Source organism: Acanthopagrus latus, chromosome 5, assembly GCF_904848185.1.
Source record: "Acanthopagrus latus isolate v.2019 chromosome 5, fAcaLat1.1, whole genome shotgun sequence".
NCBI classification, from domain to species: domain Eukaryota; kingdom Metazoa; phylum Chordata; class Actinopteri; order Spariformes; family Sparidae; genus Acanthopagrus; species Acanthopagrus latus.
In genome coordinates this window covers 25,551,587-25,695,765 of record NC_051043.1, presented here as the reverse complement: position 1 = coordinate 25,695,765, position 144,179 = coordinate 25,551,587, and the positions used below count along the sequence as shown (strand labels likewise).

At 42.2% G+C, this 144,179-nt stretch overlaps 2 protein-coding genes and 1 long non-coding RNA gene across 7 annotated transcripts in view; 2 read left to right on the top strand and 1 right to left on the bottom strand.

The window, feature by feature from the left end:
- Nucleotides 1-21,474, top strand: part of agtpbp1 (ATP/GTP binding protein 1) — a 29,247-nt gene extending 7,773 nt beyond the window's left edge. For 2 of the 3 annotated variants that reach the window (XM_037099006.1, XM_037099009.1), the window contains exons 4-26: nt 452-519; nt 1,190-1,253; nt 1,914-2,060; nt 2,341-2,472; nt 2,685-2,778; nt 2,941-2,978; nt 3,127-3,335; nt 3,453-3,630; nt 5,099-5,199; nt 5,799-5,915; nt 6,507-7,276; nt 7,649-7,732; nt 7,841-7,930; nt 8,150-8,298; nt 8,448-8,535; nt 8,877-9,021; nt 9,481-9,631; nt 10,641-10,821; nt 11,040-11,169; nt 11,688-11,819; nt 13,300-13,476; nt 14,700-14,848; nt 19,193-21,474. In XM_037099006.1, the coding sequence (XP_036954901.1) occupies nt 452-519; nt 1,190-1,253; nt 1,914-2,060; nt 2,341-2,472; nt 2,685-2,778; nt 2,941-2,978; nt 3,127-3,335; nt 3,453-3,630; nt 5,099-5,199; nt 5,799-5,915; nt 6,507-7,276; nt 7,649-7,732; nt 7,841-7,930; nt 8,150-8,298; nt 8,448-8,535; nt 8,877-9,021; nt 9,481-9,631; nt 10,641-10,821; nt 11,040-11,169; nt 11,688-11,819; nt 13,300-13,476; nt 14,700-14,848; nt 19,193-19,364 (3,566 nt within the window). In that variant the 3' untranslated portion in view covers nt 19,365-21,474. The remainder of the gene's footprint in view (nt 1-451; nt 520-1,189; nt 1,254-1,913; nt 2,061-2,340; nt 2,473-2,684; nt 2,779-2,940; nt 2,979-3,126; nt 3,336-3,452; nt 3,631-5,098; nt 5,200-5,798; nt 5,916-6,506; nt 7,277-7,648; nt 7,733-7,840; nt 7,931-8,149; nt 8,299-8,447; nt 8,536-8,876; nt 9,022-9,480; nt 9,632-10,640; nt 10,822-11,039; nt 11,170-11,687; nt 11,820-13,299; nt 13,477-14,699; nt 14,849-19,192) is intronic. The other variant, XM_037099007.1, reaches the window with a different exon arrangement.
- A 5,880-nt stretch (nt 21,475-27,354) lies between these two features.
- Nucleotides 27,355-31,742, top strand: LOC119019627. 2 transcript variants are annotated; one of them, XR_005075110.1, is made up of 4 exons: nt 27,355-27,678; nt 28,840-29,038; nt 29,134-29,425; nt 31,425-31,742. It is a non-coding gene; the product is annotated as an uncharacterized LOC119019627 (long non-coding RNA). The 2 variants fall into 2 exon arrangements; XR_005075109.1 differs by lacking the exon at nt 27,355-27,678 and adding an exon at nt 28,639-28,726.
- Nucleotides 31,743-49,433: 17,691 nt separating this feature from the next.
- On the bottom strand, nt 49,434-140,382 carry ntrk2a (neurotrophic tyrosine kinase, receptor, type 2a). 2 transcript variants are annotated; one of them, XM_037098572.1, is made up of 20 exons: nt 139,717-140,382; nt 136,748-136,822; nt 134,560-134,631; nt 134,114-134,182; nt 132,404-132,552; nt 123,742-123,875; nt 121,925-122,057; nt 121,646-121,717; nt 121,268-121,495; nt 119,973-119,999; nt 119,494-119,505; nt 118,888-118,925; nt 118,651-118,750; nt 78,794-78,982; nt 72,092-72,222; nt 67,057-67,229; nt 66,649-66,804; nt 65,775-65,859; nt 55,101-55,259; nt 49,434-52,212 (listed from the first exon to the last, which is right to left on the bottom strand). In XM_037098572.1, exons 1-20 carry the CDS (start codon nt 139,971-139,973, stop codon nt 52,027-52,029), a joined length of 2,445 nt encoding a protein of 814 aa, XP_036954467.1. In that variant the 5' UTR covers nt 139,974-140,382; the 3' UTR covers nt 49,434-52,026. The 2 variants fall into 2 exon arrangements, with proteins under 2 accessions (XP_036954467.1, XP_036954466.1); XM_037098571.1 differs by having other exon boundaries at nt 65,769-65,859; nt 139,717-139,973.
- Nucleotides 140,383-144,179: the final 3,797 nt, after the last annotated feature.

Sequence of the window (144,179 nt, the reverse complement as noted above, 5' to 3'; positions counted from 1 at the left end):
GACTGGACCGGTCACGGTGGCTTCTTCAAAGAGGTCGGGAATCTGTCACCTCCTAAATTACAGGGCAAGCATGGAGTTTTAAAGAGGTGGAGAAGGAGAGAAAAAAAGAACACAAAACCACTTATCCTTTGTCTTGTCTTGTTGAGTTGGACAGATTACTTAGAGGTAACTTGACTTTAAATATTAACATCTATTTATTAGTAAATACTGCAAAATATTTAGAACTACGACGACAACGCTGGAAAGTTATTTTCACACGTTCCATGATTATCCTCTGTGACACTGTGACTGGTCCTTTATGAGCAACCCAACATGTACAGGCCAACGTGCTGAGCTTTGAGTAACAGCCGTCACTCTGTTTGTGTGAAAAGCCCCTAAATTGTTTTGCACAAAGGCGTTTCAGTTTGTCTTCACCTTTCCAATTCAATTGTATTTTTTTTGTGTGTTACAGAGAAGAGCGGAAAAGAGGTGATGTCCAAAGGCTCCACTGGCATGGAGGTCATCCTGTCTTCGCTTGAGGTAAGTCCACTTGTCAACACAACGTGACATGAAAGGTTTTTTTTTAAAATTTAAGATAATCCACAGGCCTTGTTGTGAGCAGTTTCATGTAGAAACTATTTTCTTTCTATCTTGAAGTTTCACAGTAAACGTACTGTTCATTTGTGCAGACAGAAATAAAAAAGTACTGAGTCGTGCCCTATAAATTTGACCATCGATGCCAGTCTTTGTGCTGAGCTCAGTATTTACTGCACAGACAAGAGGATGGTATCAATCTTCTCCACTATCTCTCAGAAAGAAAGCGAAAAAGTGTATTTCCCAAAAGGTCAAGCCATTTCTTTAAGAAAGTATTTGGCACTCCCTTTGGCAAATCTTATTCAAACCCAACAGATATCTGTGATGTAAGCTTTTTCCTGAATAAGCTCACTGTTTGAAACACTTCACGCAGAGACGTAAGTATAAAAACTGCATCATATAGATAAAATGCATCGATGCAGTTGTGGGAAAGCCTGCTGCAGATGTCACACTGACACGTTGTTTGGTTTGAGAGTTAACTACCCACCAAGGACAGAGAACACCCTGTAAAGTAGTACCTTTACCTTGAAGAAAATGAAGAATTATATAAATCCTTATACATATATACATGTACCTGTATATTGTTTAACAAGTGTGCTGTGTGTGTCTTCGACAGAACTCCCGGGATGTCCAGACCACTCTGAACATTTTGTGCATTGTCAGTGAGCTGCTGACTGTGGGTGAGTGCAGTTTTCTTTCTCCTTTTTTTTTATTAAGAATTCATGATTTTAAGAGGTGATAACAGCATTAACTTCCCTGCCGGCTAATCACTGAGTGGGCAATTTAACTGTCATTTCTCATTTTGAAACAAATCTATTTGGTACTGCATCCAGTGTTTCACTTTTGCATGACTGTGAGAGGTATTAAGCATAATAAAAAGAGGCCTAAACATTTTTTTGTGCTACTCAAATTATTAAATATAATATACTAAATATTAGTATTAATTTCTAGCTGGGATTGACAGTGTTCTAAGAATAGTGTTATTCAGGATTGTAGCTACATATTCACAACAACCTTCAGTAATTTAAAGCTATTGCAAGGAACTTTCATCCTCAGACTTGTCCAACTTACATAAGTCAGAAATGTGCTTCAATGACAGGCATTAGGCAGAACTATTAATTTAAAGGCAATAGCGAATAGAGTAAATGAAGGTCTTGTTTGCTTATGAAGGTCTTATAGATAAATTAGTTTTAAATTGAGAGTTTTTTGTTTTATATCCAGTTAAAGTTCCTTGTAGTATGTTTAAGGCCATTATTTCTTCTGGCCACATTGTTCTGCTCCCATCATGAATAATATTTGATCACATCTCATGCTGTCTCATTGGTTGTTTTCTGTCTTAGGCAGAGGACGCAGGGTGGGAGTGTTTGTTTCTAAAGGAGGAACTGGGGTATTATTCCAGCTTCTGATTAATGCCAGCAAAGAGTTTCCTCCCAGTGAGGAACTTATGCTGCAGCTTCACTCACTGCTGGCGAAGGTCGGCCCAAAAGGTATGGTACATTTAATGGCTGGGGAGCAACTAATGTTTGTTTTCACGGACTATTATTTGATGTCGCTATTGTCTCTGTTTTGCTCATTCATAAATTATTAAAATGTTTTATTTATATATATATATATATAACATCATGTCACTTATTTCAACAATTATTTGGTCTTTGCTGTTAAAGATGCCCAGATGAGTCTCCTTGTAAACAAATAAAGGATTTGCTGACATTCATTACTTGTGCTTAATATCTGCATCATAACTGACCTTTCAACACCTGTGTTCAGACAGAAAGTTTGGAGTGAAGGCACGGTTGAGCGGAGCTCTGAACGTCACAATCAACTTAATGAAACAGAACCTACTGAATAACAAACTACTTCTGCCCTGCCTGCAGGTTCTCAGGGTTTACTCTACCAACTGTGAGTCATTTTCAACCTCGACATTCACTTTTGAAAATGTTGCCATTCTCTCTTAATCACATTAGTACCAAGAAACACAACAGATCCTCAAACTGATGATAATAATAATAATGATAATAATTTGAATACATTGGCCACTCCATGTGAAGAATTTGATGTTGGTTTCTACTTTTTTCTGATGTCTCCTCATTCCTTTGTGTGTTTGTGTGAAGTGGTGAACGCTGTGTCTTTGGGTAAGAACGGAGTGGTGGAGCTGATGTTCAAGATCGTAGCGCCGTACAGCAAGAAGAACACCAGTCTGCTCAAGTAAGCAGTTGATTGTGTTAATTAGCAGCATGAATGTGGTGTTTTCACTAAGTATTGACGTCCACGGGCCACATCTCCTTTACCTCTATCACACAGAGATCTGCCATTGATGTTTGTTCAGACGATAATGTAATCTCATCTGTCTTGTTTTTTAATCAACAGGGTAGCTCTGGATGCACTGGGAGCTCTGCTCAAATCCAGTGAGTCATTTGCTTTATAATATTGACTTTTGACTCCTAGTGTGTTTAATTTGTGTTTGTGTCAATGTGACATTGCGCCCTTCATTATAAACACTTTGTATTTGTCTTACTTAGCTTCCAACATTCCCCTCTTTATATCTACGTACAGAAACTAATGCTCGCCGTGCAGTGGATGGTGGATTTGTGACCGTCTTGCTGGCTCTGTACCTGGACTGGCACCGCAATGACACACGGCATCGCCACATGCTAATTCGCAAAGGGCTGCTGGTCTGCCTCAGGAACATCACCAACATCAAGCTCGGCAGGAAAGCATTCATAGAGGCTGATGGCATGAGGATCCTTTACAACACATCCACCGTGAGTGAGAATGTGACATGTGCATGGCAAACAGTTAAAATATGCAACTCATAAATGCAACAAACAGACATGTCCTTTCTCACCTTCTCTGTACTTTCCTTGTGGTTTTGTTTCCAGGAGTGTCTCCCGGTGAGGACTCTGGATCCACTGATCAACACTTCCAGTCTCATCATGAGGAAGTGTTTTCCTAAGAACCGTCTGCCTGTGCCCACCATCAAATCAGCCTTCCACTTCCAGCTGCCAAATGTACCTGCTGCGGGCCCTGTGGCACAGCTGTACAACCAGCCACCTGGGGGTGAGAGCACACTAACCAACACACACACACCGTTCACTGTATTGTGGCTGCGCTTATCAGTGTTTGCGCATGGTTTTCATTGAGAATTATGCAGTAGAGACAGATGCATACACTCTTTGTCGCTTGTAGATACTAGTCCATGCACAAGCACACAAACACACACACAAAAGAGGTCCACTGATGGTAGATTACATACTGTTGTAATTAAAACACTTTATAAGAAACCAGGCTGTTTAACTCGACTAAGTAAAGAAACATAGAATAGTGATATATACTTGGAATAATGAAATGGAATTATTATATCCACTAATAATATCTGTATTACTAAACTTCAAACTATCCATAAAATGTCAAGCTGGGTTAGGATTTGTGATTTTGAGAGATTATTTTCCCTCAAAGTCAGTAATTCCAGTTGAGAAGCCTGATATTTTTAAGGATGAAAGTAGCAACAGCTACCTATTAATGCAGATTAATTGGCAAAAGCTGATTAATCCATGGACGTCACACACAAATAATGATTATTTCCCTGGAACGACCAAACAGTTTTCTGGCAACACTCTTGACACTGCTGCACACAATGTACCCTACAGGAAGAAATCATCAGCTCTGCAACAAGCCCTTAAAGAAGGGTAAGACGTACGTAAGATTATACAACTCCATCCTCAGAATGCTTTCTCATTTAACTCACGTCATACTAAAACTTCACGAAACGTAACACATTACGTGTTGGTAATACAGATGCTAAGTACACATTGCTTAGTGCTTGCTTGCTCACCAGTAGACTTATGTTCTGCACTGTACTCAACTAATTTGTCCACAGGATGTCATATTTGAGCCTCTTTGCTCTTCCCTTCATCTAATCTAAAATGAGACATGTCTGGTAAAGATGTAATTTTTCATCTGGCACCATGAAATCTGCTTGATAATATGTGCAGGTTCACACAGTTGAGTTAAATTCCTCCTTTTGTGTTTTGCAAACAAAAGCTCCATAAAAATAGTGATAAACAACACAGTTTTGACAGCTCTAATTGGCTACAACAAGCCAGTAACTGCCTCCAAGATGTGTTGACTCATCTTTATTCCTAAAAAACATGTCAGTGATGTCCATATACCCAACCACGGAGAACAGTGTAGCATAACAAGCTGCTGCTATTACATAAACTCGTCAGTGAGATCACCGGCTCGATAGGTCTGAAGAAATACTCTCGAAATTTCTTCTGTCCTCTAAATCTCACAATCTCATCTCTGGATCATGGCTGCTCACATCTTTTTGTTAACATTCTCTCTCTTCCTGTCATTGTAACGAGACTCAATGACCAAAATCAGTTGAGTTTTACCAGTCTGGTTATGTGTCAGCCATACACTGTTATTGTGGGGACATAATGAACTCCAAGCCTGGGCGAAAGCAAATGCAAAATATGTCTGTCTGTTGTGAAGACAGTCACCTAAATAGTGTGTGTTTGCTCAGTGGATGATGTAGTGGACGAAAGTGACGATAATGAGGAGGCAGATGCAGACACGGAGAACGATACTGAGAACGACGACGATGACAAGGATCTACTCGTTGCGGTAACACTCAGCACTCACACACACACGCCATACTTCACATGACAACATTACAATTGCGTGTTGTTCAGAGTTCAAAATGTTCAGCATATTTTCCCCGCATGACAGATGTTATGAACATTTCTGTATCACCACTATATTCCAAATCAAATTTTCTTAAATCTTCACATTGTTATCCCGTCGTCCTCATTTGGGGACATAGTTTTATGTGGAGCTGCTGTTCATATGATCCCAAGTGTCCAGCGGAGGGCAGCCATAACTCACCAGTCCATGCCAAACACTTTCCTGTCACTATGTCAAACATGTCAAACATGCATTTACAGCTGCTGATTTAATCTAAACACTGTTCTTCCCTTACCAAGTGTATGTAAGAAATCCAGAATGGCACTCACAACTTCCCAAGCACCTTTGAATCCCTCCAAAACTAAATGGCCTCACAAAATGAGTCGGTTGTGGTGTCTCTGTAAAAGACTCTCACTTCCTTCATCTTTCCATCTCATGGCCATTGAGCATAATCTTCAAATAGAGACAGACAGTACACAGTTCGAAGTGTAACATCTACATATATATATTTGTGCCCTTTTTGTTTAATTTTCAATCAGAATGACGACATAGAGACGGACCTGAACAAGCTACACCCCAAAAGGAACCCTGGACGTCCTCTCGAAGAGTTGAAGGTGTATGAGAGGTTCTTCCTGGAGCTTTCTGAAGACTTCCAGGTAGCCAAGATGTCAATTTTAACCAACAGGAATTCAAGCTGCGTTGGCATAGTCATATTATGTGAGAGGTTAGACTTTGCGGTTGGTATATTTTTAACATGATCTAGTAAAACTTGATCTTACTGGCTCACTGTCAGCTTTCTTGTGTGTCTGACAAAATTAGTATGGGGCATCAAGTGATTCTATAATGGTCACAGATAAATCTGACATTTATCTTTTTTTTTATTTTTCTTTTCTTTTCCTCTTTTAATTATTTATTTCCTGTTTCTTTTTTCTAGTTATTCAAATTTATAGACTTATTTTGATTTTATTTTATATTTTTCTTTTTATGGTTATTTATCACTTGTTGTGTGTGTGTGTGTGTGTGTGTGTGTGTGTGTGTGTGTGTATAATGATTTTAATGATTTAATGCACTTACATTGAATGTCTGAAATTATAGAAAATTATTTTGTAGAGCTGTATTCCATTTATGGGTACTTATCTTTGACCATTCACATAGTTTTATGACCCTGATGAAGCACTAAGTCAAACAAGTTACTCTTGTCAGTGTTAATGAAAAATCTTTCTGATCAATAAATCATTTTCCTCCAGGGCTACAACTTTGATTGCTCAAAGAGTGCCTCTACCACATCTGCATCATCACCCTTCTCCTCATCATCAGCCACAACTCAATCCTCTCGGCCGATTATAGTGCCCACAGCTCAAGCCCTGTCCCCAACGCACGTCCCCGTACCGAGCTCTCAGAAGGATTGCAACTCGACCAAAGGAAAACACACCCTGCCGTCTCCGTCTGCACCCACTCCCACTCTTCCTGCTCCTCTGACTCCTCTCGAACTGGACACCATCCACCTCACCAAGGACCAAGACAAAAAAGAGAAGTCCCACATTCCTTCCCCCGACACAGGTACAAAATTGTCTCCTTCTCAGGGGCAGATGATACAACAGGAGCTAGCGAATGTGTTGGAGCGTGTCTCTCTAGAAGAGGCAGGGGTCCTGAAGGCAGAGGAAGAAGGAGGAAACGGAGACAAACAGGAAGAATCGCCAGTCAGTGCCACAAGACACATACAGTCTCCTCTGCTCTTGGGGGGTATTGCTGCTCGACGTGTGGGAGGAGGAGGCAGTAACTTTGGTTCAGATTGTGGCTCAGAGGGTGCTGAGGATGAGGGGGGAGAGGGAGCAGTTCTGGAGGTGCCAGACACGGCGCTGCTCCTCCCGCTGCATGACCCTGACCTTTACGTGGAGATGGTGAAGGGGACACGCTCTGTACCCGAGTATGCTGAGGTGGCTTACCCCGACTATTTTGGCCACGTAGCCCCAACATTTAAAGAACCCCTTCTGGAGAGAGTTTATGGTGTCCAGAGGTGAGACATTTCTATGAAATGTTTGGTTTGCAGAAATTATTTGGCAGATAAAATGAAGAGGGTATGAAGATGATAAAAATGTGGTATAAATCAGAATGCATCCAATTTCCAGGCACAATTTGGAAAAAGTTTAATGCAATTATTGTGGTGACATCCTGGGGTTCTGCATGGCAGTCTAAATTGGCTTTCCAGTCTGCAAGCTTCAAGTTTACACTTTTAATACTGCTGCGAGTGGAAGATTATGGTAGTGGTTAAAGGCTTTTATTATAGCTGATTGCATTTGTAATTAATTCTTTCTTATAATGGAATGGAAAAACATATTTGTCCATTCATTCTGCTAACCAAAAGTTTGTTGTGTGTCTAACCCTGCAGGTCTAAGATATACCAGGACATTGAGAGGTTGATTCATCCTAATGATATACTGGATAAAGCTGTTTACGACCTGGACATTCCGAGGTGAGTCCTTGAAGCCTGCCAAAGCTAATACATCTCCGAGGCCAAATGAAGCTCCTCACAAGTATCACTTGCTCCTCCTGAATATTGTTGTGACTTGTTGCGTTTTAGTTGTCCTGTGATCGAAGATAATGGCGAGTCCCTGAAGTTTAACTCTCAGTTTGAGTCTGGCAACCTCAGGAAGGCAGTACAAGTTAGGAAGTAAGTATTTATTGTCACATCAAATACAATGCAACAAGTGAAGGTACACAATTAGATTAGTAGTTTTATTTTAATTGCCTGTTATCGCATCAGTAACCTCTGAAGTTCTGGTCAACTTTTACTGTATTCAAACTTCTTCTCACTACAATGTTAAAGAAATTATATTAAATAGAAAAAAAATAAAAATGTGTTGCATTAATTGGGTCCATGTCTCTGCAGATATGAGTATGACCTTGTGCTGAACTCGGATGTCAACAGTAATCACTACCACCAGTGGTTCTATTTTGAGGTGAGCGGTATGCGTGTTGGAACAGTCTACCGCTTCAACATCATCAACTGTGAGAAGTCAAACAGCCAGTTCAACTACGGTGAGGGGGACAACAACATCTGGATCACCTCTGTATGAGATCACGTTTCAGATAAAAAGCGTCATCTGACACACCAACTACTGTTAATCTTCTTGGCTTTATTACCTTTCTCCTTGTGTGTGCGCGTCCGTGCGCTTCTCTGTGTGTAGGCATGCAGGTACTGATGTACTCTGTGCAGGAGGCGATCAGTGGCAGACCTCGCTGGGTCAGAACAGGAGCAGACATCTGTTACTACAAGTAGGTACACTCCTGAGGATATATGACCATACAGTTTCACAGTTATAGATCACAGATTTCACACTGCGTACCAGTGCTGCCATGCTGCACATAAAGTCTATTTTTACTATGCCTATTTACATACATAATATTAGGAACAACCTATCAACATTATTAAATGACCTCAATGATAACCATTAAATGACGTCAAAACATGTCTGACAATGTTCTGCAAAATAAACATTATAAATAAGTTCCAATTGATTGCAGAGTTGTTGTATTGACTTGCAATAGATGATATAGGTTCACCTTATAAATTGTCCATTGCTATATTGTGCAACAACGTTCCCTCTTTTCCATAGGAATCATTTTGCGAGGAGTTCCATCGCAGCTGGTGGTCAAAAAGGAAAATCGTATTATACAATGACCTTCAGCACAACCTTCAGCCATAAGGATGATGTCTGCTACTTTGCCTATCACTACCCATACACATACTCCACTCTTAAGGTAGTATTGCAATACTACAATGTACTGTAATATAAAGGAGAGGGATTTGGTTTGCTGTGCACATACTGTATTTTTTTATTCTGTTCTCGTTTTATTTAATCTCCCTCCAGGCCCAATGTTATCCCAGATGCACCTGCCACTGTTTTGTTCCCAGTTTTTTATCATTTATATGCTCTTCATTTGCAACCTCTGATAACTGCTGTGCTTTCCAGCCGCTGCACATTGATTATTTCAATAATTATGTTGTTATAATTAGATTTTGTCGGCCTTTATTGAGAGTGACTATGCAGAATATTTCATAACAAAAACAAAAGAGAGGCCCACAAGTCAAAAAACTGTCAGCGCAACAATACAACAATAAAATGTTGAGAACACAAGAGGCGTGGAGGATTTAATGGAAGTTGGTTAGTTAGTGAAATGTAAAAACTTGAACTTGTTGTTCTGTCATTGTGTCCTCAGATGCACCTGGCCAAACTGGAGGCTCTGAGGACACCTCAGATCTACCTGAGACAAGACAACCTGTGTGAAACCCTGGGAGGAAATGACTGCCCGCTCCTTACCATCACTGCCATGCCTGAGTCAAACTCCAATGATCATATCTGCCAGTTCAGTAAGTAAATCATTGTAGGTTTGTGTGCATGTGTCTTTTTATTTACTCTGGATTTTTTTTTACCTCCTGGAAACCTTGAAAACCTTTGTAGCTTCACGAGTCATGGAGACTATCTGGGATGAGTCAACTGGCTCTTAAATGTAAACTTAGATCTATGTATTTGAACACTCAATTGCACAGGTTGTTATTACTGCATATTATATATTTATTGTTTGAACCCATCGTTCCCATATTCAGCACTGAGCCTGAGTGCATTATTCTGGTGAAATAAAGTTAAATTGTTATTGGATGATAACGAATCACCAAAATTGCCCCAGAAACCTTTCAGTTTTCCTGAAAATGTCAATGTAATTATGTTAGAAGTTGAACAGCTGGCAGCCTAAAGCCACTGATAATTGGCCACAATATCTAACAATGTAATGGCTGGTGGAAGTCCAATCTTGACCTTTGAGAACAGTCTGTGAAACAAAATAGTCTCAGTGACTCACCCAGGGGTCACCCACTTTTTTGAGACATGCACCGTGTTAGCAACCCCTGGATGAGCCTGTCTGAAGTTTCAAACCTCATCTCATTGACCTCTTCAGCAAATGGAGCTCTTTCACATTAGTGAGTTAGTTCATGGACCTTTTGATAATAGATTATTTTGTTACAAGTAATGTCTTTTTTTTTTTTTTGGTAAAACTTCTCCAGGCCTTTGTCAAAGATTTCTGCTCCCTCATGCTTTTAATAGTTCTGCAAAATGTCCGCGCAGAAATTCTCTAATAACTGACAGAAATGTTCCCTTCTCACTCACAGGAACATTAGAGTGAATATTACTACACGGGAACAGCCCCGGGGTTTCAGGCCATGCCAGTATTTCTCAAATAGCTTTTCTGCCCGGTGTAGTTTACTGATGCTGTTTCTCAGCTGTGAAAAACTTTAAATTGAAGAATCTTTTCTTTTTTATCCACATTCCATCTTCTTCTGTTTGTGTTTGTGCTGCGCTCTCCCTCCCTCTCTGCCTCCTCAGGGAATCGTCCATTGATCTTCCTGTCGGCCAGAGTGCACCCTGGAGAGACCAATGCCAGCTGGGTAATGAAGGGCACACTGGAGTTCCTGATGGGCACCAGCCCGCTTGCAGTCAGCCTGAGAGAGGGCTTCATCTTCAAGATAGTCCCCATGCTCAACCCTGACGGAGTTGTAAATGGAAAGTGAGTTTAAAGAGTCCCGAGAAAGCAATTAACGCAAAGTCACGCTTTCAAGTATGAAGATGCGTACCTCTGCTAAACCTGGGCCTGCACGTTGGTCACAGCTTTATTTTAATACCACACACAAAATCTTGTCTTCAAGGATTCTTCAGCTGTTGCTCTGTTTTCCTCCACTCTTTCTCCTTCCTCTCCTCTCGTCTGCCGTCTCCTTTCTGCTGTAGTCATCGTTGTTCTCTGAGTGGAGAGGATTTGAATCGGCAGTGGCAGAACCCCAATCCTGAGCTCCACCCCACCATCTACCACACTAAGAGCCTGCTGCAGTACCTTGTACACATGCAAAGAACACCACTGGTATGACCTCTAACCAACTGCACTTAATTTACTTGGGAGCTCCCCTAACATCTTATTAATGGTGGTGTCATTTATCTTTGCTCAGCTGCACACCCTGTTTGGCTGCATGTCCACTAAATTTCACATCAATAAATCATCGCATAAGTTTTGACACATAAATGCAGTCGCCATAAACAACAGCCTTTACTGGCCTCTGTGCTGCACTGTGTGTCAAGTTAGGTATAAAGGGATATTGCTTTATGGGAGATTTTTGTTTTTTTACTGTACAAAGGGTGATGGCTTTACGACACAAAGTAAGGTGAGGCTGCTGTCCTTCCTCTGAAAACTGACCTTAGAAAATGTTATATTTTTGTGTTTGTTGTCTTTACGCAGATACATAAGTAAACAAGTTTGTTGGAAGAAATGAAGCCAATGTTGGTTCACTGGCTTAATGAAAAATGCAATGGAATGAGCATCACATTCTTAATACTTTCCTCCCTCTATTTCCCGTGTGCGTGCGTGCATGTGCATCTACTCAGGTGTTTTGCGACTACCACGGTCATTCCAGAAAGAAAAATGTGTTCATGTACGGCTGCAGCGTGAAAGAGACAGTCTGGCAGTCCAATATCACTGCTACGTCCAGTGACTTACAGGAAGACCTTGGATACAGGGTGAGTACAAACACACACACATGCACACAAATGTGCTATACCTGTAACACACTCAAAAACAAAATAAATGAGCAAGCACTCCTCCTTACCTCTCTCTTAGCCTTGATTTTTCTTTCAGGCTGCTGTTCTCACATCATGAAATATTAACTTTATCGAACTTTACTCGCCTTTTTATAAGTTTTATTCATATTGCCCCAGAAAAGAGATGCAGCTTATATTTTTATCAGTATCCGCTGTAGTGTATGCATAGAAATCCATCTCCTGTGTCGCTCACTTAAGAAGAGATTGTAGCACCATTTTACACCACCTTGCTGAATTTTTGCACTTTAAAACTGACAGTAACTGATTACATTCTCCCTATTCCTACGTATCTTAAAGGGGACATATAATGCTCATTTTCAGGTTTGTGATTTCACTCTGGATTACTCCTAGTATAGGTTTGCATCCTTTAATGTTCATAAAAATGCACCAGTTTTCTTATACTGCCCAATGCTGCAGCACTGTGTTCCCCCTCTGTCTGAAACATTATGATTTGGCTCTTTAAGGCCCACCTCCAGAATACCCAGTCTCCTCTGATTAGTCAGCTTGCAAATGCCCGACCCAGCATCGCGAACAACAACAGAGCAGTCGTGCTAAATCAACTGTTACATGCCAAACCAGCTGCTAGGCACAAATCATGCAAATATGTGACCCGGTGGTGTTGTGTGATGTCACAAAGTCACAGAATAAAAGGTGGCACTACTGACGAGACGTTTCAGGGGCAGTGTTGTCTGTGGGAGAGAAGAGCTTCTGTTAGTGCAGACATTGAAATTTTTAACTTTCAAGATGTTTTACCAAGACACAAACTTTTACAAAACACAGAAGGAAAGAAAAAAATGAAAAGGCATAATAGGTCTCTTTAACATATCCTATTTTGCTTCTTGCTTTCTGTTTGTATTTGTCTGTCTGTCTCTGCTGTGGATTTCTTTATTCTGTGTAGTTTAATTCCTGAATCTCTGCGTGTGCTGGTCCTGAGTCTATTGGCATTAATGTGTTTGTGCACAAGCTTTTATTCAGCAGACATGCGTAAATGTTGTGAATTCACCTTGAATTTTACTCTGCAGCAGGGGAGGAATTCTTTCTTTCCACACACCAGCCAAGCTGTTCAGGTCAAGATCAGGTTGCTGTTTCTCTCTACATGTGGGAATGCAGAAAATATTTCTCACTGAGCAGAATGCTAATAGAGACCCCGGTTCGATGCAGAGTTTCCTGGTGGACATGTAGCTTCAGGCTTCAAGTCCACAGAAAACATTTCAAATTTACAGCAGTCAATACAAGCATCTGCTCTGTACATAAGCCCAGTTTTGTTGGACACAGTTATTTGTCGCTACTATAAAATGTATTTTATCGTCTGCCTCCAGATGCACTAACACACACAAACACACACACACCTACCTACACAGACACTCTAGTACCTCAAACATTTTCCTGTGTTTTTCAGACTCTCCCTAAGATCCTGTCTCAGATCGCCCCGGCCTTCAGCATGGGGAGCTGCAGTTTTGTTGTGGAGCGCTCCAAAGAATCGACTGCCCGTGTTGTTGTATGGAGAGAGATAGGAGTTCAGCGCAGCTACACCATGGAGAGCACGCTTTGTGGTTGTGACCAGGGAAAATATAAAGTAAGAGTTTTTGTGTTTTCTTTTATAGAGTATGGACAAAGACCTGCCAATGTCATCATCATGTAGCTAAATGTTCCCTTTATACAGCTTTTATATTTTGTGCCTTTTACCACCAAGACAGTAGAGAAATTACGAAAGAGAGAGATGTGAAATGACATTAATTTAAGAATGGAGATGTTGAGGTTCATTATCAGCTTCCAAGTGTTCCAACATGTTTTTGATTTGCATATATGTTAATTAAAGAGCAGCTTTATGGAAAAATAATGAAATTAACCTGAGCTGTTTTCCTCTCTGATGAAGTCTTCACAAAACAAGAATTAATCTCTTGGTTAATGTGTCCGGTTTTATCACATAATACAGGTGTTTTCGTTGTGTCCTAGAGAGGGAGGTGCCCCTATTAGTCTCCAAATGTCCACCAGGTGGAGCTGCAGTCCTTTTTTCCTCCTCCTCTTCCTTTCACCTCTATTTTCTCTATGCCTTTCTTTTGACCCCTCTACCTCCCCTTATTCAGTTTCTCCCTCTTTCCACCCCAGCTGATTTCCTTCCTACTGAATACTGCCTATGTCAACATCTTGCATATCCAGAAGCAGTCTAGGGATGCCATTTGGCACTGATTAGCACCCCCACTGGTTTGTGTGGAAGTGTTTGTCCAGATGTGCAGGAACTAATGTGTTCTGTATTTGAGCTGCATATCTGTGTGGCCTGGCCAAGTTTAGATGTCCCTAGCTCTGCTCTGGGGAAAAAAAGAACATGAAAGTTGTGGGGTTGAGTCGAGGGTAAGCTGTATGTGTGTGGTAGTGTGTGTGTGTGTGTGTGTGTGTCTGTCCCTGTGTGAGTATTAATTTACTTGTGTGAGTGTACATCACTGTGAAGACTCTGTTAGGGTTGCAGGTGTTAGTGCTATGCTTTTTGAATGTGTCCTTCCTGCAAATGAAATATATCATCATGTGTCTGCATGAAATGTTTCCTCAGCGAGTGCTTTCCAGCATTGAGAATTGGGGCGTTTGAAGATGGACAACGGTTCCATCCCCAGGCTCCAGAGGAGCTATAAAAAAAAACCTCAGCGGCAATTTGAAAGTCGATTTCTGTTTGACCTTTTGAAATTATTTTTGACAATTCAGCTGCATGTCAGTAGTGTGCGCATACTGTACCTGCAGGTTCGTGTGACGGCTGAACATGTTTTTTGATATTCTCTTTGATGTGCATGTACATGTTCTCTTCAGGGTCTTCAGATCGGCACCAGAGAGCTGGAGGAGATGGGAGCTCAGTTCTGCGTGTCCCTGCTGAGGCTGAAGAGGCTGACGGGGCTCCGCAACCACCAACACCTGCTGGATTTGGAAAACGATATCATGACACACACGAAAGTAGTCAGGTTAGTAAAGAGGAGAATCCTGCAAAGTCACCGGCAAGCAACAACGCACAGTTCATGCATGTAGGCACCCACATGCTCGGAGTCTAGTTGGAGTTGGAGTGCAGTGTTTTAGATCTCACAACAGGGTTTTCATTTGTCCCTTAAAACGTCTGAAGTTCAGTGATCTGAATTTAGGCTTAAAAATATACATTTTGTTCAATTGGGCATGTTTTAGGTAAGATGTGTATTAATCAGGCTATAACAAAACTACAGACCAAACCAAAATGGAGCCAAAAAAACAATAATGTATGGCTTGCATCTGCTCAGAAAAGCAACTGCGCTAAGTTGTAGACTTACTTCTTGTGTATAAACAATTCTGTGTAGTCATGCTCAGTTGACTGTTCATGTTAAATGTAAATTGATTAATTTAGTTTGTAAGTAAGTCTGGCATTTCCCTTCATATCCTTCAGACTTTTTTTGCCAGTTTATACATAAATTAGATCTGAAAATGAATTTCAATTCATTTCTTGTATTTCCCTCGTTAAAAAATGCAGCAACCCTGCAGAAATAAACCATACACAAGTGAGGATTTAAGTCTGTGCTCTCATAGAAACAAAAAGGCAGACTAACACCGCTGTTGTTATCCTTATGCAACCTCACCAAGATATCTAAGGTGTTAAAAGTGTTTTCTATCGCCACAAATTCTACCTGGAAAACATTGAAATGTTTTTTATTGCGCAAAATCACCCTCCTCACTGCCAGGCACGTACTCCCTTGGCACTGATACTCAACAGTGTGACTGTCAATCCGGATCTCCTCTGAAGCACTACTCAAGAAACAAATGAAGGCCTGCATTTATACAGGGCTGCTGTGAGCATCATTGAAATTCTATCAATGTGTGATGAATATAATGAAAACTCTGGAGTGAGAGAGGAATGGGTATGAATAATTGTCAGCAGTGTCATTATTTCTCTAAGAGAGCATTAAAAAAAAAGAAAAGAAGACAGGATCTTTTTCCCGATAGAAACCTTTCACACCTACGCAGTGAGGTTTTTAAGGTCCACAGTGAGCAGTCGATGGTGCACGATGGTACCATGTGGACTAAATGCACATGGAACATGCAAACTAGTCGCCTGTAGCTGTAATATAAATATATACACACATTAAAGTGATCAGTGTCAGAACACGTCTTCATCTACTTAAAGGGCCAGTGTACTCAAGGGATGGAATCTGTGCAACTGTAAGACACTAATCTTAATAATTAAACCAAAACAATGTATCTTCACCTTGTTTAAACGTCTTCATCCTCCGTGCCTGCATAGTACAAGAGTGCCAGCAGTGATTCATCGTGATTATTATCTTGGTGTTCTCAACTTATTATTGCCCTGGGGTCTGTCTTTCTCTCCCCACATAGAATAGATGAGTCCAGATGAGACAAACCCAAAGTTGTTTTATTTCCTCTGTGTGTGTGTGTGTGTGTGTGTGTGTGAAATAATTACAAAATCGAACATTCTCTTCCCTTTTTAAATTGGTGCTTAAAAGATTAGTTTGTTAATCATTAATCAGAAGATAAATTAAATTGGGAAAAATACCAGATATGCTGTGCAGCTTCTCAAATGTAAGGATTTGCTGTTTTTTTTCTGTTTTATATAACTGTAACTGTAATGGATTACATTTTGGCTTTAAACTGTGTTTTGGATAAGATTGGGAAATTAAGCCATTAATTGATAAAATGGTACCGAAATGAATCGTTCATCAGCCAACACTTTAAACAAGTTTATTTAACTAATTAATAAACTTACTTTACTTTATTAAAACCTTAAATCTAAATGTCACAACTGCCCCCTTTGCCACACACATGCAGATGCTGATTAGTGTGATGTGACGCCCTCTACAGTTTCTGAGTGCAACACTACTATCGTAAATACAAATCCCAGGTCCGTAACACTTTGCCAGATGTAACATTGCTGACAACAAACAAGATTCATCATCATCATCAACAACATAGTCTTATGTGTTGGGAACTTGTGTGTTGAGGTAAACATGTGTGTAATGCTGTGATCCGACCCTTTGACTGAAGTTACATCGTACAGAAACAAGTGATGGGCGACAGAGTGGCTGAGACAGAGACGCCAGTCACCCTATTACAAGACACTGCACCATCAAAATTATTTGACTTTTATGGTAAAATGTTTAAACTTTTAAAGATGACCCAAAACAGAGGGTAAAAGATAACTGAGGACAATTATGTATAAGCTCTGAGGTCATGATTAAAATCTGAAAACAGACCCAATCAAAAATGTTTTCAAATGACCACGTAGCTGTGCTGTGTGTATATGATCAACTCAATTTAAATTCCCTGTTCGGAAATATGAAGTCCACACAGATTAGATTTTACTTCAGTTCAAGGCCGCAGATGAATTATTAAACTTGGCCAAACCCAAGATGTGACCACCAAGGTTATCTTAATTTATTTTTTTAATCTGCAGCGTTGTCTGCGCCACAGATTTGTTTAAGCAGTTGATTTGAAACCGTGGCTTTAAAACCACTCAATGCTCACATCTCTCTCTCTCTCTCTCTCTCAGTCTCCCTTTCTATCTCCCGGTCTCTTTCTCTCTCTCCTACCAAGCTACTCTACTCTCATATTGATATATTCATTCATCATTTATGTGTCTGATCATTAAGGGACTCCAAAAGTGTTCTGCTGCTTGTGTGTTTGCGTGAGTCTCCTTTGGGATTGGTCGCTCTCCATTCCGGGTTTATGGTTTTATGCATAGGGGCCCAGTGTGGTACCACTTACCATTTAATATATGATATTCTGGCCGTTGGGATGCGTCTGCAAATAAATGGGTGTCTCTGAGTGAGTAAATGGGTGGATACTGGCATGGGCGTGTTTCTGTGTGAGTGTAAAGAAGACAGAAAGAAGACTTATGGTTGTGTAGATATGGAGACTTAACCTTTTTAATGTACACACACGCGGATCTGTATATTAAGATGGACTGTGTTTGAAGAGACGGTGGATACAGAAAACCCAAAGAAAAGAGGGTTTGGATTGGGTTTGGTTTTCTGTAATGGCCTGTAATGGCTGACTCACAACTCTCATTATCTGTTTGGACAATATTCTGTCCATCCACATCATTACACACACACACACACACACACACACACACACACACACACACACACACACACGCTGCACACATTTACTGTACAAATACTGACGCACAGTTTCTGCCTCTGTCTCTCCCTCCTGCACTCACACACTGCTGAGCTTGGTGGGAGATCATTGTCTGAGCCCCCCTGATCGACTGTCTCCTTGGGATCACATTTCAGACCATTAACACCATTAAAAACCCACTAAAGCCACTAAAACCTCAAAGAACCAGCAACCATTTAACCATTAAGACCCACAGGGAGAAAAAAAAACTAACTTCGCCAGTCATAGCACACAAGCACAGTGTCCAGCCTCTGCTCTGTTGTAAAATGAATGTATTTTAATGCAATGATTTTTATAATCTATGATTTGTTTTTAATTCATCTAGAGATTATCCTGTTTCACTTTCTCTGCTGCTTGTTTTTTCTCCTCCGACTGTTCAACAAATCAAGACATTTTAAGACAGCACCTCGGGCTCGTGGGAATTTCTGACATTTGTTGCCTTTTATTAAGCAAACAACTTACTAATGAATCTTAAATAATTGATACGTCCATCAATAATGAAAATAATCATCTGTTGCAACCCTCCCATTACCGCGTCCAAACTCAAATTATTTCAGCAGACATTTGTGAATGTTGTAAGATCACAGACTTTGTTCTTTTTTTCTTTTTTTTTTATAAATTAACATCTCATAAAGAACATGTTTATCCAAAATGATCAATCCTACATTTACATTTCAATCCTCATGCTGTTTGTTTTTCTGTTTTCTGTGCTTTGAAGAAATGAGTTTCTCAAGAGTGCATTTTCAAGGACCATGAAACCCATTTCAAATGCATTTTCTTGGGTGTTTTACTCTGTGAAATCAGAGAGCTCTTAGTGACTGAGTTCAGTTCAGAGTGAAGGAGAGCAACATCACATTACTCACAATATATCAGAGTGAGGATATGTGTTTGTTTCTTTAAGAAGGGCTGTACAGATGTTTATCATTTATTGAATTGTTTCTGGTAATAAGTCATGCAAAAACATTTTGTAATTTTAAAATATCCAGCATCAGCATCACTGCTCCTGTAAAGCTGACATGATGTATGCTGCTGCCTCCAAATGGAACGTGTGGCTTACTGTGATAATGTCTGTACATGACATGCTTGGCATGCAAAGTTTTATTCACTTTTTTATTAACTTCCATGAAAATGTCTGTTTTGTTATCCAGCAGTAGCACCACCACCTACGTGCTGGAAGAGGATGAGCCCGACTTTCTGGAGGCGATAGACTACAGCGCAGAAAGCAACGACGAGGACGCCGAGGCCGAAATCGAGCAAGTTGGCGAAATCCTTGAGATTCCCGATCAGCTGTCGGACTCCGAGACAAATCACAGGGAATAACGCCGAGGTGTTTATCTCCTCTTTACTTGGCAATCTGAGCATTAAAGCAGCCAGTGTTTGGATTGTTAGCTAAAATGAAAGATTTCACTGGTGAATAGTCAGAACCCACCCACAATAAACTTTCACTTGACCCTCATATATATAGACAATTATCATACGTAGGCTGTGCTGACACCGATCGGGTGCTGTTTTTCCCAGCTGTGTTGCTCCTGCGGGTGCATATTCCACCTGCCTCTCACTTCCGACAGGATGGATTTCAATGAATGTTCTCACCTTTCACCGTCATACTATAACCTACATGAACTGTAACCCCTGACCTCAGACACCATGTAGCCTCTGAGATTCACATATAGCTAGCCAGAGCAGCAAACAGCAGGCACCGCCGATCCTTAACTTGAACCCTTGACCACACGCTCATTTTTCACAGCCGATCTCACACTGGCGCTACCTGACACGGCTGCAGTAGTGTAATAGAGCCTTCTCTCTGTACTGTTTTTGAAACCTCTCTCACCTGTGACCCCGTGTTTTGATCAAAACACTCCTGGTGATCGAGGGAAACTGGATCTCCTCCACTGACCAGCTTAGAGATCCAACCAAACTGCCTTCTTATTTCCCTTTTCTTTCCTTTCTGTAGTCTCACCCTGCACTTTAACTTTCAACTCCTTTGGTTGTTTAGGCCGTCCTCGTGTCTTTCCTTGCTTGCCCATCCTTTTTTTTTTCCCCCGACAAGCCAAGGTGTCTAAATGTGATACAGGGATGATCGAACGGCTCTTAGCTTAGCTGCACGTTAATCATCCCGAGTGTGTCATGTAGAAAAACCCACTCAGATGTTACTGCACTTGAGTCGTGACCTCACTTCCCCCGTCCTCTTCGGCCGCAGTGCACGTGGTCCGATCGTCCATGTGCTGTTTGCCTTGCTTTTTCCAAAACTGAAACTATTTATATCACTCAGATGTAGAATGTTCACGTCTTTATCAAGACACACCTTGTACAGCTCATGAAATGCAGATATAACCACGCGGCACAGACTAACTAACACAGGTTCAGTGTGAGTGTCTCGCTCAGCAGTAGAAACATGAAGATGGAATGTAAAATAAACCGCAAAGCGATGTTGGTGTTTTTCATTGTTTTAAAGAACAGTCAGTATTAAAATATTAAGACAGAGCCGTGACGAACAAGATGCATGAGCTGCAGAGAGCAGAAAACCCCTTTTGCACTTTGGATAAACACTATACACACAAATCAAAGAGAAACAAACTGTCTGGGAGAGAAACATCAGCTTCACGTCACAGTTTGCAAACCTCAACTTTCAGTCACCTCATTAGTTTGAAGTTCTCAGAGCTCAGCCCCAAAGCTGATGGTAACGTTGCTGTGATGTTTTAAAGAATCATACTGGAATTTAGTTTCCTTTCTATCCTTTCCTCCGACCTGTGTGTACACTTTGTGGTTTTGCTTAGGAGAGAACCCGTGCATAACAGATGGTGCTTCGTCCTGAGAGTATAAAGATGTAGCGTGTTGCATAATTCTTGACGTGTTTATGGAGATGAGAGATGTTTCTGTTGCATTTGTACAGCTAGCGCATGGCTATGTTTTTTTTTTTTTTTTTTTGTAATTTATTATTATTGTTTCTGAGGTTTCAAAAGAGGCATTTTGAGTGTATGAGTGTAAGTGTGTGTGTGCAGGAGTTTAAGTTATTCCATTATTTAGCTCAGCTAATATCCTTACAGTGTGTTTCTTCCTTTAAATTTGATTACCTGCCTCACTCTCCTTCACCTCCCCTCCAGTCATTTTCTCCTCCCTCTCTCCTCTTTCATTCCCTTGTTTTCTACTTTCTCTCAAATGTTTCTCATGGTCATCTTAAAAAAACCCAGGGAGGTCCTTGTTCTGGGAGCGTGTGTGTGTGTGTGTGGAACACATAGGTGATACCTTGCGTGTGTGCTGTTTTATGTATTTTATTTGTCCGTAGCAGGTTATGCTGGGCTACTTCTGTTTTTATGTTTGTTTGGAGGTACATGAGCTGAGATGGAAACTCATTTTAATTTGATTGCAACACAGAAAACTGAAGCTAAGAGTGAACATGGGAAATAAAATGTGAATGTGGTAAACCGTACGCTGCATTGTATTCATTGTTCCTGGTACTGAACAGTGTGTGCTCTGCCACAGCAAGGTTGGATTATTTTTCTTTTCAGTCTTAACAACCATTACATTTACTCGATGTCTGTCCTCACGGAGACCTTTTCTCTCAAACTTTGTAAAGTATCTGTGACGGATCCAGACTTAATTAAGGGGTGGAGTGCTGCGAGTGACAGAACAAAACACGTAATGAGGGAAAAATGTTTTTCTTACAACTGGGTCTTATTTTCATAGTTGACGTAGAGTTAAGATAATTAAGTTAAACTCAATTTGCGTAAGCAATCTTCATGCTCCTCATGTTTCCAATGCTGCACACACTCCTTGGTGTGGCTGTGTGACGTTGTTGATTCTCTACAGTGACCTGGTGAGGGAAACGTGAGCAGAACCAAGAAAATAATAATTTACAAATAGTTCATGGAGACAGATCATGGTTATGTCTAGTCACCCGCATGTTGATGGAGAGTCAGGTGAAGTTTCATAGTCGACAAAACATCTTCACAGCAAAACATCCTTGCAGCCTTCTCTTAAAAAACGGAAGTAGATGGGACTAAGTAAAAACACATAACGGTTCTATGTAGGTTGCAACACGTCTCCAGAAGCCTGCAGACATCAAACTGTTCTGAAAAATGTTATTCACACCTTTGACCCACAGTGAAGCTCTTGCACCCATTTCAGACTGTGTGCTTACTCAACGTTTTATCTGAGCAGCTACTGTGAAGGCTTCAACCGTCGTTATATTTTTATGTGTCGAAACAAGTCTCCATCTTCTTCAGCTGTTGGTAGATTACGACTGAAATGTTATTTTTGAACTAATCCTAAAGTCATGCATGACTCCATAAAATCAACTGTGCCATCGTGTTGCTAACACTGTACACAACAATGACCCCTCCTTTAAGTTAGGCTTGGTGTTGTAGTGGACGAATCCAAGCCTTTGTTTAAAGTGAAATCCTTAAAAAAAAATGCAGGAAGTTTCAAAGAGCTTCAAACCGTGCTCTGGCACCTTATTTTCATCTGAGAGCAGCTTGTTTACTCAGTTATGGAAGCAATACATATTTCTGAGTTTGTGTTATTACCTCATTAACGTAGCAAATATGACATTTTCCCCCCAAAACTGCATCGTGCCACTTTAAAAGAACAGGTTTCACATTACTCTCATTCTAGTGTTCCTTTGAAGGACTGCCCATTCAGTGTAAATAATTGGGGACAAAAATCCACAGTCCTCATTTTGTGCAAAAAATTAATTTCACAGTTCAACTGAAGCTAATACGAAACTTCAGCAGAGTTAAACAAATTAACTGGGTCTCCTCCAAAGTTACAGTTGTTTTGGTCCCAGCTCCCCCCTCAAACCAGTCAGGCCCGGAAACTGAGAGAAAAACAAAGGAGAAACTTGAAACTGCAAACAAAGTAACTTGGGAAGACATTCGCTGGATTTAACAAACTCAAACAGCTGAAGCTCCACGTTCACTTTATAAAGGGGATGTTTATTTGTATGTGTATGTATGTGTGGACAGAAGGAATGAATACTGAAAAATATGAACCTGCTCTTTGAGTTTGACATCGTCAGGAGACTTCTTCATCTCTCTGTGTGACACAGGGAGACACTCTCACATCCACCAATCAATCTATCAATCTATCTGTCTAGCTATCTATGAACACACAAGTGGCAAGAAGCCCTCTGTGTGGGCAGATGTATCAGATGCATTTTCGATGGTGATGAAAAGATAATTGTTCTGTTTCCAGGCGAACGCAGCAGTTAAATCAGCAAAGAAGAGGCTTTGAAAAATCGGATGATGTAATGCTTCGTCCTCAATCAACCTCTTGGTGCGCAGTTTGCTCTCCATTCAGCGCTGAGGGCTAGAAAAATGTTCACACGAGTTCTCCATAGTGTTCAAAAACTGCCTTCTTTCTATCGGGAACGACGACAACAACCTGACAATTAACCCACGAAACACGCAGCGGCCCAGTTATCAGCGGCACTAAGCTGGTGAAGTCCACAAGGCGCTGTCCGGGGGTTTTGGTCCGAGCTGATTTATTTCTGGGCTAATAGAGCATAAGTAGACACTCAATCACATCATGTCAGTGGCAGAGTTGTGTAAGCATTTGTTTAGCAATGTACCTCCGCTGCCTAAGTGCCCCCGGGTAACCTAATCTTTCTGCTTCTGAGGAAGTGAACAAGGCGAGAAAGGGGGCAACAAAAAAAAAAAAAAAACAGGCCACTGCAAATGTCCTGAAGAAGAATTATTATCCTATGATTCCGCATATAAATGGATATAAATGGACGGAGGGATGCAGAGGAGGAGGAAAGTGAGAGGGAAGCAAGAGAGTGAAAGCAGGAGCGGAAGAGAAAAAAAAAGCTGAGAGGAGGACGAGAGGAATTTGGAGAGGTGGAGGAGAATGTTAATCTGAGGAAGGCAGCGTAGAGAGAAAAGCTCTTTTCCTCTCTAAGCCCCACGCCCTCACTTCCTGTCCCTGCTGTCAATCAGAGCAGCTGAAGTGCATCAGACAAAAGACCCCCTCCCCTCCCTCCTCTGCTCCCTCCAACCACCACCACAAACACCAACCAACCACCCAATTAACTGCTCTGGTCAGAGGACAGAAAGTGTATGTGTGTGTGTTGCGGGGAGGTGGTGTTCAACTGCTCTCCGTATGTTTCTCATGATCGTCAGAGACCCCAATTAGAAATCTCTCTCCCTCCGTCTTACGCGTCCACCCAGGCACCGTGCCCGGCCTCCATCCTCGCACTGACGAGCTTATTTCTGTAGTCTAAGTGTGGCTCTGTGCGCCTCTAACAGCGTGGCCAATTAGTGCCAGTGTCCGACTTGGCTGCACCTCTAACTCACTGGTGGTCCCACTGAGGGACAGAATGGCTCCGCTGAAAAGGTACAAGTCCACAAAGAACGGCCTGACAAAGACGTGTGTGTATAGGCTGCATGTCACAGCAGCGCACATGACGGGAAAACTGTGTGTGTTTGTGTGCGTGTGTGTGTGTGTGTGTGTGTGATCACACTGTAATTCAGCATCAAAGGTCCTCAATAAAGAGTCAAGCAGTGTAAGCTGTTACACAGTATGATGGGGAGAAGTGCTTTTGAAGGTGGTTGAATGGTTTCAAAATGGTGCCATTAAAGGTGCGAAAATCGCTCTGGTTCAGTCCGACATCAGCCACTGTATTTTTTTTATTTTTCTTCCACCTGTCCGATCTGACAAAATGTGTCTTTATCCCCTTTAATGGATACTGATAACCTTATTTTTTTAGTACCTTATTAAACAGGCATGTTTCTGATATTTTCCCCTCATGAAAGCAGGTCAAAGCTTTGCAGAGATCACAAGATAAATTAATACAAACAATGTTAACAACTGACAGGCCAATTGTTGGCACTTGTAGGCTCTTATCTTCTTATCTGCTGACGTTTGGCTGATTGACCATTTAGAACTGGCGGTATAGCTCACTGTGACTCAGTGCACAAGAAAAGAAATGGGAAAGCCTCTTAAACCTGTCGCTGTGACATCAACGATTTCACCCATTTATTAACGCTGATTTATTTTGCCTCCATCTGCAGCAACATCTTGTAACTTTATCTCAGATAATTAGATCATGCTTTTGTTCAGAAGTGGCTAAATCAGCGAGAGTGACGTCAAAAAGTGCTTCTTTATCGTTACAGCGGGTTGTATGTCAGCAGCCTGTCAGCTAAGTTCAATTTTACGTTTCCTTATTTTCAGTTTCACATTTTTTTGGAAAACAATACAATAGTGTAAGGCCACGAAAACATGGTTGCCAGGGACAGATGCTGTTTTTCGGGCAGAAATGTGATGGAGAATCAGTAGGACAGACAGGATGACAGACAGGATGACAGAGGATTTTCCACGTATTAATCCAGTATTTTCATATAAGTTGCCAAAGGCACATGTCATTCACCTCAGTGCTGTTGGTTGGTCCTGTAACGTTGCTTTGTGGGTTGAAGTACGGGACTTTTAATGAATGAAGGATGTGTTTAGCTGTCAGACTGTGGACACCCTCAGACAGACACACCTCTGGCTTTCCCATTCACAAAGATGCCGGCTCACCTCTGCTGCGGCCCTGATACTTCCTCCAAAGGCGGATCAGAGCCTGAGCGAAACTGTCCTCCCCATCTCCACATCTTTCGCACAGACAGTGAGGTGGAGTATCGGCGCATGATTCCTGCACTTGAAGGGCGGTGTGAATAGGAAAACATAGCCTACCTGGTGGTAAGGGGAGGTACTTCCTCTCAAGCGGTTAGCCACACGTTGTAGTCTTTGCGGTGTTTTAGGTACAGCCGATGTGAGGCGATGCGACTGTCAACCTTCATCGCCACATGTTCTTTAATGTCAGCTTGGTGTGTGTGTGTGTGGGCACATTTGAAAAAATCAATGTTGTGAAAGTTGCTATCTTAATTAAAGGGGCCGGTGTGCCATGAGTAGCATCTGTCGCTAGAGGGAGCTATATCCGACTGTTCCATAAATGTGCAGCTTTTTTTTTTGTAAATAGTCTACGAACACCACAGTGCTAACACTGTAGGGGTTTTTGTTCACTGCCTGTGTGTTTGTGTGTGAGTACAGAAAATTGCAGCTGCTGATAAAACTGACAGAAGACAGCTTGACACAGATAACAGATGCAAACACACCACGTTAAAATCAAATGCCCTGCAAACATTTCCTTTTTTTTTTAACATTTTTTTTTTTTGCAGAAGCTCACATGGACCCACTTTCTCTTTTGCATATCAATAGCCCTAGATAGTGGATGCGCACACACACACACACACACACACACAGACACACACAGACATAATTGGTTACGTAGGGAGCAGAGCCAACTTGCACCTCTCGTTGCCGTGGTAACCGGAGAGACTGATTTTTCTAGAAGCACTTACTCACATCCCGTCTGTTATTCACTTGTTTGTTCATTCATTCCTCCTTTTAGCCTTTTCTTTTATACAACACTCTCTTCTGCCTCCCTCTCTCCCGCTTTTTTTTCCCCCCTCTCCGGGTGCTTTTCAACCCTTTTTTTTTTTTTTTTTTTCCATTCCCACTTCTCCTCCAATAAGATGCCCTCTTAGCATGCATATGCAAACGAGGCAGACTTGAAAGCAATTAAAAAAAAAAAAAAAAAAAAGGATTGAATAAAGCGAGCGGCATTGTGTCCTCGGCAGGGTCGGACACAGAGATAGTGGCTCTGCAGTTACATCGCCCGACAGTTCGGGAAGGAAGTGAAGCTGATTTGATCACTTCATCTGTATACGGTGGCTCCTTCTTCACCACCCATCTCTTTTCTACACCTCTTCTATCTCGTTCCTTTGCCTCCCCCCCCAACGCCCCCACAGCTCTCTCCAGGGTGTATCAGGTTATCATTGGCCAACAAAGCAGGAAACAGGAAGGATGTATTGCCCCATAGACAGAACTCTGGAGATACTAGTTGGATAAACACACACACACACACACACCTCCACATCCTACAGCCCTGCTGGGTTGTTTTTTTTTTCATTTATTTATTTCAGTCTGAACATTAATGTTGTCTTTCCGCAAATAAAGGGGAAAGTATGACTAAGCTCCTCCAGAGCAGCATATCAGATTCAGGTACACGGATGTGAAAAAGAAGTGTTGCTGCACAGCTTGGAAATGTATTTCAAAATCATGCAGGATCAGCTTGTTTTGCATTAGTCAGACTGAGAGACAGCGAGAGGAAGATGTATTTCTGCCTGATACACATTGCAGATTGGCAATTTATGGGGGTTCAGATGAATTTATTTCACCTGACATCAGTTCTGCTCCGACATCAGACGGGAGAGACCCGCTTCTCATTTCCACAGAAAGGCAAAATGTGTTGGAGAGAGCGGAAGAAAAAAACACAAATGGATGGGGATTAGCATTAGGGAGGAATCATGGTGTGAAGTAAAAAAAAAGCAAAGAGGATGTCAGAGAATAAAAAAAAAGATGGGGGAGATTCAGACAACAGGAAGAAAAAGATGCTGAGAAAGACAGAAGAAAAGGAAGGGACAGTTACAGTGTCAGCTTTCTGTCAGAGAGAGAGACTGTGAAAGAACAGAAAGACGAAGAGACAGCCAGTACTGATAGTCCTGTGTCAGCGTCCAGTCAGACCCCAGACCAAGGGCGACTTTGGGAACGTCGATGGACGGACGCCAGCAAGGTCAACAGCCATAACCTTCAGGTTAACACAGTTACTTACTACACACTAAAACAAATGTGCAACACACAGACACACTTAACAAAAAGCATAAAGCACGGTAAGTTCATGGGACGCCGGGGTAGAGACAGCACGGTATATGTGCTACTAATGCATGTCGGCAGTATAGAGTGAGTGGTGATGATAGATCCAGAGAGACGCGGACACAGACAGGCTGGCACACACACTGTCTCAGGAGTGTGATTAATATGTAAGTTAAAGTACGCCTCCTATAGACATGAGCGTAGTTATCGCTCTGCTGCCACTGAGGCCCCCGCCAGCTAGAAACACATCCAAGATGAAGAAAACATGTTAACCAATCTGACAAACACGTACAGTACGAAGTATCCCAAGATGCATTGTGAACATAGAAAACACGACCAAACATGTCGCGAATTTAGACAACAAGAGCAGATACAAAACAGAACCATGCCACAAAGCAACATTTCCAGGGGAAATGATGTTCTTGCCATAGATGTGGCTCATGTGTCACAGATCTAAAACCTCCATGCATCAGAAAATTCAGAATGAAAGGAGTTAGAATTTAATTTGTTTGCAGTTCAAGATCTGTCAACAGTTTTATGCCTCTTAAATAATGATGGACGATTTTTTTCACTGTATTACAGTGAAAAAAATCTATCGACCACTGGACAAAATTGGAAGCAAGGAGGCGAAATATAACCTTGCCTAATACAGGCTGAGTTAGCCTTTCACACATTTGGAGCTGTCCCATAAAAATACAATGTAGAGAAGGAGCTGTGCATCGGTCCTCATCGGAGGATGTGCAGGTTACGAGTTGTGCATTTACCAAAATTACGTCTTTTCTCTTGAAAAACAAAACAAAACAAAGCCAAAGCATCATCATCCAAGTAAGTTTTCTTGTGTAGCCTCTGAGCCTCATTACTGCCCCTTGAGGTTGGATGATTAACCAGCAGCTGTGACTGGGTTTATTTACCCCCCCATGTGGCCACAAGAGGCAACAATAAGATCAATCCAGGCTCGCAAAACAACATTTGGCAAGCTTGACAAGCAGGTTGGATACTTAAATTGTAGCATGTTGCTTTTATGAGCTCCATCCCTTCTTACATTAAAACTGTTAATGTGAAAGTGCAGATAAATAAACATTATTTTATCTCAATTTTACAGCCTCCTTTCCCGATGTCTTCATGAGCTTTTACCTCCCTCTTTAATCGACCGAGGGGGATTGTCAACGGAGAGATGGGTGATGAAGATAACATGGAGACTGTCGGGAATTCAAGTGACAGGTGACAGACAGGCTTGTCTCAGACCTGAACAATCAATCACAATCACCTTTTCAGTCTCCGCATTTTTAACATGAGTGAAGGTAGGAAGGTGAACTGTGGTTTCCTCCAGCGGTTTCCGCAAAACAATGGGGATACATGACATCATTTCTGCTAATGCTATGTCTTCTCCTCCTAGCTGTCGATCAAAAACATCCCTAATCCACCACAGGCTGAGCTATGTGACCTCCTGCGTGACCCCGCATGTTGACTGAGTGACTGTCAAGGTAATAGGTAGCTTCCAATCCCATCAGCTAAGAAGAAGCAGTTGTGTGACCCTCCGCCAAGATTTAGGAGGTAATTTAAGGATTGAGGCAGGCAGGCAGGCGGTTACTCGGCTGCCGCCATTGACAGAAGAGTTGTTATCGACGCAGAAGGCACAGATTGGATGAGGGGAGAATTCCTGACTGAAAGAGCTTCGGAGCACTTTGGTATGTTAAGAGCAACGACTCACAGGAGCCACAATACATCAGTGTGTGTGTACAATACAACAAGCTCCACTGAACGTGAAATACTATACATGGAGCTGACAGTAACGTGCCGAGCTGGGTCACAGTTTATTGACGTTATTTACACACCGGCTTGAACACGTGAATTTTGGTCGCATTTGTTATGTTGTTAATTCTTCAAATGTGGACAGGTATATTCAAAATGAACCCCTGTTCTTAAGCTGTTTTTAAAGGAATAGTTGGTATAGAGCTGGAGCAAAGAGGCAGTTAGCTTAGCATTAAGACTGGAAGCACTGGGAGACAGTTAGTTATCAACATTTAATTTGTTTAATCTGTAGAGAAACACAGAAGTACAACAGGACAAGTTGTGGTTCTATATAAAACCTAAAAAAACCCCAAAACCAATAAATGGCTCAACGATATTTACAATCCTGACTACCGGTCGAGCTTGTGCACCCACTTCAGAAGGGGTTGTGCCAAAGCTATTATCTGAGCAGCTGCACCGAAGATTTCAGCTTTAAAAAGGGTGTAAACAACGTCTTATCAAACTAATTTGAGATCTCTGGGCCAGACAAAAACTGGATTGAGCCACTTTATGTTATCTCAGTTGAGAATGCTCCAATGCAGCGTTGCTGTTCGGCTCCAGAAATGTATTGTAGACTGTGGCACTTTCCAACACCATGGGGGTCAGTAGATAATGATTGAATTTTCTTTTTTGGGCTGGACTTACCCTTTAAACATGCATTAATTCATTTCTTGGGGGAACTGCAATAGCAGCACCGACATAAATGATCTGGCCAACTTGTTAATTGCCCGTCCAACAGTCAGTGAGCAATGAGTGTTACAGCCATGCAAACTGTATCATTATTGGGTTTAGGCACAAAAACCACCTAGTGAAGGTAGAAAAGATCATGTTTTGCTTTAAAATCACTTTTTTTGTTGTCGCCAACATCGGTGGATAGTGTCAATCCAACCCTTCCCATCACAAAATATCTCACTTTTGCCTCCACAACCATGGCTCAACAGATTCCCACAATCTCCTTAGAAATATCCAGTTTTGTCACACTTACAAATGTTGCAAAGCTGTGGTCCCTCGCCAAAAGTATCTTGCGTCTCGCTGTAGTGGTTTCAATGTACAAATTATTACATGAAGCAAATCATGGTGAGAACCCAAATGGAAGACACTCATCAACTCTTGATAGCAAAGCTGAGGTCTAAATCCAAAATACAAGCAAACAAATACAAATGGCGACAACAAAACAGGCGGAGCAGACATGGGCAAATACGAGAATTAAAGAAGTAAAAGGAACACACAAATGAAATAAAGTACAAAGCAAAGAAGTGCTCGGAACTACGGCGGGAACATGAGGAACACTGGAGACTCAGACTTTATACAAAAGGGCTGACACACTTACTGGACACAGGTGAACACAGACATCGGGCGGCAAATCACACAAAGGGAGGAAATGAGGGGCAGAACTTCAAAATAAAACAGGAAATAACAAACCACAACTCAAACTATGACACAAATATGAATGTACCGGTGGTTAACTTCCAACATTTTATTCTGGCGGTGACACTAAACCAAAACATTACAATTTTGAACCATAAAAACCAAAACATGAAAGATGCTCAAAGAGCTGAGGGGACTGCAGACTCATGTGACAGTTCTTTACGAGCAGCACATCACATAAATTCGTTTTTTTTTATTATTAATATAAAGGTATTGATTAGAGCGGCTTTAAAGTACAGCAGTAATGGCCGTTGTGCGGAGCTCACCATTAAATGACAAATGTCCTCCATCTCTGCAGTCAAGTAAAAACCGAGCTATAAAACCATGTGCACGTCACAAGCGGAATTAAATGGCACATTAAACCAAATGGTACAAGTGATAAATGAGATAATCAGTGACTGTAAAGTGAAAACATTTAATTAAAATATGCACAGTATTAATTTTACTTACAATCTTTTTTTTTTCCAGGATTCAAAAAGGACCTCCATCCTTCACAGCACAGCATCTGGAGGGTTTGGCTTCACTGGACACGTAGCAAAGTACATAGTTTTGTAAGTGCTCTGTTCTCGGGTTAGACGAGGACAGTCTCGGTGTAAAAGCCTGACGGGGGAAAAAAAAAACGAAAACATGTATAAATGCAGAGCAGAGATATCCGTACAGACATGCAGCCCTGCAGAGATTTCTTCAGACTCTGCTTTTGTGGCGTAAAGGTTTAAAAGATTTTTTTTTTTTTTGAAAAAGGTGTGTGAATGACCGACCTGTCTGAAATAAATCCCACTGAAGGCGTGTGACGTGGCGTGCTTTGTGTTTGTTTACCCCCTTTTGCACCTGTGGCTTTGTCATTCTAATTACATCCTCTAACGACTCTTTTCCTGCTTCTCGAGAAACGAGAGTTAAGGGTTTAATTAGTCCTTCATGACCCTCATCAGAGCCCGTCTACCTCAATAACACTCGCCTCAATCAGAGGGAACAATAAGCACATGCAGGTGCACATAAATGCAAATGGATGAACCTTTCTGAGGGGGATTACACACGAACACACTCACGAACACACACGCTCATATAATCACTCGGGGGCAGAGGTCCCCTCAGGATTAGTCAATTATTAAGCGGTCTATCCCTCTAAGAAAGAGTGTTATTGATTGATTATCGCTTTAGGATTAATAATTTAGGTGTTTTAATAGCAGAGATATGGAACGAGGGGAGAAGATGAACTGTCAGATGGGACAGGGGTGGAGTCAGAAGAGGAGGAGGAGGAGGAGGAAGAGGAGAAAGGGGACAAATGGAGAAGACGTCATGGAAAAGGATGAGGAGGAAAAACAGGGGAGCAGTGAAAAGCGAAGAGGAGCTGAATGGAAATGAGCCTGTGGACAGCAGAGAGAAATCCCAAGGTTTCAAAAAAAATCCCATCCTTCCTTTTGGCGACATTCCCATGTGCAAGTCACTTTTCCCTTTTCAGTAGCGCTGCCACAGTGTTTGAATGTATCTACTCCTTCCCTCAATGGAGGGAAATTTGTGATTTGTTCTCAGTTGAAATCATATAATTAGCTCGAGTGCAGCAGCAGAGAAGAATAGTTTACAGAAGGAGTCACAAAAAAGGGAGGGGGGGGATAATACATCTTGGGCTGCAACCAACTTCTGGCAATTATTTTCCCATGTAACGAGAGTCCAGAAAAGTTGGATTGTCTCTGACAAAAGGTTCCAGCACCGTCCTCTTATTCTTTGTTGTGCGATGAGTGAGCAGGTGTTCTGGGAAAGTTTCATGTCAGAAAAAAGTTGTGATGGTTGGTGGGTGCTTTGCAGGACCCGAGAATGGACAACACATGGGGGAAGGTTTGAAGGAATTTATTGAGAAAAGGGTCAGGTGATAGTTCAGGTGGATGGCTGGCAGGAGCTGAGTGAAGGGAGGCTTCGAGGGCAGAGGGGTTGCTTCAGGTCGAGCTCGGGTGAGCGCTGTACAGGTGGGTTGCTGGCTCGGTGGCAGAGCTGTGGCCAGAGTGGAGCTCAGGTAGGCAGGCTCGGAGAGACAGCGAGGACGACTGAGGCGAGTTGCAGGGGTGAGTATGCCAAAACTTAAATTGGTCTGGCCAATAAGTCAAAATGCTGCTCAAATGAAATTCAATATAAGAAAAGCTTTAATGACGTAAGCTGCAATCCACAATCCACAAAACACAAAGACCAAGCAGCACAGAGGCAGGCAATGGGGAGTTAAAAATAACAAAAAAAAAACCAAAGAGAAATACAAAATCTAAATGACAAAACATCAGATAACAAAGGAACAAAGCAGGAAAACAGAACGACTGGAGAACAGGCACATGAGACATGAGACACGTGTGGACGAGAACAGATGAACCAACACAGAGTGACGGAACAACGCTTGCTAAAGTACAAACTAAACTAACGAGGGGATGAGGTGCAGGTGGAGAGACACTGGGAACATGACAGCGCTAACGAGCCTGATGTGAGACAGGTGAGCAGCACAGGAACACTGGAGGGAAACAGAACAGGTGAGCAGGAAGTGAAGCGAGACAGCGAGACGCAAGAGTATACAACAAACCATGACACTGCTTTGTTCATGAAAGACTAAAGTCATCGATGACATTTTCAGCTATTGAGTTTACGATTATATAAGAAAATCAGCAAATCATATTTGAGGAACTGGAAGCAGCGAATGTTTATTTTCTTAAAAAAAAAGATCTGAAACCATTAAATCGATGATCAGGATAGTTATTCATCAACCTAATTATGATTTCGGCTTCAAACACAGCCGTGGGTATCTGTGTTATTGCACCCTCTTTGGCATTTAAATTTGAATTTGCTTCATTAGTGATATTAAAAATGAAAAAAAAAAAAAATCAAACTAAGTTGTTTCGCAATTAAAGCCTAATCACTGCCACCACGACATCATCTGCATGCAATTAGCTTCTCCTTCAATCAGCATCCCAGAAATTAATGTCAACATGACTTAAGTTCATGTCATGTAACAAAACAATGCACACTTTATTTTTTTTCATCTTGTCATGTTGACTTTGAATTGAGGATGCTGTGCATGTGCATCCTCCCGTCCTCTCTCTCGCCCTCTGTGCTCGCCTTCCGGGCCTCCATTTGGATTCCTCTCATGATCCATCACTGGCTCCCGAGTCGCTCTGTGTGAAAAGGATTGTGTGAATTGTGAAAATAGTAAGACACAAGGTCAGCCACCCTTGTACCTGCACTTTAAATCCATGGCATTTTGTCCGTTGTGTTTCTCCTCATTAAAAATGCATGAACCGGCGGTACAGGAGAGCCTCTGCAGCCCGAGAAGCACCGCTCGTCTGAAAAATTCATGATAAAGGGTTTTTCACCCCCACGGTTGCGTAAAGGTGCAGAGGAAAAAGTGATCGTCATCTGATGTTTTCAACCGGTGCTGCTCCGACCCCGTTAGTCCTGGACAAACACATGTTGGACCTTCAGCACACATGCGGCAGTGAAAAATACGCTTGTGGGATCCTGATCTGTAACATCAAGTCATGTACCTTGAAAACAAAGTGATAAAGTAAGAAGACACTTGTTCTGCTCTGTTACAGCTTGGACCTCTTTGGTAATAATAATTGTATGTGGTGTTCATGAACAGTCCAGCATGTCTATTGTTGGGCCGACCTCTCCTCCCTGTCCTTCAGTCTCTCTGTTCACCTCTTCGGCCTCCTCCTCCCCTCCAGTGAGGAGACACGGGGGAAAAGGAGTTCCTCTGTTTATCTGTCCGGCTCTTTGGAAGGAGCAGCCTGTCGCAGAACCGGCTCCTCTGGCTGCTGATGACAATTAAGAAGAAGAAGAAATTACTGGTTGTTTTATCAGTACCAGCCATTAAAAGTATGGAGTTGTTGGTTGATTATAATGAATTGAGGGATTATTATGTGAGATTACTTTCAGCTTCACCTCCCGGCGAGGCTGTAGGCTTGTTTACAGCCTTACTGATCAGCTGTCTCTGCTTCTCCACTGCTCGATTGTAGTGATGCTGAATCTCAGGATTGTCTTTGGTGTTTTGCTGTCATGACCAATTAAAAAAAAAAGACGACCAAAACTACAAACATGGGAGACAGTTTGGCTGTATCCAAAACCCTCAAAGCCATTATTAAATTCAAGCTGTTGCGGCTTATTTGTCCCGTCGGCGAGCGCCGCTTTAACGTCTTGGTGGTTTAGCCGCGGAGCTGTGAACGAAATCAGCTAACTGCCCCGCTGAGGCCGCCAAGGTTCAAACCCCAAATACACCACCGCTCTCTTCTCCTGACCACAACTCCCTGCTGCCCCGACACCACGCACACGCAAATGAGATCCACACAAGTCCTGCAAACACTCAGGAACCAGGTAGCAGTTCGGCTCTTGTCCCTCACCGCACTCACTACAGCGAAACAAACAAACAAACACCAGCACATCCGTCCTCCCCAGGCAGTACAGGAGAGAGTCACTGGTGTGATTGCATTATTGATTGGCCTGGATATGTTTTTTTTTTTTCTTTTTTTTTCTTAAAAGCATTTAGCAATCTGGCAATTAGTTAGAGCTTAATGTAGGATGTCAAAACAGTGCTATTGATCCAGCGGGGCAAGGAGGAAAGATTGATCAGTCAACTCATTACGTTGCTGGCGCTGCCTCGTCATAAACACTCCAGATGAGACTCCATCAAAAGCCCATCCCTCGTTCACTGGCTCTCGTCTGCTGCTCGCTCAATCGCTCTCCCTGCATCAGGCTCCCCAGTGTTTTCTGTTGTTGGCTCCCGATGCATGATTGCACTGTCTGCACCTGGTTTGAATTTGCTCTTATTTTCTTGCTCTGCTTATTACTTCTCTCTTGTTATTTGTCCTTTGTTCGATTGTTCTCTACTTCAGCCCTCTGTGTCGCTCCCTCCTTTCTTTCTCTCTCTGTCATCAGTTGCGTTCGACCTATTAGCCAGAAATCCATTTCTACTTTTTTCCTCCCAGTCTTCTCTCCATCTCTCTCCACTTTATATATGTTTTTCCCTGCTATTGCTAGAATCCGACATCCCTTTGCGTACAACTGGAAACACACAGTTATCATTAACATCTCTAAAAGGGCAAATGAAGCTGATTAAGCTCAGTTTGCGTCACTTACATCAATTCATTAGTCAATCATATGAAAATCAGGCAGTTGCAGACACACTTGATTCGATTTGCAGCAGCAGCAGACGGCTCGCCAGTCATTTTGTTGTGTCGTATTGTTCGGCGGTCGGACGGTAAGCTTGTTGAAGGTGGCACAAGCTGCAAAATAATGAGGGCTGGCATTTATCAAGCTCTCCGCCGTTTGAATTCTGATGAAGGGTCTCTCGCTCTATTTTCTTTTTTTTTTGAGGGATAAAATATTCAGCTGCAGAACAGGTGTGTTAGAATTTAAGGTTGGAAAGGAGGCATCAGAAAACAGGAATTAGACTAAATGAGTTTAGTTGGCTTACTGGTTGTAATGTTGCTCTTTTACATTCAGTTGTCTTCACCTGTCTTTGTTTTTGTTTCTTGCTTACTGCTCTTGAATTCCTTTATTTTATTGCATTTACTTTGGTTTCATTTCTCTGTGATTCACTAGATTTGCATCTACAGTAAACTGTATGGTGTTATATGTTGTGAAGCATCTTGTATCTCAAAAAATGGGCTACAGAAATGAAAGTTTTTATTTGAATTATTATGTTATTAAGCAAATAATTGCATTATTTTCTAAAGCAGTAGTGAATCATTGTGAGATATATTTATACTGCATTTCACAGTTGCAAAATGGTGAGGACCCAAACGCAGACACGCGCTGGCCTGTTTAAAAATCTTAATTCAAAAATACAAAAAAAAAAACTGGCAAAGGAAGGTACCAAAGTCATACGAAAACTGAGGACAGGCCAGAGAACCGTGAGGTACAAATCAGGATCACAGGGAACACACGAGGACTGGGGAACAGCAACAAGACTGACGCTAGGACAAGAACAGACAAACCAACAAAAGAACGAGGGAACCACACAGGCTTGAATACAAACTAAACTAACGAAGGGATGAGGAGCAGGTGGAGAAGCTGATGTGAAACATGTGAGGAACACAGGAGAGAAACAGCCCTGGAAACACAGGTGAGCAGGAAATAAAAGCGACAAGACACGAGAGGTTAAAACTTCAGAACAAAACAGGAAATAACTGACCAAAAACCAAAAACCATGACACTGCCTTACTTGCTTCACTAGTAAGGGACTGATTAAAATAGCCTTTCAGTGACCTCTGATTGAAAGGTTTGATTTGTTGCACTTCGAATCAAATAGAAAAAAAAAACAGTTACATTGAATTTTACTTGCGACCAATGAAGAAAAAGATCACAGAAGGAGATGAAGGAAAAAGCCGCCATCATGTAACCGTATCCTCCAGATTATAAAGTATAGAAAAGGAGAGTTTCAGCACTTGTTTATAAGCTAACTAAGTTTATAAATGTTGAAGGAGGCTTTGTTTTCTGCCAGTGGAGAACCAATTAAATTCTGGAGTGGACTCCAAACATGGGGTGGATAAAAAATTAAAAAAAAAACGTATTAAAGGATAAGGCATTTGGCCATGGTGGAATAAAAACATACATCTTATAGTAACAAAGCAGATCAATTATAGAAAAACAATGGCTTCATGTAACAGTTCACATTCACAGGTACCAGAACTACTTGGCGTTGTGGATCCCTTTTCCATCTTCATCAGTTGTACTATCAGAATAACTAGATAACACTCAGATATGAAGAGACACTCAACAAGCACTCAGAGGTAACAGGAACGTCAGTCCACTTAAAGAGTATATTGCACACATCAGAGGACAAGAAACTCTGAGTCAGTCCGTCCAGTACGTTGCGATGTTGCAATTGGAAATATCGCAACTTCCTGGAGAGAGACGGTTGAAAAATGAATCGCCATCGTGCCAAATTCACAGGAACTGGTGTTTGAAATATGGCAACTGATCATATCTTTTTTTTTTTTTTTTAAGTTTTTTTTGGCCTTTTCTGGCTTTATTGATAGAACAGCTGGAGAGGTAGACAGGAAACAGGGTAAGAGACGGGGAGTGACACACAGCAAAGGGACCCGGGCCGGGAGTCGAACCCGAGTCCGCTGCAGAGCCTCGGCACATGGGTCGCGCACGCTACCGACTGAGCTATGCGGCGCCCGCAACTGATCATATCTAATCAGTTCTCATTACTGATGTCAGTGACGGATGTTTTTTGTTGTCACACACTCTTGTTATAGGAGTTTCCTGTTTTTTTCCAACTCTCTCTCTCTTGTCTTTTCTCCTCAGTCAGCCGGTTGAGCAAAGTGAACCACGCGCTGTTGTAACTACTTTGAGAGCAAATTCATCCTGGAGCACATCTTTCCTTTGTGCTTCGACACCTGCTTTATCAGCTCATGCAGCTTTCGACCAAAATTAGCGGCGCCTGTTCAAAACATGCTGTTGGGCACCAGTTAAACGGTGATGTGATGGGTTTACACATCTAGTCGTGAGCCCATTTTGAAATCGGGATGATTGCATCTGCACTTTTCTGAGTCGGAACCACAACAACCAACAAAGGAGGCGTCCTGGAGCAGCTGACCGTGCTGCAAATCAACGGTAAATGTTCTAGCCCCTGAGGCTAACGTTAACTGGCAAACTTCTGTTGGCAGAAACTTCAGAAATCTCTAGAAAACCAGTGTTGACCGCGTCTCCACACTCACCCTTCTTGCCCGTTTTTTCTCTCACTGCGTTGCGTTCTGGCACCAAGTTGTTTCTCCACTAATCTCCATTTTGTTTACATCTGCTTCCCCATGAAATCGCGTGAGAGGGATCATGTGTGAGCCCAGCTTCAGTCTGCAGAGCCATTAAACCAGCTGCTGCACAGAGTGGTGTTCGCTACTTATTCAATATTTATTGATATTGCATGTGTCGAAATTGCAACAACACTGTGCTTTCTTGGGTCCTCAGGAACAATCCTGCCAAGTGTGAAATGAACCAAATGAACGGTTCGAGATACGCCTCCATCGTTGGGCCTGCACGACCTGTTGCTACCTGAAACTGTCGACGGCTATCAGACTGTCACCTCTTGCCTGTACAAGGTGATAAAACGAGACAGGGCAGCCCAGAGGTAGCTGGTTAGCATCCTTACTGTCGCAGACATCTCTGCAGCACAATACAAAGATGTCTTTAACGTCAACACTGTTGTTTCTTCACTTCTGTTAATAGTGTTGGTTCATTTTTTGAAATTCCAGCCACATCTTAGAAATTGCCCCTTTGAAGAAAATAGACTATAAAACTTGCTAAATTTATCCTGGCTTCAGCCCTGCATCCTTGAATGCAGACGTGAGGTTTTGAACGCTTGCTCATTTCAATCTGTAAAAGAAAAAAAAAAAAGGCAAAATATTGAAGAACTTTATGACTTTAACGATCGTCTGCTGTTTCTGGCTCTTCTGCTCGTAAACCTTTCGACTCCTCTCGCTACACGGCAGCTACATGCACCAGCGCCCCTTGTGATTTTTGTTTCTGTGCCAGCTTTCTGTCTGTTCTGCCTGCTATTGTTTTTCTGAGGACAGAAAAAAAAAAAAAAAAAGGAAAAGAAAAGTGAAGAGCGAGAAATAAGTGCACCATCAGGAGGGGTCGTGTAATGTAACAGCTGCTGCTGATGGACTTTGAGATTCACCTCATTTTCCATTTGTCTCCAGTCTATTCAGCCCCTTTATCTCCGCTGCACTTGTGCTTGTTTTTTTTATTTTTTTATTTTTTATTTTTTTCCAAGTGTTTCACTTGATAACAGCTTTCAAATGGGATGTCAGCACGTTTAGAGAGAAAAACAGCGGGAGCATAAAAGAAAGTAGCGAGGATGGTTTTTAGGATCAAGTCTAGACATCTGTTCTTACCAGAATCCTCCTATCTCCCTCCGTTTGTCTTCTCCCTCTTCATCTCGTTCTCTGTTGATTTTCTCTCCCTCCTCCTCCTCCTGTTTCTCCTCTTCTCCAGTTGGCACCGTCTCTTCCCCTCTCTCCGCCTGCCTCCCCCCCTCCTCTCCCATCTCCCCATGTGCCCCAACAAGTGTCTTATATTTCCAATGATGATGTAGCTCATAAATCTTGATAAAGCCACTGGCTGTTCCGTTTCGGTGGAACAGGAAACTCTTGCAGGAGGAGGGAGAGACATAAGATGAGGAATGGCTCTCGTTCATAAGGTTGTCCTGTTTTCCTGCGTTTTCCATTTTGATGGCGTCCCCTGGGAGGGGAGCGCTCTTTTGTATTTAGAGCGCCGTTTTTTTCCCCGTTGGAATTCACTCGAGGGAGCTGCAGAGGTGTTGATTTTAATCATCACTGTGTTTGTTCAGCCGTCCAAATATTTGCATCTGCATCTAATCCTTTTTTTGTTTCTGCACCATTACTGCTAGTCGTTTTGCAACCGCCTCACGCTCTCACTTCCAATAATTAAAACAATCCAACAGAAAACCTGCGAAAAAAAGGACGATTTCCTCGTCATGACCCCGGCAGACTGGCAGGAGAACAGAAATCAAAGCTGTCGCCTCAAAATTACATTAACATACGACACATTTGTTGAGTGGGAACTGTGGATTCTGCCAGGATTATGTTGGTGGTCGGTGGCAGCAACTTTAGCTTTATGGTTTTGTAACAGAATCAAGTCGTTGGGAGCGGGTCCAAGTGGAGGATGGCTGTACTCTGTCACCAGAGAGCATCTCGAGTCCTGCTCCTGGTTTGATTCAGGCAAGGAGAAAAAAGGAGTTTTCCCAAAGTCACATACTTGAGAATTACGGTTATTTTCATTTTAACTAATGCAAATTTTAACCGACTTTTAAAGAGGAAATAGCAATTTAATCATTTCCATCCACTGAGGCTCCGTTATTATGGATCCATCTGCTTTTCTTGCGACAACCCATCACACTCTGCCTCTGACTGGTAGCCTCCATTGGCTGGGTTGGTCAGATTTAGGCATGAGGAGTCAGACTGGTTTCAGTTACGGTAAGAATATCAGGTTGAGCTAATCAAGAGGCGGAGTAGGTGACTGCAGCCAATAAAGTGCCACAGGAACACAAATTACTTAGAATTTTTGCAGTTCTGGTTTTAATTAACGGTTTGGGATCCATGATGGATGTTTCTGAACATAATTTAAGTACCATTAACTTGATCCCACAGGCTTTTTGTCGAGGGGAACCAGGGCGGATTTGAGTTCTGGGTTAGCCGAGAGAAATCCATCATCCCTGCAGAACCTTCAGTGATAACCAAAAGGAAAAAAAAAAGTTGAGTTTCTTTCACCTCCTCTCTAGTAAAGTCATTTTCAGATGAACCCGTTCAGACAAAATAATATTTTACAGGCAGAACATTGATTGTGTTTTACAGTATATTCCTGTTTGCAGCAGGCAGGGAACAATAACCATTATCGTTTTGTACTCCGGGGAACTCATCCACCTCCCCCCCATGTCTCCCTGCGGTGCCGATGATGTCATCACACAGGTGCAGCGGCGAGAGGATTAACCACTAATGATCGCCTGTCATTCTTTTTAAAAAATGTCTAATTGGTCCACGTCATTACGTGGCAGCCCCGGCTCGCCTCGTCTTTGTCTCCACTGAAACAATGTTGTGTGTTTTCTCTCAAAGCCTGTGTTTCTGTAATAATGACACATTTCCTCTGAGCAACAGTTGTTCTCTCTGGTGCTTTCAGATCTTCTGGGGATGAGGCCACTGCTAATAGTATAGTATTAAGGCAGAGACAGGCTATAGTTAGTAACGGCATTACTGAGGCTTTGATGTGCGGCGCGCTTGATAAAGACACTAAGCCCTGTCTTGGGCGGCCATTATTCTCTGTGCTGAGAGGAGCTGGGATATTGTCTTTGGAGGGTTTCAGTCCAGGCAGAGTTATCACCTTATTAGATGTCTCACCACTCATCTGAGCTGCCCATTCCATCCTTTATGTTTTCGGGCCAATTTGATCATAATAATCTCATGATGTGGTGTGTTTTTGTCCCCATCATTTGTCATCGTCTCTATATTGTGTATTATGGGGACCAGGTGTCATCAAGGTACGTTAAAACAACACAAGGGATGCAGCAGTACATGCGTTCATCCCAGACTGTCACCTTACAGACGATGTCGTGCTGTACTGAGAGCATCCGTCAGTGGTGAGAGTAAAACCGTCGTGATCCACAGTCAAGTCCAAACGCCGGTTATTCACCTGGAAACAGATTTTCAGCCACCATGAAACACCAAAAACAAAACGAGTAAGAAGTCTGCTCAGCATCTCGGCTATTCGAGTCACAGATCTCGTCCAGTCGTCTGTGTTTGTAGCATTTGTGCCTCTTGGAGAACTTTAAATTTGAATGACGGACAAATAATATGGTTTGCTGTGCGATTAGTTGCACTACCACTCTGGAGTGCAGGGACAGATACAGAAGACTCAATTAGCATAAAAAAAACCCACTGGGAGTCGAGGAGAGCACAGAGTTAGGATTTTAAACTGTAGGGATTTTAAAATTTGATTCACTGAGCTGTTAAACACTGATAAGTTAGCTAGCTTGGTAGTTTTGAGCAAGGAGGGCTTGTTTAACTAACTAGACCAGCTTCAATTGAAGCCATCACGGATCCCCACATCTAACACACAATACTTAGAAGTGTTTTCTTTGACTGTTGCTGATCGTGAGTACATGTTATTTGTGGTCAACGTAATGCTTCTCATTTTCCCCTTCAGGATTTTCTCCACCTCTATCATGATGCCAGAGTCTGGGCAGCGTCAGGATGCTCTCTGACTTTTCCTCCCTCTTGGTCATAAACGTCTCGGCACCAGCTGTTTGTTCCTGTCATGACCTTGTTGTCGATACAGACAGAGTTGACGGTGTTGACACGTTGCTATTGTGTTTATCCTTTCAGTTTTGTTTATGTTCCATTCCCTTATCAATGTTTGTTGCCTGACCATGCTGAAGATGGGATCCCCGTCAGTGAAGCTCCCTTCAGAAGGTCTCTCTCTTTTTCTATAATGAGCTGGAGCACATCAGCTTCTCTCATAAGCTGCGGTTGTCACTTACGCTCATAAATTACACGGTGCAGCCTTTTGACACTTTAAACATAAAGTGCTTTCAAATTTTACTAGACTTCCAAATAGATGCAATTATGAAAATGGCAGAGAGGCAAAGGAGGGAAACGGGGCGATGATGAAGCTTTATTGACAGAAAAGAGAAAAAAAAAATGCCTTTAAAAAATGTGATGTGTGTTTTCAGGAGGCTGATGTAAATGTTACAGCTGCAGAAGTGCTCAGGACATTACACAAATATTAAACGCACATGACAATGGCTGACCCTCTAATGCAAAGGCAGAGGTCATGAACCCCAGTCCTGAAGGGGACGATAAAAGGGCAAGCAGAGCGTTTCCAACACTTGCACTTGTGTTAAAATATTAAAAGGCCACACACTCCAAAATACGACATTTGAAATAATCGATTGTGCAGCTCAAAGCATCCACATCGTTTCACAGACCTTGATTAGGGCCTGAAACATGTGATTTAATGAGATATGTGAGCTTCACCGTGTAGAAAAACGCAGTGTTCAACGTATGAAAGCTACAGAAAGATGCTCTGTGCTGACGTCAAATCCCAGTTTATACATCATGGTGACTGTGGGGATCTCTGGGGAGACTTTGGCTTTAATGCCACCCAAAAGTTAAAGATGGGGTGGAGTTGCTCCCGCATTCACATCGCAGCATAATAGCTTGGCTGCTGAACGGCTGTGTTTTGTGTTCGCTACAACAGAGGAGGAGTAAAAAGTCCTTGTTCATGCAACATTACTTTGGTGTCTTGCTTCAATATTCACAGCAGAGGCGGTCCAGTCTGTGAACAGCTATTACCTGCCACAAGACACGCTTGAAGTGATGATAGCCTTTTCGCCAGAAGTCTCCCAATTATGGTTCGGAGCGGCAAATCTAGAAATGTAATCTAACCGCAAAGTGGCCACCTCAAAATCTCTTCAAAATGCACTTGTAGAGCAGGACTGCATGTGCAAGCGGGCAATCAAATGTAACTAATGAAAAAAAAAAGTGAAGTGACTCTTTGACGCTTTGAGAAAATCTGAGAATATTTTAAATTCTAAAAACTGCTGGAGAAACATGAAGCTGCTGCAGGAGAGGAGTGCTCGCCGGGATCAACGGGTTCGCTGGCTACACCAAACGCGTATGTGTTTCATGCAGTGGAGGAGATGATTGATCGCACTTTGTTTTATTTTCTTCGGTGAATTTGTGATGTGGAAATTTGAATCTTTTGACGCACATGTAAAAGGGCAGAAGTGACTGTTTTCTGTATTTTCTGTGTTTTTATTTGCACGAGTTGTTTTTTCATTGCCTGGTTTTATTACTAAGTGGTTTGTCTGCATCGCCCTCTTACCTCACTTGATTGCTTGATAACCTGCACCTGGAGACCTGCTTGATTTTGTTACAGGCACTGGCAGCCACCAATTGGGCATCTGAGAATGGCGCGAGGGACCAATGGCACGATCCGAGGGGTGGGACCAAGAGGCTTGGAGGGATGAAGAGACCTGCAGAACCGTGACGGTGGTGTTTTTAGTGTGGAGAGACAAATGCTGTGTTTCAGTTGAGGGTCTGCAGCCTTGGAAGGACCCGGCCTTTGTGGTCTTCAAAGGCGAGTCCTTCAGAGAGACCTTGTGAACTGCGTCAGCTGTTGTTAAATGGGACGGTCTAGCCTTTGGAGCATTTCTTGGTTGCATCACCAGATGTTTTACCCTTACCTCACGGTTTCTGCCGCCCAGGTCCGGGAAAGTGATGATCTATACCACGTGATGTTGCGTGCTAAGAATCTTGGGATACCTGAGACCACGAAGGATAGTAGCAGCATCCTCCAAAAATAGGGAAAATAAGTCTGCATTTGTGGGGAGCTTTCGAATTGGGACAGTCTTCGCGCGCCGTTGTGATGTAATTGACCTTCAAATGCGTCCTCGGCAGAACCATGACGGCAGTGTACCAGGCAGGTGGTGAGCCGCAGACTGAAGAGCCGCCACCTTTCCTCTGCTACGCTGGGCGGCAGGTTTTTTAAAGACTCTTAACTGTATGCATTCAACAGTTGTCAAATAAATTTGAACAGTTTTTACCCCGAACTCTTTGGTCACCCCAATATAAAACCCCCCACCTTTCCCCGTTATAGAGTTTCCAGGACAGCGTGAGATTTCAAAATGCAAATTTTTGCATAGTCACAGATGTGAAAAATCATATCAGACACATTTCATTAATCCATTATACAGATTTTCACTATAGTCTTATTGTGGCAACCCCAAAAAATCATGATGATCTGAAAAAAAAAATGCTCTTGTAAACTTTGTTTTTGTCATCTACATTAAAAATACGAGTGTATTTAACACTGACGGTCAACCAAATAAACTGATAAGCAAACCATCATCAAAGCCTGACATCTGCACTGGATGCAACATATTCCTGAGTAGCATTAACACAATATCAATATTTGTTGCTTATCGTCCATATCGGTGCCATCGTGACATCTCTACTGCAGATGGATCCACTTCATGCATCTGAAAACATTTCTTTAATGATCCGAGGGTCAAACTGTATTTACGTTGAAGCTCAGGCCCAAACTTCAGCCTTCACATGCTGCCAAAAACCTAATTAGCATTGCTTAAAACTTACTTAAAGCGAATCAGTTTTAATTAATTACATTTACTAAAGGAAATTACTTATATGCTCTTGAGTGCTTCGGTCTCGCCTACAGTTGCTTTTTTTCACCCCTCCCCAAGATGAACAGTTTTAGATCTCTATTATTGAGGTTAAGCGTGTATTAATTGAGATCGAGTGTGTAGTAATGCTGTCCTGAGGGAGAACGAACGAACGAACGGAGGGGGAGGCCGCGGCGACAAAGATGTTTAGCTGGATTTAAAACTCGGGGAAACCTTGTTTTGCTTGTCCTTCAGTCCCAGAGGTAAGTGTCAGCAGTTCTTCCTTGTTTGTCTTCCCCGGGAAGCACGACTCGTACATCCTCCTGTGATCCGTACGACCGGCGTTGAGTGAGTGAGCGTGTCCGTTGATTAAGAGTGTTATTTATGAGGTTGAAGTGCTGAGTGCAGGAGTTCCAGAGAGGAAAGCATTACTACTGCTGCTGCTGCTCGCTTTCTTAACACTCATACAACAGACACACACACACACACACACACACACACACACACACACACACTGAGTCTTTCCCCTTTCCCTCCCCTCCTGCAAACACACACTCTCACAACAAGGTGAATTTTGTGCCGCCTCGTGCATTTCTCATTTCCCCCTTTCCCAGTGACGTTTTTATTAAAGGATAAATTGTAGACAGTGCTCTCTGTGAAAAGAACATATTAATTCAGCTGTTGCTTAATTGCATCAGGGATTTCGACGCGCTCTCCTGTCCAATTTGCTCGTATGGCTTCGCTGCGGCAAAAAAATAAAAAATAAAAAGCCCCCCTCCGCTTGCTCCTAATCTGCAAAACCAAGCGAGTGTTTTTCTTTCTTTCCTTGAAGACGCTGGATTTATATTGGGATTAATAGAAGGGGAGAGATGCAGCAGCACTCCAGCTCTATCACCGAATTCAATTTAGCGTTATTCTTTTTTTTTTTGTTTGTTTCTGTTTCTCTCACTCCACCCCGAGCGTGCCTGAGCGCTTCTTTTCTTTTTCTCACAAAACCCCCCCCACGGTTACAAACACACACACACACACACACACACACACACACCTTATCAGTATATTCACTTGCAGGAGCGTTGATGTGACATAACACTTTTTATTAATTACATTGTATCACGACAGACTGGTCCACGTTCAGAGAGAAATCACATCTTCATCATCTTCATCATCATGACTCACTGTATGACTGTACAAGTTCCCCTCTTGGTGTGTGTTTCTGTGTGTGCGTTGACAAAAACCCAAAACATTGCAAAGACAGACGTTGGCTGCAATCAGTCGGAGCGTTTCCAAGCTTGTTTAATTTCACCTTGTGTGCTTTTGCAATACTGATGCTTTTTCTTACATTTGTAGGCATAGAAATAGTGTCATACAGAAACCGTACAGCGTTTTTTTGTTTTTTTTCATCCCCCTTGTCCTATTTTTAAAACCTTCTACAATCCACAAAACATCCAAAATCCTTTTTTGCTTCTGTCTACCAACGGCGGCAGTGGCGAAAAACCCTCGAAACACAGAGACAAACAGCACGAAACCCAAAAATACTGTTACTGAAAATACTGCATATAGCAAATCACAGTTTCATTTTTTCCTTGCGTTTTTTTTTCTTCTTTTTTCTTTTTCCAGTTTTGAGTTTTTTTGCAGAGGAGCAGTTTTCGTGGTATCACATTCTTCAGGGCGTTGGGGCTCCAGAAGCATCCGAGCACAAAGATAATCTTAAGAGATGACCTTTGTGATATTCCGACTCTGTTAGTTTAGACTGTGATGTGAGGGGTTGTGAGAGAGCGATGGAGGGGGAAAGGCGGGGGGGATTAAATGTGATATGGATCGTAACGCGCTCAAAGTCGCGATGTGTTATCTGTGTGTGTGGAATATGCTTCGGTTTAGCAGACTCACGCAGGTTTTTAGCCCCAAACTCAGCCCAGCGTTTGTGTTGTGGTGAGGCGACAGGTTTAAAAAAATAAAAATAAATAAAAAAAAAAGAGAAAAATATCCGTTAATATTGCTGATATACTTCTGCAGGCTTTAGCAGGTTATGTTGCGCAGAAGGCTGATTTCGGAGATGGTAATAAAGCAATCGGGTGATTCCATAAATCTTAGCTGCCATAGTCCGGCGTGACTGGGTAAAGTCATTTATCATGAATTGGTGAAACGGCGACGACAGATCAATTCCTGATGCCTCCGTTGAGTCTCAGTGCATCTGTGCTAAGATTTGGCTACAGTCTGAATCCCTCCTGACGCCAAATCAGCCTTCTCCACACACACACATGCACACACACACACACACACAAACACACCGCCGGGAGAATGAGTAAACGCTGCTCTGCATCCCCCCCCGGGGGGTCAGCTGCATGTCATTTTTGTGTATCTGTGAGTCCCGCGAAGCCACGCCATTCCTCTGCCCTCCACTTCTAGAGTCTAAAGGAGAAAATAGTACAATCTAGATACCGACACAGTCTCGGACACAGCAGTTGTGTGACGCTTATCTCTCTCAGCAGCTTATTCACATTTGTACATGTATTTTTGTTCATTCCTCTCGCTGTTATTTCATTTTTACAAAAAACGGGAGGAGAAAAAAAAAGGAAAAAAGTAGCACTTTTTAGAGACCAAAGTTTAAGACTATCACGTACAGTATAGGCAGCATAGAAGAGGAAAGTTGGTTGAATAGTCTATTTTACAGTAGGTCACTTGAAGAAGAGAGAGAAAGAGTAGAAGTCTGTGATTGTCAGTCCCTCCTGTTCCCGAGGTGTCCGTTCATACAGCAGTTGTTGTTGTTGTTGTTGTTCCTCCTTTTCCGTTTGTCCTTGTTTGACCAATGCGTTTTTGATCTGAGGCATCGATGCGAAGACGGCCGAAGTCTCACAGAGTGCTCCCGCGTTCTTACTGACAAGTCTTCATCAAAAAAAACCACTCCTCTCACAGCTTCTTCCTCTGTCAAAACATCACCGCCGTCCAGCTCGACGTGTTTCGTTATTATTTTTTCAGTTTTTTTTTGTAAAAAAAAAAAAAAAACAAAAGAAAAGAAGAAGGAGAAGGAAAAACACAGCAGGTACGTACGCACAGTGCAGCCAGCTCGGATGTCACTTCGACCTCCTCTCACTCGTTTTGACATCGGAGGCGTTCGAAAAAAACAAAAACGCGCTAGCTCGCACACGGGCCCTCACACACCCTGCCCTCTGTTACTGCAGAGTCGTCAGGTGGCTCACAAAGTTTTGAGTGCGACTCACTCAGTGCGAGCTCAACTCGACTGTACAGCGGGGATGGATTTCGAGGACCTTGTTAGCCTGCCTTGTCAACGCAGCAGCCATTAACCCCCTCGCATTCACACCCCGACAGGTGACGCTGATTTCACAACATGTCACACTAAATCCACAAATGTGGCAGACGGCGGCGAGACATCCATCCCTGCTGTAGAGCGCAGGAGTGCAGGCTAGGTCGCTGCTAAGAGGGAGCCCGACATAAAAATACATAAACACTCAAGGTTATTATCGTAACATAATCAATTAAACCAGTGATCAATATCAGTCAGTTTGTTGTTGCAAAAGGCAACCTCAGATATAGAAAGAAATGTACAAAATGCTTCTTAAGTTATAAATAATAAAATCAATAAAATCAACATCTTCAAGTTCACAAACATCAATACCATCAAGTGCTGTAGTCAATAAACAAATAAGACTTATATTTCCAGATTGATGTTTTACATCGAATTAAGAATGGCTGTCAGTGAAACCACATGTGATCATGACCCGTCTGTAAAGAGTAAAATATGCTCCAGTTAAATGAACATTGGATGTGTCTTTTCCTTGCATGCATGTGAGCTGTCGTGTGTGTGTGTGTGTGTGTGTGTGTGTGTGTGTGTGTGTGTGTGTGTGTGTGTGTGTGTATACAGAGTGTCCGTGAGACTCCTGACCAGAGATGTGAGCTGTCTTGTAAGTGAGTGAAGTGGTTTCTCAATAATGGGGGATGTGTGGTGCATTATTGAGTTTATTTTCAGTGTAAGCTGTTTGGTGGACTGCCAGTAAAAATGAGTGTGTGTGTGTGTGTGTGTGTGTGTGTGTGTGTGTGTGTGTGTGTGTGTGTGTGTGTGTGTGTGTGTGTGTGTGTGGTTGAGGCCAGCTGTAGGAATGTGACGGGAGCGTGAAGTTGTGGAGAACATTTGCGGGCCGCACTAATGATGGATGCTCACTTTCACCCTGTCTCCCTGAGGACATTCACACCTCCTCTCTTTCCTCCTCGCCACCTCCCTCCTTCAGTCTTTCCCCTCCGTGACCCGTTCGTACCTTCTCCTTTCTACCCCATTGCTTCCCCCGTTCTGTTCTGAACTCTCTCCCTTCCTCCTCGTTTCTTCAGAAATATGCGTTATTACCTCTCCTCTTCACTTCCAGGCCAACGTCTCTCTCTACGGTTTTTCTTCTCCTTCACCTCTCCTCCCCATCCCTCCATCCTTCCTTCCTTCTCAGCCATAAAACAATAAGTCTTGAATGTCTGTGAGGAGACTGTGCTAATGGAGCCCATTAGGCTGTAATGAAATATACATTACACCATTACAGTGGACGGGGGCCTGGCTAAAGCACTGCACCGCTCAAATAATAAAACATGCACAATTCAATTTCCTTCTCGGCTCGTTTTGAGTGTCTTCCAGTGTGTGTGTGTGTGTGTGTGTGTGTGTGTGTGTGGGATGACGGGATAAGGTATACAGCATGTGTGTGTGTGTGTGTGGGTGTGTGTGTGTGTGTGTTGCGTGCACACCCCCCCCCCCCTCAGCGCAGATGTGGTTTTCAAGGATGTCTGAGTGCTGAGAGCCTTGATGATTTAATATGGGGTTGACCAAACGAACCACACCTTCCACAGCGCCACCGCCCACACTCCCCCGATCCCGACCACTAAAAAAAAAAAAAAAAAAAAAGAAAAAAAAAACCAACCCAGCCTCCGTCCTCGGCGAAACCTTCCCCCCCCCCCAGCCTTCACGATCGCCGGACAGCTGCGGACAAGTGAATCAATTGACCCTCCGACACGAGTGCTTGACATCACAAGTGAAGCATCTGTCACTTTTCTGAGGAGGGTAAAGCAGTCATCATGTTACCATGTGTGTGTGTGTGTGTGTGTGTGTGTGTGTGTGTGTGTGTGTGTGTGTGTGTGTGTGTGTGTGTGTGTGTGTGCAGGACGGAGCAGTCCAGGGCCTGAGTAAAGTAAATATACAGAACAGAGAAGCAGTGGTGAAATGCAGACACGAGTGCATATATCCCTTATAATCATGTCTGTTGCATGAGGAGATAACGTAGATCACTGCCAGATGGATCATCTTTTTTTTTTTTTTTTTTTTTTTTTTACATTTCTAGTATTTGGCATTCCCGATGTACAGTGTAGTTAGAATACCTCAGCCGTCCTCCTGGACTATTTTGTTCACCACAGCAGTCCAGTTCATCTCGAGCAGGCACTGAATTGTTAGTGATTTCTTTTTTTTTGTCTTTTTCCACCATCTGACAGGCAGAAAACAAACCAGATCGTGTACTTTTTTTTTTTTTTTTTTACCTCCCCCATCATTTTCCTTGTTGTTGTTCTTGTTACAGTCAAATGCACCGTTTGTGTGTTTAATCGCCACCTGTGTTGGGTGTTTTTTTTTGTTTTCCCCCACGGGCCAATGTTGAATGAATGCAGACATTAATACTCATGTACAAGTTCGGAGAGACAGACAAGCAAGACAGACAGACAGAGAGACGGAGAGACGGACAGGGCGAGAGGGGGGAAACACAGTGTCTTCATGGCTCCACGGAGCCACTTCCTCTGAAAACGTCTCACCGTCGTACAGTCTCATATTTACAGGCAAAAAGAATCGAAGCTTCGGGTGATCCCTCCCCCTCCGCCGGATGTTGAAAACGAGTCCTGTTGTCCGACAGGCAGCGAGGGATGAGTCTCTAAATTTAAAGTCCTGTTAATCAGGTTTCATCAATTCAGCCCCAGTCAGTTTTTAAAGCATTGGAAAAGAAGTGAGAAGCTTTTTCTCCCCCCGCCCCTCCGCACTCTCTCTAAAGTTAAATCACTCTCAGTAAATGTCTCTTCGGGAAGGAGGAAGGAGGAGAAGGTAGCAGAGATGCACAAAGGAGAGGAAATTGGCAGGAAGGAAGGAGCGAGGCGATTGGGGACGGGTCGAGGATTTTTTTTTTGATTGCCTTTAAGAGTTTTGATAATAGCTTCACATCCTGTACAGCGGCGCCCTGCGCGCACGCACACACTCGCACGAGCATCGCACACGTCATTCGCAGGTGTCACCGTGTCCACCCTGACACACACACACACACACACACACACACACACACACACACACACATGCATGCAACCTCAGACACACTTGGATACAGTAAGACACGTATCCAGAAACTCTCCTCCATTCTGCTCCTCCTGCTTTCAGCCCAGTATATCCAGGTATACAGGTGAGGCCTTGGCCAGGTTGAGGAGCAGGCCGTGGATTTCCTTGATGTTGAGTCTCATGTGCGGCTCTCGCTGCCAGCAGCCCAGCATCAGATCGTACACTTCTTTAGGGCAGGTCCTCGGGCGCTGCAGCACCCTGCCCTGGGTTATACACTCTATCACCTGCAGAGGAAGAAAAATAGACAGCAGGTTTGATATCAGCGGTAGTCCAACAAAACAAAAAAAACTGCAGGGATTCAAGCTGAAATGTTCAAAACTCGAGAAAAGATGATAGAGCTCCTGCACGATGAAGATTTCAAACACATCAACAGCTCGTCAAATTCAGCAGCTTGTTCAGTGGCCTCAAGCTTCAAACTATGACAATCTTCCTGCCCCAATGTCTGGTTAGACTTTCAGAATAAAGCGTGCTGCCACGATGTTTGCACGTCATGGTAAATAAATGATTTACTGAAGAGATGACAGAGGAGTAGACAAATCCAATTTTTCAGTAGCAGTGTGTCAGAGGAAATATACTGTTTTGGCTGAGACTTAAATATTAATACTGAGATATTTTGTGGACAAATGGGAGGAGAAATTATACGCTGATAGCGGAAAAGAGCTCCCTTCAGTTTTTTTAGTATGAGTAATGTATTATTCTCTGGCAGCAGTTTGAAAAAGATCTATATCCTCAATAGCTTGTGACATAATTGAGCATTTTATAATTTCTTCAACCTTTCAAAGCTGTTGTGTTTATCCAAAACTGCCACGAAACCAATATCTCTAAATGATTAAAAATCCAGTTTGTACGAGTGTCGACATTCTGCTAATAAAGCGGCTACCTATCTTACTGTTATCAGTGCGTGGGAGCGGATAAATAATGGATATATCTCCAAGAAGAACTCCACATCCTGTGTAAAAAGATATCTGAGGCATGAGATTTGGGTCAGAAGGTGAGTGAACTGTGAAACAGCAGAGATCTTTAAAAGATGTAAACGGGAAAAGAAGACCGTGGAGGAGGGGTAGAGGTTAATTCTGGATGTAACCAGAGTGAGTCGGGAGAAAAAGCGGGCTGCTGCCACGGTTAGAGAAGCTGTAACCAGAGTTGAGTTCATCATGAGGCTGTCGAGGGTGAAGGTGAAGGTGAAGGGTTGAAGGCCTGTTGAGACGGGGTTTTCTGTCCCGGAAACTGGGTCAAGACCCGGAGAGTAGCAAAGGAGAAGGTTTGTAAGATTTATGGATTATTCAGAAGAGATAGTTAACATAGTTATTAATACATTTACTCAGTTGTTGTTTTGTGTTTGTTTTTCCTGGCTGATACGGAGCAGCTCCTCTTTATCGACACTGAAACACTCTGAAGACATTTTGGACTGAATGTGTGTGACTGACCGATGAATAATAAGTCAAACACTTAATATTTTGTGCTTTTTGTTGCCTTGAATAGTTAAAGTAGTGCATGTTCCAGCGCCTCTTTGCAGCTTTATGACGTGTCTTTAAAAGCCTGTGTGACCCTATGACCCTCTCAGTAGACACGTTCTGAGTATACTGTGCATCATTTTGACAGATCTCCCCCAAGGTCCAGTCTGATAATATATATGGAAACCTTTAGCTCTCCACTGGAATTAGAAATTTAACTCAAAACATGTTAATCCACAGACGGGCTACTGCCTGTGGATGGTTTAAATGTCAATACCTATTATAACCATGTTGTAATTGTTTATGTCATTTATCAAGACAAACTCTCTCCAGTGACAATTTCCTGATTGTATCTGCTTCATTTCCATCTTGATTGAATATCCTTAATTTTCATCCCTGTTTGTTTGGTGAAATAAGTGATCTGGAGACTTCAGCTCGGGCTTTTAGAGAATGTGAATTCTAATTATGTTACAAAACAAACAATCAAAAGAACCTTTAGAGTATCTCTTAATAAACTTAAATGGTTGGTTGCAGCCCCGCTGCTTATTATTAAAAATGAAATAGAACTTAATCTCAAGAGAAACCGCCGTGCAGCTGTGGCAGCATGACGAGTGCAAATAAAAAATATGAAGTATAAAAAAATCATCCTCATGTTAGTGGCTGTGTCGCTGCACGCTGGATTTAAAAAGGACTTTTATAACAGGATTGAAATCAAGACCTCAAAAAAACCTAAAAGACCCAGAACAAATAACAAGTTCGGCACTCAGTAGAGCGCATACCTCCGCCAATGACCATCAGTCCTCTTTTGTACTCACTCATAGATGGTAGCCACCTAAATACTGCAGTTTTTCATCAAGTTTCATTTTTTACAATTTCAAAGAAAAAAAAAAAAACTAGATCTGCACAAAAGGAGTCTATTCTAGACTGTGGCCCGTGCACCATTTATGTTTCATGGAAATCTGCTCAGTAGTTTTTGTTAAATCCTGCTGAGAAACCAACCAGCCAACAAATGGACACGGGGGAAAACAAAACAACTTCAATGGAAGTAAAAAACACAAAACTCAGCAGCTTGTTCAGTGGCCTCAAGCTTTAAACTATGACGCTCTTCCTGCTCCAATGTCTGGTTAGACATTCAAAAGAAATGTGTGCTGCCAGAATGTTTGCATTGTATGAGACTTTTGCACTGTTATCATGGTTGTCAGGATGAATCCAATGAAATTATTCACAACTTATCGAGTTTCTAAATGATTTGCCTTGACTTCATATAATGAGATAACTCAGGCCAAAGCATTCACACTATGTCCACAGTGCCTATGAGAAACGCGTGCGCTGAACGGATCAAATATTTAGTTTCATTTCTAACTGCGGTTCGCTGATATCTCCGGGCGGCAACATCTTGTTTGCCATCACTTATTAAGCTGACGGTGCTTCAGCGGTGCCGTTTACATAATCGAGTTCTGTTGTTTTATACTTTTTGACTTCGATTCTTTTTGTGGAGATTTCTACATTGTGTTGAATCAATTACCTCCCCTAGCTGGATGCCTGTTCAAAGCATCTTTGATTTTGTGTCTGCCGCTTGCGTTCAGAAGTGGAATAAAAACAAAAAAAAAAACCCAAAAAAACCAGTGAAATTTCAGAATGTGTGATTTATTCTGTACCTCGTTGTTGGAGAGCTGGTACCAAGGCTGCTTCCCGTAGGTGAAGATCTCCCAGAGCACGACCCCTAGACTCCAAACGTCGCTCTCTGTGGTGAACTTTCTGTACATGATGCTTTCAGGGGGCATCCAACGGATTGGCAGCATGGTGTGACCTCCGACCTGTGAGCACACACACAGAGAGAGAGAATGAAAAGTCAGTAGAGCTCACAGCAAACAGAAGAAATAAAGTTGCAGGGAGTTGTTGAGTATCCTCAGTTTCATGACGGACATCTTTTTGCTCTCTACTCTTTTTCTTCTCTATTAAATTCTATTCTGCAGCATCATGCATTTAAAATGCACGGTCATGCAGCTTCTCAAACTCCTCACGAGGCTTCACTCGCTCAATTTCAATACATTTTAAAGCGGCGCTGCGAATATTTCACTCCGTCAAAACTGCTGCCTGAGGCGTTTAAGTGACGGAGGCTTGGCACAGTAGATTGCATCATCTCCGTGACTGTGGCGCACCTCGCTCCCGATCGGCGTAGAATTCGATTTAACTTAAGAAACGTATCAATTGCTTTATAATCCCTCAAAGAAATAGAGGGTTTACGTATGTGCTGTTGAGCTCACTCGGCAAGTGGTAATTAATCGTTTGCTGATCACAGTTACAGAATAAACGCAAAGATGTAACTGATCCAAAAGCAAAATAAAAGCTGCTGGATCAGGTAAACAGTCAAATGTGTGCTTTAAAAAAATGTATGAGCCAGTTTGTGAGCGTAAGCAGAAAGTTAGCAGTCGTGCATTATTCATTAATATCTGATAGAGTATAAAGTATTACAGTATGGATGATGTGTAATGTTCCCGTCCCACGTGACTTAAATTCAATTAATCAAAAATACAATTTAATCAAACTTAAATTAAACTTCGTGGTGAGCAGAAATCAGTCGGCTAACCTCACGGCTACTCTGAGACACATTTGGTCATTTCATTAGCTCTAATCTGTCCCGAGCCTTCAGGGCCCGTTTTGTTGCATTCATTTGTTTGTTTCTGCTGTTGTTCATAAACACTGATGATTCATGTCTGTCTCACGGACTGGGACCGTCTGAAAAATCTCTCATCAAAGCGACAAATGGTGAGCGAGCCCCTCGTCATCAAGCACACAGCTGGGTCAAACCTGGCTCCTACATTTACATGTTTTGTTGTGTGAATGATTCATACCCACCTGAAGTTTTGGAAGCGGTCCAGTAGATCGAATCAGCTGGCGGCCACGACACGGTCTCTACAACTGCAATGTGGCTGCGACAGTCAAAGTTACGTCCGCTAAAAGTGTTTGTTTTTGCCACTGGAAGGCCGAAGGTGTTAATCTAAGTGTCTGACAAAGACAGAAGCCTTTTTTTGTTAAATAATAAGATCCTTTTTGTTACCAGAAGTCTCGCTCAAGGAGAAGTAATGCTCTCCAATCACCGTGAGTCGCTGAGAAAAGGTGAGTTAATGAGAGGAACTGCGGGACGCACTTATTTCCAAAGTCGTGGCTGATTATTAAGCTGATTTTGACAATGTAGATGTGACGACAACTGTGTCAACTCACCTTCAGAGATTTCAGAACACGACTTGTCCTTGTTTTCATCATTGTTCAACAAAAAGGTCTGTCTAAGAGGAGTGGTTTCCATCATTTTGTCAGAAACTTGGAACAACTTCAGCCTGTCAGTAGCACAAACAGGCACTTTTAATGGGCGTCACTTTGTTGTCGGTCGTAGCTGATCAAAAGATGACGGTGTCATGGCTTTCAGCTGAGGTGATCTACTGGAATAAAACACTGGAATTCCCCTTGGATATAAACATATCACAGCAGATATCCCAGTGCTTGACTCTTTAACTTGCTCAAAGCGAACCTGAATGAAGCCCAACACTGTGTACCGGTGCTGCTCTCCCTCCATCGGGCCTCCCCTCCTCCCTTCACTCCTCCTCCGAGCATGAATCTAGCGACCGATCTGCGCTCCATCGCTCCACACAGATAGCGCAATCCATTTTCTGAGGTTTATGCGTGTTATTAATGGCTCGGTACCCACACTTGGTCTGTTTCTTTGTTAGTCAGTGGGTTATTTAATGGAGTAATAAAATGTACACGGCCACATAGATAGCCATCAGGTTCACTGGTGCGCCTGGGGAAACGTATCCGCCTCCATCTCTTGCAGCTCTAACTCTTCATAACCAGCCGTTCGCTTTTCTCCCTGTGGTACTTTGTCTCGCTGCTGCTTTGTCTGTTTGTTATTTGCATTTTCTCTCTCTCTCTCTCTCTCTCTCTCTCTCTCTCTCTCTCTCTCAAATTCAAATATGCTCTCCTGGCAGGGCCATAATGGAGTGCAGTATTACCATAACAGTGTGGCACACAGGTTACAATGTAAGAGTGGGAAAAAACACAACAAATGGTTCATCTGCATTACATTATGCACAGCACAACACTATGTATACTACAGCTCACACCTTTTTTTTCTTTAACATATGATGCTTTGTCAAAATTGCAATTACAGTAACAGTTTGTGTCTGTCAAAACACATTTTCTGTGTCTGAGATCACTCCCATGAGGAGTCCCTCTGGTTCACTTCACCTAGCTGGAATGCTAAGTGGTGAATGAGCTGCACCACCATGTTTCCGTCACATTACTGAAAAAGCTGTTGGGTGTAACTGGTGATGTAGCAGAGCTAAATTAACCGACAAAGCTAACGACAGCTAAGCTTGCTTGTGGCAGTCAGACGAAGAGTGAAAAAGGTATGGACACACAAAACGCAGCCAAGCAAAGCAAAACATCCCACAAGTAGTTACGCTTGTTATCCCAACAACGGTCGACAAAATTAAGTAATCGTATCAGTCAAGTGCTGACTTCTGTTGACTCTGAAACGTATGTATCTCCAGTTAAAGAAACAAATCATCGCTGCATTATCAAATTATTGGTGATTAAGCGTAATATCAATAACGTTTAGAAACAGCAACTTCCTGTTTATTATAGTTAAAAGCTAATTTACCAAATTTTCAACACGCTTTGTATCGATACAATTTGTTTGACATTGCAAGTGCACAATTTATAACTTCTCTTCATTTTGTCTGAATCACCCCCCCCCCCCATATTTTTGCCTGCAAAAGCCTGAAACATGTCATCTGGTGGCTGTAGGATGGTATACCATGATATTAACCACGAGCCTGTTCATCGTCTCTTTCTAGCATGAAACGATTTCAGAAACATAGTTTAGTGTAACATGATATTGTTCATTTTAAAGCGCTTTGAGCGGTCAGTAGACTGTCCATTTACCATTCATCACCAGTCGCCTTACTGGTTCCTGTTTCCAAACAGACTCCTAACCAAAACCAACTGTACATCGCCCATCAACAGGAGTGTTTATTGGCCCAGTGCATTCATTCATCAACCTTTTTTGAGCAAAAGGAATTACCACATCCCTTTTCCCCTGTTTTCTTTGGTTATGTAGCACTGATTAAAACAAAAGAGACAGTCTTTACCAGCTTGAATATCTTAACTTGTAATGATGCAACCAATTATTTTGGCAAATCACATTTCTAAGAACAAGGGAGACTAACTTATTGCAGATTTATGCAAAAGCTTTTGAGTTACAATCACGTAAAACTCAGATTTTGGTGAAAAGTCATCAGTGTCAGTGTGACTGTCATCTGATTCACAAACCCAGAATTCAAATAAATTTGTAATCAATATCATGTGAACATGACACAGACATTGTTCAGTCTATTCTATTAATGGCTTACTGACTGTATTTGTGCACTGATGTGTCTGACCCCGCTCATTACATTAGTCTTTCTGTTTTATTCATCACGGCTGATCATTTCCCCCGATGGCCTGAAATATTAATATCAGGCCCTTCAACTGCTGGGAGACATTTTTTTTTTTGTTTAATGTTTGTTAACTGCCTGTGTGAGTGCTGTGCCTTCAGAGAGAGAGAAGAGAAGAGAAGAGAAGAGAAGGGCAGTCTTTTCCAAACGGCTCTAACGAGCCTGAATTGGGAAAAAAGAAAACAGAGGAGGGAAAACAAATGAAGAAGCAGGGAGGGGAAATCTCAGATTTAATCGTCTTGTCGTCAGGCAGCAGAGGGTCTCAAATATTAAGAGAGTCACGTTTACAGTGGAAGACCAAACATTTTCCAGAGATTCTCACTGAAGTGGAGACGACGCATCTCTCTCTGTCATCGGCTCTTTCTCTGTTTTCTCTTTGCTGTCAGCGGCTTTGTCGTCGGTCTTTGTGTCCTCTGCTGTTCCCTCTCTCTCTCTCTCTCTCTCTTTCTCTCTCTGCTCAGTCTGTCTCACTCGTTCTCACCTTCCCTCACCGCCTGTCTCCCTCCCTCGCTCCCCGTCTTATAAATATGCATCATTTCAACTCAACCACTGCCTGAGTGTTCCAGGAAAGCCTTTAAAAAAAAAAAAAAAAAAAAGAGGCAAAATAAAGCAGAAGAGGGCTGTGGGATCTCTGTAGTGACCTCCTGGAGGCTGCGGTCTCCATGGCAGCTGCACCGGGTTGAAAAAGAAAGCATTATGGGAGTGTGGGAGGGACTTATGTGACTAACTCCGCCCACTCTTTGTTACACAGGAACCCTACCTTAATTGCCCTCGGTGTTGCCATGGAAACAGAAACTCTTTCCAAGAATGCCAGTGTCTGCCTGTGTGTCTACCGCGTGTGTGTGTGTGTTGGTGTGTGTGTGTGTGTGTTGGTGTGTGTGTGTGTCTTTTCCCTGGAGCTCGTTCTCCTGGCGGGCTCAGACAGAGTAAAATGGTTGACATATTGGTTTTTAACACAACATGCTGTTGTTTATTTTAGCGATGCTGCCCCACGTGTCAAATTAAAGTCCCGGTTTTAGGACTTTTTAATTGCCCTAATCCTAATCTAAAACACGTATTTAGGGATTAATGTAGTTTTTTTTTTTGCTTTTTTTTTTTATTGGCGTATGTATCTGTAGATAGACAGATCACAGTGTTGGGACGTGACACATTTTGGGTTGTATGTTTCCTGCCTTGGACGTTGAACGGCTGCCTCCATCTTGTTGTGAAGAAGGATGTACTGATGGAAATAAGACCTGGACTTTGTCCTTGTATCCTTGACAGTGTGTTGTAGTTTATATTTTCAAGCTACTGTTGAATAAAACTCATCGATCCCAATATAATTAGGGAGGAAGCCATGGAGCATTTAACCCTTTTTAGAGAAAGACATAAGCAGGGATGGAAGCAGACTGTACTAAGCTACATATTTCAAACAACAATGTAAAGACTGTCCTATTATGTGTCTGATGGCTAAAGCACAAGGAAGATACTATTGTCAATGAATGGCTGCAGTACAACCTACAGTATGTTGGGTAATCAAAACCAGTGCTGAATAGGAATGCTATCCAGGAGGACATAACTTCTGCAGTCAAGAAAGGAAATAGAAAGTGGGATATCAGAACTTGATGGACACAAATATCATCACAAGCTCTGGACTACAGTAAACAGGCTGGAAACAGGCCAAGAAAAACATGGAGAGAGAACGATAACAAATGCTGATGAATTAGCTTTCGTACTATTTAGTAATCAGATAATAATAAAAAAAAAAAAAAACAGAGAATGGTGAAGCTCACTATGATGGCACGAGGTATGAATGGGACAAGGCTGAAGAAGCCGCAGTCTCAAGAGTGTTTAACACTGATGAAGGAAGCTTACACAGTTAGCTCAGCTCCTTCGACCTTGCTGCTACTCAAAAGCATCGCGAACAAACATTTGTGAATACCGTGCTGACTAATCGTGTGCAATCTATTGATCTCAACCTGCAACCAAAGTGGAAATTAAAGGTCAGCAGGTGGCATTGGAGGAAACGTGTTATTTAATCAGGGGAACAGAGAGTTGCACAACAATGGTATGTAACTTATGAGACTTGTGATTATTCTGAAATTTGGGAAAAACTGTGTTGATGTGGATCTCACTCCTTCTGTTGCTAAGACCTGTTCTGCCAAGCCGCTGTTGGTTGGATCAGTCAGGTTTAGGTATGAGGAGTGTGACTGGTTTGGATTAAAGTAAGAATATTAGATAAGATGTTAGTAAATCCAATAAAACCAACAAAGACTAAAGACTTTCTATTGGCATAATGAGGGCAGGATAATGACAACGTGTCATCTGACAGCTTCTTTCTCATGTGAAACTAACAAAACAAGGATGAATTTATGTGCTTTTCATTTGGTTTCTTTGCTTGTTTTCTGTCCACTTTGATAGAGTTTTATATTTGCGGTTTGGGTTTATGTTTGTTTTCATGTAATTTTAGTGTGAGGTTTTAGTTTGGCAGTGAAATAATATAACAAATAATGATGATACTAGAAACTATCAAATACGATTTTACAGAAGGTGATAAACATTTTTATGGAAATCACTCAACAGATTTTGTTTTGACAATTTCTTGCTTTTGCACTGAGAAATGATTCTCCATATCTGAATATGTGTTGTCAGTATTTGTCTTTCAGTCTCTGTGTTGATGTGTGACAGCGGCGTGTTTTTGTCCGTCCACATGCACACACACACTCTCCCCTCCGCGGATAATTGCTCCATTCTGGCCTCTCCAGGTGCTCCATTAAGATGCTGTTTGTCTGTGTTGGCCGGGGCCTAGAGATGGGTTGTAAAAAAAAAAAAACACCAGCCAAATTACTCTGCAGAGATTGTTTAGCTCTGCTTTGCTGGCGGTGGTTTTTGTTCGGTCTGTGTGTCAGCGGCGCAGAACAGTCGACCTCAAAACCCGAGCAGACATTTAAGTCTTCCTCATCCCACACATCTGGGCATGAAATCAGTTTAGGGAGAAAAACGTGCCCATATGTGTGCGTATTCGCTCTCTCCTCGGCTCCAGGTGAAGTCCAGCCACACACAAACACACACACACACACACACACACACACGTACACACACAGCATGTAAAAGACTCAAGGTTTGAAACGAGGCATCCTGTCAGCTTCATTGTGTAACAGTGGGTCCAATGACGTCACCACAGCCTCTTCAGTCCTACGCCTCTGCTTCCACACACACACACACACACACACACACACACACGCACGCACACACAAGCAGTGGGGGAGCTCTGATTCCTCTATGACTCATCTTTGCTCCTGTCTGACGCAAGAGCATGACTGGGTCCCTACACCTCCCCACACACACACACACACACACACACACACACACACACACACACACACACACACACGCTAAAACACTGGCTGGATCACTGTGTTTTTACCTCCCACCATACTGTATCTCTCTCTCCTGCTCGTCTACCTTTCTCCGTCCTCTTCTGCCATTCATTGCCGTTTCTCCGTCTCCGTCCCTGACATCCCGCTCCGCGGTTTGTCTGAAGCTGCAGTTTTGTGTGTTTGTTATTGTCTCTCCTGTACACTGTACAGCCGGGGCTGCCTCGCCTGCAGACCTCTCTGCTCCCACCTCGGCATGCGTGTATCCCTTTATCGCCCCCATTACTGCTTTTTCCTCCTTTTGTATATTTATTTGTGTCTTGTTTTTCACCCTCCCTGGCCTCCCACCCCTCTCTCCCTCCATCTCTCTATTTACCAGCTCTTTCTCTCCTTTCATCTCCCTGCCTCCGTCTCCCACACTTCCATCCCCCCCCCTCCACTCTCTCTTCCTCTTGCACCGCCTCAGCATACTAAACACAAGTTCTCTGATTACTTTTCTTCCTGAGAAACGTTGGATACAACTCCGAGGCTCGTCGCCGCTGCCTTCACCCGTTGCCATGACTACAGCCTCGGCGCTTAGCTTTATTGAGGAGGGGTGAAAGGAAGGAGGTGGAGGAGGAGGATGGGGCGGGGGGGGGGGGGGGGGCCCCTGCTGTGTGTCGTCACCCAGATAGTACAAAAGAGAGCCACAGAGGAGAGACCTTAATCTTTTCAACATCTTTAATTTGATGCCATACAGAACTAGTTATTCCAAATTTAATCTCTACGGTGTTCAGAGAAAGCCTGATGAAAAGCCAATTTTCCATGCACTTGGAATACAGATTGATTGTGGCACTGTGGCATCTTGTATTACCTTCTTAACATTGTGGCTGAGCTCCGGGGTCATGAAAGGTTTTCTACCGTGAGGGGAGACTGAGACTGATCATTAAAAAGAGAAAAAAAAATATACCTGGAATTTTCTTATACTGGCACGCCAATTCTGGTAAACTACTGGATGTTTTTAAAAATATACCTTTTGCTTATCTTCAACAACAGCTGTTTCTACATCGACCCTATCATTAATTATCAGAATAAACCCCCAATCAGAGTGAAAATCCCTCATGTATAGACCTCAGACAAGAAGGGACTGATCCAATCCCGGGTGGAGGAAACCTTTGGATGGTGTAAACCTCTGATCATCCAATCAGTAGGAAAATATTAACCCTGTAAACGCACGCTCGCCTGACGTGGGCGCAACATCATAGGCGACGTTTGCTCCTGGAGGCACAAAAACACGGTGGGAGCAAAGCAAAACTGGTCTGTGGCTGATGCGATGTATTCGTTGGAGGTCTTGTTGTTGAACGCCTCGGTGATTGAAACAGCTGTTTGAAAAGATGAATGAAGCAGGAATCCATCAAACCATCGACCAAATCAAGAACGACTGGAACAGTTAACCTACAACGATTTCAAAGCTCAAAATGACAAAAAAATGCTTCTGACCCAGAAAGACTTATCAATGATGATAATGGAAGAATGATGATTAGTGAATGTGACTTGCTACAGTCTGAATGTGGGGTTTGAGGGTAACTTGTCTGAGGCTCCTGTTCCTACTCAAGATGTCAGCAGCGTAACTGGTAAATTCAATCTCAACATTAGCTCAATAAACACAAACCTGGGAAGTGTATTGACCTACCGTCCAAATGAATGAATAAACTTTTGTCACCAAAAGAAGTGAGCTAACATAAAAGACAAAAGCATCAGTCAGTGCTATCACTGAGGTTCACATCAATCCAGTGTCTTATAGATCATCGATAACTCTCTGGATGTTATTGTTGAGATTTTGTCCCAAAAAATAGAGATTTTTCATGTCAGCTGCTGCTTCCTGCGTTACCTCTTCCTCCCTCCCCTGAGTTCTCTGTCACTGTCACTCATGTCAGGTTGTCACAGCGGACGTGAGAAAGGGCAGGAAAACATGGACAGTCACTATCAATCAATCTGTGTGATTTATTGGGTTTCGGACTTCTGGAAAGCTGACAGATTGTTGTATGGGATGAATAAAACCCACACAGTGTCCTGCTGCCTCGTGTGCCCCTGAGTTGTCTCGACACTCATAGTAGAGCCGCTAAATGTCCCAAAACGTGTCTTTTATCAATTCATCTCCAGTTTCTTTCTCTAGAGTACCGGTACTTTCTGCAGTCCCAGTAAATCTGTGGTGCTCAGTTCTGCATCCAGGTTTTGTGTCTTCTAACCTACATTATGCAGATTATTTAAAGATTTGGATCCGTATTAAACTGGCACATATTTCAGAAAACAGAGGTGTCTTGAAACTGCCTCCAGGTTTTTATATTTATAATTTTGGCAGCAAACTCTCAAGAAAATAGGATACAGACATCACAGGAGTTTACCTGTCTTGTGTTATTGGAGTCTTTATTAAGCAAATGTTTTATGAAGCAGTTTAACCAAAGTTTAGAGATAAATGTAAGATTTAGTTTAGTTAAATCCTCTGGTGCCTCGTTGTCTCTTTCTGCCTCCTGCTCACCTGTTCTGTTTCCCTCCAGTGTTCCTGTGCTCCTCACCTGTCTCACATCAGCCTCGTTACCACTGACCTCTTCCCAGTGTCTCTCCACCTGCACCTCACCCCCTCGTTAGTTTACTTTGTATTTAAGCATGTGTTGTCCCCTCGATCTTTGTTGGTTCGTCTATTTTTGTCCTCACTTCAGTCCCGTATCCCCTGTGTATCCCCGGTCCTCCTGCGTTCCCTGTAGTTTTCTGGTTTGCCCTCAGTTTTTGAAACAAGTTTGTATTTTCCTTTACCTTCAGCTGCCTGCCATTTTATTCTTCACACTTTGGGATTTTTGGACTTCAGCTCACTATCTTCTGTGTGTCATGAGTTTGGCTCGTTTTGTGTAAATTGTGGCACAATCTGATCCAAGCTAGTCTTATAATATATATATTCAGTACATTATGTTTGAAAACCTTGAATGTTAATACCCTGTCTTCCAAAGATCTTTATACATTATCAATATGAGTTCCTCTGGTAAGTTTCGGTTATTATTCTTTCACTTTCAGTGAGTAGTTTTTCATGCAGCTTCGTGGTTATCTCTGCCCAAAAGCTGAATCCCACATTTTAAAAATGAACTCCTGCTGAAGAAAGGAAGAGTGAGTAAATTACTGGTCTTAACAATAGAAGGGTGAACACTGGCTGAACATAGTGCCATTATTATCTAAACGAACAGCCCTTATGTTACACACAGTGCACGACCCAACCAGGCATGCTTCTTATCATCCCTGCCCTTCAGTCCATGTAATTATATATGTATCTCACTACACTTTGACTTCCCTACACTCAGTTTAGACGACCTACCATAGTAAGCGTCTGACTGTAACCCTGCCAGAGTCTGTCAGTCATGCCCATGCAGGGGAACGGCAGAGAGGGACCCATGCAGCAGGGAGGAGGGAGGCTAAAAGAAGGGCCAGAAAAGATATCGACACATACACCTACCCTGTAGTAGTCAGTGCTGTAGACGTCTCTGGACATGCCAAAGTCTCCGATCTTTACCAGCAGGTTCTCGCCCACCAGGCAGTTCCTGTTGGACAAAACACACTAAGTAAACTTCTGTCACATGCAGTGTGTTATTAATACCTAAGAGAAGTTCAGATGGAAGCCTGGAAAGTTCTACAGTGTTATAAATTCACAGACTTGTTAAATTAGTGTTGAAATATCTATATATATATATCTTATATAATAAGGTAGCAACATGCCTGTCACATCCTTGAATATATAACGAATGTAACATATTGTTCTATCTATAAACATGTAGAGATAGGAAATACAAGCTTGGAGTAACTATTTAATACAGTCACACTTTCAGATTTGATTATAATGCTAAATATTTTTTGGAATAAGTTTGGTATATCTATATTTTTGTTATGTTTATTTAACTCACAACATCCTGAAAGTGCCAAAATGAATTCATGAACTATTTTAAGGCATATCATGGCATTGGCACAGGCAATGTAATGTAAAAACTATTCCTCAGCTTAAAATATAACAGTATAATAGCAACCCTGATGTCTGGGTTGAGAACCAATGCTCTGATGGCCACTGGCTTGTTTGGCTCAGCTGCCATTTTTCATATACTGGACTGCATGTTTGTGCATTTAGAAATGATAATAAAATGATTACATTTGTCGAGAGCAGTATAACCTCAAAATGAAATCTCAAGGACGACCAGATGAAACTTGATTCATGAAGTGTTTCTATTTCATTACATTCAAAAACGATTTCACGAAATTGTTTTTTCACTTTTCCGTATTCTATGAGTTGTAGAGGGGTTTGAATAAAAGTCTCTGTAGTGTAGTATCAAGGGACAAACCTGGTGGCCAGGTCGCGGTGCACAAAGTGCTGTGATGCCAGGTAGACCATGCCAGATGCTATCTGCTGGGCGATGTGCAGCATCTGAGACTGGGTCAGCTCCACAGGTCTGGTGGTCTGGCCCTCCGCCATCAGAACTGCATCTGGACCGTGAGCCCTGTGAGGGAACAGGTGGACAATTGTCATGTGTGCCCGGTTATTAATTTGTTGGAGTTGTGTGTTATTTCTTGTGCAGTGCTGCCTAGAATCAAATCCTTTAAGAGGGAAAATTTAGAAGAACATTTTGCCCGATTCTTTTTCCAAACAGCCGAGGAAACTCTTGCTGTACAATCCGATTTGTCTATTGATTCCAACAATAACAAGCTGCCATTTTAATGACATTTTGATGTAACAAATAATATAACCATGCCTGAGGAACTTGTTGAGGTCTCCGTGCTTCATGTACTCAAACACCATGATGAGAGGGTCGCTCTCCACGCAGACTCCATAGAAAGTCACTATGTGTTCATGTTGAAGGTTGGTCAGCAGCTCGGCCTCGCGGTGGAAATCCTTCCTGGCATTTTCACTGGCCTCTTTCAGTGTCTGCACACACACACACACAGAAGTGACATTTTAATAAACTGACAAATGAAAAACTCACACATTATGCCACGTAAACTACTGCCAATTAGTCATTTTCACAGTGCACCCAGTCTGCTCCAATTCATTTGGCTGAAGTCCACTGAAAAAAATAATTTGCAAGTGTCTTGCCTTGTAAAAGTGAGTTACAGCAACTCGACACACACACACACACACACACACACACACACACACACACACACACACACACACACACACACACACACACACACACACACACACACACACACACACACACACACACAGTATGAAATTACTGGCACCGAGCAGTGACTGATACAATGGCAGTGGAGACATTTTATATTAATGTAAACCATTAGGATGTTTACATTCATTATGTTCCCCCTGGTTCTCTTTGAAACTAATCTTTGTCTCCTTCCCATGAATCAGGATATGTGTCATGGAGGTTGTGTAACACAAGCATCTGTGACAGAGTTGAAAAAGAGTGTGTGTGTGTGTGTGTGTGTGTGTGTGTGAGAGAGAGAGAGAGAGAGAGAGAGAGAGAGAGAGTTGCAGGAAATGAAAGTGATACAGGGTTTCTACTCATTGCACATCAAACGGAGAAAAATATAGAAATTCCTCTTGTCCTCTATGAATAATTGATTGTCTTCCTACAGTATATGACACAGATATACATTCGCTTTCCTTCGTGTGTGTGTGTGTTTGTCTCTCTGTCTGTGTACTAACAGAAAGAGGCTCTGATTACAAATATAGGTTTAAAGGACGAGGAGAAGTCACCAGAAAAGCTCAGGAAGAAGGAAGTGACCCGCGACCTTTCAGCTTGAACGCTGAGATGCCAGAAAATGAGACGAGCCGTAACTCCACCCATCTACGTTCGGCCAATCATGCATCATAAAACATAAAGGCTCGGTCATGAACATTACGGGCCGTAACGTGATACTACGTGATGATTATATGGTGGATTATTACAGTATGGATGCTGTATGCGCCAATCTCAGTTTGAAATGTGATATCAGAAATGTGCGGGAAATCTGGGTTGACTTTCCTCTGATGGGTTCTCACATGCTGAGCTTCATATGTGAGACATTTTCAGTTTCCATTAGTGTGGCGACATCAGTTGTTTGGGTTGTTGAAAAGTAAGAGAAGCCCCCTGCTCCAGAGGATTTGAGTAATAGTGATGATTAACACAAAACATAAAGGGTTATGAAATGAATGGATTTGTTAATGGTCAATCAGCTCAACGACCTGTGTAATGCATTAACTGGCCTCTAACAAACCCTCATCACAGTGCTGAGAACACCATAATAACGTTGAATTCAGGGAAGTTAAGAGAGCAGAGACTTTCCTGGGAGCCAAAAACATCAATGTATGACGCTCTGCGTCTCATTGCTGCACTAAATCCCAGGCTGAGAGCCATAATATTGCTCTGTTAGTCATCTCGTCTGCGCACACATTCAGGTCCCAGGACAAATAACAAGCAATCAACAACCTCCAGCTCGAAAATGTAGTGACTCACGTTTTCATGTGTGAAATAAATGTTATGGAAAGAGCTGTATGTTCGTGATTGATGGCATGCAGAAGTGTATTGTAAGTGTGTGTGTGTGTGTGTGTGTGTGTGTGTATAGGCCCATGTTTATTTCTCTGTGTGTCTGCGAGTGTTGAAGTGAGCCGGTGATTGATGGCACCGCAGTGGACATGGTTGTATACAGTAACAGTGTACAAAACCGGTATTAGTATTACGGCTGACTGGCTGATTGACAGCCAACACTAACACCAAGACCATTAAGCTCTATTAGTGAGAGAAAGGTTGTGCTGAACATGTTTCTGTAATGTAGCATGCATGACAGAGTGCAACATAATTACATATGAGGGACGATGATGAGAAGGGCGGGCGTTAAAGGAAAAATACACCTGACAATACTCTTGTATGTACTTCACATATTGTAGTATTGATGGAAGAAAAGCAGAATGATGAACTTGCAGGGAATGAAACATGTCCTTGACTGTTTTTTCTTTCATTGTTTTTTTTCTGCGTTGTTGTGTGGCGATCTTGTGTGTTGCAATAAAGCCAATAAATATATGCTGAAATAAAAAAAAACAAGAAGATGCAAATCAGTGTGCAAAAAGATCCCATAATCCAAATGTCAGTATCAGTTTTTTAAAACTGGTAATATACTGTGGCATTTCAGTTTCCCGTCTACAATAATATGGCATTTATATTGCTTTGATTCATTAATTTGTGTCCTAAGTTCACAAAAGTCAAAACTTGAAGAGTTAACACAACCAAATCACAGTTTTTAGTGTAAGTCAATAAATGTAAACCCTGATTTATTTCTAAATGCATAGGCAGATATGGAAACTAATATTCATCATTATGTTTTGACAAGTGTATAATCAACTGAAAATGAGAATCCTTGTGTTTTTGTTCCTTGCAGTGACAGTTTTTTTTATCTATGGAGCAGCTGGAGCCTCTTTAGGGAGGGCATCTTATCGGAACATACTGAACTGTGCTGCCATGTCTTATCCTGTTGTGTTGCAATATTTTTGTTGTGGCCTGTCAAGTAGTATCGAGTCTTGTCGTGTTGTGTCGTGTTATGTCGTATCGTATCATTATCTGCAACCACAGCACTACTACCTGGAGGTGATGTTATGAGTCATTTCTGTCCAAGTCTGTCTCAGAGATTTCTGCTTCCATCCCATTGCAACAGTGACAAACATTTTGTTTGAGGTGCTCCAAGCATTTTAAGAGAATGTGATTAAAAACTAAAAATGTCTCTCTGTAGAGTGCACAACTCCGCCAAGGCCCAACAGTCCAGTGTTAATTAAATAATGGCGATCAAATAGGAAATAAAATTAATTGAAATCTGCTGGATCCAGATTATTTTTCTTTGGATCAACACCAAATTGCTCTCACTGATTGTTGCACCAGATTGCTTTCATCAAGATTCTCTGAGAAATGAATGAAAATGTCGAAAGTGAGAAAAAGGTCCTGGATCTGTTTGTTTACCCGGATCAGCACCAAAAGTTAATGGGGTCTATTCTTTGCCAAGAACCATTCTCCATCCAAGTTTTGTGGAAATCTGCTATGTAGTTTTTTTTTTTTTTCTTTTGTAATTCTGCTGACAACCAAACCATCCAACCAACAAATGGACATTGGCGAAAACACAACCTCCTTGGCAGAGGTGGAAATGAAAACAACCTGCATTATCTCCTTCCAGAAGGTATCTCAGTTATTCTGGATTATCCTCATTGTAAAAGTTACATTTCCCAAAAAAAGGCAACGTCATCAATTTCTTTGAAAAACCTGTTTACCTCCTGCATTTCTCATTGTTGATGGAGCAACAAAGCGGAGAAAAAGACAACTGGAGAGAAACAGTGAGTCACGCCGGTTGACGAAAAGAAGAGAGAAGAGCAGGAAGAATGCACTATAAGCAGGTGGCGCATTAGCTAATTGAAGATAAAAATCTGATGAATAGAGAACGTGAAATCAATGAACTGACTCCAATGATTAAATGATTCATCAAGTGTACATTACGTCTATGTGCAACTGTACCTGTGACGGCTTGAGAAGTACAATTCATTTGCAGTTTAAGTTGAGCGCAGATTATATAATGTTTGACTAGTTTTGACATGCAGTCGGCAACGAGCAGCATCTTGTTCTACAACCAACACCTCAGCTTCCTGGGATTTTCAGGTGCATATTCCTACAAAGTGCTCAGACTGAGCTGAAGCTAAGCTGGCAGGGAACATCAGCAGCCAAGCAAGCGGTTTAGAGCTAAGCTGGAAGGAAACGGGCTTTAGGAAGGAGAAAGAAGGCAGAGGAAAGATGATGGCTGCAGAGGAGAGAGAAAAAGTACTGCAGGTGAAAGTTAGAGGTGAGGCGTGGAGGAGAGAGGAAATGAAGCAGGATGAGAGGAGAGGGGGGTCTCTCACAGGTCATGTATTGTTAATGAGAAGTTCTTCACCAATCAGATCCTGTTTCACCGCAGACCAGGAGGAAAGGCATCCTTGATGGAGAGATGAATGGACGGATAGATGCGATGCGAGGAAACCGTTCAATTTGACGCCGGAAGTCAGCGGTTTGAGTGTAATTACACCTTCAAGAGAAAAACTCTTGAAAGCAGCGACTTCCTAACAATAGCTGAGGAAATGGAGGCGAGGAGATGTCTAAATACAGACACCATGTCAAGGATTTCATTTCAAAATGCCACGTATCCATTTCTGCAACATAGGATTATTGGCTGTCGACTGTTTAATGTTTCACATGTAGCTCATGTATCGGCTCTCGTTGCAAAGTATAGTAGAGAAAGCAATAACTTCTCCTTCGATAATGACATTAGGGTTTTATTTTGATGCCATCAATCAATCTGTAGGAGGAGGGATTCTTAAAAATAGCTCATTTTGAAACCAGATTCCTCATAAATTGAAACGGTTTCTTTGTGATGCAGCTGGATGAGACAAGACAATCTGTTTTTCTATATCTGGTTTGATTTATGAAAACTACGGAAAAAAAAAAAGTTTCTGTTTTGTTGAAATAAGGAATTGGCACAGAAGCAGTTTTGTCTTCAATAACCGCAGACACTTCACCTGTGTACTGTTTTATTTTAAGGAGCCATAGAACTAATAAAACAAATCAGGAAGTCTGGAACTTTTTTTTTTCTTTTGATACTGCAGGAAAAAAGTATTGAAAAATCCTCTTAAAAATTCAACTTTACAGTAATGTTCCGTGAAATATGCACGATAACAGAATTTCTCTGCTTTTCAAATGTATTTCTCAGGATGTTTCAATAGAAAAAAAAGTACAAAAAAATGCAAAATATAAGACCTTTCGTCCTTAACATTACCTTGACAGCCACCAGTATCTTCTCCTGGTCAGGTGAGAGGTTGTAACACTCAGCAAGGAAGACTTTTCCGAAGGCTCCCTCTCCCAGCTCTCTCTTCAGCACAATGTTGTGTCTCTTAATGTGCTGGACGACTGGTGAATAGAGGAAAAACAGAGAATAGGAGGAGAAATCCACTTTAATCATGTTCATTCAGGTTAAAAAACACAACAGTATGAACGTATGTTAGTTCACATGAAGAGACAGAAACAAGATGCCTGGTGTTGTAACGTTATGTCAAGTTAAAGACATTAATCCAACTCATGGCTGGTTTACTTGCCGTTTTGCTGTCTGTGTGATTTAACCAAAATAAAACAGTTATTCTGGAGATTGATCTTCTTCTTGTATATAAAACCATAGCTGCAGGCTATGCGAACTCTGTTGAGGAATTACTGGCTGTTCTCTGAAGTGTGAACGATTGGATTTTGTAATTTTTTTGTACTGTTTTGTTAAAGTACAGCTCTTTCCTTGGGTGCATATGTTCTCCTCTTTATCGCCGAAGTAAATTGGCAGAGGATGAATCATTACAGGAGTCAATAATGTATGTTTGAGTGCATTCTGTTGCACAAATGTGTTACGTTATCATTTTTATGAATGCTACAGTAAATAGGCAAATGCTCTGTTTTGTCATACTAATTTGATCCAGTTTTTACTGTCGTGTAAATCTCTCCCTGCCTTCTGCTCAGCCACAGTTAGATCAGAGTCGGCAAACCTGCTTCCTGTTGCTAAGTAACTTGTGACTCCATGCCAGCTGATTTTGAGAAAAATCTGGCATCTCACCATGGCGATGAGACAAGGTTTTATTCTACAGAGTGATTAACAGCATGGTGCCCTCACTATAACCAAGCAAAGCTCTGTCTTTGTGACTGCAGGCCATATGTGCAACTGTCTGCATGCAAGGAAATGTGAATTATCCTATAATACATGCACATGGGTGCCTCTTGAACACACACACACACACACACACACAGACACACACAGGAGAGAGAGAGCGAGGGAGGGAGAGAGGGGACACCAAGAGCGGAGATTTATCTGTGATGTGATTAAGAGGCGCATTTGAAGAAAAGCTGTCCACTCAGAATATCACATTAAAGCCCAGCAAGACTCTCAGAAGCTGCATCGATCTACAGTAAGCTGCTGAGGTCCTCCATAACCCAATACTGTACAGACTGAGAGAGGGAGAGAGTGAGAGAGAGAGAGAAGAGGCTACTGGTCTGCATCAGATATTCAAAAACATCTAATTCTCAGTGTAAGATTGTGTTGGAGGAGAACACACCCACAATGCAATATGTGTTTGTTTATATGTGTGTGTGTGTGTTTGTGTGCTTATATCTGCTTTGAAAAATGTAAAGAACATTCAAAAAAGTACAAAAAAGTGATCATAAGTAAAATATTTACATAAAAAACATGTTTCACAAAAAATAATGACCAGAAACAGAGGTCCCTTCTTAATTAGTGTAAATGTTGGTCTACTTTTAGCTATGTATGTATATATATGTATATTAATCTGTTGGTTTTTTTTTTTTAAGAAAAATAAACTAAACAAAAATGGCACCAAAAGTAAAAATGTACATCACAAAAAAACAGCAACATTGTGAGAGTGTGTGAGGAGCCATCAGGATGAAATTATGCAGGACAGAGTGGAGGCAAGTGGACAACGAGCGAGACGAGGGACAAATGTCAATAAAGGGGAAGGTCTCGCAGCAAGTGGAGTAGAATTTGAAAGGGTTCTAGGGACCCGTTTTGTCCATTTTGAGAGGCAAACTGAGCAGAGGGCTTTCCGCAGTGGCACGAGTCAGACAAAGACATTTGCACATGCCCGCCTCAGCCTCTGGGTGTGTTGGCAAGGTACCGCGACACACATACTATGAGACACTGAGACTCCCCGTATGATTTCTATCACTATGAACCTGGGAGACTAATGGGAGAAATTACAATCAGGAGCACAGCGGGAGAAAGAGTTAAAAATAAAGAGACTCCTACGAGCACCTTCTGTGTAAACATATATAAATCAGCTAGCTCCAAATTGTACTCACTCACAGATACCAGCCACCCTGATGTTTTTCATCAAGATCCATGCAAAATGTTTTAAAAACACCACGTAAAGAAAGTGATAACAAATTCTTGTTAATGGGGTTTATTCTGATCCAAGAACCATCCAACATTTAGGTTTTGTAGTTATTAGTTTAGTGGGTTTTTTTGTGTAAACTAAAACACAAAAATGGACCCAACTGGAGACATAAACTCCTTGGCAGAGATTTTGAAAGTTTAAAGAAGACAGTGTTGAATATCAGTGTTGCTCAAGCTGATTTATTCATTGTATCTTCCTCATGACATGATTGTCTTCAGCTCAAACACAGCAGCAGCGGGTCACAGATCTTAGTGCATCCACAACTCCCTGCGCAGCAGCACACAATAAACCCACATCCCCACAAGACAACTACCCACCGTTTAACCAGCCAATATCTTCAGTGCACCATTTCCTCCTGCGGTTGCAATAAGCATGAAAACGCCTTACACAACGTTTCCTTAATTAGCACCCATGAAAATAGCAAATAAATTGCAGACCAATCCATCTCCCTTTACTTTTATCTTTAGATGTGGTGTTGTCTCACAGCCTTTCCTGCTTTTTGTTTCTAATGTATCCTTATTGTTGGATTCATGATGTGTCACTGCGACTAATTTTGTACTCATATTCTTACTTTCCATAATTGCTGTGCATAGCAACCAAGAAACTTAGGTTATGTTATTTTTTATGGCCTCACACCACTCATGAATTCTGCTCTCCAGCTGTCCGCCTTTTCCAGTTTTACATCACATCTTCCACCCTTCTTTCATTATTGAACTGTATCTGTATGTGCCGTGCTGCACATCAGCCCTTTTCTCCTTAATAAGTATCCTTAATTAAGATCTACAGAAATATTATTCCCCATTTACCAAACTTTGCGCTCTTATTCTCTGATGTTTTTCTTAATTAGTACCCCGTTCTCCATGCTTATCGTATTCGCTCATTTTCCCTCATTTAGCATCGCTCCATCCAGTCTCATTATCTTACCCTCACTTTCCTTATTTAGCATCTCTCTGTTCCATCATTTATTCCTCCCTGTTGCTGTCCCCCCTCAGCTGCTAAACCTATCACTTTTTAATCAACATTGTCGAAACATTAACATCGCGGCACATGTTCTTTCCCATTCTGCTGCGCTGTCATTCTTTTTCCATCACTTGTTTATGACAGTGCTGACAACATTTACATCAAGAGGAATAACGTTTCCCATCAACCACCTCCTCTCCCATCTTCTTCCATCTGTCCTTTCCGTCCGTCATCCAATTTCTCCACGTTCTCCCTATAGAGCCACGTCTCACGTGCACTGTTCTCCTTAATCAGCATCTCATAAACAACCAAAGAAATTAATGTCTCGGGACATAATTATTCCCAGTTTGCCATCTGCCTCGTCTTCCATTCCTCCTTCCCTCATCTGCCCAAAATCTTTCCGTGACCCAGGACGCTGACATAAAACAGCTTGAACAGCTTGGAAATTGTGCATTTGGTAGTCTGAACCACACAATGTGATAGGTCAAAGTCACACTTGTGTTTGACAGATGCTTTGAAAACATTTTCTCCTTCAAATCCTCATTTAATTAATGTCATGACTCTAATTTTGCCATTTCTATTCCACTACGTCTCCTTCTAGTCAGCTACCGACAATATGCCTTCCTATCAGGAGGTGTAGCTAATTGTGACCTAAATTTTCATAAGCTTAGTGTGTATGGGTGTGTGTGTAAATGGGTGTTTTTCTAATACTCTACACACGTGTTGACTTGTGAATAACATTTTCCAGAACAACGTTAATCCTCACTCCCTAGATACAACGAAATACAAACCCCACATGATCTGCTGGGATGGAAAAATAGAGAGATACTCTACAACAAGCCAGGAGGAAGGTGTAACATAACAAAGATGAAGGAAGAAAAATATTTCCTTCAGTTCAGGGCTGCAGCTACTACTGTGAAAACTGAGGTCAGGCTCACTGGCTGTACTTTTCTCTGAGGGTTTGAACACATTTTTAAAACCAGAATGGTTTGACATTTTACAATGAAAAGCTCGCTTATGCTTGATATTTTACAGGCTTAAGTCCACTATTTTGAGATGCGCTATGTTTAAAATTGGCTCTGTAAGGAATATTTTGACATTTTGAAAAATATTAGCATTCACGTCCATGCTACTTCAGGATTGATATCACTCTCATGTCTCTGTGGTAAATATGTAGCTGGACCCATCTGCCAGTTAGCTTAGCTTAGCACAAAGACTGTATCAGTTCGTCATCCGTTTGGTCTTTACTGGATACGTGAATGTGGATACAAGTGGTACCATGCTGCCATCTTGACTGAATCCCCAGTGATTCCGTACCCAGTAGCAGACAAAATAGCATAATAAAAGCAAGATTTTACAGGATCTAAACAAAATGCCAAAATACCACTGGTGTCATTATTCTGTAGTCATTACGTTGTGCAATCAACATTTACCTCATGATACATAAAAGCAAAAAGACGTTGTTTGAAGCCAGTTTGAAACGTTAATTACAGACTTTTTTTTTTTTTAGCTTTCTGGATGGGTTTGTTGACGGCAACTAGATTGACGACCTCGATATATCTGAAATCCTCATTACAGCCCTGCTTTAGTTGCTTGACATGCACGCTAACAGCCTGTGTCATACTGTGTCTACTCATGATTGATTAGGGAACTGTAAACACAATAATTACCAACCGAGCAGGTCCAGGGTTGGTTTACTGTAACTCTTTAATAGTCCATGTGACGCACTTCCCAACAACTATAACTCCTCTGATGTTATTATTGTTAATGAGGTGTCACTTCAGAGGCACGCTGCACAACTGAAGCTCTGCAACACAGCTAACAGTTCCCGTTTTTTTTCCACACAGGGGTCAGTTATCTCTGCAGAGTAATTGCTGCCAAGAAGAGTTCTGTGCCATCTTTTAGGCAGGAACGTGTGCCCGCCACTGATGTCAATATTACAGGCCACAAGCTGGTTAAGACCGCTGTTTAAAAAGTGTTCAGTTCTTGGCATGCAAACCTAGAACCACTTTGCCAAACAGTCTCCATCAAAGGCTATTGTACGAGTCTGAAAAGGCCGGGTGCCAAATAATCGGTCAGATACTTTCAGAATTTATGCTGCCTGTCTGTGAGTCAAAGAGGCACACCGAGTAATAGTTGTAATGGCTGTAATATATTAAAAACACACACGTGGGGCATAGACACATGCACAGCAGAACGTTATTGACTTTTTAATCGATCCTCAGAGCTTTCATTCTTGTCTTTAGGCTGTAAATCCCACTCTATCTTTTTTGTTATATCGCTGGACTGAAGAGGTCAAGCCCCAATCCGCCGTCATTTTACATCCTCAACGTTGCAATCAAATGGAAAGTCTGATGGTGCAGGCACACACACACACACACACACACACACACACACACACACACACACACACACACACACACACACACACACACATGCACACATGCAGTTCCATAATTTATTGCGACCCAAGGCCAGAGCCTGGAGAAGCTTTTATTACATGCCAATAATCATAATGCCATGTTGATGGACCAGGTCAATAACCTTGCATGCTCTCTGTCTGTCTGTCTATTTGACTGTTGCTCTCTCTCTCTCCACCTACTCCTGTTATCCTAATGTACCGCTTCTATTTTAGTTGGTCTCTTTCTCCGTCCCACTTTTTTTGACCCGTTGGCCCTTCTGTCTTTTTTGCTTTCCTCAAATTTTTACCGCTTATTTTTATTTTGAATAAAAACAACTTTGTTAGATTTAGGCACAAAGCTTACTTGGGTAAGTTAAGGGACAAAAACTAAACACTTGATAAGGGTTAAGCTCCAAAACTGCGTTGTTAGGGAGAGGCGCAAAAAATACTTGGTTAGATTTAGGAGCCAAAACTACGTGATGAGGGTAAGGCTAAAAATGTACCTGGTTAGGTTCCTTAGTTAGAGCTGGGATCTACTTTGTTAGGGTTAGGCTCAAAAACTACATGGTTATGTTTAGATAAAGGGTTAGAGTTATCACTCAGTCATACTTTGATCGAAAATAACTGCGTTCAGCCTCAACTTCTAACTTAAGTCATATGACGTACAAGTACAACTAACATAATTTGGATGTATTAACTTACTAACAGTACATTAATTAAAAACAAATCCTTCTTGACTCAAACAGGACTATGACCCTGGCTTGCCGAATGAATGTCCTGTGAACGACCCATCCCAGCCATGCTACTGCAGTGGAGTGACGCCTCATGAAGTGTTGCTGGTGGGGTACATACAGCGTCCAACTTGCTAGCGTATGCCCAATGACTAGGCTGCTGCATCTGATGTGTTGGCAGTGAGATCAGTCTGGCTGAGACTTCCACTCTCACACATAAAAAATGGCCTTTCACTTCCTATTTCTCCTCTTAAGAAATAAAAGCTTATTCTCAGCGGCTCCAAGGTCATTGCCATGACAGCAGGAAGGAGGTTACTCTAGTGTATCACACAAGTACAGCTCACTTGAATACTACTAAAATATAAGCTCATAATAGATTGATCTGCATTTTAAAGAGAGTACGTTTGGGGTACACGTTAAAGAAGACTGAGATTTGTACTCACACGTGTCGGTTTTCAGGAGGCTGTTCGTGCTCCTGAAGTACTGAGGGTTTTCTATCACAGGGATCTTGGTCATGCCGATAATCACCGCATCAGGGCCCATTTCTGAGGAGGAAGGAGTGTTGCTACCGTTGGAGACGTGGTGGAGAGGAGAGGCCGAGTCATCGTCGTTGCTGATAACGGAAGATGGTCCTGAGAGAGCAGAGAGAGACAGACGGACAGTTAGATTTATCTTATTGTGAAGATTTTACATGTGGGATGGTAAAACATGTCAGCACACCTGGCCATGTTTATAATATAAGGACTGAAGAGGTTGATTGGAGTTGTGAATATGTTACAAGCAGAGATTGCAGGAAGAATCATAACCTGGGGAGGTTAATCTGTTATCAGTGATCACAGGTGACACTGAAAAGAGAAACTTCAGTTGCCTTTCACAACCTCGGTTCTTTGATCGCTGCCAGAGCGCTCTCACGATTTAGAAATGAGAAATCTCAATGAAGCCAAATGTGTTGCTACGTAACCATCATAAAGTTCTCCTGCTTTCTCTGCAAGCGAATTCTAAGTTTGTTTTAAGCAGCAGAGCATAATTAAACCACCAAACGGACGTGATTTGTATTCAAGGGTTTTACACTTGAATACACTCCTCTTGCTCTAAGCTTTCAGTGACTTGTGAAATTGAAAACAACATTACAAAGCTCTAAATGAAAACACGGAATCAGAGTTGTGGGTTGTTATAGTATTTGTATTTCACACATGCTTCAAGGCTCAAAAAGAGTTAAGAGATCAGTTTAGTTATACCAAAGTGCTCTTCGGTGTTTGGACAGTGTCTGAAAAACTCTCTCCCCACTTCTTTCCAGAGTCAGAAACGGAACGGAAACTGACTATATGAAGCACATTTTATGCAGCATTTTGTGTGTGGAGGTTAGAAAATATGCACGATTGAATATTCTGTTAAGTCCTCTTTTTTAAAATTATTTTCATACACACAAATAAGTGCAAAGACATGCACGACCAGGATGAAGAAAAGATTGTCTAAAAATGCTTCGCCATTATCCACATCTGATCAATCATTGCATCTTAGCGTCAGCTAGGGTCAAAGCAAACACCAAACAAACCTCTTTTTTTCAAGACAGCAACCTGCAGGGCTAAAAACATGAAGCCAATTTGGAGGTGCCAAAAACTGCAGACCACTGGAGGCTCGCTCCAAAAGAAACTCTCCAAAAATCCCCATGAAGCCTCATGTTATTAAGGAGAACTTTATAGCAAAGATAAACATGCTTACACCCTGGTATAAAAACACAGTTTTGATCTGATTCATTTTCTCAGTTAATGACAGCTACAGAGATGATAGATAGATAGATAGATAGATAGATAGATAGATAGATAGATAGATAGATAGATAGATAGATAGATAGATAGATAGATAGATAGATAGATAGATAGATAGAGCACCATTACAGAAGTAGGTGTAATGTGCAACAGCTCTGTAGGAAGTCAGAGGAGGACTGACAATAGCATCTGTCAAGGTTGGAGTATTGTTTGTAGGATATGTGAATGATGAGCATGTAGGCAGCAGCTTCCATAGTGTTTACATGGGTCATTGTGTTCAGATGAGAACAAATTTGCAAATTTCCGCGTGTGGAAAATGAGCCCGTTAGAGCCCCATTAGAGGGGAAAGCCTGTAGCAATAGGTGCTTCGTCAACTGTGGTTGTTTTCATGTTTGACTGCTGGGTTATTTTTTTTTAGGTCAGGCTATGCAGCATTTCATGATGAAGTCAAGGAAAGCGAGAGATGAAAGTGCGTTTCTACAAAGCTGGAGGGTAACTAAGGGAATTAATGTATGCCTTCAAAAAGACAAATGCCAGTAATCTAGGAACCTGCTGGAGTAAAAGCCAAGGAGTTGGAAATCTATATTCACTGCTCTCAGTTGCTGTACCGGTATTATCTGCTGGAAAACTCTCCGGAGAATACTTTTTTTTTCTATATCAAAACTCTAAGTTCTGTCGCTAACACTGCGTATTAGAATTCATGTTTCACACAGTAGACCTTCCTGAAATGCGGTAACATCGTGGAGCAAACAGAAGAGAGGTGGGATGGCATGAGTCAGACACCGAGCCCAACCCATTTATAGAAACATGGTTTGTTTTGGCAACAGAACGGAGGTGTTATTGGTTTCTAATTAAGGCGGCGAAAAAACAGTCCGTGTTGCCGATTCCGACGTTCACAAGTTTGTCATGTACGACACACCTTCATGACACTGCCGCTAATTGTCTGTGTCTTTAGGTTGAGTGCCAAACCAAACAATATCAGCTTCCCTCCCACACAGACTGTAGCGCTAAATAGCAGCTACGTTCGCAAGTGCATGCAGGCACACATCCACACTCCATCTCTCGCATGTGGAAAAAAAAACACGCATAGAAATGAAGATACCGAACACTTTGGAGCAAAGCTGTGTGGGTCTTAATTTCAACTGTAACATCCAAGCTTAAAGGATAGGTTCATTTTTTACATGTGTAAGTGTGTCTTGAAACAAATGATCCACGTGCTCATTTGGGAGCATTACTGGTCACTGTGGTTGTTTCTCCTTCTGTAATTGGCCTTTTTACTACTTTTCTAGTGATGGAGAACAAATCCACACTCCTCATTCTGTTCAGATATACATTATAAAGTTGTAAAGTATCCCACTGCCTGTGGAACAAAAATAGTCAAGTTGCTGATTTGATTTGTTTAATTGCCCCTCATTGGCTCCAGGCAAGGGCAGGTTTTTGCATTAAACACTTCATGTCCTGCATCCTGGAGATGTTTTATGCAATACTTTATAGCTTTTCTGTGTCCATTTATGGTGGAATTTTCTCTATTTATCGAGGGGAAAACAGATTGTTCAGGAATATTCAGAAGGTTTATAGTATAAAGAAGTGGTGCACGCAAACGTTGCTGTGATCTTGGCCTTCCAGAGACTTGAACTGTTTCAAAAGAACCGTGTGGAGCCAGTGTTGCTCTTTTAAGTATAGTGCATGATTGCTGCATAACCTGAACTCCATGTTTATTATTGTGTCCTTGATGATGAAGCTCCTCTGACCTCTAAAAAGTAGTTATCTTAACCCAAACCAAGGTCATTCCCTACACCTAACCTAGTCTTTTGGGGTCTACACCCAACCAAACCTTAACCATAGCATGATCAAATCACAGTGCAGATCCAATTAATTTGGAGACAAAATCAACTGCGGAAAAAAGAAAAAACTCTGTGCTTGCTCATGCAGGAGTACGAGTGTATTTGCTTCTGCCCTGATAGCAAACAACCTCACAAGGTTACAGAGATGAGAAAAAGTTGCCGGAGCAGTGACATTTTCACAGTAGCAGTAGGCTGGAATTTAAATGGACTCAGGGTTGCAGCTCCATTTTACTCCCCAGAATTAGCCTCCAATGCTAATGCACAGAATACCTCACAGTAATCTGCAATGCTTGTAAATGATCTTTATCTCTCAGGTACATGAAGGGGTTAAATAATCACTGCTGTTCAGTTCGTTGATCTACAAGCTTTCTGGTGGATTAAAATCGTCTCTGCATATTTTTTCTCTGATTTAGGGGTGTGAACTACTCAACTTGAACAATGAAATCTGTGTGTGCATGTACAGTCTGTGTGTGTATAAGGATCTCTTAAGAGCAGAACTGGATGCTTCCATTCAGTCTTGGTCTTTTCATCGGTGCTTTACCATGTGTCAGATGAGGATAAATAACACCAGAGACAAGTTGCAGCACGGGTCCCGACGTGGAGAAGGAGGCATTATTGAGAATTAGACACACACACACACACAAACACACACAGGGAGTGAACTTGACGCATGGTCCGTCTCTAGACCTCTTCAAGATACGAGCACAAGCCTGCAAACATTACTTTATGAGCTGAGATTGATTTCCCATGAGCGCAAAGTACAGTAGATGTATTCCCTCTCATGTGGTCGGTCCCGCTGAATTATAACGCAGGTTGACATCGTTCATTTCCTCTGTCCCTGGCCTCGTATCAGGCTCTTGTGCCGCCGACAGGGTTTGACTGAGAGCGAGAAACTGAGAGAGTTTGTGTGTGTGTGTGTGCGTGTGTGTGTGTGTGTGTGTGTGTGTGTGTGTGTGTGTGTGTGTCAGTGACTCATATGAGGATTGAAAAGGCCTTGAGAGAGAAAAGGAATGACAGCGGAAGCACAATGGTTTGTTTTTTGTGTGCGCAGGCTTATATGTGGTGTAAATGTGTGTGTGTTGTGTCTTGACGTGTTGGAGCTGAAACGTCTTCCAGCAGCGTCTCTCCGCATCCAGGATCAGACTTTTATGCTAATGTATCACTTTCAATAAACGGACCCTCAGAGGTGATGGAGGGGGAGCAATAGATGAATACAAAACAAGGTTTGAAGTGGATTGAAAAATATTCTATACACTGTTAGCTTTGGGCCAAATGCTATTCACAATTTTCTGATAAAAGTCAGAACAGCTTTTTTCTTTTTTTTTTTACACATCAAAACCAACTTGTGCCTCATGAAAACCCCTCTTTGACATATCAGTACCTGTTGCCATACCACCAGACTACAGAGCAGATTCACTCCTCAGACTGTGAGACTCCTTAACTCATCCTCCACACTTTGATAAAAACAGCTGGTTTTGTATTTTTCTCTTATGTAGCATAAATGTACTTACACCCAGTTAAGTTATGGTGTTATGAGATGAAAAACTGAAGAAGAATGAGGACTTTGTTGGGTTATATTTGGCACGAGGGTAAAAAAAAGAGAAAACTAAAGGCTTAAAATCTTAGATGAAGATGAAAAGTATGATACTGTCAACTGATAAAAGTTCGATTTAAAGGTCCAGTGTGTAGGATTTAGTGACATCTATAAGATGAGGTTGCAGATTGAAACCAACTGAATACCCCTCGACTCGCCCTTCCCTTGTATGTCGTAGAAACTATAGTGTGTTTAAGAAAATCTGAAAGACGCACTCTAGAGCCAGTGTTTGCTGGAGCAACACACGTAGAGAAGGACCCGCCCTCAAAAACCCTTAAACTGATAAAAAACTAACTTATTTTCAGGTAATTATAGACTAATGAAAACATCATTATGGATATTTTGTTTCATTTCTGCCAATAAACCCAAATAAATCCAACAAGCTGCACTATTATTATATGTCAAAGTATTTCATTGACATCAATGGATGACTTTAATGTCACTGCAAACAAATTGAATAACTTGTTTACATTAAATTATGGCAGATGTAAACACGAACCTTACATGTAAATTCAATTATTACTGTGCACATAAAGTTAAGAGGAACTTCTACATCAACATAACAGTTTTTTCAAGTAGTTATTATTGAAATATTTCACTGTATGTACAATGAATCCATTTTAATTTGTTTGTTCCATCTGCTGTAATAAATCACACATCTAATTATTCAATTTATTGACTCACATGATCTGATTAAATGTTACACTTAAGATTGAACTTATGCAGCCTAATTAAAATATTTTACTTAAATGTTTTAGGCTAATCCTGTTTTTTTTGTGTGCGGCTCTTTAATCTTTTTGTTTTTCTCAAAAAGCTCAAATCAAACACATGTAGAGATGATTTAGTTGTGCTGAAGACAACAATGAAATCCATAGTCGTATTAAAGACAACGAGAGCCTGGCTGGGCTGTTTTTGTTGAGCTCAAATCAAAAGTGTAGCTTTGAACAGAAGTTTTAGTGCCCATCTGTTAAATCCTCCAACAGAAGACTTAACCAAAACAAATGAAATCACATAAATTAGTATTTAGCATTGGCTGCATTTGATAATCAAAGGCAGAAAGTTGAAATATTTCTTCTGATCTCTTTATTCTGTGTACTCAGCCGCAACCGACTGTAAAAACACCGTCCAAGAGGTGGGCCCACATCTTATTTTCTCAGAGGAACGCTGCTTTTTGCCCTCGAACTGAGATCTGTTATCGGCATTATTAAACGGGGAGGCAGCCATTTTGCAGTGATACAGCTGGCAGTCCGACACAACGATGCCTTTCAAAAGAGAAAATGGATTCCAAATTTCTCCCACTGGTGAAATTCTACATTAGAAAATAAATAAATAAAAATGAAGCTTTGGGCGATCCAGCTTGTTTAATTACATGCAGTGTTTACCACTGTGAGCTGATCTCGACGTAACAAAGGGAAGAAACAAACATGATGCACGGGAGAGGGCAGGTTATTGTCTGTCAGCATGTGTGTGTGTGTGTGTGTGTGTGTGTGTGTGTGTGTGTGTGTGTTTGCGTTGGGAGGAGCTGAAGATCATTAACACAGAGAGGTCCCAGGGTCAGATCGTTATAAATACCGTTAAGCCAAGGGGCAACAAGAGCCTGCATGTGTGTGTGTGTGTGTGTGTGTGTGTGTGTGTGTGTGTGTGTGTTTATGTGTGTGTGTGTGTGTGTGTGTGTGCGTGTGTGTGAGCGAGAGAGGTGGTGGAGGGTCCGCAGGGAGTGACTTGGTAAAAGGGGGATGAAAAGAGAGGAGAGGTGGAGGTGGAGGAGAGGAGAGATAGACAGGAGAGGTGACGTATAAGTGGGGTCAGGTCGCGACCCAACACTGTTAATAGACATGAAGCTGATGTTTAAACTGGGGGGAGACTGGAGCTGGTGGCGGTCTGCTGGAGAGACACTGGTTTAACAGTCAATAAAATACTGTGCCCCCCCCCCCTCGCTCTCAAAGTTCAGGTCATGACTGAGCTGTGGGTCGCAGGAGGATGAGCACCAAAAATAAATTTAAAAAAAACGCAGGTTATGACACTGTTTTCAGGTCTGTTTGCCTTTTTAACGAGAGGTAAAGACACTGTGTTGTGATAGCTGTGTGAGACGAATGAACTTGGAGAATTTAAAGTGGGTTATTATGAATTGTGTATTTTGTGGATGAGAAAGAACAAAAAGAGCATTTAAGTGAACTTTGGCAATTCCACTTTTTGTCTACTTTGCTAAGTTCGTAGAGAAAAGAGAGGGTCGCATTTAGGAAAAATGTCTTTTAATGAGTTCATGTTAACATCCGCCTGGCTGTACACAAAATGTTTTTTTTTTTGGCTTTTCCGGGGGCCTTCATCAACGTGTCAACTGAAGGCCGGATAGCCAAAAACGTTTTGTCGGCTGCCAGAGGGATGATGAAGTGAACTCACTAAAAGATATTCTCCTCTCTGTGTGGATACATGATTTAATGATAACGCACCAGCTGGTCTGAGCACAGTAACCTCACAAATCAACCATCATGTGCTAAAGTAGACCAGCATATAAACCGGCTATGGCACCCGAGTATGACTCACCAAAATAATTGTGCTGAATGTGAGATAACACCAGGATTTTAGCTTAAAACATTCAAAATATGACCTTACATTTTTTTAAAGAATGCGAGGGAACAAAAGTGTTGTGTCTGTGTACTGTGCTGCAGAGACGCAAGTGAAAAGTTTGCTTCTTAGTACAACAAGTAAACAAAATAAACCCACAAAATGTCATGAAAAACATGTTTTTACAACCATTTTAATTAACTAAAATAATAAATAACTGTCCACACAATCTGCAAAACACACTTTGTTAAACTCGAAAAAAACAACAAATAAAACCAACCAAAAATGTCCTTGTTGTTATTTTGTTGTTTCTTTGATTTGAAAGGATGAAGATAAGAGCCAAACGTGTCCAGTGTGTCGCAGCTGCGTGCGATAATGGAAGAAATTAGTTCACAGGATTCAGTCAATTAGTTTTATTTATTTCCAAGTACGTGACGTAAAACTGTTTTTTTCTTTTTAAAAGCCTCCTGTCAACATAGCGTCTCTTAGAGCTGACCTTTTACGTTTTACCAAAAAAAAAATGGCTCCATGATAATGATCGGTTTATTAGTTTGCATACCCCGAGATAACCAGCAGGAAATTCTACTCTTTGCTTGGAAATATGACTGTTTCTAATTCTGACACAGATTTAACAAATAACTACTTAGATGTGTTTTTCTACTTAAGTCATACTTTAGATTAGAACTAATCCATAAATCAGCTTTACAGCTAAAAGTCAGATATTTCTACCACTAACTGAACTTTTCATCCAGTCAAAACACACCTTAAACTAATTTTCCATGTTCCAAGATGTGTTCTTGGTGGCTACAATGTAACTACCATCCAAAGAAATCATGACCAGAACTTTGAAATGACTTTTTTTAATAAAAGTTTCCCGAAACTGGAATGTCAGCTAAAGCATTAAAGCATGAAATCGGTGTGCCGAGTTAATGAGTAAGTCATTCAACCTCGAGAACCGCCGCGACTGAAGGTGTGATCCCGCGATCAGATTTGTGTCCCGCTACAAATGGCCCCGTGTCTGTCGGAACAGCTGTCTCTGTCAAGGGAGGCTGGGCAATACTGCCACCCAATCACAGTACAGTTCATGAATAATGACACTGTTAAATTAATGACCTTTCTAGTCCACACAGCCTGCCTCATTAGAGCTTTATGTTGAGCGCTGGGAGTTAAACGCCTGGACAAACTGAGCAGATGTATTTCGTCGACATACAGTAGTTATACAACCTTGACAAGAAAGTCGCAAAATCATGGGGATAATAGAAACTAAAGAGCTGTGGTTTAATAAAAAGGTGATGAAATGTTTGGACATCCGTCTTTAATGTTTCCATTTTTAGCAAGAGGATGTATTATCGGAGGATTTGGGTACTTGAATTAAATCAAAATGCAACCCTGCGGAAATGTATATAGACGGAGTACAGATGCATCACAGTCAATTAAAAGAAAATTGCCGATGGTTGAGTTACAAAAGCTGCAGACTCAACACACCGAAACAGGGACGATGTTTTTTTAAAACTGAGATTAGATTCATATTGATCTACATTGGCGCTAAATAAAGTGATCTGATGAGCTTTGCGTTTACATGCTACAAAATATTATAGGAATATTACTTTGTGCTTCTGCCAGCTGTGGAGTGTCTAATTTTCCAGAAAAACATGATGGCAGCTGATTAAGAAACACAGCATATGTCATTTTGACAAAGCAACAATCTCTCCAAGAGGAACAGCCACTGGCCAAAAGTGACTGAGGCAACAACAGACACAATTATTATGTTATATTTGTGAATTACACACATCTAATAGTGCTTTACACGTGTGCATAAATTAGTAGATTAAGTTTTTACGAGAGTTAGCCAAGAGATGATACCATCGTCCACTGCTGGTGGCTGATAGTCATCGACTATTGGGCCCATGGTAACGTTGTGATGAAGGCCGACGACCAGAAAGCAAAAACAAAAGTAGTTTTCGGAGGTGAAAAGAAGTCACACTAATGTGTCGTCTCCATGTCCTGTTCATTCTTTTCTCGTGAAACCATTGGGATCCATTGCCAGCAGTGGAGTTTCTTTTGTGTTGGCTGCTGCTGTTGTTATTTGCTCTTTCTTATCTTAGCTTACAGAGTAGCCTATAGCTTGTAAGCTAACTTTCTTTCAAGCTTTTCAGACCGGTCTCTTCCAATTGGAGACCGTCACATACTGGGCATTTTTATTCTGATTGGGCTTTATTTCAGTTATTTGTTTGGTATCAGTATGTGTGTGAAACAGGTATGACTACGTCTGCATCGACAGTCCGATCTTCAGCTCTTTAAGTTGCTGCTTTGACACGAGTGTTGCTGTGGGAGCCAGAGGGTTCGCGATGTGGAGTGGTGCAGAAGTTTTATGGCAGGAGCCTTGACTTGAGCTGAGTTAAAACAGTGACTGTGAGTGACTGTATTGATCTCTTTTAGGCTCTCTGGGCACACCTCAGACAAACTGAAGCCATTTACCGCAGCACCTTGCCCTGGGCGATGGATGTAGAGAGGCTTTTATGGGATTTAAGGACATCGGGGCCTGTCAGTCAGTCTGTTAAAACAGCTTGGTCTGTGTTGTGCCCAGAGAGGAGCGGCAGGACCAGTTGTTAGCAGATAATGGTGGATTTCATGATTGGAGATTACTTTATTGGCCATGTAGTCAGTTTGATGTCAGAGTGTGAGATTGGTGGTGATGGACAACCTGGATACCAGGCACAAGTTGGCAAAACAGCAGATTGAACTTACAGTCCAGCTCTTGTTTGGGCTCTTTATTTCAGCCTTCTCTTGCTGCCGACTGAATATCAAGAGCAGAAATGGATTTTAAACATATTCTTGACCATTTTTAAAGGCACAGATGCAGAAACTTTGGCTGCTGCTATATAATAACTTCACAAATAAAAAGCTAAGCACGTATCTTCATGTAAACCCTCTAACTCTGCCTCCTTTGAGTGACTGATCCAGGCAGTCAGCAGTCAGTGGAGCAGTCACTCAGGCTTCAGGGCAAAGACAGGATTGCTGCCACCGTTGACCCCAAAGATCTCGGTGACCCCTTAAGCCCTTCACGTTACGTACAAATACACACACACACATGCGCGCTTGCACACTCACACTAACAGATGACTGGTAACATGAACCCCGTGGTCTCTAAACTGTGCTGTCAACCCGCTGAACACAGGAAGTAATCTATCGATCCGGGAGGAAGAAGGATGGAGGGATGTAGAGAAGAAAGACAGACAGAAGGGAGAGCAGAACAGAAGAGAGGTTCAGATTCGCTGAGACACTGGGTGAAAGATGGAGGGAAGGTTAGAGCCAAAAGTCGCAGGAAAAGAAGAAAATATACACATATTCTTTTGGGAAATTGCTAATCAGCTTCTTTCTCTCAGAGCAGGAGGGTTACAGGTCTGGTGATTTCCCATGTGAGATACACAACATTGGATTTTTCCCTAATATTACTGTGTGGATATCGATGTATGCAAAAGTTTGTTTTTTTTCCACTTATCGCACAGGATGTCAAGTCTCTCCTGTTGTGGAATTAATACATCACCATGCCTACTCTTGTCACAAGTTCACTGGAAGATGCCGAGATATGTTACTTTTCAAAATGTACACATTCGCTGGAGGAAATAAGATGAACTACAGTCATCGTACCGAAGTGATCTACATCATCCATAAGCCTTCTGTATTTGTGTGAAACCAGAGTTCTTCTCACTCAAGGTTTAAAGTGAAACAGGAGTCAGCTGCAGTAAGATGTCACGTGTTCATGCACCATTTTAGCAACATTTGAATGAAAATATGAATAGAAAGGATGCAAGGAAAGAAAAAGGAAAAGAAGGAAGGAAGGGAAAGAAAGAAAGAAAGAAAGAAAGAAAGAAAGAAAGAAAGAAAGAAAGTAGACAAGTGATGCGTGGATAAAGGAGCAGGACTAACAAAGAAGAAAGGAGGGATGAATGGAGCAACCGATACAGTAGATGGGTAGAATTTCCTCGACGCTGCAGTTAGCTTAATGTCCGTATGACTCTGCCCGTTCAAGCCAAAAATCCTCTTCCTCTTCAGCCTAATGCGGAGGCCTATCACGTTCCCCTTCTCTCCACCATCCACCGGTAAAAATAGACATTTCCTCGTCTCCCTGCGTCTGTCTCGCGTCGTGTATCTCCTCTCTCATCTCCACGATGCGTCTGCCACCCCACTTTCTGTCGTCATCCTCTTGTTATTTTTTTTGTTTTTTGTTTTTTTCCCACATCCTCCTCTCTTGCTCCCCCTCAGTCTGATCTCTTCTATTTTTAATATTCAACCCACGTTCACCTTCTCAAATGACACACTGGAAGACTGAGTCCATAATCTAAGTATAAGCTCTCCGAGGTGGTCAGAGAATAAAGGAGCAGGGAGGAAAGTGACAAAGAAAGAAAATTAAAGTGAGAAAAAAAAAGAACTGTTGTTGTTGTTGTTGTTGTTTTATAATCAGACCATCATGGCTGGAAAATTACCACCAAGCCTCGGATCAATAAGGAGAAAAAAAATACTTCACATAATTAATTACAAGGAGAAGATATTTATAAAACTGAGTCACATCTCATCTGAACACCGTGTCTTCAGTGATGATACATAATAATTAACTCTTATATCTCGATGTTTTTGAACTGCTGTGCTGGAAAGCCAAATGCAGGAAGTTCAGTTTATCATTTTAAAAGATATACTTGGTTGTTTTAAACTTCCACATGAAGTTCTGTGTACATCTGACCTTTGCTAAGCAAGTTACAGCCGGTCATTATAATATTACCCACGGTTATTGAATCATAACAGAGGACACTGAGGCACGAGTAACTTTCTCAGAGAACTATATTCTCCATCGAACGTGGACGTCAGAAGGAACTTGGTTTCAAACGTTGTTCGTTGACACAAGGACAAAAACTACGAGGGTTTACTTGATGAATCGATGCTACAACTGTTTTTCCAAACTACTGTTTTCTTACACGCTGCCACTGAAAAACTAAAACACATCATTGCGCAGGTGTTTGAGGGTGCATCCGTTAGAACAAACTACATTTAGGGCATTTACAAAGAGAAATTCATACAGTGATGGTGGCGATGCCGACCAGCACATCAGGAGCAGTTTTGGGGGTTCAGTAGTTTGCCCAAGGACAGTTCGACATGCAGACCAGGGGAATCAAACCAGCAACCTTCCGACAACAAGACGCTGGCTCTAAACCTGAGCCACAGCCGCCACTAAACTGATAGTATACTACTTACAGAAAATGCTCCATTACATGCATTCATAATTTTAAAGATGAAGACGCAAAATACACTTAAATTACCAAAACTAAAAGTAGTTGTTTTGTATTATTAACATTATATTAATATGGTTATATGAGAGCGCTCCTGCTTCAGTGTGTAAGGAACATTTTATTGTTATGGATTTTCGATGCGAATCTACTTTTATGGGGTTTAGACCCACTTGGGAATCGTTTGTCTGCCAGACGGTCACGTGATGGGAAGGTTCTGCTACACTTAACAGTAATTACTTTCCCTAATGTTTACTTTTCTGTGAAAAATGAAATAATTTGAACTCTCTTGGCCTGAAGCATTTATTCAAATTGCATCATGCAAGAAGTTTGAATGGAAATGTCTCTGAAGCCGCTCAAACTCAAACATGACAAAGTTACTATAGCTGTCAAATAAAAGAGTAAAAAAAAAATAAAATTAAACACATAGCGGAGCAGAGGTATACAGTATAGTGGCATTAAATGGAAATTTAATACAATTTGTACTTTGGACAATCACATCGCGCAGCACTTTGTTAGCTGTAAGAAAGAAGGGGAGGCTTCAGCTCCTCTCTCGCTCTTCTTCCTTCTGTACACGACTATTTCTGTCACTTCCTGTGTGATTTTCTGTCAGTTTCAATGCTTCCAGGGGAGACTGAAAAAATGTGAATCTCTATCTCCATATTTTAACAATTACTAGCCTCACCCCCCCTTTTTTTTTATGATGGCCAGCTTTTCACTCCGTCACACCTTCGTGTTCAGAGCAGCTATGAACACTTTTTGCAGTGTGGTATTGTTACTTTCACAGTGTAAAGGATCTGTATGAGTCCTCCGATGCTGCCGCAAATCCATCAATCAATACTTAGTGCCAAGGCTAACCCATCCCATTATATATAGATATATATATATATATATATATATATATATATATATATATATATATATATATATATAAATATATAAAAACCCTCCTAAAATCCACGAGGATAAAAGAAGAGCAGATATGTGCAGTAATTAGACTGGGTCGCTGTTGGCTCGCCACTGACGGCGACACTCCCCAAGTGTTAAATACCATCACAGTCATGCAGTGAAAAAGGGAAAAAAGCCTCAAAGACTTGAAACATTTTGCTGCCTTCAGTTGAAAGATGGACAGAGTCAAAGAGGCACAGCAAGGAAGAAGATGATTTATGGAAAAGAGAAAATACAATAAAAAAGGGATTTGGATTTGGATTTGGATTTGGATTTGGCGTCGATTTCAAAAGCCAGAATAGCCACAGATATATTCGGTTTTTCATTTATTGCGTCTGACTGAGCCTTTTGTGCTGATAACTAAAGGAGCACTCGGCACAAAATATGCGGACGCACACCTAAAAGCTTGTGTGCGTTCTGATGAAAAAGACACATTTACACACGAGGGACACCAATAAATGATTTCTTTTTATTGAAAAAAAGAAAAGACAAAAAAAAAAAAAAAACAACCCCTGTCTTACTTCTGAAGAAGAAAATATCTTTTTCAAATGAGCCTTTTAAGCAATTATACAGAACAGCCTCTTGAACGCAGCTTTAATGCCACAATACATTTATGAAGGAGGATCATGGCCTGGAAAGTCCTTGTCACTCCAAGTTAAGCTTTATTTCTGTTCAGCTTGCCTTTATACTGAATATGACATAACTTATAACATGTTTTTTGTTGTATCCTAACGTCATCCTCACTGTGGAGTCACTTAAATGTGTTCCTTTTTATGCCGGTGCTGGATGGACATACCATTCCTGATGGAGACACGTGATAAAATGAGGTATGTCTGTCACAAACACATGACAGTAAAAACAGGCAGTTCGACACCAGTTCAGTAATAAAACAATAATACTGTGTATCAGAATGTACAAAGGAAATAAAAAGGACAAATACAGTAAAGATAAAACATAAAAAAAAACAACATTCCCATCCAGGTCAAAAATGTGTTATAATGTACTGTCATATTCCCCCAGTGTTAGCATTTAGCATCGCAACATAGTTCAAAACATCTCAAGAAAAATCTAAATTATGTCATTTACAATGCTCAAACATAAAATATGTACAAATATGTGCAAAAACAATCTAAGGAATTTTAAAACGATCCTAGCCGCCTGTTTATAAGAGTAACAATAAAAAGGTTGACGGGACAATAACTTATAGCTTCTGGGCAGAATTGGACTCATTTTGTTGAACTGTATGGAGGAACAGTTGTTAGCTAAACCAGAACTGAAGAATAGAAGTGCCTGAAATATTCAGCTTGTTAGAATAAACAGGAAAGACTGGAGCAAAGTCAGCTTAAAAAGAAACTTCTTATGTTGCAGTAGAGCATGAATATGAATCAGACTCACAATAAAGGAATGGTGTGACATTTTGGGAAACATGCTTATTTCCTTTCTGGCTGAGAGTGAGACGAGAGGAAACAACTAGCCTGAATCTGACAACCTACCTCCATGAAGTTAATTTTTACACTATACCTTGTTTATTATGGTGTTCAACTCAAGTTTAATTAGCTATCATGTCACATTTGGTAGCTGCTTTCATCCACGTGACTGTTCCTCCGATATATAACTGTCCAATGGTTGATAAAACTCTGAAATGAATGCATGCCTTACAAACCCCCCCCAAAACAAATAAACAAATAATCCTCACTGTTAAGTATCTGGTTGTAATATATAGGCTATTTTTCTATGTAAAAAAAAAGACATAGCTTCAGTTTAAAGTTCACACTTAGAGCAACAGACACAAACTGTATATCGACTGTGAAAAAGTTACATTCATGTTGCCGATGAAGCTCGAATATCTGCAGCCCTGTCTCTTAGAAATTACACGTATATAGACAATTTCCAACAAGCAAATAGTTTTCCAAGGACTGAATAATGTTTCCCGTGGACACTGTGAAGGAACGTTGTTGATGAACTGCTTGACAAGTCTCAAAAAACTGCTTATAGATCATCCTAAAGCAACAGTAAGTAGAAACTGGGGGTGATTTGGCGCTGCCCCCCCCACAGTTTCTTAGTGTAACACCACTGTCGTAAATACAAATCCCAAATTTGGCGATTTGTGAGACATAATGTAGGTGCTAACTACAAACAAAACTCAGAACATGATAACAATACGTGTTGCAAACTTACGTTACGAGCGTTGAAGTAAACATGTGTGTAACGCTGTGATCCTGCCCCTCTCACTGAAGTTACACAGTGCAGAAGTGATTGATACGGGGTCGAGTGACTGAGACAGAGACACTGTTCACCTTATTACAAGATTCTGTCCCATCAAGGTGAATTTGAAGCTGTTATTTTAAGGTGTGTTGCTTTAATTAATGTCGCTCCAGGACGCTCATTTCTAGTTACAAACCAGTGACGAAAACCACATCTGGAGCAAACTGCTGTGGCAGGACGCCCACCAGGAGTTTGTGTACCATTTGTACACACTGTTGTACTGTTCACTTATTACTTCATGTCAGTTTTTTTTTGTTTGGTTAGGTTTAGGGAACTAGAATTCCTTAGAATAAACATGGTTTGGGTTTAAACAGACCCTTTCACAGTGTTACACCTGTTAACTTCTCCCATGTGCTTATTTTTGCAAGTCTCCTCCAAAACACGTGACTATAGTTATTTTCAATCATGATCCTGCAGCAACATTAATTAAAATGTTTTAGGAACAACCCCAACATCACTTTTTGCACCCACGCGAAAATGACTGCAGTATTATTCAGCATTTTTATGTTCAGGGCACTGGCAGCGCTTAGGATGTTCCATTTTTTAAATTTATTTATTTATTCATTTTTTACTGTAATTTAACTGAAAAACAGCCGCTTTGTTGCCGGAACCTGAGCACAGTCAGGATTCTCGACACAAATGTGCCACATTCAGCCAGAGAAATGTTGTCTCTGAACTTTATCGAGGCAGCGATTACTTGCTGTTGCTAACTAGTTGTACATAAACATAATTTCTAAGAGACAGGGTTTGAATTTTTTGAATATTCCAGACACAGATGTACAATCTGTCTCGCTGACGTCATCCCTCCAACAGAGAAAACTCAGTCTTTCTTTCCTTATTTCTTGTACACGCACACACACATACACACACACACACACACACACAGTTGCACACACAGACACACACATACACAAAAACACCCACACTCCCCAATCTCCCCCTTCCATTCACTCTTATCATTAATTGCTTCGGGGCTGTTTTAATTGATTTTATTCACCTTTTGTTTGTATTTATCCATTTTGTTGCATTTCTAAACATTCTTCATGCTGGCGGCTTTTTGATGTCATTTTGGTTTCTGACGCCTAATTAGCACTTTGGCAGATTGATTATTTTTCTCTTTCTCTAAGCCCCAAAGGGATTGTAATGTGGGTTTTTTTTTTTCTCTCCTCTAATAATGAGCCGTTTTTAATCTTTATGAATACACACGAGAACTAAACCCACAAACTAAACCAGCTGTGAAAGTTCAACCAATAAAATGTTCCCTTTTATTGCCGTCGGTTTCCTAAATTCTTATACTCAATCTCACACTGCAAAGGCTTCAGAAGGCTCAGGGAGCGTGTATCTGGGAGTGTAACAGCAAATTGTTACACTAATTCATCATTGGCAGGAAAAAAAAACACCAGCGTAACAGAAGTAGTTTAGAGACGCTCTCAAAATCACTTCAAACGGGGGACGAAATGAACCCTTAAACTGAAGTAAATGTAAAGTATAAACACTAAGTGCAGTTTGAACGGCTAACGCACCGCAGGATGGCCCATGAACGCCACTTCAGAGTGTGAGTTTTTTGTGCATCAGTGAAAGTGCAGAGCCCCGTTTTCTGTCTCATTAATGGATGCAGAGTGCACGCTCTTTAGATAATGTGATTTAAAAACATCAGCTGGCTGAAAAACAGAAGATGTGGTGGTGTTTTCATTTTATTTCTTATTTATTTATTCATTTTCAGATTAAATCTGCAGACCAGTTTGACTGTCTGGGGTTCGGAATAAAAAAAAAAAAAAAAAAAGGTTGTACTCTCTTAAATTGTGAATCTCCCTCACCAGTAAAAGTGTTTTTTTAGTTAACCCTGTAGCCCTCTTAATCAAATATTCCCCATACATCTGCCCTGACCTCAATCTCCACCACCTCTGCCTCTTTCTGTGTGTGTGTGTGTGAGAGAGAGTCATCACACATCCTGACTTGACGTGTGCAGTAAAAACACTACCTAGAGGACATGTGGACGCGCCGTGCATATGTGATGCACTTAAGCACTCGACGTGTGCGCGTAATTATTAATTTATGTGTGCATTTGCAGATCCGGGCATGTATCTGTCTCCGTAATGTCACCGAGATGTACAGCTTTGTGTGTCGGTATGCGGACGCGCTGAAGATGTTTTATAAAAGTCAAACGCGGTTCAGCTTATTAGCCGCGTGCAGCGTGAAGGTTCGTCTATTTTAAGCGTGCGACAGCGGTCACACATGTGCTACAGAGGGATGTGCGTGTATGACTGGGCTGTCTTTCAGAGAAGGAAGGTGGGCGGAAGGCACTCGATGATTAATTTAACAGAGAGACTTGAATTTATGACGGTGTGTCAGTATTAGACACTACGGAGGGGAATCAAGGCCAGAGGGACATTTTGGGAGGGGTTCTTACTTTTCCTTTTTCCTCACATTTCCGACTTGAGTCTCAGAATACGAGCTTGTTTCTGGAGTTCAGAGTCTGAATTTGAATAAAAAACGCATTGTGCATTGTTGTTTCACAGAGGCCCTTATTCTCTTCTGAAGGACACTGACAAGGTGTGTGTTCCCGAAAGAGTTTAGCGAGCACTTAACATCTCAAACATCTTTCACTGGGAGGACTTTACACTCCGGGCGTCCTCTGATTCATAGATCCACACATTTTCCACCACAACCGAGCTGTTGGTAGGGCGAGTGGGAGGGAAGAGGAATCTGTTTTGTGGCGGATGTGCTGGATGTTTTGACAGGTGTGCTGAATACCTGCAAAACTAATTTGGCGGTTATGCGGCAGTTTGGGCAGCGCTGCGCCTCCCAAACAGTAGCAGTGTCCTCCGCCACTCCTGGCGTTAACAGTCCGTGATAAAAGTCTTCCAGAAAACCCGCCCGGCTCCTAAACGTTTAGGCGTTTACTGCACACAAGAGCCAGGCGGTTGGAAGCGAGCCATTTTCTCTCACATGCAGTCTAAACACCTTCATTACTCGTCGGGACTGTGACTTGCAGCGGTGCAGGCTATTGTAACGCTAACACTTTCAGACATAATCACTGTTTTTTTTCTTCTTCAAAGGCGCTTTTTTTTGTCGCGGTGTAGACTTGGCTACTCAATTTAATGAGCCGCAAAACTTTATTTTTTTTTTTTTTTGCCAACTGCTCCGCTGTGGTCGCTCAGCTCAGGAGGATCACAGAGACCCTGTGCAGTCGCTGAATTCTGATCGGTTTGGATTTGGTATTATTATACGGGGTCTGAACAGGGAGGGTGGTCTGAATTTAAACAAGACCCTGAACGCAGCGCTGTTTACAAAGTAAGGATTGTGTGTGTGTGTGTGTGTGTGTGTGTGTGTGTGTGTGTGTGAAGGCAACAACAGGCTCAGTGGGTTCAACATCAATAAGGTGCCTAAATCTGCAGGAGTGTGTGTGTGTGTGTGTGTGTGTGTGTGCGGGTCCAGAAGGTCGGGTCCGTAGGGAGGCGGCGGCCTGTGTGTATTTGGGGCAGATGTAGGTTAATGGCCGTCTCTGTCCCTCTGATCTGAATTATTCATCCAATCGGAGGCTTTTATGCATCTCTGAAGGCACTCTGTGATTGGTTGATCCGGCTGCTGCGTCCCAAAGCTTCTACCTGCTTCTTCTACCTTTAGAGGTTGATAATGGACACCATACACCTGACCATCGCTATCTGTGTGTGTGTGTGTGTGTGTGTGTATGTGTGTGTGTATGTGCGGCTGTTCCCTTCATTTGTTTTGTTTTGTCGGTCAGACGTTCCCCTCTCTTTCTATAATTCATTCTCTATGTTCTCACTCCTGTTTTGTCTCCCAACACACACACACACACACACACACACACACACACACACACATGCGCCCTCACACACACACACACACACACACACACACACACACACACACTCTTTCTCTCTGTCTTTTAGTCTCTCGTGTGTCCATCTCCGTTAGCGTGAGACCACCTCCACTGGGATGTTCTGAAACAATGCACAGCCTGAAGGGAAACACACAAAAAAAACACAAACAATAACAAAAACAAAACTGTAACAAAAGAAAACAACACAATGACAAAATAATGATAATATAAATAATACAAATGTAAATAATAATAATAATGTTTTTGTAATGCAGGATGGAGGATGGGTGGAGAAAGAACACAAGGGTTTTTTTTGCAACGTGTTTGAAATATCTATCGTTCAGTTCAATTTTTTTTCCCAGGTTTTCTACCAATCTTTCAAAGTGAACCACATGTTAATATCCATGTGTTGTTCGTCCACCCTTCATGGAGCTTTACATACTGTGAGTAAAGAGTTTTCGGGGGTTAAAAACAATCTAGGATTAGAGGAGAGAGAGGTTTAGTAAAGAGAGAAGCAAACAAGCAAGTCTTCGAGTCAGTCTGCTTGGATGAAAGAATATAATATTTGTAGTATTTACATATTCAGGCACAACAAACCTTGGCTAAATGCAAAGGCAGGGTCTCAACTGCAATTCCAACCATGGTCAGAGCCACCAATAGTTTTTTACAAATCCAAAGCTGTTTTGTGACGTAGTCGAAACATGGTGGATCAGAAATATATCAACAGCTGGGTGCAGATGACTCGGACGGTCACGAAGTCAGGAGGAGTTGGTCGAGGCTCATCTGAGTGATCCCAAAACCGAATACACAGAAGTACACTCAGGTAGCCTGAGACAACACGTGGTGGGAAACAAACCAGAGAACGCAAACGAGAAGAAACTATGGAGGGGCTTTTATTTCCTTATCCAATTACATCCATCCAATAGTTGTTGAGATTAGGTGTAGACCTGATTATTGGGCAGATATTCAGCATACGTTTTTGGATTGTTTTCTTCTCAGATTGCTGTTAAAATAAACTAAATTTGAAAATGCTCTTCTCGGGCTGTGATGCCAAAACAGCATCTGACAGGTAACACGTCACAATTAAAAGCCTATAAAAACTTAATGATCCAAATCTAACCAGTGTATCAAATAAATGTAGGAGGGGGAGGAAGTATGAAGTAGAAGAAAATCAAAGTACACGCCTGAAAATTGTAGTTAATTGAACACAGATTTATTCTTTCACATAAGTTTCATTTTCTCATTCAAATGAATATCAGTCCAAATATCTGTTTTCAGTCTCCTTGTTTTCTAATAATCGGTATCAGTCTCGACCCCGAAAAAACAACATCGGTCGACCCCACGTTTAGATATTTCAGGGTGGACCAAAGTGTTGAACATACTGATCAAGTCGGCTCCCAGGTTAGGTAGAATTATCATAAAGCGTGACTAACTAGCATCCTAGACTAACATCGTCTCTGAGGTTCCTCCTCATACACGAGTAAATCTGTTCCACTATCTCTGTCTGCGTGTTCATTTATAAATCATGCAGCAAAGGTCACTCTGATATTTTACACAGATTCACGGCGGAGAACTTTCCCAGTAAAGTGCTTATTTGTTTAAAAAAAAAATAATAATAATAATTTACTCACAGTCGGGGTGACTTGACCTTTTTCCAAAGCATGAACTAAATTCACTCATCGATCGTACACACATCTGAACTTTACTTTATAGTCTTCAGCCCTCCCACTGCGCCACAATCAATGGACTCACTCGTACCGACTTACAATGCTCCTTCATACCAGACGAGCACAACGGGCTGTTTTATCCGACTGTTTCATTCCCCCCCGTGTAAAGAAACGAGGATATAAATCAGATGCAGATAATCAGCCGCATGTGTCTTTGTAAAATTACAGGCTGATACCAACACCTGGCATGTCACTGGGAGGGTTGTGTGCCAGACAAACACAACAGCCTTATCTTGTGTTGGAGGATTGTGTGTACATTAACCGACCTGGCAGTTTTACGACAGAGGACGAGCCAGCCAAGAGAAATAAAATCTCTCTGCTGGATGTGGTATTAAGGTTTAAATGCATTCCAAATATCTGAGAGAAAATGAGAAATGTCACCAAAAAAAAAAAAAAAAACCCTCCGGCCAGAGTTTATGTGTGAGAAAGACGTGAGTCACGTCTCGCAAAATAAAAAAACATCAAACAGACGAGGGGAGCGATGGAGTTAAGGTATATAAGCGTCAGATTCCAGGTGTGTCACAGCAGTGGTTTTTAATTCAAGCTCATGTAACTTTATGTCTTTGAGGTTGTGTGTCTATTGATTTACTGCTGCAGTGCTACAAATGCCAAGCTAGCACAACAGAAATACAGCCTCTGATCATTTGGACAACGCTTAATGTTCGCCTCGTGTCTCCAGCTGTGTTTGAGACGGGATGTATGCCAACTCACGCAGGTATACTGAAGTCTGAACTTTCTGTTTACCACGCACCGTGACGCACAAAGAAAAAAATCGTTTGTCAAACAAGAAAGAGTTTAAGAAGTCCAGAACCTCGATGCACTCGCTCTGAAATTGTTTCTTCAGTCTCTAGACTCACAGGAGATCCTCGAGGAACTCAGGGGATATTCGAGGAACCTGTGACAGCTAAGTTTAGAAGTGAGGATACGAGAGGAACTTTCAGGAGAACTTTATTAAAAAGGTTCCTGGAGGATCTTTTGTTGATGTTTTTTGAGAAAAAAGAAAACGTTGATATTTTATATTTTAAACTTGTTCGACTCCCGCAGGTTATTTTAGTGTTTTTTTTTGTGATTTCGAAGCAACTTGTGTAGAAGATCAAAATCCCTCTGGACTGATTGCAGTGGATTCAGATCACCTGTGTGCAGGTTGGGGAGACTGACTCCTGATTAATGAGTGGATGCAGCTTCAGTCGTTCACCTCCCAGCCAATCAGGGTGTGAACCCTTTTGTGAAGGCTTAAAAGAGGAGGGGGTGGTGGCACCCAGGTTGGACTCTCTCTCATTCTGAGTCTGTCTCTGACACACTGCAGACCTCATGCCTAAAAATTGCCACCCAGAACTCGTATTTGATTTATCTTAACTGAACCCCTTTAAAGCCAAACTCCTATATGTCACTTTACTTCAGAGCTTGTAAAAGCACATTTCAGTTTGATTATCCCCTGAAGACGCATTTGTTTATTATCCAACTAGTTGACATTTGGCATTCCCTGTAGATTTACGTATTTTGAGTACCTTTATGTAGGTTGCGGCTGGTTTGTAAACACTGCACCGCCACATTTGTAACCCGAGTGATGAAGAGCAGCAGATGATTTGTATCGTATATTATCTGAGGCCTGTTTCGTAAAATGAATGGTGGGTTTTAACGGACGTGAATTTCAATCATCACATGGTTCATTCTTCCCTCTCAAACGTGAGAATTTGCGTTCCACCACTTCCTCGCTAAGTCAAAGTGTGATTTAACTGATTTATAATCACAGTTTATAAAAATGGGAGTCAGCTGCGGCGCTGTCTCCAGACTAACAGCGTTGAATTTCTTTTAACCAACTCAACCTTTTTAGATTACAAGTGAATCGCGGGGTGTGGATTTAATATGGATGTAATTCTACATCAGTCGGGGGATAAAGTCCTTAAACTGGACTCCAATAATTAGTGTAGGAGGTTCACTGTAATTCCTTTAGCTTCTCTCCAAAAACTAATGAGGGCCAGAGGTTAAGCGAGTCTGGGATTGTGGTGATACTCATCCTCTATTAGCATCTGTCTGGTTACTGAGACTGAACACAGCTCTAATGAATAAACATACAGTACTGAGGGGGATACATTCAGATTGTGTTTAATCACACCGCAACTGCATCCACGCTTGTTACGCCCTGTCACGAGAGCGATATCTCCGCTGCCGCACGCTGCAGGTTTGAGGAAGGAGGCTGTGCAATTAGGTGGCCTGTACAGGAGAAATAAAGTAAGAGCGCGCGAGTAATGGCTGAGACGTCTGTCAGCGCGGAGATGTAAAGGAGAAAACCATTCCAGGCAGCTGACACTTTATGATAAAGGACGAGCTGAGGCGAGCCAAAAACAACAACCTGCTCTCCCGCTTCAGCTGGGTTTGTCATTTCCGTTGGTTTTTTTTTTGGTTTTTTTTAATGGAAAAATGAGAGACAAATGTGGAGATCTGCGGTGGACTTAAGAGTTACCAAGAAAAAAAAAAACAACAACAAACTTGTCACAAACACTCAATTTACTGCCACAAGACAAAACACCCACATCAAATCCACCTCGAGGAAAGTTTCCGGAGATTTATGGCTGTAATTTGTATTCTATAAAACCAGTGATGGTGACAGATAATTGTGTAGGTGTATTGGACGTTCGGTGGATTAACATTCCCAGGACACAGCAGAGGAATGTAACATCACAGGGGTTCACTGGTATCGCAGGCGGTTTCCATGTGATGGTTTATGCATTTAGTGAAGACAGAACTGGGTCAGGGTCCAACTGCCTGACTGCAAAAATACTTGTATCAATCCAGCAAAGCTGCAGTGTCAGACAAGAGCTTAGTCATATAAATGTATTTACTTTGTGTCAATGCTACAAACTAACAATGAAGAATAAAAGTCATCAGAATGGTAGAGCGCATACCTCCGCCAAGGCACAACAATCTCTTTTGATTCAATCAAGCCAAATCCAATATCAAACTCGACATCCCTGAATAACTCTAAACCCCACTCGGAGATACCAGCTGCCTAAATGTTCCTCTTCTTTTATTTTTCAAAGAGGTTGTGTTTTCACCCGTGATTGTTGGTTGGTCTGTCAGAAAGATTATGAAAAAACTACAGAGCAGATTTCCACAAAACTTGGATGGAGGATAAGTTTTGCTGCGGATCCAAATAGAGGACTCACTTTCTTTAAATACGAGAGTGAGACGCTTTTTTTTTGTGATTTTGTTAAGTCAAAGATTTGACTTGTTCACACCTCTTTTGCTGTGTCTCAATTCAGGCTCTGCATCCTTCAGAGGACGCATCTGAAGGCCATTTACATCACAACCCCAGCGAAGGCTGTCCCAATTTGAAGGCTCCTCCAAATGCGGCCTTTTTTTACCTCTTTTTGGAGGATGCATCACTACTATCCTTTGCGGCCTCCTATATCCCAAGATTCTTTGCACACCCAAAAAGGAAGGAAGAAAGGAACATGGCATGGCACAGATCTTCACTTTCGCAGGCCTGGGCGGCAGAAATTGTGATATCAAGGTAAAACATCTGGTGACACAACCAGGAAATGCTCCGAAGGCTAGACCATCCCATTTAACAACGGTTGATGTGGCCTTCGAAGGACTCGCCTTCGAAGACTGCGAAAGGCCGGGTCCTTCGAAGGATGCACTACACAGCAATTGTCCAAGTAGGAAGCCGTGCAATGCATTCTGGTATTGGAGCTGAAAAACGCTCTGCAATGTTAAAAATCCATCCCTTTTTATTTGGATCTGCACCAAAGGTTGATGGGGTCCATTCTGGGCCAGGACCATCCTCCATCCAAGTTCTGTGAAAATCTGTTCAGTAGTGTTTGTGTAACGTTGCTGACAAACCAACCAACAACAGACATGGTTGAAAACATGACCTCCTCGGTGAAGGTGATGACCTTAATCCAACTCTGAGGATCAAACTGTCCCTGGTAAAAATATGAAGCTAGCTGGATGTCCTGCTAAAATGACAAAACATCACCAGAGAAGATAAAACTCCTCCACTGGTGTCATGTGATTACAAAGGATTTGACTTCTACTCTCTGGGGACTTAAAACTCAAACTGAGCCAAGGTTCCTTCACAGTCGGCCTGATGATGAGGATATAAACATAAAATCAGCAAATTTGTGTGTGTGTTGTTGATCAGTTGTGTAACTCCCAGTGCTGTGAGATAATAAATAAAATCAACGTTGGTCACAGTGTGCAGACTGTTTTTTTTCCCCCCTTCATGCTTCTATTTATAGAACAGCACCTGTTATTTTGTTTATACCAGCAGCTGCCTGTTGTTCGACTGGCTGTTAAATATTTCAAAAGAAACACATTCTGGCACTTGATGTTTCAGCTTTTTGATGCTCGGCACCTCAAAGCAGCACACCGCCCAGATTTTAAGTTACAATTTCAACCTGGGGGGAGGAAAAGGAAAAAAAGAAAAAAAAAAAAGCCTCATCAAGTCGTGTCTGTCTGCCAATCACCCGTCAGTCCCTCCTGGAGGAGAGGGGAAAACGTTTCCATTTGTGACTCACGTCATAAACACGAGGCGGCGTGATGCAGTAATGAACTCGGGCTTTACGATTTGACGTCTTGTGTCTGCTCACATTCCACCGTCGACTGCTGACTTTTAGTCGGTCCCAGGTGTGGCGTGCGTATGAAGGTAGTGATTCACTCGCCTCCCAGACTCAGCTAGTGATAATGATTTTAGTTTTGGAGCAGCACAGGTTGGCAATGACGCAGGTTCCCATGGCAACAGCATGCAACGGGCAACGGAAGTCGAGCGTGTCACGCTTCAGACCATCGACACACATCTGTACGTACACACACACACACACACATCACAAGGCTTCATTCAGACTATTCATCAAGCTGTCCTGAGAGAGAGAGAGAGAGAGAGACGTGTCAACATGCAACACTGAACATCCTTTCATCAGTTGAGGAATGAAAACTCGGCACTTAACGATGATCTAACGTTCTTTCAGAGCTCTTTTCTCTTCGTTCACCCGTCTCAGACACACACGTTTTGGAAAACGGCGCTCAGATTATGACAAGGTGTTGAGAAAGATCGCGCTTCTCGTTGTTGTCCGACTGACTTAAAGGAGCGGTAAACAAATGGTAAATGGACCGCATTTATACGCTTTTGTAGTCTTATTGACAACTCAAAGTGCTTTACAGGCCCTGACAAACGAGGCCGATGGTGTCAGTGAGCATCAGCGGCTCCGGTGGCAGTGGACGGCTGTTTTTCGGAGGCTTTTTGGTCGATTCAGCATGTAGAATCGACTGTGGCTCATCGGTTAGAGAAATCACTGTGATTGGCTGTTCAGGTAAGCAGATCAGCGCAGAAGAGAGAGCCTCTCCCCGTAGTATCCACAATTTCACTCATTTATTAGCGTGGTTTCTTATTTTCCTCCTCTGCCTCTTCGTCGTTGCCATTTGCAACTTCTTATCCAACATTTTCTCACTTAGGAGCGGCTCTTTTAGAGAGAGTGGTGTCAAAAAAATACCGCCTCATCATAACAACGGTTTGTATATCAGCAAAGACTTGTTCCCTTTCACACAGGCACAGGACGTACAAGCTTGTTGGGCGTTGCAGGTAGTCTTTGTGGTGTGTTCAAGTGCAGCTTTTTGTGCCGAGCCACAGGAGATGTGAGTTGACAGAACTGTCAGCCTTTGATGCCGCTATTTTTTTTTTCTTTTTTTTGTCAAGACCTTCCAACACAATTCAGCATTCACTAATTCACAACACGGTGACCGCACTGAACCACCAGCTCTCGGATTATTGACGACCGCCCTACCTCCTGAGCCCCAGCCAGCAAAGGAGACGTTACAGCGGTGACAAAATAGCACAGGTCATCAATTGTGGCCTTGTTGCATCACACCATCATTCAGTTCATTTGTTCTATTAACTCGTATTAGAGCTGAAACGATTCTTTGGCGTAAAATGCCCCAAATCCTCAGCTGTCAGCAGCTCAGCTCTGAACATTTGCTGGTTTTCCAGATATCTTTGTCTTTTCCTGTTGTTCACACTAAACAAGCAATTTAATTATAATACCTCGGGGCTCTGGACTGTTTCCAGGTGGGTAACACAAACAAACAATTAGTAGTTTAATCAAGAAAAATAATGGATGGGCTGATAATTAAAATAATTGTTTGCAGCCCTGACATGCACCTATCTGTACTCAACCCGAATGATTTACGTGATCCATTTGTGTGCTATGCACCGATTGAAACGTGCTTTTTAACTCGTACAAAGCAACGAAGATTACTCACACAAACATTCACAAACACATATTCTTCCCCGTTGTTTTCTTTGTCTTCTGCGCGCCATCTGTCTGTTTAATCAGCATTTTCTCAGGACATACGTTTGTTGTTTTTCTTCCGGTGGCTTCCGCCTGCTTCTTGCTCGCTTACTCGCATTTTTCATCAGTTGTCTGATGTCAGCTAAGAAACCCTTGGACAGCTCAGCAAAACGGTAGGTCTTGGCACCGGACCGCGGAGTGGACTTGAAGAAACACAGTAATAAATCCAAGTGGCTGCGCTCTGAGGCTGCGAATGTGCAGTTTGTGCTGTAGTCTCCGGGCAGCTTGGTTGTCTGTGAACATTAACGCACGTCATGCAGGACTCAACACGAGCTCGTGCATCAGGAAAAACAATCAGGACTCCGACTGTCACTGTCCTCTTCTCTCTGCCAGACATAATCACGTACAAATCAAATGATTTGTTTTTACTTTACATGTTCTTTCTCAGTCTGTTGCAAGTGTTTGTTCTTTTTCTGCATCCTTCACACACAAACACTAGATTTACCCCCTCACTAACACACAGTCATTATCTTCTAATAGTGCCTGGAATTTTAATCCTTTTGTGATCCTTTTTTTTTTACTTAATTGCGGCACGTGATTCTCATCAAAACAAATTAAATTAACCCGCTTTTCCATTAAACAGACCTTATATGGCACCAATATCCTGGTTACATCATCGGTCCAGGTATTCTTTGTCGTGATTTGGACTTTGTGTGGAGTCTTCTGTGCTTCGTGCCTTGTTCTGTGCCTTAACTGTCCTCAGAGGCGCTCTGCAGAGGCTGGGCGTGTCCTTCCTGGATGGCTGGAGCTCCTGCAGCTTTCACACCTGCAGCTATTCATCAATGCCAGCTTAAATACTCCGGTTTTATCTCCGCTCGCTGCCAGACTGACTGTGCTATGTCGTTACACTGCTAGTGTGAATATTTACCACTCAAGTATTCTTGATTTTGATTTCCAAGTGTGTTCCTGTGCAAACTCCGTGCTCCAGCTCCACAGCCACCCTGCCGCCAAGCCTCTTTCACCCCTACAACCTGCTTTAATCCTCCTCACCTGTGCTTCCACCTGAGCCTGCACCATTGTGAGCCCTCCTGCTGAGCCTCCCTCCACTGCCCACTACCTGAGCAACCTAATAAATTCCTTTCATTCCTTTGCCCCGTCATGGTGTCCACTTTTGGATCACAATTACAAACCACAGTAACAGTCTTGGTGTTTCCCCAAAACTTTGCAAGACTGTTCGACTCATTATTGATCCTCATCACCTTGATGTGTTGTTGAACATCCACAATCTAGTATGTAATTGTGTAAATGGCCCAAAAACTTGATGCCTTTGATGCAACACCAACTGAAATGCTGTTATTCAACGTAAGAGCATAGTTTTTTGTCAACACTTTGATTTGTATTTTTGAAGAACATCCGTTTAATCGGTGTGTTCTCAGGAAAAGGCGTTGGTTGTTTTCGGTCGGCTTTGTGCTGCTTGTGGTTTGGTTGCGTATTGACACAGTCACACATCTAACTGCTTTTATTCTTCTCTGGAGCTTCGAGCACTTTTATTGTTGTATAAAGGAGATTCGTTTGTTCTGAAGAGACTTTGGAAGACATGATACAGGTACAAACATGCACTGAAGTATGAGGGAGAAAAACAAGAAACTGAGCCGAGTCTCCCTCTCAGGCACGTTTACGTACAAACGGAGGACTCTTCTCCTTCATTCATTCCTTTTTGTTTTTTTATTCTCTCTGTTTCGCACGCGCACAGTGAAGAGCAGACCTGCTGAACTTAGCATTAGGCAGTGATGGGAAGGCTGGGCCAAGACGACAGAGGCATCATCCTGGCTCAGTCTGGACAGGCAAACGATCAATTGATCAATCAGTAAAACCTCTATCTGTTATAGTGCAGCTCCCAATCACTCAGTAGTGCTGCTCTCTCTCTCTCCCTTTCTCTCTCTCTGCTCCCTCCATCATGCTTTCTTCTCTCCCTCCCTGCTGTGCAGAAAATGCAGCGCAAATATACACAACGGCAGCGAGACGCAGTAAATGATATTGGCACGCATGTTTGCCAGCGCTCATCCATATTCAGGAGAACTGGGGACTTTTGAGCGTGGGTGTGTGCTCGCCCGTCTCTCTGCTGCTGGAGTGCATCTGGGCTGGGTGATGATCGATAGCTAAAGCCTTATTAACATGGATCCGTTCATACAGACGTTCACTGTACTGCCAAGAAAAAGGCACATTGATGCAGCGTATACACGGCGCCTGGCAGCAGTGACATTTACTGAGCGATCAGCAGGACCTTAAACAACAACACAAGGAAAAACTCACAGTGACATGACGTATACGTGAACGCAGTGCGAATGGTCTTCGGTCTGACGACTCGGATCAGATGACAAACTCAACAAAGACTGGGCTAAATTTTGACTTTAACAAATGTGTATAACGACAAAGAAATGAACTTTTAATCTCCCTGACAGCAGATGTGATATGAATCAAACTGACAGCTGCCAGGATGGAGATGAATATCACGTTTGGACGGCTGTACTTCAATTCTGAGGTGCTCTACCTGAATATTTATGTGAAGGCTGTATTTACTGATAACTTCACAATCAGATCATCATTTATAGCACATTTTTTAAAAGGACTTTGTGTGACTTCTGTGTTGTGCTGAAGAATGGTCGTGTAAACGTTAGCGACCGTTGCTCTCCGGCACCTGGCAATGTGAATGAACTCGCCTCCTTTTTAACTGTCGCGGAAAAATCCGACCCGAGTCTTTTCACGAAGGAATCCAGAGTCCAACAGCTTTTAACAACTTAAACAAATCATCAACAGGCTCGTTCAGGAAGAGAGAGAGAGAGAGATGGGGAAGGTCTCATTTTTCATGTCACGTCCCAATCCGCTCACTTACGGTGAATTAAAAAGTGATTAATACACGTTAATCACTACAAAGTGTTACACAGAGAGCCCCTCTAACAACTATTCAGTTTTGATTAAAAGAAGATTAAATAAAAGTAAACACAGCCCAGAGAGACTGGAGGATACTCGCGTAACATTTACATGACATTTACTGTGACAGAGTATTTCTACATGGTGATCTTACTAATTCAGCTCCAGTAAAAGATACTTATTACATCAGTTCCATTTGGACATCTCCAGATAATATCCCTTGTCTACTGATATAAATGAAAAACTTCCCCAGCTGCATGTTGTCTCAGCTTCAGCTAATTAACATCAGTGTGTCAGTCACTGCTATAGAGCTGCTGAAGTTTCATGATCCTCATCAAACTCCGAGGCAGACCCAAACAATGTGCTTTCAGATGCTATAAATGTATTTAAAAGTGATAAATAGACATTCTAAAATGTACTAAATCAACTATTACACTCAAAGTGAGATCGCATTAAGTCAATCTGTGACAACTACAACTCAAACGCTTCCATACACGGTGTAATTCTCACCCTAGCACACTTTTTTTTTTGTGCAGCTGCGGTCTCACAAAGGGATCTGCAGACTGTTTTTGTCTATTCAGAACAGTTGCGCCGAAAGTCAAAAGTAGCTGAAGGTCTCGCGTGCATCCACAACACAAGGCCCTGCCCGCCTCGTATCTGTGCTGGATGAAAGCCGCTTGCTTGCTTTTGTTAGATGGAATGTTTGTTATGATAAAACCGCCGGCCTCCATGTAAACACGGGCAGAACCTGTTTGTAATTCAATTTTCTCCCCAACGCAAAGATTTTTCTTTTCCTCCGAGTTCAGCGGCGTTCAGAGGCAAACGGAGGCACCGCCGATATCGACTGCGCTGCCAAGGGACTATCAGGATACACTTGAGTACGGGCCACGTTAAAATACTTTCCGACAATCAACTATAAACCGTCATTTTGTGGCAAAACCGTGATGTTTATGTAGCGATTACAGGTCGGTGGAGCCATTTGCTTCCAGCCATATGAAAATACCATTAAAGGAAAAATGATTTCCATTAATAAAATACAGCTGCCGCCAGAAAGCCTCACCTCCCAGACTTTAGCGTCTTTAATGTCTTAAATATGTAGATGGTGCATGTGCTGACTAAGCCTTGTGAGGCCCTGATTTCCTTGCATGACCGTTTTTAAGTCAATTTATTATCTCTGATATGCATGTGGGGGGGAACATATAGATATGGCAAAATCAAATGAGGTCACACTAACCATTTTAAACTGCTTCCCTTCTGAAGTGGAGAATAATCAGATTTTTTATTTTATTTTATTTTTTTTAAAAAGCCCTCATATTTCAAAAAGGGAACAGTTTCTAACTCCTCAGCTGCTCTGCGATGATTTCATCTGCACAGATCGTACACATACATAATGTCCTGTTCCCTCGCTTCACTTCCAATTTCAACTATCTAATTTTTCCACTGCTGTGCCTCTTTCGCAAAGGTCAGACTGACCAATACAAGACAGGAAATGACAAAGATGAATGGGGGGAGAGAGAGAGAGAGAGAGAGAGAGAGACGCTGACTATCTTCATGTCCTCTGACCACCAACGCTTCCACTTTTCAAAATAGACCATTAAGTCTTTTTTGATTGTTCTTTGTGTCCGATTTCACACATGGGCGCTTCTCATATCTTTTTTAAAAAAAAAAAATAATGGAAAAGGAAATCACATGCAGCATTTTGATCACAATTAAAGCTAATCATTTCAACTTGCTTCCATTTCCTGTAATCAGTTTATTCGGGGAACCACTTTCCTAACGAGCTGCTGCCGCGTGTCTCCGGTTTGATAACTTGAGGCAGAGATGCGTGGCGGTGCGAGCGCTGTGTGTCACATTTCAACGATACCTATGAAATATATTCTGCAGGTTTTGCACAATGGAAACACTTTAAAGATCAAAACATGGAAAATACATTAAAGAGGACATGTGCTTTTTGGATTTATCCCCTTCCTGTCATAACGTATGTTATAAAACAACTTTTTTTTGTGCATGTAAAAAGTCAACGACAGCTATTCATTCCTGTAGAAAGCAGAGCACCTGGTCTTTACTGCCTGAGACGCTTCATCAGAGGTCCACCGTTTATGAAACTTATCTACGTCATTGTGTAACACCTCGATGTCTGTCGTTGTTGTATAAAGATGCTACAATAAGGTGGCTTTCCCTGGATATCTTTTATGAGAAACTACTGCATTTTAACAGCTGTTAACATGAAACCTGGATACAACAAAGCTGAGGCAACAATCAACACAAAGGTCTTCATCTCTCTCCCATCTGAGAATGTCCTAAACCAGTGGACTACCTTTATTTAAATTCAGGGAATCTCCGCACATCAACTGGAAAACTCCTGGATTGTGAGTGTGTATTTCAGTCTTGGACTGTCAGGACTTACTACTACAGACTGTGTCAGCGAGGGCCAATAACTGCACAAGCTCAACCATTGTAGTTTTTGCAGGTCAGCCTGTTGGTTTGGGCACCAGCATGTTTCTTGGCTAATGAGTCAAGAGAAACTGTGTGAGCATTAAGCCTCATCTGAAGCCAGCTAAACAACGAGTAGTAAATCGGATGCAGGTAGCTGTTTTAATAAGTCGCCTCTTGTCTGTTTTGTGTGTTTTTGCTGTGTGTAGATTTCCTGGAAAGACCAGAAGATAACGATAACAGCTGCGTGTGAAAATTAAATCCAAAGTGCGGAAATACTGCACTGGCATCTTTGTGTAAAGCTGTAAAGCTGTGATGTTAGTGGCCTGCTGGGCAGTGAGGCCGAGGCTAATACTGCTCATATTCCCTCATTAGAAGCTGATTTTTTTGTCATGTTATTCACTATAAAGATGCAGCCAACTCAAAGCTAAACACCAGCAGAGCTGACCGGACACACAGTGAGCGGCGTATTGTTGAAAGACATTGAAAAATATAAAAACAACAACAAGAGGACCAATTATATTATCAGTAAAGACACCAGGTTTGTGGTGAACACCTCCTGAGTAACAACAAATGCAACTAGGCGCTGATATTTTATGTTTTTCTGACATCAAAACCTGAACTCCAAGTACGTCCATCTCAAGATGACTGCATGACAGACATCGATATGAAACTGTGCACTAAAAATCAATTGCTTATCAAGTGTAATGTGTACAAAAAGTCAGGAGAGTGAACAGACAAGGTCTTCAGGCAACGTTTCACTTTGGAAAAGAGCGGTTTTCCATTTTCACAGCTCTTCAAACAATCACTGCCCTCAGGATCCGCCATAGGCGTTTAGTCTGTTCCATAAAAAACACCATTCAGTGAAATAAATAAACACCAGCACATCCAGGGCCGTCTTTTCCATCCATCAATTTGTGCTGAACACCAGGACTCAGAGAAAAACTTTGTTTACTGTGCCCTCGGTTTAGATTTGAGTGGGTATGTCGGCGTCACATTGCCATTTGTCATAATCGCCTCGGTCTTATAAACGCATCACACTGACTTTAAACTGCCTGTGGGAAGGGAACATTTAAGAGGCCGCTCTTGATTAAAAGCTTTGTTTTGCTGTCTACTTTATCTGAATCTCATCTCGTCTCTCGTCTGTGTCTGTATCTGCCTCGAACATTTACCACGACACACAGATCTGAGTAGCGTTTACCGTAAAGGCTAGAAAAGCTGTGCCGATTAAAACAGCTCTGTCAAAATGTTATACTGTAGTTCTCAATTCATCAGCTACACATCCGCACAGATGACATCTTGCCGTTGGTGAGAGTAAAGTGCAATAGACTTGATCTTCCCACCTTATATCTGAAGCAAAGATTTTGATACACGATTTAGAACCTGCTATAAAACACTTGTGCTCATTCAGAGGATTAACAGTATAATGTCAATGGCTTCTGACTTTGCGCTAAAGAAAATGTGAAACAATATGTAGAGTGGACCAATTACTGTGCATTAAATTGCACAGCAGCTCAAGTGTCTACTTTTCAATATGAGTACCTGCAGCTTTTACAAAACCCCACTGACCTTCAAACAAGATGTTACAGTGGTGAGGAGACAAATAAGAGACAACGCGCTCAACTTACATATATGGTTTCAGTACAGGGTGCTGGATCCCTCTTGTAGTGAATGAACAAGAGAAATTAAGGACAGCACTCTCATCAAACTGATTATTCTTGCCACACAGATGTTTTGGGCAAGAAACCCTACTTCAGTCTCTATTCTGGCAAGGTTACGAGGATTTTAAGATTTTAACGTAAGCATGCATCAATTCAGTTTTTCCTTTTTCCACAAGAAGCGTTCTGCTGCTCTGTGTTTTGTGTTCAACAAAAAAAAGGCAAACTCTGCCAAATGTGTTCACTTTTATCCCTCAAAGCAGGCATACGCAAACTTTGCTTGAAGAAAATCCAGTTGAAAATTACCAATTCATACGGTTTCAATCAAGAAATGATTGATCAAAGAATCAAAGAATTTTTTTTTTTTTTTTTTTTTTTTGATACTACAGAGACACATTTCAGTCAGTCCACTGAAAGTATTGAGGTTCGATACTCAGCCCGGATCTAAAAACAGAATCAGACCGTTTTTTTTCTTTTTTTTTCTTTTCTTTTCAGCCTCTTTACTTTGTGGTTCGGCTCATTCAGTTTTTGCTTCCTTCGCAAAAGTTTAGTGGGTGAGTGGTATTTGTCAAAAAAAAACAAAAAACCCTCAGAGCTGGAGGCAAAAGCTGCAGGGAGAGGAAGCAGCAGCAGCAGAGGAGGAGGAGGAGGAGGAGGAGATGGTGGGTACGCTGAGCATGCTCTATAGTGCCTCAGGCCGGGAATAGAGCTCTGCTGACCTTGAGGGTGTCATATTGATCGATAAACAGTGAGGAGCTGTGTGTGTGAGAGAGAGAGAGAGAGAGAGGGAGATGGAGGAGTGTAACTCCACCAAACAAGGAGAAAACTGAAACCTGCACTAATGATGAATCATTGATAAGTGGACAAGAGAGGACTTTCTCCTTCCATCCCTCCCTCTGTTTTTTCTTTTCCTCCTTGCTTCGCTCTATTTCAGTTTTTAACATCTGCTTTCAAGCATCTCCTCTTCTCCCTTTGCTTTCTTCTAACCTCTTTCTGTCTATCACTTCCTTCCTGTTTTTTTCTCTCTCTCTTCCTCCCGAATCTCATCTCTTGTCAAATGTCAATTTTAGCATCCACTCTCTCTCCCTCTCCATCTCTCACTTTTTCCCCCCACTTCACATTTTCTGTTTCACTTTCAATCACTGTTGTTTTTTTTTCCCCCGTCTTGACATTTTCCGTCTCCCTCCTGCATCAGAACTCGGGTTAGCGTTGATGCTTGCCTCCCTACAGGTGCTTCGAGGGCATGAAGCTGCCGCGTCCTTCCCTCTCTGTCTGCACGTCCTGATGTGTTTTCTCTCTGTGCAGTCTGCCGTCAGTCTGGGGCGGTCGTCACGTGTGATTATTGTGGAAAACTGTTTGGCTTCCTGCAGGGTGATTAAGCCATCACGCTGGCACTTTTTGTGTTCCTCAGGGTCCAGATCTAAGTTTTCATGCGTCTCTCTGACAAAATACTTCTTAATTTCAAAAAGACTTCCTTAATAAATCTGATCTATCAAACATCCATATTAATTTATTTTCTATGCTCCAGTTTCAATAACAACAGCTGCCGGCTCTTCAGCTTTACAAGATTACCTTCCTTGTGAGCCAATTTGTGGCCGAGAGGACTCATCGAGGACACAACTCCAAATTTTGTTAGGTGAAATGTAGCCTCGCTGTGGTATTTTGGACCCAGACTCAGACGGTGTAGCTGCTTCCTCCTGTTTCAGACCACGCAAATAGTCTCACCAAACCTGATTTGCCTCCTCTCCGACGATGGAAGGCCATATTGATGAGACAGGTTTAGCCTCATTTGTGAGCAGGTTAGATCCTAAATGGTGATGACGTCCAGACAACTAACACAGGAGAGAAATTTCAGTTTTGAGTCTCTCTCTGGTTTGAATCCATGTGCTGCAACACCTTTTTACTTTTAAGTTGCTGATCCATTGTGTAGTGGATTCAAGCAACATTTCTATCCAGAGAAAAGGCACTAAAAATTACTTAAAATGAAAACCTTTAATATCTTTGAACTCAAGCCTGTCCTCATCAGAAAGATGATCACATGGGTCAAAAATTAAGTTCGTTAAGCAGTGACCTCTAGTGGCTCAAGTGATTATTACAGCTGCAAAAGAGGCAGTACAGGCAGAAAGGTCAGCGTGCTGTTACGCTGCAACGGCCATGTTGTTTTGCTAACGATGACGTATGACCTATTCAGTCAATTAGATATGAGGACGTGTTGTTTGACTTCGATTACAGCAAGCAAACTTTAGTGTTTTGTTCAGTCTCTCCACTCTCATCAGCATCATTTTCAGCCACAGCAGCTGTTTTCCGTCAAAGAGACAAAATTAGACCAAAGAATTGTTAAAAGGTGGATGTGTGTTGGTCTCACATCCCAGTAACCACATGCGTGTCTGCCGGTTTTATAAACAAGCATTTGTTCACCGGCATATATATAACTTCATATGGTTATTATGTTAGAGTTGTGTTTACAGCTTGTTGCTCTCGCCCGAAGTGACCAAACAATCTGATAAAACAGCTTTTACATATCGAGGGCTAAGACGAACAAGATGGTCCAGGACATCCGCAAATGCTAAATCAACATTAATTCCCCTCAACCTTATCACTACCCATATGGTTAATCTTATATTTAACCATATGTTCTTACTCCCACCTGCCAGAGCGAGAACGCATCCTACATACTGTATGTATACAGTATTTAAAATAGCCACGCTGTCTGTGCGTGTCAGCGGCGAGGAGATCGTGAGAAGTAACCTGCACCAAATGTTGCCGATGTTTATTGATGAGAGAGGAGCAGAATAGTGCAGCCGCTATAAATAATGTACAATAGCGGTGGCTCGGAGAGAGACGGACAGCGGTTTAATCCAGAGTCACTGAGGCGAGTTGAGCTTTTCTGAGGCACACCTGCTCAAGACGGTGCGAGGCCTGACACGCTGTCTTCACACTTTCTGATCACGAGTTCGTCCTCATCGTCAGCACTTACTGTGCTTGTGTGTGTGTGTTCATGTTTATGATTTGGATAAATACACATTGGCGCTGGTAGCTTGACGCCATCTGCGGTTGCATTTCTGCCATTTGAAGTGAACTTTGGTCGTCGGTCTGATATACGAAATATGTAAAGGATTCTAACACACAGCAGTTATGTGGGCACAACTGTTGCTGTGGATTACTCACAACTCTCCAACTCTCTGTCTGACTCTTCTGTTCATACTGACGGTGAACTATCTCTCAATCTCTCTCTGCTCGCTAACCCGTCAACACGCTGCAGGACACATACATCCAGATGTATGTGGCCTGCATGCTCATACATCTGGATGTATGCGGAGGAGGAGTGGGGGGGAGGAAGTCAACAGTGGAAGGAGAGAAGGATGAAGGCTCAAGAGGAGCAATCGGAAGGGCAAAACTGTAACGTGACCCGAAGTGCATACACATGCAAAAATGCTCGAACACGCTAGGAGACATTAGAGAGATCATTTCCCTCGAAACAACTTCATTCACCCCTCCTGGAGAAGAGACACACACACACACACATACACACACACACACACACACACACACACACACACACACACACACACACACACACACACACACACACACACACACACACACACACACACACACAATGTATACACTAGCTGCTCCATCTGTCTCGCTCTCCTCCTCTCTGGGGGGCCATAAATCAATCACTGCCAAAATACTCTTCAACAGTGCAATCGACATGCTCAGCCTCACATACACACACGTACACACACATTCACATGCACTTGGTGGAAAACATTTATTAAGTCGCTACATTTGCATTCACTTTTGTGTGGTTTTTTTTTGTAATTTGAATATCAAATGTGGACCTCCACATCCACATAAAGGCAAAAGATTACAGCGGTGCCAAAAGTTATGTATTCCTAAAAACAACTGCATCTCTAACAAAACAGCACAAAATGACTCCCTGAGAAAGCTCGGGTTATTTTTATTTATTTTTTTGGGCTGCTTATCACGAAGGCATTGTATTCATTCAACCAAACTAAAGTCAACTGAATGGAAGGCACACAAAATAGTTCCTCCACCACATTTACATATTTTGGGATTTTCACACAGCTCCTGTATATCTGCTCAGCTCGAATCACTTTCACAACAAAGCAAATGAGCCAAAGGAAATAAAATATGAACGTCTGTTTACAGTTCAGTGAAGGTGTCTATATTTGGGGGAAAAAAAAACAGCATAAACGTTATGTATGACGAAACGGGAAGACCGATGTTAAGCGCTGTTATCGTTAGTTCACAAAGAATGAACGGACATCAGCCAAGCATCAACATGAGTGAAACAGACACAGATCAGTTCTAGTAGGTCAGTGTAACAAACTCTACGACAGGAAATAGATTAGTCGTGGCCACTGCAGAAGTCGCACGCTGTTGCTCTGATGCTTCTGTGGATACATGTGTACCTGTGCGTGCATCAGGGGTTGCTTCAACAATGGCGACCACAGCAGCTCAGTTAAGTCGACATGCACGTTATTCACCAACAGCACCGAGATCTGGTGACTCTCCATCACACAGCAGGTACATCCTGAACAGGACGGATTCATGGATACGTGGTGACAATCTGCACTGAGATCTTGTGACGACACCATCTTTGACTGAAACTTCAGCTGCAGATCTTTAATTTTGAGCAAAGATAACTACAGCAAGGAGAGCGTCCGCTGTAATGTGCTCCATGGAGCTAAAACCAAGTCTCACTAAGCAAGTGAGACTAAAGCTGGATTTATATTTCTGCATTAAGGGGCGACCGCAGCGCCGTGTACGGGCTCCAAGGTTATGCCACAGGCAATGGCCCTGTTCTGTTCAATTCATGCACCATCGTCGTTAATCAAGCCTGAACTACTTCCTCCTTTTAAAGTTTACAACGTCCGTCAATTCGTTTAATTACTCACTGAACTATCTTAAAATGCTTTTCACAGCAAATATTAGCGTGAACGAATAATTCAGATGAATTCCTTACAAAGCACGTATCCATGAAGCCATCCATGTTTCACTTTATCAGCCCATAGCTTTGATCTAGACATCCACAAACAACAAATCACATTTATTTTAGATGAATTCCCCCCCACCCCCTCAGTGTGGAGGCCACAAACACAGATAAAGGTCAGGAGTCTTACCTTTGATGCCAAATTTAGAGTTTCCTCCAAACTTGAGAATAACCAACATTAGAAGGAAGCCAGTGAAAGCGACAGCAGCGATGCCCACCACCACGTACACCTGCACAACGAGAAGAAAACGAGTAATTACTTACCTACAATAACAATAAAGAAAAATGAAAACTGAACTTTGTACAGTCAAAAACAGTCAGACGCAGTCTGCAAAGAGATGCAGACGGAGCACAACGGTCCACTTACAGCGACTCTGTCTTCAGGTGGGTCTACAGGTGGGCCCTCTGTTGATGAAGCAGAGAGAGAAGAATGAATAGAGACGGACAGCAAGTGGTGTTTTTCAGCCATATGAAGGACAGAATCTCATAACATACACTTCACAGTAAATACATCAACACTTGAAAACACTTAAAATTCACTTGACCCCAACCCTATTCCAACATTATAAGCATTATAATGGATCCCACTGTATTTCTTTCAAGATCCTGCTCCACCTCTGATTGGCTTGCATCAGTCATGTCATGAGAGAAGCCCTAACAATAACCCTAGAAAAGCAAATGAAAAACGGAATACGAACTCTGTTCAATCACACTAGAATTAGCTAGCCAGCATGATGTTTACTGACTGTATGTTCAGAGGTTATCTGGCGTTGATGGATTGAGACTTTGATCTTCTTGACCCAAGAGAAACAAGAGCAGGTGGGAGGCTGAAGAGGTTGGTGTGTTTACAGGGGAAACTACAGCTCACGAACCAAGTGGGTTCTTGAGTTCAGGCAGTTAACTGAAGTTGGCGGGGAACAGCGATTGGCTAAGTTAATAAACTGCAAGTGAGCAAATAAGAGCGTGGCAGTACCTGTGGTCACATCTGCAGGAGGGAGGAGGTGTTGGAGAAAGAGACAACAGAGACAAATTAGGTTCAGAACAAATCGAAACGACGAAGCTGTAAATTATTTGACATGCATTTCACAAAAAATGTTGTCAGTCATGCCTGCTCTCTGAGCTTTTTTTCAAAAACCATAAACTATTACACAAACACAATACACAAACCAACAAACAAAACATACATTTGACATGCACAACATCCGAACAGAAAAAATAAGACACCAGACGCAACAACAGCCCTAGTGTAGGTATGTAACGCACCCTCAGCAACTTGAGAGAAAAAAGAGAAAGACAAAGATTTCTAAAATGTAATTTGTGTCAGTTGACAAGGATGGAAATGATGTTAAACAGAAAAAAACACTGATATTTAAACACAGATACACTATGACACTAAACTGAATGTGACAGGTTTGTACAAATGATAAAGATGTTAAAATCCATTTCACTTACCATAATAGTAAGGCTCCTTCTCATTTCCTGCACATGAGAACAATAAAAAAATAATAAAGAATTGGATTAGAAGTTCTCCTTGATCAAATGTTTCATCAAGTTTCATAGACATTATCCCCAGTGTATAAATAAACAGGCTGTATTTTAAAATATTGTAATCTATTCTAAAATAAACCCAATTTTAATATGCACAAAATCACATTATGTGTTCAGCGTAATAAAATTATAAACAGCTTCGTCTTCAAAACTCGTTGCTACCGAATTTCAGGTACAAGACTACCTTCACAATAACACACCAGCATCCAGCCAGAAATGGTCAAAAGCACTGACTGAAATGTACGACAGGAACTCTAAAACAACTAGTAATGCATGCAGTAGAGTGCATAGCTCCACAAAGGCCCAACAGGACCTGTTAAATTCAATCCAGCCTAATCCAATATCAAACTCCATAGCCCTGTTACACTCACTTTTTCATCAAGATCCATTAATCACTCCATGAGAGATTAACGAAAAATGAAAAAAAAAAACATTTCACAATGTTAAAGAAAGTGAGAAAAAAATCCCTGTACCGTCCCTTTATCCAGATCAGTGGGATGTCATTTGCACTATGTATCATCCCTACCCCCATTTTAGAAGTGATCAGTGTTCTCCCCATCACTTTGCAAGAGCATAATTACTTATAAATGTTATGAATGTGCTAAAATGTCACTTAGCAAATGTGACAACATTCATTTTGATGCACCATTGTGCAGTTTCAACCCGCCGTAATTATCTGCTCTGACCTCAGACAACCCTTTCATTAGGTTGCTTAAAAATTGTTTTTTGAAGACTGTTTGGAAAATTTTCTTTTCATCTCGTTATGTCACTCCCTCTTTTGAAAGCAAAGCGACGACCTTGTCCGGATCTGGGCCAAAGATTCACGGTGCTCTGCTGGGCCAAGATCCACTATAGATCCAAGTTTAATGGAAGTGTGTTCAGTAGTTTTTGTGTAATCCTTCTGACAAACCAACATCATTATTTCAGGGGTTTGTAAGGTGGTTATAGGTAATTACTCAATTAATACATTTGGTCTAAAGAGAATGAAAGATATTGAAGAAGAAAGACGCAGAAGATCGCCACATTTGAGGAGCTAAAACTAGGGATAATTCCATGTTGACCAGCTGTTTTAGCTCTGTACTCTCATATGGATCTAAAAGTTTAATATTTAAGAATAACTATTTTATTCTTATCCATGTCAACACATCAGTCATAATCTAGAAGCAGAAAATGAGACACTTTGCAGTGTCGCTCCTCACCATCCGAAGGGTTGTGCATGAAATGCGCCTGGACCTCCTTTTGGTCCGTCCCAAATTTGTTTGTAGCCACGAGTGTGTAGCGCCCGTTGTTGAGGTGTGTCGGGGTGTCCAGCTGCAGGCAGCCGTGGTACTCTCTCTCCGTGATGTCATGGATCATGGTCATGATGTACTCCCCCTCCATCACTGCTTTGCCATCCAGATACCACTGTAGTTGTGGCTCTGGGTTTCCTGGGAAGATTACAAAGACAGGAATAAACTCATGAATCTCATTGCTGAGATTATCATACGCGGGACAAGATTTGAGATTTAGGGAAGGTATTCAGTCCTGTGATCTCGTCAAATCGCATAAGATTAACGGCGTGTGGATGTCTGTCTTACCTGACATACTGAAGGGGATGCACCAGTGATGGTCTGCAATTGCGTCGCTCAGTTTAGTGATTTTGGGAGGAACTGAGTATCGTGGAGAAAAGAGAGTTTAAGAGCAACAGTGAAAGATAGAGAGCAAGATAAGGCCAAAGAGCGTTTCAGAGGTAGTGAAGCATGCAAAAACACTGATTAAAACATGAGATACTTCAGCCGATACTTCTGTGCCTCACTGACAAATATACACAATAATCTACACTGAAATTCGGGCGGTCTGCCAGAGGTCAGACGTACAGAGTATGTCCAGAAGCAACGAGGACTCTTTCTCTCCGACAATGTTCTCGGCTGTGCAGCTGATCTTGCTGTTGTGGTCCAGCGACGACACGTTGGACAGCCGCAGCACCGAAATCTGTCCTGATGTCTCGATCTGAAAAAAAACAACAAAAAACATTCACATATATCAGCAAACGATCACGCGACTTGTGAATGTTGGATTACTGCATTTGACCATAAAGCCTGTAATGGTGATGGTGAAGAAAAGCCTTGAATATTCACATTTAGGAAGCTGGATGACGCCTTGATGCTCCGAGACCATGTAGATGCTTTATAGGATCTCTTTTTTTAGTAACAACTAAAGCTATTTACTATAATAGTCATTCAGCTTAACTAGATGTTTTCTTGTCATGTTCACATAAATGTAAAAGTATGAATTTGATCTGTTAGACGCCTCTCTGTTAGACCGCCCCCTTAATACAGGTGCAGCCCTCCCTTTGTGCAGCAAACAGTATTTTGACGGCAATTACATTATCTATGCTTTTGAAAAGTTAAACGCCAACAAATACCGAGGCAAACATACTATTTTGTGGGAGAAAATCATCTTCAGAGTTTTTGGAAATGATTGCATCTATCTGTGGTGTTGGTGGTGCATTTCTGTGAGTTTACATGTTATGTTCTCCCCGTGTGTTTCCTCCAGGTCCTCATCCAGAGCCCTGAACCTGCGCGTGTGTTCGCACATTATATGATACATCACATGACTTAAGATCCTTCCATTCTTCACCTATATTTGTTTTTTCTTTGTAGGTACATGTTACTTACATTACGTGATGTGAGTTGTGTCATTTACGTCACTTATGTTATGTAAGTTACAAGACTGAACGTAGTTAGTTTAATCCAAATGATCTTTTCCCAAATCTAACCAAGCAGTTTTGTACCTAAAACTTACCAAACTGCAGCCGTTTGACAGCGTTCACAACAGTCTAAAAGTAAGTAAGTAAAAGAGGTGTAGATAGAGAATAAAGTTTGAAGCCTGAGGCCGCTGAACACGCTGCTGTATTTGACGAGTCGAGACTTAAAACACGTTTGGCAAGTGGAGAGAGAAAGCAGTTTTTTGACTGTAGTGGAAAATCTTTTTTTGGAAAGTTTTATTGCCAACAGATATTGATTGAAACATATTATTTTGTTGGATAAAAACAACTTGTTGATGAAGTTTCTCACTCATCCAGCTCATGGTTATTCTAAGTGTTGTATCGGAGGCTACTGGACTTTTCACCTCTCATCCCAGAGGCTTCTTCAGTTCTCAAGTGAAGTTCAGCTCCTCGGGGATGAAAAGTGAAGCATCTTCAAGAAACTGAAACAAAGTCCAGTTGCATACGATACAACACTTAGAATATTAACATGTTGTGAATTTTCAAAACGATTGTATCTACACTTTTTTTCATTAATAAGTCAGGAAATGTTTTTTTTTTTTGCATCATCGCAGTCGGAAACAATCCTCCACAGCCACAGCTAAAATCTAATTCTACAGATAGTATAATAGTAATAATATCTGTGGAGGCTAATCTTTATCTACAACTGTGTAGAAATAGCAGGTTTAAACAATAAATTAACCTGGAAAAATAAATAAATGAATAAAATACTCTGCTCGGCATTCAAATGTTGAAATCCAATTAAAAGGTGTCAAGGTTAAGAATGACACAACTATTCGGTATTACTCATCTAAACACATCTAAGTGTGTGTGTGTGTGTGTGTGTGTGTGTGTGTGTGTGTGTGTGTGTGTGTGTGTGTGTGTGTGTGTGTGTGTGTGTGTGTGTGTGTGTGTGTGTAACCTAACCTCGTAGCTGGACACCAACGCCATGTTCCATATCAGCTCAGGTGACGGCACCCCAGAGGTCGTACAAGACAAGTCCACTTTCTCCCCCTCCATTAACGTCACTCTGGATGGGTTCAACGTTGCCATGGGAACGTCTACATACAACCAGGGAGGGGAGAGAAAAAAAGAGGAGGAAGAGGAGGAGGAGGGTGTCAAGGTGGAGAGAGAGAGGGGGGGGGGGGAGAGGGAGAGAGAGAGAATAAGGGAAGGAAGCAAACTTCATGGCCAACTCTTTTCAGTTGAAACACAAGGCACGTAACCGGCTCGACAATAAGAGTGGAAGAGCAGGCAAACACACACCCACTACCACCGAGTGAAAAGACAGACACACAAAGGAAGACCTCGAATTCAATCTCTCTCTCTCTCTCTCTCTCTCTCTCTCTCTCTCTCTCTCTCTCTCTCTCTCTCTCTCTCTCTCTCTCTCTCTCTCTCTCTCTCTCTCTCTCTCTCTCTCTCTTCCATTTAAGCACACTCACCCCAATCAAACAGTCAGACAAAGAGACAGAGTTCAAACACAGTGATGGTTACACTGATTACTAGTGCATGTCTTCAGCAGCCCAAGTACTAAATTGATTGGACACAGTCTGAAGCCTCTGTCAAAGCAAAGACACTGGTGACTCTGTGTGTGTGTGTGTGTGTGTGTGTGTGTGTGTGTGTGTGTGTGTGTGTGTGTGTGTACAGTGCTGACCAGGAGGTGACCTGAGTATGACCAATCAGACTCAATCAGAGTCTTGCCACCCCCCGTCCAATAGCATCCATGGTGAAGAAAGATAAATAAGAGACAAAGTAGAGAAGAACAAAAGGGAAGAGAAGAAGAAGAAGGAGGAGAGGACAAGTAAGGGAAGAAGACAACAACGGTAAGAAGATGAGAAGAAAAAGAAAAGAGGGCAAAGAGAAGAAGATGAGAACCAAGAGGGGAGATGAGTTGAGAAAAGAAAGAGATGAGGAGTCAAAACCAAAAGAAGAGAAGACGAGAACAAAAATGAGGGAAGAAAGAGGGGACAAGTAAGAGAAGAGCACAGTAACAATAAGAACAGAAGGAGAAAGGAAGAAGGAAAAGAAAATAGCAGAATGTAGAGAAGAAGAAAGAAAAACGACAAGAGAAGGGATTGGAACAGAGAAAACAAGACATGAGATCACAAGAGCAAAATAAGAGCAGATGATGAGAACAAAGAGGTCCGAAGAGCAGAGAAGAAAAAGAAATGGAAACAAGGACAAAATCGAATATGCAAAAAAAGGAGGGAGGAAAACGAGAACAGGGAGAAGAGAACTGAAAAAAAGAGAGAGGACAAGTAAGGGAAGATGATAACAATGCAAAGAAAAGACGATGAGAATAAAGAGAAGAGAAGGGCACAAGAGATTTGAACAAACTAACAAAAGAAGAAGAGATGTATAATATGAGAATAAGATGGGGAAAATGAACAAGGAAACAAGACCAACACAGGAGATGACAAGGACAAAAAGAGAAGAGAATAAAATAAAAAGAGCGAAAACAAGAACAAAAAGAAGAGGGCAGAAGAAATGGGTGTCGACAGCTGCTGCAGATAAAAGTGGACAGATTTCTTATCGAACCCTCTCCTCTCCTCTTGTGTCCTCTCGTCTTCCTCTTCTTCCTCCTCTTCTCTCCTCTCCTGTCCGTCGGCAGAATCCTTATCACCAGGGCAACCCACTTATCAGCACGGCAAACCCACTCAATCACCGCGAGACGCACAAAAACCCGGTCATTTCACTGGTGGCAGGCCAGCTGCCATATCTGAACCACGTATCTTAACGGGCTCTCGGTAAATCAGCTTTCTACTGCCACTACAGCCAACAGCAGGTCATGTTACACACACACACACACACACACACACACACACACACACACACACACACACACACACACACACATACACACACACAGCTACGACCCTCTGATCAGAACGAAACTCCCAGAAACCTCTGTGCTACTGATTGTGAGCGCAGTTGCCGTGACCCATCAGTACATTGGAAATTATTTCCATGTTCAATTATGTACGAGCGCCGCTGAGGTAGTCAAACCATCCATGACATTCTGTTTGATTGTAATCCGTCAGCTGCGCGGATGTGTTCGGAATCACCAAGCAGGATTGAGGAGGAATTTACCGTAATTAGCATGGTACAGCGTCCCGCGTCTGCGACAGCAGATGAATCATGATGATGTGGAAAGATTTCAGTATTTTGTTCTTTGGCCCGTGCTGTCGCCGGCCTGCAGCCAGTTGTAAACATATGGAAAATAATCCAACAACACAGTGGCGTCCTATTGTACAACCAGGGAGGAGAGAGTGCACTATTATCTGTCTCTGTATTTGTGTGACCAGCCCAGTTATGACAGGACACAAGGCTGCCGAGAGAGCAACCGCAGTTTGACTCTGCAGGGAGATTTACAAATGTTTTTCATGGGCATCTTGGTGGACAATCTCCAGCTGTTATTGTGGCGACAAACTCTGCGGGCTAATTTAAGAGAAGTCATGATGTTTTCCTGAACCCAACTGATGGGTCTGAACCTAAGCAGACTATGGGAACAGTGTTGTGACAAGAGAGAAATAGAAAACTGAATCTAAACAAACATAAAGTGGCAACAAAAAGAAACCTTCAAGGTCCTATTTGTAAGAACATTTTATTCTTATTACCAGCTCATCAAACACTGACGCCTTGGGATTGATGGTATGTCTGGGACCTTTTAAGTTAATTTATCTGTGGTTTTTGCTGAAACATACTTATAGTCACTAACATTTATGCTGGCGACTGTTACAAGCAGAGGTAAAACCTGAACTATGGCAACAGTGGTGCATGCAGATGTGGATTTTGGCTTTATTGCCAAAACGAGTATTACAGAGGGAAAAAATCCTTCCATCAATATTGAGAAGGAAAGCACCAGCTTTGGCTTAGATAAAATTAAATAGTGAAGTAGAAGAGAAAGGGTAAGAGGAAGATAAGGTGAGAGAGGATGCAATGCAGTATCTAAAGTAATAAGTGCATTATTTGAGCGTTATTTTTAAGGGTCATGAAGGAAAAAAAGTATTTTTAAACGGTCTGCAGCACATGTGATTTTAGGGCAACCTAATGTTGGGTTGTATGAGGACAGAGTAGATCATTACTAATTTTTATGTTTGTTTTTTTTACACAATTTTAACACAAATGTTATCAAAAATTGGCAGGACGAATTCAACTAATCCCAAAAAGTGTCCCCGGCCTCCCTCCTGTTACATGACCTGATGTTTTTTTCAGTAAGAAAACATTTTTTCGCAATGAAAAACTAACTTTAAAGGATCGTAGCAGTCCTTGACATGCTCTGACTCCTTGAATCCGGGGTTGCCGATGTGCCGTGATTTGCGAGCGCAGCATCTGCCGCGGTGATGTGGAGCTGAATAGCTGCTCACGGCTCATATTTAAAAGGAAAATGAAAAACATCCACTGCTCTCTGGATTGAAACCTCTGCACAGTACGCCACAGCATACTTAAGCGTCATTGTTGGAGGTGTCATTGTTGTCAGCTCTTGTTAGAGGCCACAATAGGCACGTCCACATCGATGTTTAGAGGAGCTGTTCACATTTTTTTTTTTTTTCTCCTTTTCGTAAGGCCCCGGCATTTTTTTTTTTCTGTTGTGGCGACGGGGTGATTTCAGAGCAGAGGTAGAAGCAGGCGAGACAGGAAAAGGAAATCATTGACAAAATACACGACAGGGAGAGAGGGAAATGTGCTGGAAAGTGACACAAACACACAAAACATGTCCCCGAGTTTGGCTTTTGTTTTTTTCTTTTTTCCCACTTTCTTGTTGTTCAAGCACAGTAAAGACTGTCAGCGAATCATGAGACGGGTTCAAGACTCGATTTCTGCTCAAAAGAATGCAGATGAAGTGGAGCAGAGAGCGCGAGGAAGCAGGACTAGATGACGGGAACGGTTATAGATTATTGATTTCGCGCGTGAAATTACCGTCAGTCAAGTTGTCAGCTTGTCCGTTCAGACTGTGACATCGAGATTATTTGTCCTCGAGTCCGTCTATATCTGCTCTGTAAAACAGTATTTCCCTCCCAAAGTGGTAGTGGTAGTCTGATAAGCAGAGAGGGATCACGGGAGAGAAAAAAAAAAAAAACACTGTGAAATGGCAGAAATGTTCATGCATTATAGTTATAGTCACATTACTTCAAGTCCTAACTGCTGACTTCCTCTCTCGCTCTCTGACGCATCCTCTGATGTTCCAGTTTCAGTTAATACTGACTCCATGGCGACAGAATGAAAGGAACGAGTTACCTTGAATAAAATGAGGACACATCGCTGGAAACATTTGAAATAATGTCAAATACACAACTCAACAAGATATACAAGCAAGGTTTAGTTTTATAGACAATTTTAATGCTACATTTCAGTTACTGTGGAACGTGTTGCCATTTTATCTTCATTTGTTTCCTCTAAGTTGAAGTTATATCCTGTATTTAATTAGCTACTTTTATGTCTATCTTGTCTTGTCCTGAGATAAGGTTGCCACACAAGAGTATGTGTGTGAAGGTGAATAACTCTTGATTTGTCTTAAAAAAAACGGTAAAAGTGTCTTCTCCCTGGGACCTGTTTTATCAATTTCCGGCGGCAAATTGAGCGAAGTCGAGGGGTTTGACCTCACCTCTGCTGCTGGGTTGGGTCGGGTTGCCAGGTGCAAAGACAAACATCCCACAAAAAAACTGAGACACTTTGATTTGTGTCGCTATGAAATCAGGAGGTTAACAGGAAAAATAATGAATCAGAGTAAAAACAGGGAGACTCCCGAAAAAGTCAAGAGGTGTGTAAACATTTCTTATGTCCAACGCCAACGTTTAAAATCCTCACTAGAAAAATCAGCGCAAGGCAACTGAAATAAATAGGGTGTGTTCAGGGTTAGGGTTAGAGGTTCGCTGCAGGAAGGACGCAGACATCCATCAGCCCTTCCTCCACACTCCCGTCCTCCACCTCTCTACATAAAATACTCACTACCTCCTGCATTTGCATCGGACGTAAATCCTGAGCTGCAGGATCGTCTAACATGGCCGTAAGTCCCCGCGATGCTGAGCTGCCTCAGCTGTGCATCACACGAAGGACCTGTGATAAATCTAAACTGCACCAAATTCTATGCTTAACTTTTCCTCCCCATTTGGCGTTTTGGTGAACTGTATGTAAATCTTCGCTCTGCCGCATCCTTGCTGTTAATATGACAACAGCATGTCCTAAAAAGGAATCCAGAGGGGCCCGAGAAAACCACAAAATGTCGTGTCCATTACTTTTTAAGACTTTACAACCTCGTAAAACATCAGGGCTGTGGGGTGCGATCCTAATCTGTTCCTGTGCATCTGCACTGTGCTGACTTTCTTTGCACTTTCTCACTCCTGTGTTGCTTTAAAGTTTAGTATTACAGCTTTTACGTGCTCTTGTTTTAATTCCCTGTTATCCAACAAGTAAAGAGAGTGGTTACCCCGTCCGACTATAGAAAATTCACACATGTAAATAGCATCCACTGCCCACAGACACAGGAGCCATCTGGCCTTTTTCGGTTGTTCTGTGCTGCCCATTTACCGCTTGGGTCTGTGCCTACGTGCTGCGTCTGTGTTTCACGTACGCAACAGCGAGAGCACGGCGGACAGAAGGGAAGGAGCACGCTGACAGACGTGTACATTCAGAGACAGATGTTGGAGGAGAGGGACGAGAACAGAGGAAGACACAGTTGAACGATAATCAGAGCAGGACGACAGAAAAAAAAAAAAGGGGGGACGACAAGGGTAAATAAAACCTGATATTCCAGACAGGAAGACGGAGGGAGGAAGGCAGATGAAGACGGAGTGCTCCAGCGCTGTGATGCGACCAGCAGAGGTCTGATTATCCATCTGCTGTCGTTTCCACATAAATAACCTATCCTCGGATCAGCTCGCGCGTCTCGCCGACTTCAGCCACAGAAACTCGAAGCGTGATGAGCGCAATTGTCGTAAACGCTTAGATTTTTGGATCGTTCCATTAACAAGCGTGGCCCTTAAGTAATCAAACAACTTAAGGAAGAGCTATAAAAGAGAATTAAGCAAGAGTGGAGGGTTTTATAGAGTTATCAGTGTTTTAATAAACTGCACGGGAGCATTTCTACTGCTGGTTCAATCCCAGGATTTTTGCTGACTGACACAGAGTTATTTTCATTTTGCACGGGCATGAAACTGCGTTTTTTCCGTTAAAGTTTTGTGTGGGTCAGCAGTGGGAACCGAGCACCAGCCCCTTCACTCAAGTGGAGCTCCGGCAGTAAACAGTCCACAGAGAGGAGCAGGGAGCGACAGACATATGCGGGTGGCCTGTGAGATCAGTGTCAGCCCGAGGGCATTGTTGGGCACTTCCTCTGCTTTGTGCCGTCCTCATATGTCGCTCAGAAATGTTCGGACAGACAGAAGGGCAGACAGTCACGCGTGCGAGCAGACAGACAGATGGGAAACAACTAATAACGGGGTGGAGAGACGGCCCGAGAGAGGGAAGAGGTGAAAGACGGCGAGAGGAGAACGACAGAGGGGGCAAAAAAGGGCCGGCGGTTCAGATGGACTGAGAGGTCTTCTGGTGTGTCGCTGTTAGCCCCGGGGCATTATTTGGCACCCCCCCCCCCCATGTTGTCCTCCTCATGTGTCACTGCCAGGGGGTCCCCTGCCCACATCTCCAGGGGCCCGGCTGTAACTGTGCTAACGCCAAAAATAACCTCCGCTAATGGAAGGGAGGCAGAGGGGACGGATCAATAGGAGTTATCAATGACATTGTTAGCTTCCTGCAGGCTAACTTATTGTTTGTGTCCTGCGCGTCCCGACTGCCCCGAGCTATTTTTGACCAGGGTCGTTTGCTCTGTCAACAGGCAATTTTTCGGCATTTCAGAAATGGGAGGGAAAAATTTGATTACGTCCCAACTGAGACGCATTAAGCTCTTCTGATGGCTGTTACTGTGTGTTTTTATAGATTTGAATCAGGCATGCAGATTCCTTTATGTTCTCACTTTACAGTAACAAACTGGATCTGACTGGACTCATTGCCCCAAAGGCCTGGAAAAAAATCAGCGTTTCATTTGTTTACCCCGGCTGAGTTCCGAGCGATTTTTTCCCTCATGAGAATCAGAGCGGGTCAGACTCAGACTTTCAGAGACGGGTCGGGCTGTAATATGAACCTGTTTATGAAAAGATGAGAGTCCAAAATAGACAGACTGATGAAAAACTAAGACATAGAAGAAGAAGGGAAGGATAACGCTTCAATTAACTGCTGACATTTATATATTCAGGCTTGATAAACACTCTCATCGGCGAGAACATAAAAGGTTTGCGGTCTGTGGCTGTCTGTCGAGGAGCGACGGAGAGCTCACTGGTTAGCTTGACATTAAACTCTAGCTGTGAATAAAACAAAGGTCTACAAATGTAGACGCTGGGAATGCAAAAAGAAAAATTAGCATACTTTCTCAGTAATTTTCAAAATGAAACGTGGAAAATGCCTTATTGTTGTCTTTCAGCATTCTGGAGCCACTTCCTTGAAGACAAAAACATGATGATTCAGAGGAAAAGGAGAAGAAATCTGCTGCGTGACAGCAGGTCACCGGTGCTACAGGACGCGGTGCAGATGGTCGTCACAACACAACACTTCATTTTTACTGCGATGCATGCGGTGAATTCTCTCCACTCAGCATCTTTTGAGGCTGATGTCATCCGTGTGTTGAATCCCCCCTCTCATATCCTCGCGCTCCCATCACGTCCAGTGAGCCTGACCTACAGGCGAACGGCCCAGATGACCGTAACCGGCCCTACGAGATGACATAACCTTGTCACACAGCGCACAACTCTGTGGTGTCACACGTTTCGCTCTCTCTCCTCCATCTGGCAGCTAAATCTTCTTCATCATGTGAGGAAAAAGATCCCGGCAGCACAGAGATAACGTCAGCCGCTTGTTCGTGCTCGTGTTCTTACACTTTTAAGCCCCTCTGTTAAAAGAAGCGGGACTCTGGGTGTGCATGCGCGGGTTCATCTGGTCCTTTGTCTGCCTGCTCGTGTGCGAGACGTCGTGGCCTCTTGCGGTGCTCAGTAGTGTCCAGGGCAATTACAATATACAAGGTTAGCAGGGCCCGGCGTAAGTGAAATTCACTGTGTGCAGCATCTTTTCGCTGTAGTTCACATACCAGCGGGTCTATATTACTGATTACTGCAGTGGCTGTGGTTAAAGCATGAATGGTGCTCTTTGTACAGTTACTCTCGTAGGTTTTAACAACAAACTGCACTTTCTCCAGCTGTTCATCCCCCACACATCCCCCGAGAAGAGACCAAACACTTAGCACGTTTGTTAAAACGCTGCTCTTTAAACATGTGGACATTTATGCAAACACTCACACACACACACAGGCACACACACACACACACACACACACACAGCCGTGCATTTACGTAAAAAGACATGTGTCGGAAAAAAACATGCGAAACACATGAGTACGTGCGCAATCCAAACAAAGATTTGGAAACCATTAGGATTTCTGTTTCCCTCCAGGTGCTTAACACTTCACTCTGCTTGTGAATGTCTTTTCCAGCTCCCAACTGTGTGTGTGTGTGTGTGTGTGTGTGTGTTTGTGTGTGTGTGTCCTCACCACAGTTGGGCAGTGTCAGTCTGGACAGCAGCTTGCGTGCACCTCCATCCTCAATGCAGCGCAGCTCCTGAGTGTCTGCTTCCTCTCCTAACCACAGCTTGATCCACATGTTCTCACAGGAGCAGTGCAGAGGGTTCCCTGACAGGATCCTGCACACACACACACACACACAGTCGAGAAGAGTGAGTAGCTGAGATTTTGAAGAAACAAAGTGATAGCTGAATTACGTTACAACTGTTGGGGAAATTCGCTCCTTTTGTTTTCCTCTGTGGGAGTTATGGGATGTAGATTTATTACTGTTCTCCTGTCTCTCTCTTTCAGTACAAAGCTACCACCAGCATCCAGTTAGCCTAGCTTAGCATAAAGACAGAAGACAAGGGGGAAACAGCTCACCGGCTCTGTCCAAAGGTAACAAAATCCAGCCAGCAACGACTCTGAAGACTCTGAATGTTTCACTTTCAAAACCAAAGAACAAGTTGTTATGATGTTTTACTTGGCTGGGAGGAGTAACTACAGGGAGTCACTACATTTAGCCAAATAATAGTCTAGCACAAAACCCCTGGTAAAACATTAATGTGTAATTTTTTGGACAGGTGAGTTTTTTGTGCAGATTAAACAATGTGGTGCTGGTGGGCAGCTTTGAAAACAGGCGAGCTGTTTCCCCCTGTTTAAAGTCTTTATGCTAAACTAAGCTAACCAGCTCTTGTCTTCAGCTCTTTATTCAACAATCAGATTGGGAAGTGTTATTGATTTTCTCCTCTAAATCTACACAAGAAAGTAAATACGTGTATTTCCCCCAAATGTGAAACTATTCAGTTCTCTCAAAGTCCTCTTGGAGTTGACGAACGGTATCGAGCCACTTTAAAAAACATGAAAATGAGGTTTCGATTTTGCTCATTGAACTCAAAGGCAACATCGCAATAGCCCTCTACAGCAGCGGGGCCGGCGGTCCAAAAGCCTGCAGCTACACTTCCAGACACGGATCCTGTGTGCACGAATGGACTGATGTTCTTTATCAGAGATCCTTTATTGGTTTGTTTGGGGGGAGGGTTTACTAGGGACAGACATGAGAAACTTAACTTTGCTAAAAAATTTTTTTTAAAAAAAACTGATTTTGTTGTTCATTATTGAATCCCTCCAGGTTGAAATTTAATTGTTTAACTCTTCAGTCTTTATTTCTGGTGAATCTTGTTTGAACTTGTGTTAACGCTGACGTGCAAAAAACCACCAGGATGAAGTCAAGCTGTTGTTGTAAAGTCGCAGTAAAAACCAATGATCTGTTGCTCTTTACAAATCCAGACGATCCAAGCGTTTTTCACTTAATGTTTGGTGTATCCTCATCTCTGACAGCACAGCAAAACTTAGCATTTACTACAGTACTGAGAGATTTAAAGGATGCGTTTGGGGGGCATGTTTGCGATTGTTGACGGGTGTCAAAGCCAATCACACTGAGCCCTGGTGGTCTCCATCCCTTTTCCAAGTAAATAAATAAATAGAGAGATAGAGAGATACATAAATAAGCTGCCAGCTGCAGTAAACCCAACCCCAAACCTCAAAAACCTCACAGCAGAAATCTATAGGTGACACTGAAGATGCTATATGAATATGTTTACACACACTGCCATGATAACCAGGAGGTAAACCAGAGACAGAACAGACAGACAGACATGGAGATGGACAGACTGATAGAGGCGGCTGCTCTGAACTCACAGATAAGAGATGTTGAGGTGTCTGAATATCCTCCAGGACAGTGATGACAGGTTGTTATCTTTCAGATTCCTGGAAATGAAACCAAACATCAGGGAACCAGATTATCCTATAACATGTACGCCAACGAGAAAAATGTCCGGATGATGCCGCAGCAGATGCAACAAATAATCCTGTGTTTTTATTTCTCATTAACAGTTCTTAAGTGGTTACATTCAATCAGTATAATCATTATCAAATATTAATTATGTTGACAAGGTCAAGAGACAAGAGGTCACGTCCGTCTATTTCTCAGCCATGACAGCATTTGTGTTTTTCTTCTACGTTACTTTTCTCTTAATAATGCAACAAATAAATCTTCTCCACATTGTGATTTCACAAATACAGCAGAACATTTCTATACATGTCATGAGATGTACAACAAGTGGACAGAATGTGTTTCTACTCACAGGTATTGTAGCTTGAGGTTGCTTTGAAAGGCGAGCTTCGACACGTACGTGAGCCTGCTGTTGGTCACCGTTCTGACACAGAAACAGACGAGGCAGCAGTCGTTAGTCACGCTCATCACAAACAGCACAATTATCAGTGACAGCTGTCACACCAACAACAGCAAACACATGAATTCAGGGTCCTGAACATCTCTCCACAAGGTCTGTGAAAACATACGTGGTTTAGTTTCTAATAAGTGAAACGTATACACACCAGTGAAAACACCACTAATCTGTAACACATTAATATAGCGTTTAATTTAACTTAAATTGCTGCTATAATATCTTAATTCTGGCTTGTGTGAGTATAGAGGACATGATGTTTTCTGCACAAATAAGGAAAGAACTTAATGTATAACTCTTGCCAAATTAACCAGAGGACCCAAACAATTAGGAATTTGTCAAAGACGAAAAGTTAATCACGTCTCTCCAAACTCAACAACTGACAGAACGGAGTGATTTCTTCAGGGAGTCTGGGACTTTCTCCACAGGTGACAAGGAAGTCGCATACATGGTTGCTGTTTATCATATTTTCTAATTTGACGTCAAAGTTCGCCATCAACAAAATGTTTTCTGCTTTCATTAATTTAGTGTAAAATGGTGAAATACATCAAAACATTTTGTTCAAACAGCTTCTGTATGGTGTGATTACGAGTGTAAAGACAAATGTGTTGTTTACTTAATCTGGTTTGTCATTAAAGTGAATTAAATGAATGACGCTGCCAAAACCTCATCAATCTGAAGATAATATACAACCTCCTTGTTTGAATCTTTCCATAAAACTTATTTTTATCTTCATGCTTTCTTCATTTCTTCAGTAACTGTAATTGATTATTATATTATCAACTTTATTTTGCTTGTATTAATTGTGTATACATGAGATTTTTACTATTTTACGGTATCATGCAAGCATTTAGCACCTTTAAGTTACAAAATAATGCATTTGCAGCGGTGAGACATAGAAATAAGCCAGATAACAAAAGACTTTTCTCTCCGGTGAGACCAGTAAACCTGCTCCTTTCTACAGCTAATGGCACCTTGAACATAATTCAGCGAGCAGGAGTCTTCAAATGTTTTACTGATCTGCACACGAGGCAGCACACCGTAGTTGTTTTTTTATCCGACAGCCTGATAAATGTAGGTACGTCCTTCCTAGAAAAATAAATCAGTCATAAAACACTAAAGATTTCCCTCAGTAATCCAGGGGAGTTTATGCAAAATGACCCAATTAAAAACTCCGTCTGCTGCTCAGGCACATTCACAACTCTGCCACAGAGCGACGCCTTCGCATTTATCTTTTTATATATAAATGTAACAGATGTCTCGATAGGAAAAAAAAAAAAAAAAAAAAAAACTCATCACGTGCAGAAAAACAGTTTAAAGTGTCAGGTGCTTTTTTAATATTACTCAGCACTGTTAGAGCCAGGTGCAGAGAGCGTCTGTCCATCGTCAGCTGACGTGAGACGACGTCATTATCTCATATGAAAAGTTTTGGCCAACAGATGTTTTCTGACGGACTGATCTCATCTCACACAAACTGAGATTTTCCTTTCCCCCGATCAGAAGACAGTTTTCTTCCACATAGTTAACACTGAGCAGGCTGTGAGTGTGTGCCGACACATGGGACAGGTGTCGTTCTGGGTTCAAACAAACAAAACTGCCCACATTTTCCAGTTTCGTCTGTTCCCCCCACCGGAGTCCGACTACAATTAAAAGCATAAACACTTGCGGTGCTGCAGCTTGCTTTGTTGCTAATCCCTCTACCGAACAGGATATTGGCTGGAAAATTAAGTAGTCTGCACTCAACACATTATTACGCTGCAAGAGAGCGGCTGCTTGGTGGACAATTCCTGTTTTAGATTAACAGATAAAATGAGACACAGATGCATAGCGCAGCACAGCCAGGGACACTGCCATTAACACAGCAGGACGTGGACAACACATCGCCCCCGGGCAAAGAAGGACAAATATCAATAAAGACATTCAATACTCCTCGTGAACTGGACTGTAATAAAGCAAATAAAATGTAATGACACTGTTTGTTTTTTCATCCTCGCTGCCTGTCTCTCGGGCCCTGAGATGTTCAGCAGAATAACACAAAAGCTTTGAGCATGTGAGTCCACAGTGTAATGAGCCGTGAAAGACTTACAGGTTCCTGAGATTCTTGTAGTAGTGCAGGTCTTTGTCGTTGATGGAGGAGAAGCTGCTCTGGTTGGCGATGTAGCTGTCGGGAGATACAAGCGTCTGTCAGAGGGCTCATTTGTAAACGGAGGGAGGCACAAACAAGAGACGTTTGGGCGAGACAAAGGAACATAACAAGCCCATGTAATTAGGGGCCAGAGCTGATAAATGGGACACAGGGGGTCGGCTGCCGGTATCACCCTCCTCCTTTTTGTCAGCAGCACTTGAGCAAGGCATTTGATCTATTACAAGGTCAGCAGGGGACGACGGTGGCCTAATCAAACAGAGTGATATCTGAACGATTCAAATATCATATCAGGTGTAAAGAAAGCCCTCCGAAATGAACTGAATCTAAACAAGGTACAGACTGTAAGATCCACCGTGTCCTCAGTCTCACTGTTTATCTCACAAGGTCGTTAAATGATGTCTCTCACGTTGAGATAGACTGAGGGGGGGAAAAAAAAGGTTTATTGACTCACTACATTACCTTCGTAGTGAGCAGCCTTCGGTCTTTGGTCCCTCAACTCTGAATTCAGACTAAACTATTCAAATTTTAGTCAATGTAAGTCAACAAAGACTGACTAGTGAGGGGACCGGGACGAGTTAGCCCACCATAATGTTTGATTTGACCCACTACAAGTTTTTATAGTGAAATAAAGACCTAAACATAATAAAACGAGAGCCTTTCTCTATGCTGTTTAATTCTTTGTGAGGCTAAAACACTCTTTAAAAATGCAGCATCCCCAATTATTAATCACGTCTTACAGTTTGAGCGCAGGATGTAGGAAATCTGTCAATTCAGGGAACTTGCGATCCGCCGACTACGGAAGCCCGAGGCACAAATGTAAGAGAGGTGTAGGAACTGTGAAGGATTATCCTGGCAGAACATCTTTAATTTAATATATTTCTTAAGTCATAAAAACACAAGAGGGGGAAACAATTAGGAAATGGAATCGCCAGAATTCTTTTTTTCCTCATTTGGCTCACAGGGCTTCCATAAATCTTCAGACAATAGGTGCTTGTTTTGTTTTTTGTTTTTTTGTCCCTCCTTTAAAAAAATTTTTAAAAAAAAATTTAAAAAAAAAGAGTTTGGGCCCCTGGACTAGAAGCTAGAGTCACCTCCCCTCAGCTCTCTGCTATCAACATCAAATACAGCAAAAAAATAAAATAAAATAAAATAAAATAACCACTGCAAGAAAAATAGGAGCACAGTTTAAAATGCAGCTTTAATAATTAAAGCAGCTGACCCAGAATGTCAGCATTTCTCATCTGAACCTAACACCCCCCCCCTTTTCTTTTCTTTCAGAGCAGCATCTTCAACACAGTCTCACAAAAGAATCAATTCCATTTTGACCGACAATCTCTGTCATACCCAACCATCAATCAACATTTACACCTTCGCTGTCAGCAGGTAAACTATCTGTAAATCAGCCATGAAGTCCAAAAGCGGACGGCGTTTCCAGATGGAGGTGAATAATGACGGGTGCATGAACACATCCAGCTCTGGGTCAGACTGGATGAACCTCTCACTGCAGGGAGGAGTTCAGATTTGGAGTTACTACACCCGCCATTAGCCTAAATCTCCTGAGATCGCCTCTGGGCAGATATATCAGAACTGTGAAGTACATGTTATTATCATTATCATTATTATCACGATTATTATTAGAGGCTAAATCAACTTTCTGTGTTGTTAATCTGTTTTCTCAGAGAGCCAACACCCAGCCAGACAAATCCTCTGTCATGTAGCACCTCTTACACTAAATATGATCAGTTGGACTTTAATATCAAACACATCCAGAACACACAGAACCGTGTCTGAGTATCATCTCTCTCTTTTCAGAGCAGATGTCATAAAAAAAAAAAATAAAATAAAATCAACCAGTTTAACCAATTAACACTAACAGGGGACACTATAACCTCCCCCTATCTTTCTTTTTTCTTTTTCTTTTTTAATTTGGCAAGGTCCTTTGGAGTGACGTGTCTGTTTGCATTAGCCCAGCACTCTGTGGATGCTTTTCACCAGATTGCTAGTGTGCTCATTTCGTCGGCGTCCAAGGCTTCTCCAAGTTCATCCCCGACAAGTCATTATCAACAAGGCCGTTCAATCTGTGCCAAGAACGATATTGCAGCAATTACATTTGTTTTTAAAATCTCCTGTTTCTGATTACTCCCTGATAGAAACGCTCAAAGACGCGTCTGCATTTTTTTTTATTATTTTATTTATTTTTTTTTGGTTATTATAGAGGCCAAATGACGTCGGAGGTGGTACAGTACATTTTTAATACATACTGGGATGTGTTTATTGTGTCAAGTGCCCAAACGCAACCAAAATGTTGACTCTCACTAGAAAAATGTCGCTTTCTTTCTTCTTTTTTTTTTTTTTTTATTATTTCTCCACCTCATCATCGATTTTTCTCTCCGCGCCTGTGGTTCATTTAAATCCACTCATATGAGCCATCTTGGGGAAGTGTCTGTGCTAATATTTGGACAGTGGTGTCTGGTGTGCGTGTCTCCGTCCACACACACACACACACATACACGCGTAGCTGCACGCACGCACACGCCCGCACACACACAGGGCTTTGTCTGATTGTCGGGATAAACTCCATCCACCTCGACTGCTTACCCTTCTGCAAACGTGCTGCTGATGTGCCCCATGATGGCAATATAAGTCTGTTATGCAATGTAGGTTACACATCCTGTCTGAGCCCGGACCCATGCCGAATTGATGAGCGGCACTCGTATTTATATCTGAGCACAGAAACATGTCAATTCGGCTCAAACACACGCGTGAGCGCAGAAAATGGAGAAAATCAAGGCAGGTTCGGTCTCCGAGACGCAGCTGAGGGGCAGAGGGTGGCATTGCTTTATTGGGGGAAAGTGTTGTGAAAAATGCGACCACGCTGATGAAACATGAAGACTTGAAGGTGCACTCACATGTCGGTGATGTTGTCCATCTCCGGCTCGCTCTGCAGGACGGGGAATGTGTTGATACCCCGCTCCGGATACACGCAGGAGATCCGGGTGCTGCTGCAAATGCAAGAGAACGGGCATGCCTCCGCAGACAGCCACGGATCTCCCGAGCCCACTGCCACCCCGACCACCATAACCCACCACCACCAGCAGCACCGCCACGACCAAGACCCTCTCCCCGGCGGGGAGAGAGCCCCGCTCCCGGGTCTCCAGGCGCTCATCTCGGGTGCCAACTTCAGCTATAAGGCTCGCTGAACAGCCCCCGCGGCCCGGCCCAGGTTGGCTGGGATCAGCCCCGGTTCGGCCAATCAAGGAGGCGGGGGGAGAAAATAAAAAGTAAAATCCCGATTGCCGAGGTGGATGCAGGCGGCGCAGGTTCTAGAAAACCATCGGCCGTGACAGCGGTGACAGACAGCGAGGAGGAAGAAAAAAGACAATCAGGAGAATGTGTGTCGTCCCTTTCTCTCCCTGCGAGCCTCCTCCAAATCCCCCGTCAGTCAGCCAGTCAGTCAAAATCACACTGCCACACTGACGGGTGTGTGCCAAGGAGTCTCTCTCTCTCTCTCTCTCTCTCTCTCTCTCTCTCTCTCTCTCTCTCTCGCAGCTGACGCGCGCGCTGACCGGAGCCTCCTCGACACAATGTTCTCTGTGTGCGGACGAGAGAGGAGGGAGGAGGAGGAGGAGGAGGAGGAGGAGGTGGTGGTGGTGGTGGTGGTTAGCCTATTCTATTTGTGTGGATACAGGATGAATGACAGCCAGGATGGGAGAGCTTTTTGCCGTGCTGCCTCGCATGGATGGAGGCAGCAGCCATGAGGAGGAGAGAGGAGAGAGGAGGAGGAGAGAGGAGGAGGAGAGAGGAGGAGGAGGAGAGAGGAAGGGTACCACCACCACCACCACCACCAGCAGCAGCAGCAGCAGCAGCAGAGCACATCATGTATAACGTGATGCCTCATTGATCCCCTCCTCAGGGAAATGCTCCTTTTCTCTCTCTCTCTGCTGCCAGGAAGGTCTGGGTGAAGGGGTCAGGTGCTGGAGCACAGGTGTGTCTTGCTCAAGGGCACATCAGCAAGGCTTCTGACAGGAGTGGTGTGTGACCTCACCTCTCCTTTATGTATTTCAAGGTGTTAAAAGTTCCTCCTCGCCGGCCTCGCCTCCAGTCGTGAACGTCCTTGTCTGGTGGAGGGGGGCGGGAAGGTGGGAGACGTGGAGAAGGCTCCTGCGCCGGGGAGGGTTATCTAATTTATCCACTAGCAGGATTCAGATTATGCCAGCAAATGAGATATAAGGGGCTATCAATTTACAGGCTCTAATTGCCATAATCATTCTCATCATCATCACCGTCGTCGTCATTATAATCATCATTATCGTCTGGTTGTTATGCTGGGCGTTTCATCAGTAGACCTGTATGGAAAACAAAGCTGTCTGAAGGAGCCCCTTATCTTGAATTTAGGTAGTCAAGAAGTGCCACATTTCCAGTCTTGTGCTCTGGAATAGGAGAGAGTGAGCCGTCTAAACAACCCTGTATGTCCCTTTAAACAACAGTTATTGTAATGCTGTGTGAGCTTCCACTGTAAAGAGCGAGGGAACAAGAAAGAAAGAGGGATCAATCACCAATCATCAAGTCTTTAGCTGGCGTGTACTAGACGAAGCGTCACCTTATTAAATCATTAGGCCATATTTCATAATCATATGGGGCTCCCAGCCAAGCCCGACCTGAATCAATAATCTGTCATCTCAGAGTGGAAGCTGCACGGCTGCATGCCCGTCACTCTGCTGCTTTACATCTCCTGCATTTCTAACACAACTGTTGAGCGACTGTGTTCTCACAGCCACTGAAGAGCAGAGCTACTCCTCCTCAATCCTTCACCTCGTATGTGAGAGACAGAGCATGACAGGACATCTGCCTGTGAGCAGCAACAACCCAGCACAGCTGTGAGGAGTCCTCTCCTCTCTCCTCCTTCTCCCTCTCTCCGATGTCCTGTCCCCATGTGCAGCTCCAATATGACGTTTGTGCTGACGCACAGGCAGTGCTGCTGAATAGAGGAGTGTAATTATGGAGCCCTGTCTGTGTCTCAACCAATCTGGAGGACGGCTGCCTCAGAAAAGCGGAGTGAACGCTCAGAACAGAGTGGGCGTATCAATTAAAAACATTGTCTCCCAAACATAATATTCCAATTACTCTGTTCCTTTGGAAATCTGACAGAGGTGGTAACCTACGTTAAAGGTCTTTGACATTTTAAACGTGTAATCACCCCCTTTAACCATCTGTCACCGGCAGACAAAGCAACAGTCACAATGTGTTTTATCTGGCGGTGTGAGCATATTATAGTATGACATGCATATTTAGCTTCTTGTGCAAATTATGCAGAACGTTTGGTGTGATAGATGCAAAAGACAAATCACAGCTTTACAAGTGTCTGCATCCTGTGGATACTGATGCCACAGGTTTACTTTGAAGTGACATGGATAAAGGATTTGTGTCCTCTCAGGATGAGTTTGTACAGGAGGTCATCATCTGCAAACGTAAACACAGCGGCTCTTCAAAACTCAAAGCCTCGGATACTTTTTCATTTAAAACAAAGTTAGTTTTTAAGATGTGTTGCTTTTTTTTTTTTTTCAATGAGCTGTGGCTCACTGAAAGTCTGTGTCCTCCACATGTCATATGTCTGCATGGAACAGCTCCAGGGTCTGAAGATAGAAAGTAAAATTAGATCACAAATTAAATAAAAGAAATCTGAGATTTACAACTACAAAATGTTTGCGAGTTTGATGTAATTCACAGGTGGACTCTCTCTTCTGTATTGGAAACTGTATTGATTCCTTTGGTGAGGTGGCCAGTCCATATTTTTCCTCGTGACGTCTCTCAGTTCCCCTGGCAACGCAACATCTTATTGTAAAGACGTTTGGCCCTGACTGTGCGATCGTTGTTCCTTTATGTCTGATCACAATCAGCTGTTTTTTACCATAACAACAGCCTAATGCGTGTTCACAATCAGCTGTTGTGTCATCATCACACTATGAATTCAACTGCCAATCAATTAATCACTTAAGTAATAAAAGGTTGAGTTTTACATTATTATTAGTTAGAATATTGTGGACAAGTCCCACCACACGTCATGGAAGCCCAAGATGATGGCCGACCTACAGTCCCAACGCCAAAGTTTCAACGTTACAATGACACGAATATAGTAAATTTCTGGCATTTGTGTTTGTGAATCAATACGATTGCATCTGTAGATATTTTTTGTGTATTGATGAATTGATTTCTTGACTATTTCAGCAAAACATGACATTCAGGTTTTCTGTCATAGTCATTTTTTTTTTAATAACAACCACCTGTTGTTGCATCATAATCACCTGTTGTTGAGTCATAATCACCTGTTGTTGAGTCATAATCACCTGTTGTTGAGTCATAGTCACCAGTTCTTGCATCACAGTCACCATTTAAAATATGCATATCGTGTGTTTATTTATGTAAATTGCTTCAGGTTCAAAAAGAGGGTCACGTGGACCCATAAAATACACAATGGGGTTTTGTATCTTGCTTTTACCGCAGAGCTTTGAGCGAGAAAGAGATGGGGTCATGAATTTAACACTAGATGCAGTGAGTGCATAAAGAAAACAGCACACTGTGCAGCGTTTTATTTCCTTTGTTAGACCGTGAGGGTTTTGGCTCGTGATGCAGGGACCGTCTGACAAAATCTTCCGAGCTCTGTCCTTGCTTTTGTTCAAGCTCTTGGCTTCAGTTTGAGTAATTGTTTGAACATCTGGAACGGCTACATCAAAGTGATAGTGGATATAAGTCTTCAGTGGGCCCCATGAGTCCTTAGTGAAATAGGGAGGTGTTTGATTTTTTTTTTTTCTTCTATTTCAAATGAATGATTGAATGACAGTGTCCTGTCTGAACTAAGCTGATACCGCACTCCCATGAGGGAAAGGTTCTGGAAATCCCTCAGAACAAATGTGAAACAGATGTCTGTCCTTCTGCACTTGAAAGGGGACGATGTCTTAAATAATCTCTTGCTTGCTCAGGATTTTCAGCAAGTGAAATGATAGTAATCTCTGTTGAGTGTTCCTCATTAGCAGGTCAGATTGTGCTGTGACTGGAGGTCATGTATTGTCTAATTTCCCACACATGATTGTTTTGCTTGGATAAGTCAGGTTTCCACTACAAAGCACATGCTAGCATTAAAATACAGCCCCTGGTGTGTCATTCAGTATATATTAATATTATAAAGTGGACTAACATGAACCTGCTCTAACCTCTGCATACCAGCCATGTTGCTCTGAGAAATTATACGCTAGTGCACTCTAGTGGCTGCTGGGATATGTCATCCATATCAGAGGAAGGACTCATTTCCAGGGAGGAGGTGAGTGTTTCTCTGATAATAATTTGTTGAAGAGCTCAAGAGGGAGTGACAGTCTCT

What these genes read in the sequence shown, in the direction of transcription:
- ntrk2a (XM_037098571.1), bottom strand. Translation starts at nt 139,973, where the DNA reads ATGAGCGCCTGGAGACCCGGGAGCGGGGCTCTCTCCCCGCCGGGGAGA. An exon ending in TACAAGAATCTCAGGAACCT is followed by an intron (nt 134,632 to 136,747) that starts GTAAGTCTTTCA and finishes TTTCTGTGTCAG; the next exon opens with AACGGTGACCAACAGCAGGC. An exon ending in AACCTCAAGCTACAATACCT is followed by an intron (nt 134,183 to 134,559) that starts GTGAGTAGAAAC and finishes TTTCATTTCCAG; the next exon opens with GAATCTGAAAGATAACAACC.